Source organism: Vigna angularis, chromosome 3 (genome assembly GCF_016808095.1).
Source record: "Vigna angularis cultivar LongXiaoDou No.4 chromosome 3, ASM1680809v1, whole genome shotgun sequence".
NCBI classification, from domain to species: Eukaryota; Viridiplantae; Streptophyta; class Magnoliopsida; order Fabales; family Fabaceae; genus Vigna; species Vigna angularis.
Window position 1 is genome coordinate 26,989,679 of NC_068972.1, and position 144,179 is coordinate 27,133,857.

General features: G+C 36.6%; 3 protein-coding genes across 7 annotated transcripts; 1 reads left to right on the top strand and 2 right to left on the bottom strand.

The window, feature by feature from the left end:
• The first annotated feature begins 43,875 nt into the window (after positions 1-43,875).
• Positions 43,876-91,886, top strand: LOC108320239 (uncharacterized). Of its 5 annotated transcripts, none has more exons than XM_017551614.2 (18): positions 43,886-44,370; positions 44,715-44,784; positions 45,918-46,595; positions 46,680-46,814; positions 46,927-47,040; positions 51,670-51,728; positions 73,574-73,640; positions 73,788-73,839; positions 73,939-74,031; positions 74,140-74,223; positions 74,352-74,770; positions 76,793-76,854; positions 81,449-81,518; positions 88,953-89,033; positions 89,168-89,269; positions 90,104-90,228; positions 91,065-91,155; positions 91,517-91,886. In XM_017551614.2, the coding sequence occupies exons 1-18, from the start codon at positions 44,324-44,326 to the stop codon at positions 91,610-91,612; spliced, it is 2,445 nt and encodes an 814-aa protein (XP_017407103.1). In that variant the 5' UTR covers positions 43,886-44,323; the 3' UTR covers positions 91,613-91,886. The 5 variants fall into 5 exon arrangements, 3 of the variants coding, with proteins under 3 accessions (XP_017407102.1, XP_017407103.1, XP_052730637.1); XM_052874677.1 differs by having other exon boundaries at positions 43,902-43,988; positions 44,119-44,370; positions 73,788-74,031; XM_017551613.2 differs by having other exon boundaries at positions 43,876-43,988; positions 73,788-74,031.
• A 1,370-nt stretch (positions 91,887-93,256) lies between these two features.
• On the bottom strand, positions 93,257-95,336 carry LOC108320229 (probable serine/threonine-protein kinase PBL7). The gene is made up of 3 exons (XM_017551599.2): positions 95,117-95,336; positions 94,635-95,026; positions 93,257-93,792 (listed from the first exon to the last, which is right to left on the bottom strand). The coding sequence occupies exons 1-3, from the start codon at positions 95,235-95,237 to the stop codon at positions 93,529-93,531; spliced, it is 777 nt and encodes a 258-aa protein (XP_017407088.1). The 5' UTR covers positions 95,238-95,336; the 3' UTR covers positions 93,257-93,528.
• Positions 95,337-108,263: 12,927 nt separating this feature from the next.
• LOC128195836 (protein FAR1-RELATED SEQUENCE 5-like) lies at positions 108,264-110,667 on the bottom strand. The gene is made up of 3 exons (XM_052874526.1): positions 109,267-110,667; positions 109,062-109,181; positions 108,264-108,494 (listed from the first exon to the last, which is right to left on the bottom strand). Exons 1-3 carry the CDS (start codon positions 110,665-110,667, stop codon positions 108,264-108,266), a joined length of 1,752 nt encoding a protein of 583 aa, XP_052730486.1.
• Positions 110,668-144,179: the final 33,512 nt, after the last annotated feature.

Here is a 144,179-nt window from a genome sequence, read left to right on the forward strand (position 1 = left end):
ATCTGATTGATTGCACATTCTAAAGAGAATTCAAACACTTGTTGATTAACTTAATTGAGTTGAACGATTACTAGGTAGCGTATCAGGTTGATACCAAGATTGTCCAGTGGAAACCAAGAGTGGGTGAAACTCAACTAGATGAGTGTATTTGGAGGATACTATAAGATTCGGGAAAATAGGAGTCTTAGAAATAAGATAGGCTTGAGACTTTGGTGTTTTTGTTTGGTAATTAGTGTTCTTGAGTGTACTATTGTATTAAGACATAATTAATATGTTATTTCCTTTAATTATATTTATATCTTGGCCTAGGGGCAAAATAGTCTTTTACTTTTAATTAATTGGTTTAAAAATTAAATAACAAGGTATAGGAAGTAAAAGAGTTGGAATTAAATAAAATAAAATTAAAGGCTAGAAAACATGAGATATAAGGGAATTAAAAATTATACATAGATTCCGTTTTAAAAATATATTATAATAAGAGATAAAATATTAAAGATAGGGTGGAGTTGATTTATAAATAATAATAGATAGAGAGAGGGAGATATGTGTGTTTAAAAATCCTAGAAACTCAAAATCAAATAGAGATGCATATTAGAGAGACTTTTGGGATAGAATAGTGGTTCAGGAATTAATATGCAATTAAGTGCAGTATAGACTAGGAACTCCTAGGTCGTCTCTCAAGGACCAAATAGTGGTTCAGGAATTAAGTCTAACACGTAGTGGGGGGTTATGTGGACAATTTTACTAATTGAAATTGACACAATAATTAACACAGATTAAACACGAATTAAATACAGGTTGGACATTAGTTCAATTATAATTATTCCAATCCCTGATTGCCAATAATTAATTACTCCACTGACCCTTAATCCAACTCTGATTAGCCTACTAAACGAAGACTAAACCCAATTTTTGTAAATGGGTATTAAACAAACGCAATTGCACATAATCAAACCTCAACATTGCAGATTAAGCAACTACAGTTCAAGCACGCAACATTCATCATTAAGCGACACCAATTTGCAACAAACCAAACAGATTAGAGATGCAAAGTCAGAAGCAATGCAGAATCGTAATACAACACAAAATCTCATGAAACAACGCAATATCATATTGCCCAAACCAAACAAATTAAGCCTCCATTAATTAGAAATGAAACCCTAAACTAAATCATAAAAATGAAATGCAATGCATAAACGAAATGCAACTTGGAAAACAAAATTCAATGCACAAATTGCAAGCAGAAAACGTAATAGAATCAAAAAGGCAATTGGGGAAAACAAAATTTAGAATGGAGAATGAAAGTGCAGATGCGAAAATAGACAAACAAGTAAGCTGCAAAAATGTATTTCATTAATCCAAAAACAAGTTCATAACAAAATGAAGATAAGTAAAGAGAGAAAACGAAAAGACCTAAAAGGAGCTCTCCCAAACACCCAAAAAAACACGAATTGCATAATGAGGGAAAGGAAGAAAACCTAAAATCTTATTTGGGTATTTAAAATTCCAAATTACAAAAATGCCTTTCTAATGGGTTTCTCCTAAATGTTGACCAAAAATGGGTCCAAAGTCATAAAGTTTGACCCAATTACTTTATAAACGAACTTAAAATGAAATTAAACTATAATGTTGATGTGGCTAAGCTCTTCTTGTCCCAAAATATGATTCCAAAATTGCCCTGCAAATAATAATTGAAATAATTAAGATCAAATAATTCAAATTAATTAAAATAAGAATTATTAGTCAAATTAAGCCCAAATAGTGAAAATGAGACAATAATGGAGACTTAAACACTACTCACTAACACAATTTTGGTGCGAAAGCTAAGTGAATAGTACAAAATAGTGATTCATCAAAGACAAAGAGCGACAAAAACACTTAGTGCAAAGGAAAATTTATAGTTTTTGGAAGTGTAGATAAAGCTTTAGGTTTGTCAAGGTATGGAGAAGCTTACATTTGTTTTATTTTATGATGAATATGGACATTTTCTTGAGTATTTTTAAGATTATGAAAAGCTAACTTTACATTTAGATATTGGTTAATTTAATTGAATGCTTAATACCATAATTAGATATTTTTTTCTATGGTAGAATGATTTTTGAATTTTCGATTGACTCTTAGCATGAAAATTGTACTTATTCAATAAACATTAAGTATTATTATGTTAATACACATTTGGAATTCACATAATTGAATTCTATGTTAGTAGAAATTCGCGTAATTGAATTCTATATCAGTAGAGAGTAAGGTTTTTTTAGGGATATAATAAAAGTAGGGTTTCATTTAGTTGCAATTAAAATCAAAATTAGGGTTTTAGGGTTAATTTTAATTAGGGGTTAATTAGAATTAGGGTTAATTTTAAAAACTGAATCCTTAAACCTATATTGAAAATGTTATTTTCTACGCCCAGATTGATTTTTTTATTCCAAGTGGGCTTGTATCAGAATACACCCAATAAAGCTCAGTTTTCTTCTCGAACTAGGAACTTCAATTAGAGTCCTACATCATGCGCCACGGGGACTTTTTCACTTTCCTTTTCTTGATCAACAATAAGGAACCTTTCTTCCCTCCTTTCTCCTTAGGGTTACGTTCTACCTGTAGGGGGAGGATGCGAACCCGACGACGTTCATGGTGGCTCGCAGCGCCGCTCGTGGCGGCGTTATTGCTCATTCTTCTTCTTCTCTTCTTTCTTTGGGTTTGGTTGGGTTCACAGGAACGAGAAAGGCGAGTTTGCAACGACTCAGGTGCAATGCTCTACTTGCAACAAGAGGCGTTGCGGCAACGACGCTCTAACGGTTTGAAGACTTATGCGCGTTATGTTCTCGAAGCGGTGAAAGTCGCGAAGGCCAAAAGGGGAGTGGTGAATTGGTTCTTTTAAAAATTATGGTTTTCTTTCGATAATTTTATCGAATAGTTTGTAAACAAAATCACACAAAGAATTTTTATTCTGGTTGGAATCAACATATTCTATGTCTTGCCTTTAATCACTATAAAGAGTGATTAACCTGTTTTATATAGTTCAGTTTTAGATTACAATCCGAGTAATGCAAAGATTAAGAATATAATACATTTTCCTTCAACACACGATGGAAAGAAACCATCTCAATCAACTTAAAGAGAACTGCTTAGACCTTAGACACACTAACTTGAAGAGAACTTGATTGAACTCACAACTAAACTTAGTGAACTTCCTCATAACTGATTTATGTTCTCAAGTAGTTTAAGTCTTGTGAATATGAGAAGCTTGCATTTAGTGTGTCTAAGGTCAGAGTGGTTCTCTTCAAGTTGGCTGAGCATTTTTCTTCCGGTTCGTTTGTCAAAGGAAGGTTCTTCCATTCGTTTCTCAAAGGAAGGTGTTTTATGTTCTTACTCTTTATTCCATATTATTGTAATTTGTGAAACAATACTTTAATGAAAAGGTTAATCACTATTTAAATTGATTAACAATTGGACGTAAAATCTTTTGATTCGAACTAGGATAAAATTTCTGTGTTGATTTTCTCCTCTCTACACTCTTTAAACTTTTAGCACACCAACTGTTTGATAAAAGTTTTATAACAAAATTAAAATTGCTAAAGGAACCCTTTTATTGACCCTAACACGCTTTCCGCTCTTTAAAAGTTATTCTTACTCTGTTGCGCGACTCATTGATAGGTATCAGAGCTTGCTTTGATATTTCTTCAAATTTTTCGAAATGACCGGTCAAAATCAAGTTTATGCTGAGGGTGCTTCCATCAACAAACCACCTCTTTTTACTAGTGATAACTATGCATTCTAGAAAGTCATAATGGAAATTTTCATGGGATCTGTTGACCAAGGCATCTAGGAAGCTGTACAAAATGGCCCTTATATTCTTGAAAGTAATGTTGATGGTGTTGAAGTGGGAAAACCTTATTTTAATTGGACTAATAAGGAAAATAGAAGGGCCAGATTTGATATTAAGGCTTGTAACATTATATCTTCTATTGTGGTGCTTAATGAACTCTATAGATTTTCTGTGTGTAAGACAGCGCAAGAGATATGGGAAGTCCTCAAAGTCACACATGAAGGTACATATAAGGTAAAGCGCACAAGGAAAAACACACTCATCTAGGAATATGAGATGTTCAGGATGCAGCCTGGAGAATCAATTTTTGATGTGTAGAAGCACTTCACTCACATAGTGAACCATCTAACAGGGTTGGGTAAGACCTTTGATGTTGATGAATTGAATGTAAAAATTTTGAAATCATTGGACAGGTCTTGTCAACCAAAGGTAACAACTATCTCAGAGTCACAAAATCTCACCCAAATGTCAATGGTAATTCTCTTTGGAAAGCTTCGTGAGCACGAGCTTGAATTGAAAAGGTTGACCGCAGAAGAGGATCAAGGAAGGAAGAAGACTCTAGTCTTCAAATCTGAAATTTCTAAAGGAAAAAGTTCAAAAAGAAATGATGATGATGATGACTTTGATGATGAGGAAAACATGAGCCTCATGATAAAAAATTTTGCTAAGTTCATGAGAGCAAAAGGAAAGGACATATACCGAGGACAAAGAAAGGAAAATCAAGGATTTTCGTCAAGCATTAAGTGCTATGGATGTGGAGAAAGAGGACAAGTTAAGACCTATTGTCCCAAGAACAAGAGAAGTGAAGAAAAGAAAGAAAATTTCCCAAAAAGAAAAAGGCTTACACGGCATGGGAAGAAAATGATTCCAGCTCTTCAAACTCAAGTGATACCGATGAGGAAGCAAATCTTTGCTTAATGGTTGATTCTGATAATGTTGGAAGTCAAGTAAGTGATTCTAGTTTTGAGTCAAGGGAATTAGATTTACAAAAAGCTTTCTTTGAATTGATGAACGAGTATGAAATATTGGATGTTGCACATAAGAAATTAAAGAAGGAATTTCATGAATTGAAATTAAAATATGAAAGTGCATTAGATGAAGAGGTCATTCTAAGAAATAAAATTAGCAATCTTGAAATTAAAGTGTCTGAATCTAATGTAAATGAAAATCCTATTGAATGCTTATCTTGTAAGAGTCATATGTTTGACATTGATATACTTAAAAACTTGCTTGCAAAAGCAACCAAATCTACCTCACATGCTCAAAATAGTTATAAGAAGAGCAACCTTAAAAACAAGAACATGCATCAACATAGGAAAACTAAAGCTAAAAGAACTCGTAGAGTTTGGGTTGAAAAAGGCACCTTTGTGAAAAATAAAATGCCTAGTGTTTATTGCTTTTATTGCATGAAGCATGGTCATACATCAAACAAATGCAACATTAAACATTTTGGATTGCCTAATGGAAAATATGCATGGGTTAAAATTGTTAAATGATGTTTGTTTGATTATACTAACCCCAAGGACCCATAATGAGATTGGGGACCTAAAATTCTTGCTCAACCTGTTTTGCAGGAACCTTCTAAGTCAAAGAATTCATTGTGACAAGTAGAGATTCATCTCCTTTGAAAAGAAGAAGCAAGGATTTGTTATATATGGGGATAACAATAAAGGAAGAATCATTGGAACCGAAGACATTGGAAGAGGAAACACTTTGATAATAAAAGATGTGCTGTATGTTGAAGGTCTCAAGCACAACCTCCTAAGCATAAGTCAATTATGTGACAAAGGTCTCAAGGTAACATTTGAGAGTGATAAATGCACTGTGTATTTTAAGAACTCTTCTGATATTGCTTTGCAAGGTGTTAGGCATAATAACATTTATTTGAATGACATTTGTTGAGATTGTTGATAGGGGGAGCACTGGTTTAGCTGAACCCACAATCTCATTGATATATAAGTTTTTGATTATGACAACACATAATTAATAACACACATGTATTTGGTGTTACATGTTCTATGCTTACATGTTATATGTGTTTTTGAGAACATGATTGTGTTGTTCATTGCATTTCATTGTGTTATATATGTGATTTTATACATGAATGCGAGACACATGTTTTTGGAAAAGAAATTCCATAAGCACTTTTATTTAATTTAAATTGTGTGGCAAAACAACAGTTTTAAGTCGATTTCATTATGGGGTGAGTCGATTAAAACTCCTGTCTTTGTACAAACTTTTTCAAGTGTGCTGTGAGAGTTTTTCAAAGAGAAAATTTTCAAAACTATTTTACACTGTTATAAAGTCGATTACATGTGTGTTGCATTCAACTGAGTTTGTTATGTTTTGAATGACTATTAATGCTTGATATAACTATCACAACGGCTATATTTTTAAATATGTTGACCAAGCATTAAATGAAATTTGATTGCATTAATTGTATATTCAATTAACTACATTGATTGCTGTTAACTACAATAACGAAATTACTATATTCCAATGCATTAGTAGCTTAGTCGATTAAAATGCGTCAGAGTTGTGCTTATCTAAAAATGGACTCGAATTTCATTTCTTTAAGAACTTTTGTGATTCTAAAAATTTGTGATATATTTTGCAGAAAGTGCATTCTTACAGAAAGAGAGAAAGAGCTCCAAGAAACAAGAAGTGACCGTGGTGATCATCTACTTGTGGATTATTGAAGAACAAGTTAACTACATGTACAAAGGCTGATCATATATGCACATTGGGTGTAACTGAGAGATCAGAGGCTACAATCTTGTGAAGATTGGATTGAGGTTCCCTATTGTGATTACAGGAAAAAGAATGTGTTACGTTCTTGACTTTGAGGGTGGCTCAAAGGGTTTGAACTGCAGGAGAGGGGATTCTTGTTGCTAGTTTGTTTTTATACTGCCTATATTTTGATTAGAGGGTTAGAGAGGTGTTTATATTTTTAACGTGAGGTCGCTATAAAAGCTTTGTTGTAAAAACCTTGATCATTATAGTGCATTGGCTTCTTGTGGTTGAAAGGACACTGGATGTAGGCTTGGCCGAACCAGTGTAAAATCTCAGTGTTTGATCTTTTTATCCCTACACTCTTTTATTCAGTCGAAATTTTACTGTACTCAATCGAATTTAATTTTCGCTGCACAAACAAGTATTTTATCTTGCATTTCAAGAAAGTCATAAAGGCATCACTTTTGGTGACAAAGATTTTGAAAGTTTTAAATTTTATACTTCACTAATTCAACACCCCCTTCTCTTGGTGTGAGAAATTGAGTCATTCTTTTTTAATAATTGAAAGTGCATCTAGTCATTGTGATAAGCTGTCGTCGAAGCTATCAAATTAATACTACTTTTCAAGGCAACTTCAGTATTGCCAAGTAGTATTCAAGAAGGTAGATAGGGCTAAAGTAACCCTGAGTCGTCTCCCAACAAACACGGAATTGCTTCTGAATATCTGACTCTTATGCTATGCAATGCTTATGAATAAAAATGATGTTTGAAGAATGTTTAAAGAACAAATAATAGACTTAAAAATAGTTATGATTAAATAGGCTAATTCCACTGCTTTTCCAAGATAGATTCGTCATCGATTATTCACGGATAATTATTCAATTGATTATTGTTTAAGTTTCAAATTAATTAAAGTACATTCTCAATTAATTTGAGGGCGATCATGCATTTAACCAAAGTAAATTCTCAATCAAATGCAAAACCTTTCTATATTATTCACAATAAATTCAACCAAAGTACATTCTCAATCAAATTTTATTGTGTTTAATCATGTCTATTCTTAAATCTCTTAACCAAATCAAAAGCTAATCAATCAAAGTAAATTCTCAATTGATTATAGTTGAAATTATTACTACCAACCAAAGTACATTCTCAATTGATAGTAAAAACCATTTAATCATATGAAAGTTCCTAAATTAAATCAAAGTAGATTCTCAATTTAAACCTAGAAACCCTAAAACTCATATAATCAATATGCATGTAGATTCAAACATATTATGATGCAAAAATCTTTGCTTTTAACAAGATAGAGAGATGAAAGACATAGAGAGAACAACTTAAATCAATAATCAAAGTAAACAATTGCATTAACTGAACATAACCTCGGAATCCGTCTTGGAATTACAACAGAATAGCCCAAGATGCTTTGCTCTCAATGAATGGAGTTGAATACAAGATAAGAAAAGTGAGGAGTATGAGAGAATGAATGAAGTGAAGTCCCCTGGATCTCTTTAAATAGGCTTGATTGAGCTTGGACTCTGAGTATTCAGTTGATAGAATCTTTAATCTTATATCTTCCAAATAACTAAAAGATTTAAATAATTATAACATTATTTGGAAGATATTTTCTGTTGATATTCCCAATTTAAATTAATTCAACAACTGAATTTTATTTTTTTATCTTTTCTGACTTTCTAAAATTACACAAATGCCCCAAAATTTTCTCTATCTGCACTTTAGCCCCTTCTGAGTTTCTGAAATTGCAAGAAAGCCCCTCAGTTGACCACCCTTGACCAGATTCAAACAATATTGACCAGTTTTGACCAGAGAGGCGTGCCCAATGAGAGCTCGCCACGTGGCATTCCCCTTTCTCCCAAATTAGGGTTTTGCTCCTTCTCTGCAGGTTTGAATGCTTACGGAGGAGAAGATGTTATGGCTTGATCTCATGATTCCCATGGTGGCACAATTTGCTTCTGGTTTTTGTTGTAGTTTTCTGGATCTGGGTTAAGGTTCTTGCAGGTTTCGAGAATGAGGTGCGGCGTCCATGGAGTGACGGTGACGCGAGAATGGAGAAGATGAACAGTGGTGATGGTTGATGGTGTTTTTTGTGCGTGAGGCAGACGGGTTTCACGATGGTGGATCCAAGGTGACAGCGGCCTGGGTTTGGTCAGATCTAGGGTTCATAGCGGCGACGCGGCATTGGGGTTTGCGGCGGAGGCGCTGGTGAAGAGGTGGCTTCATGGTGGCGGCCTGACTCGTATCCGCGGTGGCTATCGGGATCTTGCGAGAAAGGAAAAGAAGTTGGCCAACGGTGAGAGTAGTACGGATCTGCGGTGCTGTGGTGGCGGGAGTGGTGGTCGCGGCAACGACGTGTTGGCTTCGAACTCTTGCGTGAAGGAGAGTGCTCTCGTGGTGGTGCTGCTGGCGGCGCTTGGTTGCGGCAAGATGGTGACCGACGGCGGTTGTGTGTGACGGCTCGACGGCGTTGAGGTTGGCAGCGGAGCGACGTGGCGGTAGTTGACGATGGTACGACAGAAGCGGAACGACGGCTTACGGCATTGGCGGCTAGGGTTTCTGTTGGAGAAGGTGGAAGATGATGCTCCTGGGTTAGGGCTGAGGTGGCGAAACCTGATTGGCTCACTGATTAGTGCAAGGATAAGTGACATGGCATCATCTGGACGGTTTGATATGTTAGTGGAGGGATTTGGACACGTGGCAACATCTGATAAAATCTGGCCTAATTAGTGGTAGGAGAGGTATGGGTAGGAAATTTTAGGAGGTGTATTCAGAATAGGGTTACTGTTGGGCTTAGTATTTGGGCCTGGTTAAAAGAAGAGGGGTGTATATAGGGAAATTGGGAGGTGCAAGGGTAAAAGTTGTCTGTTTGGCCATCTGTACATTATTTTCCAAATAAAACCTGATTTTGGGCCTTGAATTGCCATTTGGACCAATAAAACTTATATTCTCAGCTGAACAAATAAACATGAGATCATCCAAGAATAATTTATGCGCTAAAACTTACTTTTTACGTCTCTTTATTTTCCAAACCCAATAATCACAAATTCACTTAAAATCAACAATTTAAGCACAATTATTCTATCAAAAATTTGAATTTTAAAGCATAAATGTGGGCATAAATATGCACTCATCACATTGCATTTCATTTTTAGTTGCAAAAGAGGAAAATCCCTAGCTATGGCATAAAAGGGCTATACACATTCATATGAAACATTTGAACCAATTGATTTCTAGAGACCTTGTGATTAGTTTGCCCAAGATAAAATTTGAGAAAGATAAACTTTGTGATGCATGTCAAAAGGGGAAACAAACCAAAACTTCTTTTTCATCCAAAAGTATTATTTCAACATCAAAGCATTTAGAACTTTTGCATATGGACTTGCTTGGTCCGTCTAGAATTAAGAGTTTTGGTGGAAACTATTATGCAATTGTAATTGTTGATGATTATACGAGGTTTACTTGACATTCTTTTTGACTTTGAAAATTGAAGCTTTTAAAGCATTCAAAACTTTTGCACAACGTGTTCAAAATGAAAAGGATTTGAAAATCAAAACTTTAAGAAGTGATTAGAGCTGTCAAAACTAACCACCGACCCGACCCAGCCCGACCTACCACGGGTTGGTGGGTAAATGAGTTGGCTCATTGACTCACTTAATTACAATTTTTTTTAAATTAAAAAAAATTACAAACTTTCTATAATTCAAATCTAAACAAATTTTGTGCCCAAATTTCACTGCCAACATGAGTGTTTAATTAATTTTGAAAATAAAGAACTTAAATAATTTTTTCAAGCAAAAGCAAAATAATAAATATTTTTTTTATAAAATTAAAATTAAATTTTAATAAAACAAAATTAGGTAGGTGGGTCCACGGGTTCAACCCGCATGAGCCGGATTGAAATCTGACCCGGATAAAAGAAATACAATTTTTCAAACCCAACCCGGCTCAAACCCGTGCTGGGCCGGGTTGGCTCACGAGTTGTGACCCATTTTGACAGCTCTAGAAGTGATCATGGTGGTGAGTTTCAAAACGAGTCCTTTGAAAATTTTGTGATGAACATGGCGTAACTCATAATGTTTCTGCACCTAGAACTCCCCAAAAAAATGGGATTGTTGAAAGGGAAAATAGATCTTTAGAAGAGTTAGCTAGAACTTTATTTAATGAATCTAATGTGCCAAAATATTTTTGGGTTGATGCAATTAGTACTGCTTGTTATCTGCTAAACAAGATGCTTATTAGGCCAATTATGAAGTTAACTCCCTATGAGTTATTTAATGGTAGAAAACCAAATGTATCACATTTGAAGATTTTCTGATGTAAATGCTTTGTGTTGAATAATGGGAAAGATAACTTAGGAAAATTTGATGCTAAATCTGATGAAGCACTTTTCTTAGGTTATTCACTATTTAGTAAAGCATATAAAGTGTTTAATAGAAAGACTTTGATTATTGAAGAGTTCATGCATGTTGTCTTTGATGAAATTGTGGCCCTTAAGGTGAACCCTCTTTAGTCAAACAAACCTATTGCAGGTGATGAGGATTATTTAAGGGAAGCTCTTGAAGAGATGTACTTAAATGAAAATAATCCTATGGAAACTAAAATTGGACATCAAGAAGTTGATCCTAAGAGCTACCAACAACCACGCGACCTCTGCTTGGACAACATCATTGGAGATATATCAAAAGGGGTAACTACTAGACATAACTTAAATAACTTATGTGTAATTGTGGCTTTTGTGTATCAAATAAAACCCAAAAACATCAAAGAAGCTCTTCAAGATGAGAAATGGTGCATTGCAATGCAAGAAGAGCTGAACCAATTTGAAAGGAATGATGTTTGGGAACTTATTCCTAGAAAAGAGGATTATCAAGTAATTGGTACAAAATGGGTGTTCAGAAACAAACTGGATGAAGATGAAAAATCACCAAGAACAAAGCAAGGCTAGTTGCAAATGGTTACTGTCATGAGAAAGGTATAGACTATGATGAAACATATGCCCTAGTAGCCAAGTTAGAAGCAATTAGATTATTGCTTGCTTATGCATCACTGATGAAATTTAAATTGTACCAAATAGATGTGAAAACTGTTTTTCTAAATGGATTTATAAAGGAGGAAGTGTATGTTAGTCAACTTCCTAGATTTGAGGATTTTAAATTTTCTAATCATGTTTATAAATTGAAAAAGGCATTGTATGACCTTAAACAGGCACCTAGGTCTTGGTATGAAAGACTTAGTACCTTTTTGATTGAAAATGATTTTTCTAGAGGTAAGGTTGATTCAACCTTGTTTATTAAGAAAGTAGGAAGTCATATTTTACTTGTTCAAGTATATGTAAATCATTATTTTTGGATCTACTGATGATTCCTTATGTGAAGGGTTTGCAAATATAATGCAAGGAGAGTTTGAAATGTCTATGATGGGGGAATTGAAATTTTTCTTAGGACTGCAGATAAATCAAATGGAAAGAGGAACCTTTGTCTCCCAAACCAAATATTTTAGGAAAGTGCTTAAGAAATTCGAAATGGACACTTGTAAAGAAGCTAACACACCTATGACAACATCATGCTACCTTGATAAAGATGAATCTGGGGAAGAAGTAAATCAAACAATGTTTAGGGGTATGATAGGATCATTACTATACCTTACTTCTAGTAGACCAGATATCATGCAAAGTGTGTGTGCTAGGTACCAAACCCTAAGGAATCCCGTTTAACTAATGTCAAGAGAATCTTAAAATATCTTAAAGCAACTACTTCCTTTGGACTTTGGTATCCTTCTGATGCAATGCCTAGTTTGATATATAGGATATTCTGATGCTAACTATGGAGGCCATAAAATTGATAGGAAAAGTACTAGTGGTACATTTCACTTTCTGAGCCATTCATTGGTGTATTGACACTCAAAGAAACAAGTGTGTGTAGCTCTGTCTTGTCGGAACAATCGGTACCGTTATAGAGTCGCACAGCGGAATAAAATACTCGGAAAGCGTGTTACGGTCACAAATCAAGTTATGATGGTCCGTTTTAGAAAATCAATTTTCTTAGATAAAATTTAACAAACAATTGATGTGCATAAAACAGTAACGAGTGTAAGGAATAGAAAAGTTGACACACTGAATTTTTATCCTGGCTCGATTCAAAAGAATCTACGTCCAGTTGTTAATCACTATAAAAAGTGATTAACGATTTCACTAAAATCAGTTTCAACAAAATACAATTAAGAGTGAATAAAAGCAGAAAAATAAAACCTTCCTTTGACCAACGAAATGGAAGCAAGCAATCTATACTTTCCTTCGACTGACGAACCAGAACAGTGTAGAACAGTTCTCCCTTCGACCAACGAATCGGAAGAACAGTAGCGTTGCCAACTCGAAGAGAATCATTCCGACCTTTGACCCACAAAGCGTGAGCTTCTCCTTTTCACGAGACTAGGCAGTGCAATGAACTAGCTTATGGAACTTCCTCAGATCACTCTGTATTCTCAAAAGCTCAGTATCTTCTCTAAGAGTTTTGGAACTCACCTATATAGCCAACTGGTCTAAGTTCGCAAAGATGAATTATAACTGATGCAGATAATCAATTATTGTTAGTGATAATCGATTATTCGAGTCCGTTACAGGGTTAAGTGATAATCGATTATCCTAAGGCATAATCGATTATTCTAGAGCAACGAGATATTTTTCAGAAGGGCTCAGGATAATCGATTATAGCTTCTAATAATTGATTAAATGCGTAGCAGTTCTAAAAATAGGAATTTTTCTAAGTATTACATGTTTAAGGCTTTTCCTAATACATTTATAATCTACAAATTGCTTTTAAAACAACTATAACAATGTATCATCTTTCAACATCATCAAAATCATTTATCTTGAAATGTACCAATGCTCTTCATTGGTAACAATCTGCCCCTTTTGATGATGATCAAAAATCTCTTTTTAAAAGCAACTTTGGGTTATCTGCAAAAGATACAAATTGACAGACAACAGTAGAAGTTAGTAGTAACTGCACATATTTCTCCCCCTTTTTTATCATAAGCAAAAAAAAAGGATAATGCTCCCCCTTAATATGAGCTCCCCCTCAATTAAACAGTGTATGTACTAAAACAATAGATCATTTTATTAAGGAAAACATTAAAGATTACAAGGGCACATAAAGCAAGAGATGAACATGATAAAACATCCTAGGAATTCAAAACAAACAAACATGAAAGCACACTAATCATAAAATCCTAAATCTAAAATTCAGGACTTGGTGGTCTCTTTGGAGGTTGGAGATTAAAGTGATTTTCAATGTTTCCAATAGAAGTATCAAGGTCATTGAACTGGTCGATCACAAACTCTTCATGATTTTGTTGCCACTCATATATTTGTTCAAAGTGAGTTTGTTGAAAGAGACGCATATCCTCCAGTTGTTTTGACAGGTTTGCAAAATGCTCCTCCATAGTCAGGGATGAATTTGAAGGCATGTGAGAAGGACCAACATCAGCAAAGGTAGCAGCTGGGACTGGATCAACCATATGGGCGTCCATATCGTCGTTGGCATTTTCATGGTGATCATCATCCTTGTGAATTATCACACGGCCACGAGCAACAAAACCCATTTGGCGAAATGTTGTCTCACCAATTTCAGTGCCAATTGCGTGAATGGAGGTAGTGAGTTCGCCGTCCACACTTACACCTTTGTATTCTAAAATTCGAGAGATGAGAAGTGCATAGGGAAAATGATAAGAAGAATATTTCTTGGCCTTTACCATTGTATCGGAGATAAGGGCTGGCCAATTAATGTGGATGTGATTTAAAAGCCCATATAGTAGTAGAAGATCTTGCTCCGAGCATTGAGCATGGTTAGTGGCACGAGGACATAGGATCCATACAATTAAGTAATGAATCATCCTTCCTTCACCCTTGAATCCACCCACAACCAGTTGTCGACGATTGATCTGTTGTTCAGGATGGCGCAAAAAAGATTGAAAGGCGAGGAGACGATTGAAGTCCGGAACTCCAAGATGGACTTTGATAGCATCATCCCATAGTGTGAGTGTTGCGACATTTGTCCATATGTCATCATCCAGAATTATAGGGACACCTTTCACTTTTGTTGTGATGATGCCGTCACGATAACGCATATTGAAGTAGAATACACGGATAAGATCAGGGTAGATGCACCCCTTTTGCTCCACTAGATGCGTAAGTCCTTGAGCATGAAACAGATCGGGAAATTGAAAGCCATAAAAACGATAAAAGTCGAGACGGATGAACTTTACCGCCATGATTCGGCGTTCTTGCCAGAAATGGACATAGTCACCATGTTGCTCCTCATATGAAATCCAACCTTCGATGGAAGCAGGACAAACATTTCGGGAGTGGGAGGAAGAAGCATCAGCAGTCCTCCTTCAGGTTCTTCTTGAATCAGCCATGAGAGAAGTGGGCAAAAAAATAAACGTTGGAAGGAAAGAAGAAAGATGAAGAGATTTGATTCAGATTTGGGTGCAGCAGTTTTATGGGTGCAAAGAAGTGAGTAATAATCGATTATAGGGGGCTATTTATAAGAAAAATAGAGAAACTAGCCATTTATGACCGTTTCCAGCCGTTAGAATTCACTGTAACGACTATATTTTTTTGAGACAGATCACGTGATAATCGATTATTGTAAGTGATAATCGATTATCTGCTCATAAGTCACTTTCCAGAAATTGTGTAATAATCGATTATGTATGAAGATAATCGATTATCTTCGCATCAAAGTCCAGTTTTGGGTTTGAATATGAATAATCAATTGTTCTATGGTATAATCGATTATCTGCGAATAGGGGTTTTTGCCAAAGCTAAAAATAATCAATTATTATCCTATGATAATCGATTAAAAGCGCTGATCTTACGAGAATTGAGAAAGTTTCGTAAATTTTGAGTTTAGGACATATCTAACACCCCTAACTCTCTTCTAAGCTCATAGAATCTATCTTTAGGTAGTGCTTTAGTGAAGATATCAGCCAATTGATGTAAAGTGTCAATGTATTCAATTTGACAATCTCCCTTTTGAATGTGATCTCTCAAGAAATGATGTCTAATTTCAATGTGCTTAGTTCTTGAGTGCATTATGGGGTTCTTAGTTAGGTTGATAGCACTAGTATTATCACATTTCAGAGGAATGTGATCAAGGAAGATATCAAAATCCTCCAGTTGTTGTTTCATCCATAAAATTTGGGCACAACAATTTCCAACAGCAATGTATTCAGCTTCAGTGGTAGACAAGGCTACACAAGCTTGTTTCTTTGAATGCCAAGACACTAAAGAACAGCCCAGAAAATGACACGTTCCACTAGTACTTTTCCTATCAATTTTACAGCCACCATAATCTGCATCAGAATAACCTATCAAACTAGGTAAAGCATCAAAAGGATACCAAAGTCCAAAAGATGAGGTTCCTTTAAGGTATTTCAAAATCCGTTTGACAGCAATTAGATGAGATTCTTTAGGATTAGCTTGGTACCTAGCACACACACACACACACACTTTGCATAATGTCCGGTCTACTAGCAGTTAGATACAGTAAGGATCCTATCATTCCTTTAAACATGGTTTCATTTACTCCTTCACCATATTCATCCTTATCTAAATAGCAAGACGTTGCCATAGGTGTGTTGGCCTCTTTACAAGTATCCATACCAAACTTCTTAAGCACTTCTCTACAATATTTAGTTTGGGAGACAAAAGTTCCCCCATCTATTTGCTTTATTTGCAGTCCTAAGAAGAAGTTAAGCTCACCCATCATAGACATTTCAAATTCACCTTGCATTATGTGTGCAAATTCCTCACACAATGAATCATTTGTAGACCCAAAAATGATATCATCTACGTATACTTGAACAATCAAGATATGTTTTTCTACTCTTTTTAATAAACAAGGTTGAATCAACCTTTCCTCGAGAGAAGTCATTTTCAATCAAGAACGTACTAAGTCTTTCATACCAAGACCTAGGTGCCTATTTAAGACCATACAAGGCCTTTTTCAACTTATAAACATGATTGGGATATTTAAAATCCTCAAAACCAGGAGGTTGACTAACGTATACCTCTTCTTTAATTAAACCATTCAAAAATGCACTTTTCACATCCATTTGGTACAATTTAAACTTCATCAAAGATGCATAAGCAAGTAACAATTTAATTGCTTCTAACCTGGCTACTGGGGCGTAAGTTTCATCATAGTCGATACCTTCCTCTTGACAATAGCCTTTTGCAACTAACCTGGCTTTGTTCTTTGTGATGTTTCCATCTTCATCAAGCTTGTTTCTAAACACCCACTTTGTTCCAATGATTTGATAATCATCTTGTCTAGGAATGAGTTCCCAAACATCATTCCTTTCAAATTGATTAAGTTCTTCTTGCATAGCAACACACCATTTATCATCTTAAAGAGCTTCCTTTATGTTCTTAGGTTCTACCTAAGACACAAAAGCTACTATTAAGCAGAAATTATTAAGATTGTGTCTAGTAGTTACCCCTTTTAATATATCTCCGATGATGTTGTCCAAAGAAAGTCCTCTTGGTTGTTGATAGCTTTTAGGATCAACAACTAGATGTTCATTTTGAGTTTCTAGAGGATAGTTTTCATTTAGATACATCTCTTCAACAGCTTCCCTCAAATAATACTCATCACCTGCAATTGGTTTATTTGACTCAAGAGGGTTCACCTCAAGGTTCACAATTTCATCAAAGACAACATGCATTGATTCTTCAATTTTCAAGGTTCTTCTATTAAACACCCTATATGCTTTGCTAGTTAAAGAATATCCTAAGAAGATTGCCTCATCAGATTTAGCATCAAACTTGCCTAGATTATCTTTACCATTATTCAAAACAAAACATTTGCATCCAAAGATTTTCAAATGAGATACATTTAGTTTTCTACTGTTAAACAGTTCATAGGGAGTTAGCTTAAGAATAGGCCTAATTAGCATTCTGTTCAACACGTAACAAGCAGTACTAACTACATCAGCCCAAAAGTATTTTGGCACATTAGATTCATTTAAAAGAGTCCTAGCTAGTTCTTCTAATGACCTATTTTTCCTTTCAACAACACCATTTTGTTGGGGAGTTCTTGGAGCAGAAAAATTATGAGCAATTCCATGTTCTTCACAAAACTTTTCAAAAGATTCATTTTCAAACTCACCCCACCATGATCACTTCTCAAGGTTTTGATTTTCAATTCCTTTTCATTTTGAACACGTTTTGCAAATGATTTGAATACTTTAAAAGCTTCACTTTTCAAGGTTAAGAAAAATGTCCAAGTAAATCTAGTGTAGTCATCAACAATCACAAGAGCATAGTACTTTCCACCAAAACTTTTAATTCTAGATGGACCAAACAAGTCCATATGCAAAAGTTCTAAAGGTTTTGATGCTGAAATCATGTTTTTAGACGAAAAAGAGGATTTGGTTTGCTTTCCCTTTTGACATACAAAACATATTTTGTTTTTCTCAAATTTTAAATTAGGCAAACCAATCACAAGATCTTTTGAAATCAATTTATTTAAATGTTGCATATGAATATGTGCAGCTCTTTTATGCCATAACCAAGGATTTTCCTCTTTAGCAACTAAACATGTTATACTATGACTATATGCATTTTCAATATCAATCAAGTAAATGTTATTATGTCTAACACCTTGCAAAGCAATTTCAGTAGAATTTTTAAAATATACGGTGCATCTATCACTTTCAAAGGTTACCTTGAGACCCTTGTCACATAATTGACTTATGCTTAGGAGATTGTGTTTGAGACCTTCAACACATAATACGTCCTTTATAGTCAATGTGTTTCCTCCTCCAATGTCTCCAGTTCCAATGATTTTACCTTTGTTGTTATTTCCATAGGTCACAAATCCTTGCTTCTTCTTTCCAAAAGAAATAAACCTTTTCTTGTCACCGGTTATGTGTCTTGAACAACCACTGTCAAGTTTATGCAAACATACATCATTTTACAATTTTATTACAATTTTATTATGGGTCCTTGGGGTTAGTTTATGCAAACATACATCATTTTACAATTTTAACCCATGCATATTTACCTTTTGGAACACCAAAATGTTTGATGTTGCATTTGTTTGAGGTGTGACCAATTTTCATGCAGTAATAACAACAAGCCTCATACACTTTATTTTTCACAAGAGTCCCTTTTTCTACCCAAACTCTACGAGTTCTTATAACTTTATAATTTTTGTGTAGATGCGTGTTTCCACTTCTAGCATTGCTTCTCTCAAAGTTTGTTTTGGCATGTGACTTAGACTTATTTGCCTTTGCAAGTAAATTCTCAAGAATGTCAATATTAAACATATGACTTTTTCATGATAGACATTCAACAGGTTGTACAACAATATCAGATTCATATAATTTAGTTTCCAAGTTACTAACTTTGTTTCTCAAAACAACTTCGTCATCTAGTACTTTTTCATACCTTAAATTCAATTCATTATGCTCTTTCTTTAGCTTTTTATGAGCAACATCAAGTTTTTCAGATTCATTTAACAAATCAAGAAATGACTTTTGTAAGTCAAACTCATCACTTGACTCTAAGCTAGAATCACTTACTTGGCTTCCTGCATCTTCTAAATCTGCCATTAAGCACAAATTTGCTTCTTCATATGAATCGCTTGAACTTGAAGAACTAGAAGCATTCTCTTCCCAAGCTATGTAAGCTTTCTTCTTCTTCAGAAACTTTCTTTCTTTCTTTTCTTCACTTTTCCTATTCTTAGGACAGTCAGTTTTCACATGACCTCTTTCTCCACATCCATAACATTTAATGCTTCATGGAGATCCTCGATTTTCTTTCCTTTCTCCATGGTATTTGTCTTTTCCCTTTGCTTTCATAAATTTAGCAAACTTCTTAATCATAAGACTCATGTTTTCCTCATCGTTATCGGAATCATCGTCTTCAATTCTCTTAGAACTTTTTCCTTTTGAGATTTCAGACTTGAAGGCAAGCGTCTTTCTTTTGCCTTGATCCTCTTCTGTAGTTAATCTTCTCAACTCAAGCTCATGCTCACGAAGCTTTCCAAAGAGAATCGCCGTTGACATCTGAGTGAGGTTTTGAGATTCCGAGATGGCAGTCACCTTTGGTTGCCAAAACCTGTCTAATGATTTCAATATTTTCACATTCAATTCATCAGTGTCAAAAGTGTTACCCAAACTTGTCAGGTGGTTCACAATTTGAGTGAAACGCTTTTGAACATCAGATATTGTTTCTCCAGATTGCATTTTGAACATCTCATATTCCTGAATGAGTGTATTCTTTCTTGCACGTTTCACGTCGTTTGTACCCTCATGTGTGACTCTGAGGACCTCCCAAATTTCCTGTGCTGTCTTACACACTGAAATTCTATAAAATTCATCAAGTACTACAACAAATGAAATAATATTACGAGCCTTAATGTCAAATTGGGCTCTTCTATTTTCCTCAGGAGTCCAGTTACAATATGGTTTTTCTTCTTCTACACCATCAACTGTTCTTTTAGGAATATAGGGACCATTTAGCACAGCTTCCCAAATGCCTCTGTCAACAGACCCCATAAAGATTTCCATTCTAACTTTCCAGAATGCATAGTTATCACCAGTAAAAAGAGGTGGTTTGTTGATGGATGCACCCTCAGCATATACTTGATTTTGATGACCGGCCATTTTCGCAAAAGTTTGAAAGAATATCAAAGCAAGCTTTGATACCAATTGTCGGAACAATCGGTACCGTTATAGAGTCGCACAGCAAAATAAAATACTCGGAAAGCGTGTTACGGTCACAAATCAAGTTATGATGGTCCGTTTTAGAAAATCAATTTTCTTAGATAAAATTTAACAAACAATTGATGTGCATAAAACAGTAACGAGTGTAAGGAATATAAAATTTGACACACTGGATTTTTATCCTGGTTCGATTCAAAAGAATCTACGTCCAGTTGTTAATCACTATAAAAAGTGATTAACGATTTCACTAAAATCAATTTCAACAAAATACAATTAAGAGTGAATAAAAGCAGAAAAATAAAACCTTCCTTCGACCAATGAAATGGAAGCAAGCAATCTACACTTTCCTTCGACTAACGAACCGGAACAGTGCAGAACAGTTCTTCCTTCGACCAACGAATCGGAAGAACAGTAGCGTTGCCAACTCGAAGAGAATCACTCCGACCTTTGACCCCACAAAGCGTGAGCTTCTCCTTTTCACGAGACTAGGCAGTGAAATGAACTAGCTTATGGAACTTCCTCAGATCACTCTGTATTCTCAAAAGCTCAGTATCTTTTCTAAGAGTTTTGGAACTCACCTATATAGCCAACTTGTCTAAGTTGGCAAAGATGAATTATAACTGTCGCAGATAATTGATTATTCGAGTCCGTTACAGGGTTTTCAAAAAAGTGATAATCGATTATCCTGAGGCATAATCGATTATTCCAGAGACTTTGGCAGTTCTCTCAAAACTAGTGATAATCGATTATTTAGAGTAATAATCGATTATTCCAGAGCAACGAGGTATTTTTCAGAAGGGCTCAGGATAATCGATTATAGCTTCTAATAATCGATTAAATGCGTAGCAATTCTAAAAATACGAATTTTTCTAAGTATTACATGTTTAAGGCTTTTCCTAATACATTTATAATCTACAAATTGCTTTTAAAACAACTATAACAATGTATCATCTTTCAGCATCATCAAAATCATTTATCTTGAAATTTACCAATGCTCTTCATTGGTAACACAACTTCTCAAACCAGAATAGGCTAGGCTAAGGTCAAAATCAGAAACCAGAACAGAACAGGACAACATAGTAAACGGACTCAATAGAAACTCTAGATCAGATTATAAATGCAATAAAAGCTTCAATTAGGAACAACATATCAGAGTTTACACATGCATTAAGACAAAACCAGAACAACCAATAATGACAAATAATAAATAAGGCTATTTAGAACAGAAGGCATTCAAACTGAACCTACCAATAGCTGTAGCACAAATTAAAAACACGAGAAAATAAAAGCAAGTTGAATCATACATTACCAAACAGATTTGCAACTAAAATAGAATAATGCATTGCCAATTGCTCTAAAATGTTCACTCCAATCAAATTAAATGATGAACCAGGAAAAGGAGAGAAACATTAAGAGTGAAACTGTGTTGTGAATTGCACTTGCCACTTTGCTCTTTATGTGGTTCAGTCAATACTTCTTTTCGAATTGCTTTTTCTTTTCAAATCACAAGATCACATGCTTTTATACTTTCACTTTCTTTTGCTACAATTCACAACATATAATTTGATTTCTATTCCAATTCAACTTCACAAGATATGAGTCATGAACAATTGATTCAACACATAGAAAACTACATATTTTTTTTTAACAACACCAAATGTAAAACACAAATGACTCTAGAATATGATTAAACTAGAAGCTTAGTAATGAGCTAATACCAAGCAGAACAGACACACATACTCAAAATAGATTGCAAAGAAGAACTAGTTTCGGTGTAATAGACAAAAGAGAGATTGATGTTGTTGTATGCATCCTGCACCCAAGCTTAATGCAACATTTCATATCTTAATTGGTGTGCATTTGCTATTTCTGACATTAAAATTGTTGTTGAAGTCTGTCATCAAGCTCATTCAATTGAATGTCACTGCTTATGATGATGGACAGATCTTACTCAAAGCAAAAACTCAATTGAATGAAAGTTAAACTCAAATTTAATTGACAATTAAAACAAAGCACAAGACTAGAACATGACATAAATGGATTTAGAAATTAAAAACTCAAATAAAGTGAAATAACCGAATAAAATGAAAATAAAACTCAAAGTAATGACTCAAGGCACATAACAAGTCAGAACACTCAAGACAATGAAGGAAAATGATAAACAACTCAGAAATGAAAAGCAACAAGACAAAATACTCAGAATCAAAATCAAACCGAGACAAAACAAGATGAATGAACACAAGAAAAGTTGAAACAACGCAAGAACAGAATAAAACTCGAAATAGATATACTTACCTTTGACGCGTGGACGCAACCAATGCTCTGATACCAATTGATGGAAGAACGCTCCAAGGAGAGGCCGATTGAAGCTGCGCAAACACGAACCAGACCTCCTCGAAGCTTCTCCAACGAAGAATACGCAGCATAATGTTCATGATTCTCTAGATCGAGAGAGAATAAGAGAAGATAGGTTGAAAACCCTAAACGAACCGAGAGAATCGAAATTGATTGGAGAAAACTCTAAATAATGAAGAATCCCTAATTTATAACCGAAGGAACCCTAGAACAATGAGGAAACACTAACCGGACCGATTAATCGGTGTGAATGGAGGTTTAATCGGTTGAAATCAAAGATCAATCGGTGAAAAGGTGTTTAAACGGAGTAGAAGAGGATTTAACCGGTAAAATTGGAAGGAAAATGCAAAAGGAGGAAGAAACCCTAAGTTTGAATGTAGGTGTTCGGTGAAAGTGGAAGAAGATATGAATCTGTGATGGAAAATGTGACTTATAATGAGGAGCTCGAGAGCAAGAATGAAAGATGAGTTTTCTGAGATGTGGAGAAATGAAGATCTGTTTCGTGGTGGAAGAAGACGCGAGAATAAAGTGCAATGAAAATGTGGCGATGGTGTGTGCAAGAGAAAGGTTGACGCGTGGCTGTAGAGCTCTGACGCCACTAGTCTGAAGCGGATTGGAACAATGGTGACGTAAGAGAGAAGCAAGGTGGAAATTGGAAAATGGAAGTGAGAGAGTATGCTTGGAAGGTGGCTAGAGGGAGTCTTTGGACTCTCTAGCCTTTGACTTTCAAGAGAGAATAGTTTTCAGAAAACTCAATTCTCATTAATCTCAAAAGTGTCCAATGTAAGAAAGGAGATGGGTATTTAAAATAACCCATACTCTTTACAAGCTGATACACGTATACAATAAAATGTAAAAATACTAAAAGAGAACATTAAAGAAGTACATCAGGCAAGATTCCATCAAACCATATTAAAAAAGGTGATTACAAAATAGAATATATTGATATACTGCATCAATTAGCAAACATTTTCACCAGGTCATTACCTAAGGATAGGTTTTATGATCTTAGAAGAGAGTTTGGAGTAATGGATATGTCTTAGAATCAAAATTCATGAGAATTTTAGGTTTTTCGTCACTCTAGCGTATGTAATCGATTATTATATAGCTATAATCAATTAACTTGAGCTTTTAGAAAAAGTCTTAGGTTCGCAAATAATCGATTATTGTGAGGCATAATTGATTATCTTAGCATGCTTTTCATGAACACATAATCGATTATCTCCATCAATAATGTTACCAATAAGGAGTATTGGTAAAACCTGAAGATGTGTTTTGATGATGCTGCAACTTATAGATTTTGGATGTAGTAGGAAAATATTTAAAAAAAGCAACTTGTAGATTTTGAATGTAGTAGGAAAATGTTAAACATTGTAATTTTTACTAGTATAATCGATTATGGTTAAGCAATAATCGATTATCACAAGTCATACTTGAATAATCGATTATCACTTCATATAATCGATTATCACATTTTTGAAAACATGTAACAGACTTGAATAATCGATTATCACTTACAATAATCGATTATTCATGGCAGTTGGGAGCTGACCTTTGCCATTCAGTGTAATTGGCTATATAATTTGATTTGGAGAAATCAGAAGAAAACGTTTTTTTTAACTGAGAAAGCTTAGAACACTGTGTGTCAGAGGAACGTTCTTAGAGAGCTTTTTGTTCATTGTTCCCTTGCTTGGTCTTGTGAAAGGAGAGGCTCCCGTATCGTGTGTCGATAGTCGGAGCAGACTCTCTTCAAGTTAGCAAGGTACTCTGCTTGGTCTTGTGAAAGGAGAAGCTTGTGAATCGTTGGTCGATTGCCGGAGCGGTTCTCTTCAAGTTGGTAGAGTGGTTCTTTTGGTTTTATTCCTGTTCATTTGATTGTAATCTGTTAAACCATTTTTAGTGCAACTATTAATCACTATTTATAGTGATTAACGACTGGACATAGATTCTGTTGAATCGAACCAGTATAAAAATATCTGTGTGATTTTTCTATTCCCTACACTCATATTATTTTACGTATATCAACTGTTTGATTAATTTTCTGAAAGAAAATTATTTTTACTAAAAGGACCAAATTAATTTTAATTGTGATCGAACACGCTTTCCGCTATCTAAATTTTATTCCGCTGCACGACTCTATAACGGTACCGATTGTTCCTACAATTGGTATCAGAGCTTGCTTTGATAGTTTTTCAAATTTTTCGAAAATGGGCGGTCATAACCAAGTTTATGCTGAGGGTGCTTCTATTGATAGACCTCCTTTGTTTACGGGGAAAATTATGCGTATTGGAAAATTAGAATGCAAATATTTTTGGAGTCTATTGACAGGGATATTTGGGAAGTTGTTATGAGTGGACCAATTGTTCCCACTATTTTTGTAAATGATATGCAGGTAGAAAAAACATTTTTACAGTGGACTATGGATGAAAATAGAATGGCACAATATGATGTTAGGGCTAGGAACATAATTTTATCTGCACTAACCATTGATGATTTCTTCAAAGTATCTGTTTATAAAAGTGCTGAGGAAATGTGGAAATTTTTAAGAGTCACTTATGATGAAGTATCGAATGTGGCTAAGTTGACTTGTTCGAATTCATGCTCTACATCAAACTCCTCAAGCTCAAGCGATTCTAGTGAGCAAGAAAAGTTATGCTTGATGGCCAACGTTAAATCATCTGACAGCCAAATCTTGAAGGAAAAGAAGGACTATCAAGGTTCCTCTTCAAGTTTCAAATGTTATGGATGTGGTGAAAGAGGCTATTTGAAAGCTGATTGTTCAAGCAACAAAAGAAGTAAAGAAAGAAAAGAAAAGAAAATTCACAAGAAAAAGAAGGCCTACATTGCTTGGATTGATAATGACTCAAGTAGTTCAAGTGATTCTGTTGAAGAAGTAAACTTATGTTTGACAGCTAATGTTGATGACACTGCAAGCCAAGTAAGTTGTTCTAATTCTGAATCTAGTGAATTTGATTTGCAAAAAGCTTTTCTTGAATTGCTTGATGAATCTGAAAAATTGAATGTTGCTCATAAAAATTTGAAAAAGGAATTTAAAGAATTGTGAATTAAATATGAAAAGGCATTAGATGAGAAAGTAAGTTTGAGAAATAAAATTTGCAACTTGGAAATGAAAGAGTCTTCAAATGTTGAACATCATGTTGAATGTCTTTCATGTAAGAATCATATGCTTGATATTGATATTCTTGAAAATCTTCTTGAAGTTGCAACTAGAAATAATAATGTTGAAATGCCTATAACTGTTAGAAAGGTTTATAAAACCAAAAGTGTTTTTAAAAGTAAGAACCAAATTAAAAGAACCCGTAGGGTATGGGTTGAAAAAGGAACTGTATCTTATAGAAACCCAAATGTTGTCACATGCTTTTATTGTATGGAAAAGGGGCACACTTCTAACAAATGTAGAATTAAACATTTTGATGTTCCAAATGGAAAATATGCTTGGATTCTTGTTATAAAGTAAATTGTCTCTAACCTCAAAGGACCCAAATGAGATTATGGGGACCAAAACTCTGTTGTTTTGTTTTGCAGGTTAATTTTTCAAAAGGAAACGAAGACTCTATGGTGTCTTGGTATTTTTTAAGAGCTTTGAAATAATTTATGAATGTTAGATGTGTCTTAGGTTGAAAATTTGGCCCAAATTTGTGTTTTTCGGAAATTAACGTAAATAATCGATTATCAAGGTTAATAATCGATTATGTCGTCCTCAAAACTTTGGATTTTTACAATTTGGCTCGCACATAATCGATTATTTAAAGTAATAATCGAAAAAAAAAACTTTTTTTAAATTTCTTTAAGGAATCTGTCTTTGATTTTTAAAGGGAATATTACTTTTAGGGAGGTAATTTTTAATGAATTAAAAGGATCCAAATTCTTTTTAAGTTAACAAATTTAGGGGGAACATAAAGATTAGATGTTTTTCTGATTATGATAAAGAAATGGGAAATCTATTTTTGATTGACATATTATGTGATAATTGGTACCTATATAAGGGGAAGATATGAGTTTGTTAGATATCTTGTTTTTATATCTATTATGGATTAATTAATACTGTTTGTACTTCTTAATTAAAGTTGAATTTCTGTTTTTATTACATTCCATGAGGTATTATGTTCTTTCATGTTATGAAATTTCAATTTTATCTCTTTTTTGAAATGCATCAATTCTTTTGTTGAGGGGGAGAAAACTTCTAATTTAAGTAGTGCAGTTATTACTAACATGTTTGTAAGTATGAAAAAGGCCTTTATGGTCTTAAACAAGCACCTAGGTCTTGGTATGAAAGACTTAGTACCTTTTTAATTGAAAATGAATTTTCTAGAGGAAAGGTTGATTCAACCTTATTCATTAAGAAAGTAGGAAAACACATTTTAATCGTGCAAGTTTATGTAGATGATATCATTTTTGGGTCAACTGATGATTCTTTTTGTGAAGAGTTTGCAAAAAATAATGCAAGGTAAATTTGAGATGTCTATGATGGGTGAGTTAAACTTTTTCTTAGGAATACAGATAAAACAAATGAATGGTGGAACATTCATCTCCCAAACTAAATACTGTAGAGAAATTCTTAAGAAATTTGGTATGGATACGTGTAAAGAAGCTAGTACACCTATGAGTACTTCTTGCTATTTAGATAAGGATGAATCTGGAAAAGAAGTGAATGAAACCATGTTTAGAGGCATGATAGGATCCTTGCTATACTTAACTGCTAGTAGACCAGATATTATGTAGAGTGTTTGTGTATGTGCTAGATACCAAGCCAATCCTAAAGAATCTCATTTAACTGCAGTTAAGAGAATTCTAAAATATCTTAAGGGAACTACTTCATTTGGACTTTGGTATCAAAAAGAGGTAGATTGTTACCAATAAGGAGTATTGGTAAAACCTGAAGATGTGTTTTGATGATGCTGCAACTTATAGATTTTGGATGTAGTAGGAAAATATTTAAAAAAAGCAACTTGTAGATTTTGAATGTAGTAGGAAAATGTTAAACATTGTAATTTTTACTAGTATAATCGATTATGGTTAAGCAATAATCGATTATCACAAGTCATACTTGAATAATCGATTATCACTTCATATAATCGATTATCACATTTTTGAAAACCTGTAACGGACTTGAATAATCGATTATCACTTACAATAATCGATTATTCATGGCAGTTGGGAGCTGACCTTTGCCATTCAGTGTACTTGGCTATATAATTTGATTTGGAGAAATCAGAAGAAAACGTTTTTTTTTTAACTGAGAAAGCTTAGAACACTGTGTGTCAGAGGAACGTTCTTAGAGAGCTTTTTGTTCATTGTTCCCTTGCTTGGTCTTGTGAAAGGAGAGGCTCGCGTATCGTGTGTCGATAGTCGGAGCAGACTCTCTTCAAGTTAGCAAGGTACTCTGCTTGGTCTTGTGAAAGGAGAAGCTTGTGAATCGTTGGTCGATTGCTGGAGCGGTTCTCTTCAAGTTGGTAGAGTGGTTCTTTTCGTTTTATTCCTGTTCATTTGATTGTAATCTGTTAAACCATTTTTAGTGAAACTGTTAATCACTATTTATAGTGATTAACGACTAGACGTAGATTCTGTTGAATCGAACCAGTATAAAAATATCTGTGTGATTTTTCTGTTCCCTACACTCATATTATTTTACGTATATCAACTGTTTGATTAATTTTTTGAAAGAAAATTATTTTTACTAAAAGGACCAAATTAATTTTAATTGTGATCGAACACGCTTTCCGCTATCTAAATTTTATTCCGTTGCACGACTCTATAACGGTACCGATTGTTCCTACAAATAATTGATTATCATTACTTTTTTGGAAATTATTTCTTAATCATATAATTGATTATCATTAGTTATAATCGATTATCACGTGACGCATATTCAAAAATAGATTTGTTGCAATGTTCAAAAACAGCTATAAACGACTAGTTTTTGGATTTCCTCTATAAATACTCATTCATAATCGATTAACAACCACTCTTTACACCCAAACTCTTCCAAATTCACTATTTCTACAAGATTTCACTCTTGTTCTCATCATCCCTCTCATACCCTCTACTCATATCTCCTTTGCTTATCATGACTGACTCAAGGCGACCTCGTAGAAGGACTGGCGGTGCCTCATCATCTCGTCCTAGAACTCCTCATCCTACCTCTATTGAAGGATGGATCTCCGACCCGGAGAAACAAGTGGAATTTGCCCACTTTTGGCAAGAACGTCGCATACTGGGAGTCAAATATATCAAGTTGGAATTCTATAAATATTATTACTTTCAATTTCCTGACTTATTTCGTACCCAAAGTATCACCTATTTGGTTGAACAAAAGGGATGCATCTATCTCGATCTAATTAGAGTGTTCGACCACAACCTCAAATATCATGATGGCATTGTGACAACCAAGGTGAAATGTGTCTGAATCATCCTTGATGATGATATATGGACCAATGTTGCAAAGCTCACAATATGGGATGATGTCGTAAAGGTTCATCTGGGCGTTCCTGACTTCAACCGCCTTCTCGCATTCCAATCGTTTTTGCGAAACCATTAACAACAAACCAATCGTCATCAACTATTGGTTGGAGGATTCAAGGTAGAGCAGAAGATGATCCATTATTTAATTGAGTGGCTCTTGTGCCCTCATGCTACTAATCATGCTTAATGTTCTGAGCAAGATCTTTCACTCTTGTATGGGATTTTAAATCATATTCATATTGATTGGCCTGCCCTTATCACACATACCATGTTAAAGGCTCAAAAATACTCTGCATATCACCTTACATATGCTCTCCTCATCTCTAGATTTATTTAATACAAAGGAGTAAGCATAGATGGTGAACATACTCAATCCATCCAATCAATTGAGACTAAAATTGGAGAGACAACCTTTCGTCAAATGGGATTTGTTGCTCATGGACGTGTGCTTGTTCACAAGGATGACGACAATCAGGATGAAGAAAATGATGACATGGATGCCCATATGGTAGAACCGATAAGAGTTGTTGGTCCATCTAAAGTTGGACCATCTACCATGCCTTCATCGTCTTCTCTCTCAATCGAAGAGTATTTTGTCAATTTATCCAAACAAATGGAGGACATGAGTTTTGCTCATCAAGCGCGATTTAATCAGATTATTGAAATGCAGTAAACTCATCAAGATTATGCCTACGAAAGGGTTGAAGATTTTGATACTCACTTAGGCAACATTGAGGAACACTTAAATCTTCAACCTCAAGATTGTCCCCCAAGTCCTATGTTTTAGAGATTAGATATTTGTCTTAAAATTTTATTATGTGTTATCTTTTATATTTTTACTGAGTTGTACTTTCCTTTGCATCAATGAATAAAACTTCTTCATATTCCTTCATTGCATAAATTGAGTTTTTGAGGGGGAGAACATTTTGAGCGGGGATGTGTTTGCTTTTTGCTTATGATCAAAAAAGGGGAGAAAAACTTCTAGTGCAGTTACTATTAACTTGTTCTATGTTTGTAAGTTTGAAATCTGTGTAGATATTCAGAGATGCTTTTAAACAAGGGATTTTTTATCATCATCAAAAAGGGAGAGATTGTTACCAATGAGGAGCATTGGTGTCTTGAAGATAATGATTTTGATGATGCTACGAAGTGAAGAACTTGAAGACTTGTAATTTATTTAAAAGAATTTTTGTAGAATCAATTGTAATAGGAATAACTTTGATAATGTAAACACTTAGAAGTTTTCATGTCTTGAGAAAGTATGCGCAGATAATCGATTATTTGGTGTAATAATTGATTATCACGAGCTCATTTGAAAAACCATTGCTTGCGTAAATAATCGATTATTCTGAGGAATAATCAATTATTCTAGTCTAAGTCAGTACTGCCTAAGTCTTGCAGATAATCGATTATTCCTCAGGATAATCGATTATCACTTTTTGAAAACCCCATAACAGACACGGATGATCGATTATTACTTATAATAATCGATTATCACTAGCAGTTGGGAGTTGTCTTTTTAAATTTTGACCTTTGGGCTATATATACTCTTTACCAAACCCTTAGTGGGTTATCTATTCCATTTGAGAATACAAAGATTTTTTGAGGAAGTTCTAAAGTGATAGTGTGCTCTTGTCAAGTCTTATGAATATGAAAAGCTCGCACTTAGTGTGTCTAAGGTCGGAACGGTTCTCTTCAAGTTGGCTGAGCAATTTTCTTCCTATTCGTTTGTCAAAGGAAGGTTCTTCCATTCGTTTGTCAAAGGAAGGTTCTTCCATTCGTTTGTCGAAGGAAGGTGTTTTCTGTTCTTAGTCTTTATTTCATATTATTGTAATCTGTGAAACAATACTTTAGTGAAAAGGTTAATCACTATTTAAAGTTATTAACGACTGGACGTAGAATCTTTTGATTCAAACCAGGATAAAATTTCTATGTTGATTTTCTCCTCTCTACGCTCTTTAAACTTTTAGCACACCAACTTTTTGATAAAAGTTTTATAAGAAAATTAAAATTGCTAAAGGAACCATTTTATTGACCGTAACACGTTTTCCACTCTTGAAAAGTTATTCTTACTCCACTCCGCGACTCACTGATACCTACAATTGGTATTAGAGCTTGCTTTGATATTTCTTCAAATTTTTCAAAAATGGCCAGTTAAAATGAAGTTTATGTTGATATAAGATTGCAAGGTGTTCACATATTGTTGTTGTAAGTGATATCGAGTGGGCAATGAGAGTGTATTGAGAGAGGATATCTCTTTATTCTTTCTTGTATACTCTATCATTATAGTGGAATCCCTTCAACTAAGGTTGTTGAAGGAAGACTGGATGTAGGCTTGGTCAAACCAGTATATATCATTGTATTGATCTTTCTCTCCTTTCTATTTTATTGTTGATTCATTATACTTGCTTTATTGATTTCAAGAAAACTCAGATTTTGTAAAGCTTTTTAAAAGAACAAATTTTTGAAGCAAAATCCAATTCACCCTCTTTTGGCTTGAGATATAAGGTATCACTTTTCTAAAAAAGATTAACACAAGGAACACAAGAATATTATGTAGAAACTCCAAAATCATACAGAAACCACAATCGTTTTCTGATAACAACCAGAAAATAACACTGTGTAAAAATTTGTACAACACAGAGACAACTTTCCCATGCCCTTTAGCCTCAAACACACTTACACTCGCTAAAGTAAGAATTTAACTCAAATCTCACAACACTTTACTACAAAGAGTATAAGAAAAGTTAAATATAAACTTAAAGTATCTTTGACTCAAGACGACTAAAATCATAAACTTAGAATCAATTATATAGCCACTATCACCTATGTCATTACTTACCCTAAATTAGGTTCAACTTTTCAAAATATATTATTTTTCATCAACACAACTTAACAAGTTACAAATTCAATTTAAATTTGTTAAACATTTCTAACATGATGAACCAACTTTCTTTGTAATGTAATAATGAAATTGGAAAAATTTGTATAAGTACTTTGAAACATAGTAGACTAAGGGCATTAGAGATTTATGTCACCTAAAAACTACCCATCTCTCATTAAACTTTAACATAAGAATAGAATATCTATACACAAATCACAACAATCTTATATAAAAAAACTGATAAATAACTTTAACATAAGAATAGAATATCTATACACAAATCACAACAATCTTATATAAAAAACTGATAAATACAAGTTTTGATACGCATAACAATGACAATCTTACTTAGAATCACAATGTAATTTGCATGAACCTTTCATTTAAACTATTAAGTCTTATATCATAAACCATCTTATGAACAATATAGAAAAAATACACCATCTTTGTAAAATTTTCACTATGATATGCTTTCATCTGTATATCTTCTCTTTTGAGAATATCCTTACGTCTTAAACAATTTGTTTTTGTTAAAGAGTGGTAATAATAAAATATTAGAAAAGTCAAACGTGACTCACCGAAAAGAATACTTATATTATTGGTTTTATTGAGAGATACATAAGATAAGGTAGTAATTATTGACCTTGTATATTGATTAGAAGTTAAAAGTGCATAAAAAATTTGATTATTGTAATCCTTTACATGTTGTAAATAATAATTGGATAAACTAGTATAGTGTCTTTTAGCTTATACTGTTGCATTTCATGTTTTTATTGCCGTTTACAAGTTATTTGTTAAAATCGTTTTATAAACTATTTTTAAAGTAAACAATCATCCAAACCGCCCATCTTTTATTGTCTTGTAAAAGAAAACTTTTAAAACGTTTTTAAACTTCAGAAGTAACATTATTTTCATCAACATGTGTGGATAGATGTTAAAACCTTTTTATGTAACAAGTTCGTTTTATGAAAAATATCAAAATATGTTGATTATTATTGTTGGTAGTGAGAATATGTTGGCTTATTATTTTGTACAATAATTTTTTTATGTGAATATTTTATTCATTCATTATTATTACTTTAACTAGTTAATCTTATCACATAATCTAAAGTTATTACACATATTTAATCATGAATAACATTTCAACTATCCTTAATAAATTTCCACCTCAAGAAACCTATCATGCTTATGATGGGTCACTATTAGTTGGTAGAAAAGAATATCATAATAATAGGACGAAAACAACCCATGGATGGAAGAAAAAGTGAAACCTATTAACACATCTATCTCTTCTTTTGACTTGTGTCTCTAGAGTTTTATTGCAGTCATTAGGGAGTTTTTAATGTGTATTTGTTTGATTCTTCCCTTACAACAAAAGCCAAACATACATTTTAATGTTTTTTTTCCTCGTAACACAGCTATTTTCCATTTTAAAATAATTGTGTAGTGAACAATGTATTTTACCAAATGCTTCAAATTAATTGTTTTAAGATATATGCATTGAGCTTAAAGATTTTTTATTTTGAAACAAAATACTTATATTTTTAATATATATTCAGCTTACAAAACGTATATATACTCAATACTTTATGTATCTTTTAAATAGTATTATATAAAAATTAGAAAGTTTATACTGTGTTCCTAAAAAAAAAAGACGAACATTTTTATCCTGTGTGATAATTTATACATAACCAGACTTGCAATGAAATTCTTTATATTTTTTATAAAAAAAATAGCAAGAATAAATTAATAAAATTATAAATTTTTCATATATTAAAATTAGCCTACGTTGTTACAGAAAAAATAAAGAACTATATTTTGAATAAATTAAGGTTAAGGCATTGTTATAATTTAATTTCTAAATGGGTTTTCTTTTTTAGTTTTTTAAAAATATTTAGGAAAAGACAGTCTGACAATACTATAATTCGATGTTATACTATTAGTGAACTAAAAGAAAAAGGAAAGGGTGGCTAATAATGTGTAATAGAATATTTGAATTAGTTATTTGGGTGTATCATATTAATCTCTGACTTGAAAGAAATCCAAAAATATTTAAATTATAAAATTTAGGAGTTCAAATGATAATTAATAATTAAATATATTTATCTATATTGTTAACAAAGAAATTCATTTTTACACAATTTGATTTTAATTTTATCTTTTAACAACTATTTTTTAAAATTTAAATAAATACTCAAATTTTAAAAAATAAAATTTTCCACTTTTACCTTTTTAATAATTATTTTTTTTAATTTAAATAATTATTCATAATAAAAATATTATTACTTATAATAAAATTACTTATAAAAATTATTTATTTTTATAAAAATTATTGCGTAATATATTAATATTTTTAATTCAATAATTAAATGTCATTTTATAACTTAATAAAATTTTAATTATTAATGCAAAAAAATGTGCTATGTTTATGCGTGCTTATTTTTTTATAATAAAATAATAATAAAAATATAACTATAAAAGTAAATATAAATAAAGAAAATGCTTAAATTTTAAAATAGAATAGCTTAGATAAAATTGGTAATGGTCAAATAAGGGATAAATTTTAAAAGTTGATCGCTTAATAGGTAAAATAAAAGAACAAAATATGTATATATACCAAAAGGATGGATCCTTTTATACTGGATAATACAAACTAGTTTTTGTCCTTTGGTAACTTGATATGCAATTATACAATGTTAATAACATAAGTAGTGTTTGTTAAGAGGATAAAGAATAATGAAAACATATGCTACAACATGATAAAATAATTATTTTAATATTATGATAAAATAATTATTTTAATTCTTTTAAATTATTTGCAGAGTAAATTTATAAAACAAGTGTGAACAAGCATAATAGAAATATTTTTTATATATACTAATAAAAACACATGTTATGTGTGTGAAGAAGACCTAAACATGATATTTTAGTGAATTAAATATAATGAGACTCAATTATTTTAATATTAAAATATTTTAATATAAATGAATTTATTATAAACGAGTTTCATTATTTTAAAACACACAATCTCTCTAAAAATTATTTTTCTAAAGTTTTCTGACTTCTCTTTAGGAGTTCTTCTTCTCTACTCATTTGATTGAAGAACTGAGACTGTAGGAGTGATTTTGACGACGACTCATTTGTGTTTGATGAGTGAATTTGGATGATTGATGAATATTGTTGTGAATGTTTGTGGAATGTGAATTGTTTGGTTTTGTTGATGCTTTTTTTGGGGTTCTATTTAATGGAAAACTTATGTGGTATTGGTTGCAGTAAAATAGAAGGGTGTTAGGCTGGTTTTTGGTCTAAAAAGGAGGGTTTGATAGGTGAGATTTTGAAGTAATGGTCAAAGGGTGGAAAACCAAGTTTTAGGATCTATTTTGTGATTATTTGAAACTTTTTGGAGCTTTGGGTTCATAAAGATGTTATAGAAGTTGGTAGTTAATAGGTTGTGTTTTGGATGGTTTTAGGTTCATTTTAGGGGTTTTGACTAGCGAGATTATAAAGTATAGGGTCTACGATAAAGTGGAGGAATTGAGATATGTTGTTAAGTCATTTATAACCTTTTTAGACTCAAGTTTGCTAGGTCTTCTTTTAATTGCTCTTCTCTTTCATGTTTGGTTTTAAACAGTATGATGTGTTATCTTATATTCAGTGATATGGTTTGAAATATGTGCAGGTATGAAATTGAGGTTTATAAGAGTTCTAAGGAGAATTATTAATGATTGTATCAAAGTGTTGTTGGTATGAATGTAGGAAGTTTAGTCTTGGATTATTTTTTTGGTCACTCTAATTATCATTTATTCTTAATTAGAGAGGATTGATGCATGTGGTGAGGGTAACAGGAGGTCTTAGTCTAGGTGCTACAATATGCTCTAAGACGCGAGATAAACCAACCTTGTCTGTGTGGTAGGGTGAAACCCATTGACAATGACTCCGTAGAGTAGTACCACAAGTGCATGACTCGTCATAACTCAACATTCATACCTTATCTAGATGGTCATGTATAGATTCGTGGTATGCCTAGGATGTTTGTTTAATTTGGTATGAATTATATGTATGATGAATTTTGATATCTTGTGTTTGTTTCTTTTGATATTAGCTTACACTTGTTTTTGTGTTGTTTGTTTGTTTGTTTTGTCTTCTCTTTTGAAATGATCACCTTAATGGTGTGAGCTTAGGAGAATGTCAGGGATGAGCAAGTGCTAATGAACCATGCAACTAAGTGTATAATAGGAAGTATGATTTTTCACCATTCCCTTGTTTATATAAAGTCAATTGTTAAGTTTAGGTTTTTATTTTTCTTTTAATTTTGGGATGTTGCAACATGCGTGTTAACTTTTATATGATAATAAAAAATAATGATAATATATTATAATTATAAAGTTAAATATAAATAAATTTTAAAATTTTAATGTAAATAGTTTTTTATTTTATTTTTAGGTAGTTTTATAATTCAAAAAATGGTGAAGTTTAATAAAACGATCCAATGGTTAAATTAAAAAAAAAGTTACTTAAGGATAAAATTAATAAAATAATTATTTTATTTTAAAAAAACTTTTATTCAAAGGATAAGATTAAAAAATAAAAACACAAAAAAATAGAATCTCTTTTTATATATAAGTATAAAGTATTATTTTATTTTAAAAAAACTTTTATTGAAAAGGTAAATTGGATAATGTGAGATCTAGAAAATAGTATTTTAAAATAGATAAGTAGTTTAAAATTATGAGACTTAATTTTTTTAATATTAAAAAGGATTTATACAAATATGAAGTTTTAAGATGAGTTTTATTATTTTAATATACATGTTATTTGACTTCTCTTTAGGAATTTCAACCTTCGTTTCCATTTTTTTATTTGAGTAAGTTGATTTTCTGCTTTTTTCTTGAGCTCAATCTATTTTCTTTTGCATGTGAGTTTTCTTCCATTTGCATGTGTTATTTTTGTGTTCTATAAGAGTCTTTATTGATCAATGATCATAATGGTAGGTTTTGATCGTTCCTATGATGTTTCTATGTGTAGATAGATCATCATGTGAGTTTGATGATATTGAGTTGTCTTTGAGTTGTTTGAATAGTTTGGTCAGGTAAGGTAAGCTAGTCTTGACCTTTTTTGGCGTGGTTTTGTTAATTCTACGAATGCATGTTGTTGTTATGTCAATTAGGTATAAAATGACTTTTCTGATTAAACTAGTTTGGAATGTATTGTTGTGGTTATTTTCTATTATTCAGATGGTAACTGGATGTTAGAATGGTTGGGCTTGATTGAATTGATATGTGTTTGAATGAGAGAATTAGAATTTGAGCAATTGAGAAAATTGGTACAAGTTCAAATGTTTTAAAAATTATTTTGAACTAAAGCGCTAAGGGGGAAGTACCAAATTGATCAATTGAACCGGGAAAATTCTTTCAATCATAACATGATTTTTCTAATACACTGTTAAATGGCATCAGACTTGCATTGAGCGTTAGTTTCCTTGTGCAAGTCTAAGAGCAATTTAGTTTCAGGCTAGGTAGCGCCATAATGGTACAACTAAGTACCAGTTTTGTGAATGCTTTGGTGTTGAGCACCAACATGGTGCTACGAGCGCCAATTTTTACAAATGCTTTAACGTTGAGCATCATTGTTGAGCACTAGTTTCACTACTCATTCTATTTTTCTCTTTAGCTGCTTTTAGTGATTTTGATATTTGATAATATTCATGTTCATGGCTTTAATGATTAATATATCTAATGTGAAAGTGTTGTTATGGGTTTGATATTGGATATAAGAACCTATGTGTTTAGCGTAATTATAGGAATCTCATGGAAAGATTCTATGGTGATGTTCATTTAGTGTATGCATTATTGTATGAATTCAAGTAAGGAGGTATTCTAACGCTCTAATAACCATTTACACTCAAATAAAGTAGAATGTGTTATACGGTAAAAAGTACTAAGAGGTCATAGTCTATGAACTTTGTTTGGCCTAAGGCAAAAAAGGGGATTAACCTTGTGTGTGGTAGGGTAAAACTCGTTGACAATGGCTTTGCAGAGCAGTAGAGGTCATCACAAGTGTATGCCCTAATGAATCTATTGTCAATGCATGTATCTAGATAATTGAGTCTATAGTGTTTTGCTCGTGTTCATATCCTTATATTGTGTTTATCTATACTTAAATTGTATCTATAACATGACTTATTTAGTATTAGATAACTCTTTTGTATACTAACACTTAAGATTGAAACTGTAAAATAATTCTAGAGGACTTGATTGATCCCTCTCACAATCTTCTATTTATAAGAATAAATTGATACACAAGTACATGATAAATAGGGTAACCCTAGACACAATATAATCATGATAAATAGGGTAATCCTAGACATAATATAATCATGATAAATAGGGTAACCCTTGACACACTATAATGATGATAAAATAGGATAAATATCCTAACACTCCCCCTCAAGCTGGAGCATACAAATTATATGTACCAAGCTTGGAACAAATAAACTCAATCCGAGGACCCCTTAATGACTTGGTCAATACATCTACGAGTTGATCGTTTGACCCAATAAACTCAGTACATATTTCTTTGGTCAACAACTTTTCACGAACAAAATGACAATCAATTTCTATATGTTTAGTCCTCTCGTGAAACACTGGATTTGATGCAATGTGGAGAGCAGCTTGATTGTCGCAATACATCTTCATAGTATGGATGTCACAAAATTTAATCTCTTGAAAGAATTGTTTCACCCATATAAGTTCACATGTTAGTGATGCCATTGCCCTATACTCGGCTTCCGCGGTTGATCGAGCTACTACATTCTGTTTCTTACTTTTCCATGAAATAATGTTTCCTCCCAGAAAAACACAATATCCTGTTGTAGACCGTCTATCAATAGGTGAACCTGCCCAATCTGCATCACAATACCCAGAGACATGAATGCTTCCTTTATCTTCATATAAAAATCCTTGCCCGGGAGCCTTCTTTACATACCTTAGAATGCGAATGAGAGCATTCCAATGGTCAACACATGGAGCCTGCATGAACTGACTAACCACTCCAACTACAAAGGATAGATCTGGCCTTGTAATAGTGAGATAAATCAGTTTGCCAACCAGCCTCCTATACCTCTCTGGATCGGAGAATAATTCACCTTCTTCTGTCCTTAATTTCTGGTTTGGGTCCATGGGACTGTCTACCGGTCTACAATCAATCATGTCTGTTTCTTGTAATATATCAAGAGCATACTTCCTTTGGGAGATTACAACTCCATCTTTTGATTGCGGTACTTCAATGCCTAAGAAGTATTTGAGACTTCCAAGATCCTTGGTTTGAAAATGTCTACACAAGTACTCTTTTAGTTGAGATATTCCAACAGCATCATTTCCTGTAATGACAATATCATCAACATATATTATTAAGTAAACACATTTCCCGAGAGAAGAATGACAATAAAAAACTGAATGGTCTGCTTCACTGCGTTTTAGCCCAAATTTTTGAATAATGGAGCTAAACTTTCCAAACCAAGCACGTGGGGATTGCTTGAGGCCATATAGAGATCGATGCAATTTGCATACCATACCAGACTCCCCCTGAGCAACAAACCCAAGAGGTTGCTCCATATAAACTTCTTCCTCAAGATCACCATGTAGGAAGGCATTCTTGATATCCAATTGATGAAGTGGCCAGTGACGAATGGCTGCCATGGCAAAGAAGAGACGAATAGTAGTCATCTTGGCTACAGGAGAGAAAGTGTCACAATAATCGAGACCATAAACCTGAGTGTAACCTTTTGCAACAAGCCGGGCTTTGAGCCGATCAATTTGACCATCAGGACCAACTTTAACTGCATACACCCATCGACAACCAACCGCCTTTTTGCTTGGGGGAAGGGGCACCAGCTCCCAAGTATTACTGTGGCCAAGAGCCTGCATTTCTGCAATCATAGCTTGTCGCCATCCAGGATGATCAAGTGCTTCTTTCACATTCTTGGGTATAACAACAGAGGACACTGAGGATAAAAGAGAAAAATAAGAGGGCGACAATCGATGATAGCTTAGAAAATTATAAATGGGATGAGGGTTTCGAGTGGAACGAGTACCTTTTCTGAGGGCAATAGGCCATGCTGAATCATTTGCACCAGGAGGCGTGGGAGGAGGTGACGAGGGAGAAGAATCTGAAGTAGGAGATTCACCATTGTCTTGGGGAGGTGGACTATCCATTGGGGCCCTGTGTGGGATGATCTCAGTATGTGGAGAAACAGGTGTAGAAGGATTGTGATCAAGACTTGGAATGACATAGACAGTGGAGCTATTTGACTCAACCATTGGAATAGGAAGGACCTGCTGGAGGATAGAAACATCCTGAACAGATGGAGAGAAGTAAGGAGTCTGTTCAAAGAATGTGACATTGGCAGACATGTAATACTTCTTAGTTTCAGGAGAGTAACACCGATATCCTTTTTGAAGTCGAGAATAGCCTAAAAAGACACATTTGAGAGCGCGAGCAGAGAGTTTGTCTAGACCTGGAGACATGTCATGAACAAAACATACACAGCCAAACACTCGGGGAGATGTATGAAAGAGAGGATCATTAGGAAACAAAATGGAGAAAGGGACTTTATTATCAAGAGAGGAGGAGGGCATCCTATTAATAAGATAACATGCAGTTAAGATGGCATCCCCCCAGTGATGGACAGGAATATGGGCACCAAGCAAAAGGGTACGAGCAGTTTCAACCAAGTGTCTATTTTTTCGTTCTGCTATACCATTTTGCTGTGGTGTATGAGGACAAGTAGACTGATGTAAGATATCATGGGAACTCAAGATGGAAGAAAAGGAGGATGAGAAATACTCTTTTGCATTATCACTTCTTAATATTTTGATTACTTGACCATATTGATTCTTGATTTCATTCAAAAAGGATGTAAAGATAGCTAACAATTCAGAACGATTTTTCATAAGATAAACCCAAGTACATCTTGAATATTCATCAATAAAGGTAACAAAATATCTAAAACCAAAGGAGGAGATACAACTAGGTCCCCATATATCAGAATGGATGATGGAAAAACTAGAATTACATATTGATTGAGACCTTTTAGGAAAGGAAGATCTAACATGTTTTCCTAATTGACATGACTCACATTCTAAGGTTTGGAGACCACTAAGTTCAGGACACATCTTTTTTAATTTGGACAAATGAGGATGGCCAAGTCGATCATGTAGCACTTTAGGATTAGGAGTAGCAACACAAGACACCATTGGACGAGATCCAAAATGGTATAATCTGCCAGCTTCATATCCTTCTCCAATCTGTCTCCCCGAACCACGCTCCTGTATAAAAAAAGATTTATGATCAAAGGTTATTGAACAATTTAACATTTTAGTCAACTGGCTTAAAGAAATTAAATTAAAAGGACAATTAGGGACAAAAAGGACTGAGTTGAGATTGAGGGAGGGAGACAATGAAACATGACCGACTCCTTTGGAAGAAGTTTTAGATCCATTTGTAAGGGTTATGAAATGAGGTTTTTCTCGAAAGGAAATAGATAAGAACAAAGAGGTATTACCAGAAATGTGATCAGAAGCACCTGAGTCAATTACCCATGAATTTTGACATTCCATAGATTGAGAAACGCAGGCTGTTGATGTATTGGGAGATTGAGATGGTTGTGCCAAGCTGTTAGACTTTAACCTTAAATACTCTTGATATTCATCCTCAGAAAACATAGAAGTGGAGGTTTCAGATTTCGAAGTGGAAGTTTCAGTCTTCGAAATATTGGTAGTTTTGGAAGGAAAACCATGTAAGGAGTAGCAATTCTCTTGAGTATGACCCATCCTTTTACAATATGTGCATTGCGTACGTCCCCGACCTCCTCGTCCTCCTCCTCTAGTGCCATGTCCTCTTCTTCCTCGTGTGGCAACCATGACAAATGGTTCCACTAGTTCATGCGCTTTTTGAGTTTGAGATACCGGGACACACAGAAGGCGAGTGGTCAATGTTTCCATAGAGGGAACCTCATGACTAGTTAGAAGTTGATCTCTGAGATGATCAAAATCGGGATGTAGGGCACGAAGGATCAATACCATGTAAAATTTGTCTAGTTTCTTTTTGATATCCTCTAATGGATCTACTTCCAAAAACATCCTAAGTTCTTCGACAGCAGATTGGGCTTCAACCATGAAGGACGCCATATCATGGTTTGCCATTTTAAGAGATGCAAGCTTGTTCGTAGTGTCATAGAAACGTTGAATATCGTTGGCATAAATGCTTTGGGCTTTCTTCCAAAAGGAGTGACAAGTTTTGAAAGCCCTCAAAGATACAAGAAGTTTGGGTTCCACTGATTGCCATAACAGGGCACACAACTGGAAATCTGCTTGTTTCCACTGATAAGCTTTTTCAGTAGACACATGGCTTCCATCTCGCTCAAGGTGGTCATAATGCCCTTGGCCAAGGAACCACATTTCAACGGCAGCAGACCATGATAGATAATTTTTTCCATTTAGCTTCTCGGAGGTAATTGATGGACTTCCAGAGAAGGAAAGAGTACTGCTAGACGCCATTTCTGAAGAAGACGAATAATACTAATGAGGAACAAGAAAACCCTAAGGGTTCAGACGAAGGAAACTGTGACAGTGATGGACGACGGTGGCCGGCGGCGGTGGCCGGACGGTGGCCGGCGACGGACAACGGTGGCCGACAGTTGACGGCGGCCGGCGGCGGGCAGCGGCGGACAGTGGCGGGCGACGAAGAACTGTGGCGCCGGACAGATATATATTACGAGACAGATATATATTAAGGAAGGTGGTGATGTGTTATGTAGTTTTTTTAGTTCGTATTGATTTCTTTCTATAAGAGTTTTTTTTTAAAGATTTAAATAAAATTAGTTTCTTTGTGTATAATATTCTACTAAAAATGTATATTTTATTATATGATTAGTGGGATAATTATGTTAATATTTTATATATTTTTACGTGTTTTGCATTATTAATTTTATAATATTTTTATATTATTAAATGAGATATTACATAAAATTAACGTGGACACTGAAAAGTAGAATCTCATTATATATATATATATATATAAATATGAATTTTGAAAAACTTATTTAAAAATAAAATTGGAAAAGACAAAAAAAAAAGAAAGGAATCCTTTATATACAAGTATAAATTTAAAAACTTTTAGGGTTAAATATGTTTTTAGTCTCTAAACTATTGATCCGTTTTTGGTTTTCGTCCCTCTTCCTAAACAAGGTATAATTTGGTCCTCATTCTTTTCGAAACGTTCGTTTTAGTCTTCAAAAACTAACACGGTTAAAAATTTGGGATCCTTATTTAGAACAAAACGAGGACTAAAACCAAAGTTTTGAGGATTAAAACGAACATTTCGTAAAGAATGAGGACTAAATTGTACCTTATTTTGAAAGAGGAACCATCAATAGTTTAGGATTAAAAACATATTTAACCCAAATTTTTATTTGAAGGAAAAAACTGAGAAAGAAAATATAAATTCTGTTATGTTCATGTATTTCTTTATGATAATAACAAATAAAAAAATTATAACTATAAAAATAAATATAAATAATTATTATAATGATATAATTTTTATTGTAAATAATTATTTTAACTTTAAGATATTTTTAAGTTAAAAAAATATAGTCAAATTAAAAAAACGGTTAAATTTAAAATAAAAGTCACTTAAAAAGATAAAATTAATAAGATAATTATTTTAAATAATTAATAATATATATATATATATATATATATATATATATATATATATATATATATATATATATATATATATATATATATATATATATATACAGAAGACGAAAGGCTAACTGAATCTTCCTTCATTCTTGCTCACCATCTGTATTCTTGTAAATCAACTTCGTTCGCCAACGCAACCGAAAATGGCGCACTTCAGTTTCAATCTCGTCCACAATTTCGAACACACCAGGTATGCACGCATGGGTCCATGTACAAAATATATAGAAATGGAGTGCTGCACACCATTTTCCACGCGTCCTTGGGCACTAACTTATCGCGACTTTGTCCGTTTTGGAATGCTTCTACCAACTGTGAAACAGAAACGACACTGTCAACTCGATTGGTTTTTATCCCGATCGTGAATTCCGAACACGGTTTTCTTTGGTTGATTATTCCTTCTGGAATCGGTTTAATGAGCGTACTTGGATCTTGAGTCTGAAATGTGGTGGTACCGTTAGTTAACACTGTGAGTTTGGTTTTGCGAGCGAAAGCTATGGGCTGTAGAACTGTACCTGTTTTTAAAGTATGTTGTTGTCCTTACTGAGTAAGCGCTCGTTGGAGGTTGATTCCAGGTAGCATACGAATATGGTAGAATTAGTTACATGCATGTGTTACGTATGTAATTTAATTTGTTAGTTGTTTAGAAATTAGAGAAAAATTAGATAAGGTTAACAACATTCTTTCAAACATGTTAAAACTTCTTGACAAAATCTTGTGATTTGTGATTTTCAAAAAATTTCTACGGATAATGGAGAGAATGTTAGAGATTGTGATGCTCGGCAATTTTATAGAAATTGTAGTTTATGTGCTGGTGTTACGTGCAATTGTCTATTTCTGTTTTTGGAAATGACGATACTCTGTTTTTTCTTCTAACTTTCTTCCCAACATAACTATAATTAAACAATCTGTTTAGCAGGGATTCTTATGGATTTGCATTAAGGCCTCAATACGCACAACGATACAGGGAGTATTTTCCCATATACAAGGTATTTACTATCATACTTCACTTTTGCTTTCATGTTTCTGATGATCCAGGTTTAAGGTTTCAATCCGATATTGAAGTACGCGTGCAAAACCACATTTCTTTGGGATATTAATGTACCATTTGCGTATTTACTATCAGTCTAATTAAGTAGAAGCACTTTAAGGTCCATCATTATTAAAGATACATAGTTCCTTTATTGGGTAAATATTGAAAGGAGATTTCCCCTTTTCCGTGAGTGCTTTTGTTAAATAGTAAAAAATGACAAACCTTGGGCTGTGAGTGACAATGATTTTTGTTCTAATCATCCATTAATTATTGTTCCCTCCACTTAAAATTAATTTCCAAGTAAAGTATGAGGACGCATATGTTAACAAAATTATATATTTTACCAATCACCATGACATAATAGCCCTTTTCAACTAAAATACCTTTATTGGAGAAATGTAATTAATGCTTTCTTGACTTTCTAAAGTATAAATATCTTGAAATAAATTTAAACTCCTGAAGTGACGAAATGAGTAGTTACATTAAGAAGATGAAGAATAAAAACCAACGAAGACTACATGTTTGTTCCAATAGGTATTGTCATGTGTCTTTTTTTATGAGAGAAGATATTCCGTTTTTCTGAAGAAGTTTAAATAAGACCAGGTTTTTTGACATTTTTCTATTGGTTCAAAAAGGGTACATGATGTGGGAAGTCATATGGTTAGACTTGAGCAGACCCGTGTGCATAAGACTCCTACTTAGTTAATTGGGGGATGGTAGATGTAGACACACATAGCTTTACATTCAGAAGCAGAGAGTCTGTTTCCAGGATTTGAACCATGACCTCTAGGCTACAAGGCAACAATCTCACCCTCTAATAGTTGCAAATAACTGCTAGATGTTTCTTTTGCAGTATGGCATTAACATATGACAAATGAATTTGTAGGCAGCATTTTAAATTTTTTTCCTTATCATTTTAACAAAAAATTATACTAAACAACAGAAGTGTGCATTTTAGCTTTTTGATACTGCAAAAATGGAGCCTAATTAAATGATCTTATCCTTTCAATCCTAAGAACTGGTTTTTTACAATAAGCAGCGCAGATTCAATTTATGATCATCCCTAAACTGATATATTCATTAAATTAGGAAGAGGAAGATGAGAGATCAGATAAATGGAACGACTTTCTTGAACATGCAGCTGAATCATCTCGACCAACTTCTAATGAACATGAAGAAACATTGAAGGCTGAACCTAAAAGTGATGAGGTAAACGAAGAGAGAATTCCACATAGGCCAAATAACGGGGATGATTCAAGTAGAAGGAAGTTTTGTGAGTTAGAAGAAGAGACTAATGCTATCAAGGTTGGCATAGGAGGTGACTACAGTGACAGGAAGACTTCTGAAGGCACTGAGATTAAAGAGGGTACTAATCCAGGGAGGGTTAGTGAAGGCGGTATTTCAAGAGACAAGAATTTTATTTCTCACAGTGAAATCGGAAATATCTCTAGAAAGCAACTTCATCATTGTGAAGAAAGAAAGACTCGTAAGGTTGTTCAACACTGGGCTGAAATTAGGCCATCTCTTATTGGCATTGAAGAAATATTCAGTTCTCGTGTCAAGGGAAAGAAAATGGAAGGTGCAGAAATAAATAGAAATAGTAATCATCCTCCATCTATAGAAGAATCTAAACCTGTAGATGATGGTATCAATGGCTCAAAGGAAGAAAATTCTTTATTAGATCAGAACTCACCTGAACTTTTCTCTCGATGGAAAGAACTGGAGTCCCTTGTTCAAGGAGGAGTCCCGAAGGATCTTAGAGGAGAGGTAATTTTTTTCTAATTCACTGAAGTTATTTTATTGGGGGAAAAGTATCGCAACCTTCCCTACACTACAATATTGTTGTTACAGGTCTGGCAAGCCTTTGTAGGTGTGAAGAAGCGACGGGTGGAAGGCTATTATGAGGATCTGTTAGCTCGTAATGAAAGTGAGGAGCAAGATGTCTCATCTGCTGCATTTGGGAAATGGAAAAAGCAGATTGAGAAGGTCATTAGCTGCATGCGCCCTGGACTTTATTTTGATTTGTACGTGCTGCATCTTTTGCTTTGTATTGAATGCTGGCTCTCTCCTTAGACTAAACCTCATTTTTCATTCTCAGGACTTACCACGAACTTTCCCAGGTCACCCTGCTTTGGATGAAAATGGCAGAAATTCCCTGAGGCGTTTACTGCTAGCATATGCTCGACATAACCCTAAAGTTGGGTACTGTCAGGTAATTGGAGTTCAAAAGAACCTTTCTTGGTGAATACTGCAACTACTACCTGATGTTCAAGCTTCATCAGATTTGATACTCATAAAATTTTCATCCCTTTCCAAATGAGTATTTTTCATGTGAAGGGACTAGTTCACTTTCCGTTCTATTAAAATTTCTTGTTATTGTTGATGTAATGTTGTAACTGAAAAATCTGTGTATGAATTTGTTGGTTCATTTCTATGTTTTAACTTACAGTTTATGTAGAGAATATTCTTTTGCATGTATTATTGAAATTAATTTTCTTAGAGATAAATGCTGAGTCTAATTTCTTTAACATTTAGGTACTTATGCACTTTTACTAATTATTACATATAACAAATGATGGATTTATTTTCTTCAAGAACTACAAAATGTGTAGTTGTTGATGTAGTTAAATACTGAAAAGTTCTTTGATTACTTGTGTCATAATTTTCAAATCTCCTTCCATTTCTTGTGTAGTGCTGAAAACTTATGCTTGACTCTTTTTGTTGTTTTCTAATGTGTGTATATGCTCACCTTGAACACAATTATGAACTATTGTCAAGGTGTTATTATGCTTTTCAAAAAGATCATTAAGTTAGTAATTACTTGATACTGATTGTCTTGCATCCTCAGGATACTTGGTTATAGGAAAAAGTTGCTTAAGATCATTTGGTGATCCTAGGACTAAGCAATTGAATAAAAAGACAAATCCAAAACAGAGGTCATGCTTGAAAATAAACATTGTTATAGATTTTTCTCCCTAGCATTGTTGTTAGTGATTTGCTAAACCCTACTGGTTAAATTCCTATGATCACTTGTTGATTTAATGCCTTTTTCATTTGCTTTTGGTATAACCTTTATTATGTTGATGCATTTCAATATAGTGTTGAGTCACGGTACAGTATTTTGGTAAGTTACAAGAAGGTTTTGTAATCATTATAAGTGTGGTGTTATAAGATACTGGAGATCTTTTGTAATCATTACTTTATGGGGGTGGCTCTACTTCCATATTTTGTTTGTTGCTGTCCTAGCTGCGATTTTCATTTTTTAGGGGTGCCTAAAGTGCACTCAATTTGTGTTTCATGACCATTGTCACTGCCATTGCTGCCGCTGCTACAAAAGCCTTCAATTTGAGTAGCTACACTAGTGTATTCGCTATCCTCTGATCTGACAACTCCCAGAGTTGAGCTGACATCGGAGCGGCTACACACTTTGACACTCATCCCCCATGGTGCATGATGAAGGGTTGAACTGTTGTTTTTACTACTTTCTCTGTTGGAGTCAACCTAAGGTGACAGTTCCAAATCTACCCCTGTTCAACCATTTCCTTTGGATATAGGGGTTAGGGATTATCTTTTAAGGGGCTCCCTTGTTTTGGGTGTGGAGTAGGTTATTTAGAAAGAGGTCTTAACTTGTGTAGAAGGGAATTTCTTCCCTTGGAAGTTGTTTGATGTTCTCTTTTACTTTGTTTTACGAATTAAAGTGTTATCTTATGTTGCTGCAGTAAGATTTGCGTGCTATTTCCTTAAGCCAATTTAGTAATTTAGTTTCTTGTCACCAAGAAACCTAACATTGTCCTCACAACCTTCTATCTTATCATCTATATACCCTCTCAGGTTCTATAGATGGACTTAGTCCCACTAGGTCTATGCCTTTCTTTTTTTCCATTTGTTCCTTTTCTTTATAAGCTTCACAACAAGGATATAAATGCTTCTCTCCTTAACCGGTTTTTTATTTCAACTGAATTCACATTCAATAAGTCTTTTCTGTACTTTAAGTCTCTTTCTTCGTGTGTGTTTCCCTTTACTACAGTGAATATTCCTGTTATTCGTAATTCTCCTGTTGTGTCTAATCCACCTTCGAATTCTCCGCCTCCACCAACCCTTCAGGTATATAGTTGACGACAACATTCTCATCATTCACTAGATGATTCACTTCTAGTGCCAATCCTTCAATCTCCTCCGGGTTTAACAACTGAGTCTGAACTTCCAATTGCCCTCTGTAAAGGTATACGCACTACCTGTAATCCATCTCCTCATTACATTGGTTTGAGTTGCCATATTATCTTCATCTTTTTATGTCTGCCTTTCTTCTATTTCTACTATGTCAATTCCAAAACCTGTGATAGGTATTCAAAACTCACTAGATAGTTGATAGATAGATTAACACATATGACTTAATTAGAAATGAACATAATGTTCTACCGAAATGGTAAAAACAGAAAAATATCAGCATACAATCCACCAAGTCTTTCAAGAGTACCCTACTCTCCAGATTTCCCCTTTCGCCTTCCTAGAAAGGAAAAAAAAAAGCCAAAACCAACCCAACATAAACAAAATATAATAGATAATTACACAATACAACTGCTGGAAGTTATAACTACCTGCTAGGAAGTTATAACTACTTGCTTCCTATATTTCTTCTAACATAAACCTTGCCACTAAACCTATCAATACCCCCTCCATGGAGTTTCACCTTGTCCTCAAGGTGAAATGCAAGAAATTCTTTATTGATGGTAACTGTAGCCTCCCAACTATTTTCAAAAGAGGGAAGATGGTGCCACTGGATCAAAACTTCCAACTCGCCATCCTTATTGAATTGGGTATCCAAAAGTTCTTGTGGAGAAACATCTAGGATTAAGTCCTCTATTAATGCTGATGGTAGTGCCTAAATAAGAGTCGTTGGGTGAATTGCATGCTTGAGAAGAGACACATGGAGAAATGGATGGATTCAGGAGTGAGTAGGAAGATCTAATTTGTAAGCAACTGCTCCCATACGGTTAATCACTTTGTAAGGGCCATAGAATTGAGGACTTAGTTTTTCATTGGGTTTGTGAGCTAAAGATCTCAGTCTATAACACTGCAATTTAAGAAAAACCCAGTCACCAATATGAAATTCCACATCTTGCCTATACTTATTAGCTTGCACACGATATGCTGTTGGGCTTGGCATAGGTTTGCTTTTAACTCCTACAAGAGTGCATCACATTCCTATTGGAGTTGATTAACACTGTGGACCTTAGAAGGAATAGGATTGCCCTTAAAAAGTATGGGAGGGTCACGACCATATAGAGCTTTGAAATGAGTCATTTTTTTAGGAGCATTATAATTGGTATTAAACGAAAATTCAGCCCAAGGCAACCATTGTGGCCATTTCCTGGGGTGAGAACTGGTCATACACCTCAGATAAGTCTCTAAACAATGATTAACAACCTCAGATGGTAGGTTGTGCTAAACTTCAACTTGGTACCAACCTGTCTAAATAATTCATGCCAAAAATTGCTAAGAAACATCTTGTCTCGGTCAAAAACTATTGTGAAGGAAACTCATGGAGTTTCACCACTTCTTTGATGAACAACTGAGCCACTTGAATGGGTGTAAAAAGATGAGCTAGGGCTAAAAAGTGGGCATATTTGATGAGTTGATCTATCAAGACCAAAATAGTATCCTTGCCTTGCACCTTGGGTAACCCCCCAATAAAATCCATAGGAATATTTAACCAAACTTGAGAAGGAATGGGCAGTGGTAGTAACAGACTTGCAGGGCTAATGTTTCTGTTTTGTTGCATTGGCATACCTCACACTGCATCACAAACTCCTTGATATCACGTTTTATCCCTTCCCAGTAAACCACTTGATAAGACCTTTAAGGTGTATGTTAGGAAGAAGGTTCAAAATAAGAAGTTTCATGACAGTTAACAGTGGTTGGGTAGTTTAGGGCAGTTTAGGGGTGGTTAGAGGTAGTTATTCAGTTTAGTAAGGGTTATCTTTTAAGGAGGAAAAGGTTCCTTCTGGTGGGTGTGTTGTATTTTCTTAAGTTTGGACAGGGTTTATCTTGTATGAAGGGATTTATTTCCCTTGGATGCTGTTGACTGTTCCCTTAATTATGTTTTCCATTAATGTTAATTTGAACTTATGTTGAATTGTCAGTTTTGAGTGTTTAATCCTAATATATGATCTATAGATTGGTTTCTTACTCTCAAGAAACCTAACACCACCCTTGCTATTCTTTTAAAAGTATTGAAGTACCTACTGTGACCTAATTGAGACTCATGCAACTCCTTCATAGTGGCCGTATAACAACTTATGTTTTCCATCTATGCTTCAGTTAGAAAATTTGTTTATAAAAGGCCTTTCCGTGCTAGTTGAGAATGATTTAGGGGGAGTGTTGAGTCAGGAGAAAGTACTTTGTTAAGTTACAAGAAAATTTTGTAATCATTACAAGTGTGTTGTTATAAGATGCTATAGATCTTTTTGTAATCATTGTTTGTGGTAGAGTTCTTTATATATAGAGGCTTATGTATTATTTCAATTATTCAGTTCAATAAGATATTTTTCTCTCATACAACTAAATCCTTTTCAAGTTATAGTATATCTAGAGTCCTGGGCTCCTACTTGAATCCTTAAGCCTAAGTGAATTGAAAATTTTCTGTGTCCTCTGAAGTGTGAAGTATGAGGTGTAATATATTGACAATGCATTCCCATAGTTCTTGCTTTTTGCTTTTTCATTTTGGTAGTGGTTGTTGTAGTTGATGGTATCTAACAATTCTTCAGTGGTGGTAATGATACTCTTTGTTGTTTCCATCAACATAACCTGTCTTTAAATCATGTTATTTTAATACTTGCAGGCAATGAATTTCTTTGCTGGTTTATTGCTACTTCTTATGCCAGAAGAAAATGCCTTTTGGTAAGGTTTAGGAAGCTTTCGTATATTTTTCCCTTGTTGGTCCCTTTTTCCAGCACAGTACACAAATTGAATTGAGAAATGTGAGTTGAATGAATTTTGTCTAGGCCCTGCATAGCAATCTGAGATAAATTCTGGAAGTATAGCATATAGCAAGGTCAGATTAAAATCTGGAAGTATAAGTCCTATTTTCTAGCATGATATCAGAGCCATAGTTAGAGCCTATCCTAGTGATATTTGTTGTTTGTTGGGCATATTGTTCCACCCATTAAAAATGTCTAATCTCACGCTTGAGATGTATATACCTCGGCGTGAGGGGGTGTATTGGGAATTCCACATCGACTAGAGATAAGACTAATTCATAATTTATAAGTGGGTGCAAACTTTACCCTACAAGTCGGTTTTGTGGGGTTGAGTAAGGCTTAAAGTCCACTTCTAACATGGTATCAGAGCCATGGTTAGAGCCTATCCTAGCGATATTTGTTGTTTGCTGGGCATATTGTTCCATCCGCTATTGGGCCGCTATTGGACCACCCATTAAAAATATCTAATCTCACGCTTGAGATGTATATACCTCGGTGTGAGGAGGTGTGTTGGAAGTCCCACATCGACTAGAGATAAGGCCAATTCATAGTTTATAAGTGAGTGCAAACCTCACCCTACAAGCCGGTTTTGTGGGGTTGAGTTAGGCTTAAAGTCCATTTCTAACACAATCTAAGTTTAACTAAATCCATTTACCCACATACATATATATAATTCCTTTTTTTTCGTAAACAAATAAACTTTTTGGATTGACCCACTGACCATTTGGACTATCCCACAAAACTAGTATTTTGAGAAGAAAAAAACTAGTAGGTATGTGATAGGGGTTAGGGGTGTTTGTAATTATTAGCAGTTGGTCAGTTGGTAGGGGTTGTCTTTATAAGAAGGCAAAGGGCTCTTGTATTTTTGTATTCTTTGATTACAAGAATAATATACAGTCTCTTTTTCCAGTAATCTAGGTGTGTGAGTGTTGTGTTCATGAGAGATTGATTTCTTACCTAAAGAAATCTATCAAATTGGTCTGACCTACCAAATCCTTGGGAGAGTAGTGTGATGGAAGGAAGACTGAATGCTTTGGAGGGGAGGATGGATTCGCTAGAGACTAAGGTGGAGGAGTTCATAGCAGAAGGGGAGTTAGGGATCGGCGAATGGGATCAGATAGGGAAGAAAGAGGGCTCAGAGGAAGAACTGCCCACGTTTAAGGGGTCGGACCCATTAGGGTGGATCTCAAAGGCGGAAAAATTCTTTGACATCCAGAATGTCACGGAAAAGGAGAGGCTCATGTTGACTTATATTTGCATGAAGGGAGGCTCGAGTTATTGGTTTAGGTTCTGGAAAAAGAAAACCAAGAACCCTTCTTGGGAAGAGTTGAGGGAGGTGCTGATTAGGAGTTTTAGGGGAAGGAATAAAGGCCGATCTTTGAAAAGGTAGCAGCGGTGAGACAGAAGGAGACAGTGGAGGAGTACGTTCAAGAGTTTGTGATGACATTCTCCTTAGCTAGCTTTGGCCAAAACTAGGAGATGTGCATGGAGGGGTGTTTCCTTGGATGGATGGTGCGGAAAAGTGGAGGTAAATGGTCTAAGGATGATGAGATAAGGTGTGGATGGTGTAGAAGTTCATGGCCTCTAGGAGATATGGTGGTGATTGTGTAGTGTTTGGTGGCTCCAAGAGAGGTGAGGCCAACCCAAGGAGGAAGGTGACTAGAGGGGCCTCTTGGGTTGCTCTAGTCTTTGATCTAGGAAACATAATTTGGCAGCATAACATTACATTAATCCAAGATGAAATGCAAGGGTGGAGACACCAGTATTTATAGGCCAAGGGTGTCTCCTTCTAACCCTAAAAGCATGATTTCCCACCTTTGCTCTTTGGTAAAAGTGAGGCCTTTTAAGGAGTGGACATGTTACGTAACTGAGTAGGAGACGTAACCAGAACAACCTCTCACGCACTCTCACAGATAAATAGATAAAAGAAAATGGATGAATAAACCTCTTTTATTGATAAGAATAACTGAATTAAAGAAAACAAGCAATAACTGGGAGAATAATCTCCTTCAGTCACCTGAGAGCATAACCTCTCTTACAAAACTCACAAATCAAAAGCATACCTTTAACTCTAGACTTCCCCTTTATTTATACTAATTATTTCCCGCGCAACTTGTACTGAATATTAGAAAATAATCCTACTTGCAATAATTATCTTATATGAATATATTTAGCCTTATTTACTATATTTAACTTATTTACTAGATATGACTTTGTTTACTCTAATTATATTTTGCTGAATATCCTCTCAGAATATCTCTCTTATTACTCTAATTTGTTGCCCGTCCATCGTAAGCGCTATGGCAGTTAGGATGCTTCCTCGCTGCTTCCAATCGTTCGGTCTGGTAGCTCCCCCTTGTCTACCGTTCGGCCACCTCGCTCCCCGCCTTCTACCGTTCGGCCTGGTCGCTCCCCCTCGTCTACCGTTCGGCCACCTTGCTTCCCGCCTTCTACCATTCGGCCAACTCGCTCCCCCTTGTCTAACGTTTGGTCCCCTTCTCTCTCTCCTATACCTCCTTCTCTCATATACTTTCCAGCCCCTAACAGGACAAGTGTCCACAAATCTTCTCCAATTATGGGGAGCACATGTGGTCACTCACAAAACACAATCTTCTCCATTCTTAGAGTGCAGTGTGGTCACTACTTAAAGCAAATCCTCTCCAATGGTAGGGGACATGTGGCCACTACCAAAAAGAAATCCTCTCCACTCGTAGGGTGCCATGTGGCCACTTCTAAAAAGCAAATCCTCTCCAATAGAAGCATGACACATGGCACACACTTTCCACTTGGTTTGAATGTCTAACTTAAGGAAAATCCTATGCTACTTAGGCCTTAATACAAACCTTAAAGAAACCTACACTACTCTTTAATCCATGCTCCATGATGGCTCCAAAGGTGGCCCACAAGGTAAAGTTGATATCATCTTCATGGATGACTTCTACTCTCTTGAAAGTGTTTGACCATGGGTAGGGGATTTGCCATCATTCCCTCCCTCTTGAAAAGGATTTGCCCTCAAATCTTCAACATGGAACAAGGCAAACTTCCTTATCTTCTTTGGAGTTTTGTGCGCTTCTCCACCAGGGTCAAATACACATTTTATAACACAAGTTATAACAAATGTTATAATGAGTAAATGAAGAATATAGCTCCCAACAATGATACAGCTTAAATCGAATGAATGATCAAGGTCTTGGAGAGTAGGAGCATCTTTGAAGCTTTTATTTGTCTTGAGTTGGATGCATATGTTTGAAAGACTATCCATTCCAACACAAAAGTTAATTTTTAGGGATATGCCATCAGTTTGAGATGTTGGTGGCTCAAACTACAGAAGTAATTGAGGAGTAGCTATTGGGATATTTTTTTGCTGGGTTACAAGGGGACATTTGAAGCCAGATTAGTCAGAAAAATGAGGAAGTGATGATCAGGGGAGACCTTGGTCTGGGTGTTGGGTCAAACAAAATTAGAGGAGGAAGGTAAGGAAATGGCGCAGTTGACTCACGACCAGCTTGAAGATTTAGAGCAAATCCTGGGCGAGTTTGAGGGGATTATCAGACATCTACACCACAAGATTCCCATCAAGGACAGGGTGGATCCGGTCAATGTGAGACTCTATAGGTACCCGCATTTGATGAAGGCCGAGCTCGAGAAACAAGTGGCAGAGAGAAGTTGGAGATGGGCATTATCAGGCTAGCAACAGTCCATACTCCAACCCAGTGATTTTGGTGAAGAAGAGGGATGGGAGCTGGAGATTTTGTATTGATTACAAAGCTCTAAATAGGGCCACTATACCTAACAAGTTTCCTATTCTATGATCAAAGAGCTGCTGGATGAGTTGCAAGGAGCCAAGTACTTTTTGAAGGTGGATTTAAGAGCAGGGTACCATTAAATACTTATGAGGGAGGGAGACATCCAGAAAACAACTTTCTGAACTCACTAAGGTCATTACGAGTTACTGGTTATGCCCTTTGGGCTTTCCAATGCCCCGACCATTTTCCTGTGCATGATGAATACGATTTTGAGGCCATATCTGAGGCAGTGTGTCCTTGTTTTTACGATGACATCCTGATTTACAACAGGACGTGGGAGGAGCATAAGAGGCATCTCAAACAGGTTTTGGGAACCTTGGGCCAACAATAGTTGTTAGCTAATAAAAAGAAGTGTGAATTCGGGAGGAGACACATCATATATTTGCGCCATATGATTGGAGGCAACAGTGTTGCATTGGTCGAAATATGATTGCGCCATATGATTTGAGGGTACCATCAAATACGTATGAGGGAGGGAGACATCCTGAAAAAACCTTTCAGGACTCACCAAGGTCATTATAAGTTACTGGTTATGCCCTTTGGGCTTTCCAATGCCCCGACCACTTTCCTGTGCATGATGAATATGATTTTGAGGCCATATCTGAGGCAATGTGTCCTTGTTTTTACGATGACATCCTGATTTACAACAGGACATGGGAGGATTGTTTTTACAATGCCCCGACCACTTTCCTGAAACCATCATATATTTTCGCCATATGATTGGAGGCAACAGTGATTGGTCGAAACTGAGAAACATTAAGGCCTTGAGAGGATTCTTAGGTTTTACAGGCTATTATCGAAGATTTATCAGAGACTATGGTAAGATAGCCCGACCTTTGACTGATCTTCTAAAGAAGGGTCAATTCTGTTGGTCTCAGTAGAGTAGAGGAACTATGACGGCTTTAAAGGAGGCTATTACCTCTGCCCCTGTGTTGGCCTTGTTGGATTTCACTCAAGCATTTCACATGGAGTGTGACGCTTTGGGTAGGGGAGTGGGGGTTGTGTTGTCTCAAAATCAAAAAGCCTATTGCGTATTTCAACAAGGCTTTATCGAAAACCTCTCTCTCAAAGTCAATCTATGAAATGGAGCTGATGGCCTTAGTCCTTGCTATCCAAAACTAGCAGCCCTATCTTCTGGGTTAGAAATTTTTGGTTCATAGAGACCAAAGAAACCTCAAGTATCTGCTGGAACAGAGGATTACAAACCAAAACCAACAAAACTGGTTGGCTGAATTGCTAGGCTATGATTTCGAGATAGTTTATAGAACAGGAGCTTTCAACAGGGTGGTTGATGCCCTGTCCAGGAAAGGGGCGGAAAAGGAGGATTGCCAAACCTTACGGGTAGGACTTTCAAGAGGTGCTGGATATGGTAGAGGATGACAAAACCCTGAGAAAAATCAGAGAAGAGGTGAGGGCAGACCCCAACTCCAACCCCACGTACGCTTCTGAGCACCAATGCCTCCATTACAAGGGTCGCTTAGTGTTGTCTGCTCAGTCCTTATGGATTGTTCATTTGCTAGCAAAGTTCCATGCCACATCAACAAGAGGGCATTCGGGAGTGAACAAAACTTACCAGAAGGTGGCACAATTGCTGTATTGGATTGGCATGAAGAAAATAGTAAATGATTTTGTGGCAGCATGTTTGGTTTGCCAACAGCATAAGTATCTGGCCTCATTACCCCAAGGCCTAATACAACCTCTACCCATTCCTCAAGGAATATGGGAGGAAATCAGCATGGACTTTATTATCTGGTTACCCAAATCTCATGGGTATGACGCATAGTTAGTAGTGATAGATCGGTTGAGCAAATATGGGTCTTTCATACCCATGAAACATCCCTACACAGCCAAGTCTATAACAGAGGTATTTCTAAAGGAAATTGTCAAACTACATGGGGTACCAACATCCATAGTGAGTGACTGGGATCCTACCTTCTTAAGTCTCTTTTGGAAGTCTCAGAATTTAGGGTAGAATCTTCTATATTATTATGCTGAGAATACAATCCATATATACAAGGCTAGGAAGCTATTTTAGGAAGCAATAATAACTCCTAGACAATCAGATCCCTATGATTCAGGGATATCCCCAATATTCACAATAATTATAATCTGTTAAATATGGAAAAAAATATAACTAATAAAAAAACAATGATTCTAACAGAAATAAATCATATTTTAACACTCCCCCTCATGCTGGTGAATAAGTATTTTCCATTCCCAACTTGGAAACAATACTCTCAAAGTTGTTTAACAATCAGATCCCTATGATTCAGGGATATCCCCAATATTCACAATAATTATAATCTGTTAAATATGGAAAAAAATATAACTAATAAAAAAACAATGATTCTAACAGAAATAAATCATATTTTAACACTCCCCCCTTAGGCTGGTGAATAAGTATTTTCCATTCCCAACTTGGAAACAATACTCTCAAAGTTGTTGCTGTTTATCGCCTTTGTTAGAATATCTGCAAGGTTGTCTTGTGAAGAGACATGGAGTGCAAATTAGACCACTGTCTAATTTTTCTTTGATAAAATGTCTGTCAACCTTAGTATGTTTGGTTTTATCATGCTGCACTGGATTATGAGCTATGATAATAGTAGATTTGTTATCACAAGGGAGTCTCATTGGTTCATTCAATTTTATTACTAAGTCTGCAAAGATGATCTTCAGCCAAAGTAGTTCACATATCCCTTATGCCATTGCCCTGAATTTTGCTTTAGCACGGGATCTAGCTACCACATTTTGTTTTTAACTTTTCCAAGTCACGAGATTCCCTCCAAGGAAAGTGCAATATCCCGTAGTTGACCTCCTATCCACAATTGATCCTACATAGTCTGTATCTCTATATGCTTCTAGACTTACATTCCCATTTCGTTCAAACAAAATTCCCCTGCCTGGGTTCCTTTCAAATAGTGTACAATTCTTAGTGCAACTAGTAAGTGAACCTCCTTTGGTTGATGAATGAATTGGCTAACTAGACTCACTGCGAATGCAACATCAAGTCTAGTTTGAGATAAATAAATCAGTCTACCAAATAACCTTTGATGCATTTCCTTGTCAACTACAATATCTTCTTTTGCATTTCCCAGTTTCATGTTAGGATCAATTGGTGTACTTGCAGGCGTGCATGCTGTCTTACTAGTTTCTTTCAACAAATCAGTGATGTATTTTTGTTGAGATATGAATATTCCATTTTTAGAATGAGACACTTCAATTCCCAAAAAGTACTTCAATTTTCCCAAGGTCTTAATTTCAAATTCCTTGGCTAGATGTTGGCCTGACAGTTTTTGCTCCTCCTCCTCATCACCTGTCACTATAATATCATCCACATAAACTAGTAACACAGTTACTCCCATTGACTTAGAGTGTTTAATGAATAGAGTGTGGTCTCCTTGACTTTATTTAAAGCCCAGACCTATCATAACTTTAGTAAACCTCCCAAACCATGCACGTGGTCATTGTTTCAGCCCATACAATGCTTGCAAACAGTGTTGGCAGCTATTTTTCCCTTATATCCAGGGGGCAATTCCATGTAAATTTGAATTTATCCATGAAGGAAGGCATTTTTAACATCAAATTGTTGCAAGTTCCAACCATAATTAGTCGTTAGGGATAATATCACCCTAATTGTGTTCATTTTGGCAACTGGAGCAAAGGTTTCCATGTAATCCACTCCATAGGTTTGAGTGAATCCCTTAGCTACTAACCTTGCTTTGAACCTCTCAATGGACCCATCAACCTTGTATTTTATAGTATATATCCACTTACATCCTACTGGTTTTTCCATTTGGGAGAGCAACCAAATCCCTGGTACTATTTCTTCTAATGCTTCCATTTCCACATCCATGGCTTGTTTGCATTTTTTATCACTCATTGCCTTAGATGAAGAGGTAGGTGTGGTTGTGGTGTTTAGGCTTGTGAGGAAGGCGTTATGGGTAGGTGAGAAGTTTTTAAAGGATAAGTAATTGGTTAGAGGGTACAACGACTTGGTGGTACATTTCCTAGTCTCTTTCCTAAGGGCAATTGGAATATCTAGGTCCTCATAAAGTGGTGCTGAACTGGATTCAGGTTCCTGCAGATTCTTAAAATCAGAGGTTGATTCAATGGAGATTAAAAGATTAGGGTTAGTTACCTCATGTAATGCTGGGTTGGATTGTTGGACATGGACAGATTCAGGAATGACCTTTGTCTTCCTTGTATAAACCAATTTTTTCCCAAATCTTATATCAGTTCCATCCTGAGTGGGTTCCTTCTCAGTTGTTACACTTTTAGTCCTTATTTTTGGTTCTAAACTTAAGTCAAGGAGCATAAGAAGATCATCTTCATTTCTTGCAATCTCCCTCTGGGGATGATCTTGGTGGAAGTAACTTTTGTGTTCAAAAAAGGTGAAATCTCTAGACACAATTTTTTGGATGGTGGGTGATAGCATTTATATCCTTTTTGTGTTGATGAGTATCCTATGAAAACACATTTTAAGGCTCTAGGATCAAGTTTACCTCTATCACTACTGTGCACATGGACAAAAGAAACACACCCAAATATTCTTGGAATAAGGTGGTTGGATGTGGACACATTAGGATAAAAAAGGACAGAACCTCCATAGGGCTTTTGGAAGCTAGGGTACTAGAAGGTAGTCCATTAATTAGATAGCAGGAAGTGAGAACAGCCTCCCCCAAAAACATTTTTGGAACCTTATGTTGAAAAAGAAGGGCTCGCGTTTGGTCTAGAAGGTGTGCATTTTTCCTCTCAGCAATCCCATTTTGTTGAGGTGTTTTGACACAAGATGACTCATGAATGATGCCTTCCTTTTGACAAAAGGAAATAAGCCCATGATTAAAGTAATCTTTGGCATTACTGGATCTAATCCTCTTAATACTAACACCAAATTGATTCTTTTACCATGGAGAAAAAATGCTGAACCATATAGCTGACTTCAGACTTTTGTTTTAGTAAGAAAACCCATGTCACACGAGTACAATCATTTATAAAGGTAAGTATGAGAAATAGAGAAGATTGGGAGAAAATATCCCTTGTGTGTTTAGCATACACATAGGATAGTTTATTTATATTGTAAGATATGGGCCAATGCCCTTAATACAGAATAGACTAAGCCCAAATAACAGAAACACACATCTTAACATCTAACACTCCCCCTCAAGCTGGAGCATATAAATCATATGTTCCAAGCTTGTTACAAAGATAATCAATTCTAGGTCCTCGTAAGGACTTAGTGAATATGTCTGCCAACTGGTTGCTTGAGTTAACAAACTCAGTCTTGATATCTCCGGATATGATTTTTTCTCGAATGAAATGACAATCAACTTCAATGTGTTTGGTTCTCTCATAGAAGACAGGGTTAGAGCTAATATGGAGAGCAGCTTGATTATCACATATAAGTATCATGTGAGTGACATCTCCAAATTTCAATTCACTAAGCAATATTTTAAGCCACACAAGCTCGCAAGTAGCTGATGCCATTGCTCTATATTCTGCTTCTGCACTGGACCTTGCCACGATACTTTGCTTCTTACTTTTCCAAGATATCAGGTTGCTACCAATAGAGACACAATATCCAGAAGTAGACCTCCTATCAAAAGGGGAACCAGCCCAATCAGCATCTGAATAGCAAACGATTTTTGTATCGTTGTTAGGGCTATATAGCAAACCTTTTCTAGGTGATCTTTTAATATACTTCAGTATGCTGATTGGGAACCAGCCCAATCAGCATCTGAATAGCAAATGATTTTTGTATCGTTGTTAGGGCCATATAGCAAACCTTTTCTAGGTGATCTTTTAATATACTTCAGTATGCGAACAACTGCATCCCAATGGTCTTCACATGGGGAGTTTAGAAATTGACTCACCACACTAACTGCGAAGGAAATGTCAGGACGCGTAACAGTAAGATAGTTTAATTTACCAACTAGTCTTCTGTACCGTTCAGGATCTAAGAAAGGCTCCCCCTGATTTGGTAGGAGTTTGATGTTAGGGTCCATAGGTGTCTCAACAGATTTACAGTTCATTAACCCTGTTTCCTCCAAGATGTCTAACGCATACTTCCTCTGAGATATGACAATACCATCATTGGATTGTGCTACTTCAATACCCAAAAAGTATCAGAGTTTGCCAAGATCTTTGGTTTGAAAATGATGACAAAGGTGTTGTTTCATCTGAGAGATGCCAAGATAGTCGCTTCCTGTGAGAACAATATCATCGACATACACTATTAAGTAGATACATCCAGCACTCGAGTGGCAATAGAACACTGAATGATCCGCTTCACTGTGAGACATACCAAATTGTTGAACAACACAACTGAATTTACCAAACCAGGCCCGAGGAGACTGTTTTAGGCCATATAAGGATTTGCAAAGACGACATACCAATCCAGATGACTCCCCCTGAGTAACAAAGCCAGGCGGTTGCTCCATATAAATTTCTTCATGCAAATCACCATTGAGGAAAGCATTTTTGACATCAAGTTGGTAAAAAGGCCATTGTCGAAGAGCGGCCATAGCAATGAATAGGCGAACAGAGGTCATTTTTGCCACTGGAGAAAAAGTATCACCATAATCCAAACCAAAAATCTGTGTGTAGTCTTTGGCAACCAGTCGAGCTTTTAGACGATCAATTGTGCCATCAGGACCAACCTTGATAGCATACACCCACCTGCAACCAACAACAGACTTTCCAGATGGTAATTGGACAAGCTCCCAAGTTCCACTTTCTTGTAAAGCACTTAATTCATCCATCATAGCTTGACGCCAACCAGGATGAGTTAAGGCATCACCCACAGATTTGGGAATTGACACAAAAGAAATGGATGAGAGACAAGTATAAAAAGATGGAGATAATCTGTGGTAATTAAGAACAGTATAATGGGGGGAAGGGTTACGGGTAGAGTGTATACCTTTATGGAGGGCAATAGGCAAGTCAGACTCAGTTGCTGGAGCCGGAGGAGACACATGAGGCGGCACCGGAAGTGAGTCATGAGGGAGACAATTACAGTGACTATAAACCTGAAGGGGTGGAGGTGAAGGATCATCCTGTGGTGAATGAGAGTCTAAAGAAGGAGAAGACAAAATGGGTGGAGCATCACCAGGAGGATCACAGATAAGAGGAATATCAACAGTAACAGGGAGAGGTACATAACTAGAAGATAGATGTGAAAAGTAAAAAGAAGAATCATCAAAAGTGACTTCAGCAGAGATAAAATGACGATTGAGGGAAGGGGAGAAACACTTATAGCCGTTTTGTGACCGTGGAAATCCTAAGAAGACACATTTGTGAGACTTAGGAGATAACTTATCAAGACCATGACTAAAATCATGAACAAAACATGTAGACCCAAAAACTCGAAGAGGTAATGGATGCAGAGGGTCTTGAGGAAATAAGATAGAATGAGGGATTTTGTTATCTAGGACGGAAGATGGCATGCGGTTGATAAGATAACATGATGTGAGAACTGCATCACCCCAAAAACGTGAGGGTACTTGACCATGAACCAGAAGTGTACGAGTTGTTTCAATAAGGTGTCTATTCTTGCGCTCAACCACCCCATTTTGTTGAGGGGTATAAGCACATGAGGTTTGGTGAAGAATGCCATGAGAAGCCATAAACTGTTTAAACGGTTGAGAAAGGTATTCACGGCCATTATCACTACGTAAATTTCGAATAGACACCCCAAATTGTGTTTTTATTTCATTGAAAAAAGATTGGAAAATAGAAAACAACTCAGAACGATTCTTCATTAAAAACAACCAAGTACATCTGGAATAGTCATCAATAAAGGTAACAAAATACTGAAAACCTAAAATGGACTTAACACGACTAGGTCCCCAAATGTCAGAATGAACCAATGAAAAGGGGGACGACGCCCGTTGTGAGACACTACGAGGAAAGGAACTACGAGTATGCTTCCCTATCTGACAGGACTCACACGACAAACTGGATAATGTGGACAACCTCGGGACAAGTTGTTGTAGTTTGGCAAGACTAGGATGACGAAACTGAGCATGAAGAAGGGATGGTGAAGGGCGGAGATGATAAAGGCCATGAGACTCACATCCTGTGCCAATCATGTGTTTCGAACTCCGGTCCTGCAACCAAACATAATCTTTAGTAAATGAAATAACACAATTAAAAGTACGAGTTAAACAACTAATGGACAATAAGTTGAAGGGAGACCCAGGGACATCAAGTACATGATCAATGGATATGGATGGAAAATTATTAACAGTACCAATACCATGAGATGAGACTCTAGACCCATCAGCCATTGTTACCGAGGGTAAATTATCCGGACATGACAAGGAAGAAAACCAGTGATATGATTGGTGGCGCCTGAGTCAAGGACCCAAGGTCCAAGGGAGTGAGTTAGACCAACAAAAGGTGTACCTGTACGTGCAACAGATGCAGATGTAGTGGAACCAGAGTGTTGATGATCCTCATACCATCTGAGAAATTCGTTATAGATTGCAAGTTTGTCTATGATATTAGATGAAGTAGGATGGTCTGCAGACGGTGATCGGGGAGGTAGATCAGAATTTTCCATTGCTACAGGTCGAGGAGGACGTCCATGGAGAGCATAACATCTATCAATCTTGTGGCCTAACTTGCCACAATGGTCACATTTTGGACGTCCTTTACTTGGCTTGCGAGACCGACTTCGATCATCACGTTGAGCAGCCATAACAGAGGAATCATCAGTGTGAGGGGATGTCTCAGTGACGGGTTTGCTCGGCATACGCAAAAGAGCAAAACAAGTAGAAGTAAAGTTGGGTATGACAGGAGAACCCAAAATCTGATCACGGACATGAGAAACATCATCAGAGAGTCCGTATAATGCCAACAACATGAAGAACTTTGATCGTTGTTCCAATTCTTCAGCAGCAATGGAAGCAGAAGGTAATATATCATTAAAGTCATGAAGAAGGGCATGAATTTTACCCAAATATTCTGCCATGGGACCAGGATTGCGCGGACCAATAACAGTTAATAGGTCCTGACAAACACCATAAAGACGCTGAGTGTCATTTGTGTATAACAACTTCGCTTGTGCCCATACTTCTGAACATGTTTCATAGGATCGAAACATTTGTTTCAGTGAGGAGTGAATGGTGGACTTTATAACAATGCATAACTGAGCATCAATTTTCATCCAGCGGGAAGTGTCATCTATGGGAGCAGTAGTCACATTTTGAGTAAGATGATCTAAGTACCCCTGACTCTTCAACCAAAGTTTGATGTCGGACGCCCATGTTGCATAATTTGTGCCATCTAACTTGTCAATAGACAAGTGTACATTCACATAATTGGTATATATTGAGGGATCAGAAGATGAGCCACCAATAGAGGTGTTTGTAGGAAGACCTTTTCCCTGCTGGTCTTTATTGAATCAGAGAAAAAAGAGATGTTATTTTCCAAGTCTAGTGGCAAATTTGGATGGTCCAAGTAATACAAGCCATTACATTCTCTAGCATGTCCAATCATCTGGCCCAAGTACCTGTTTTGTAAAATACAAAAATTGTCATAAAAAATAGCATTACATGATAGATCTTGTATGAGTTCTTTTAGGGAAACTAAACTGACAGACAATTTAGGAATATGAAGGACATTTTTAAGGGTTATAGATGGGCTTATTTGAACTGCTCCTTGAATTGCTCTAGTCATTAGAGAGCCATCAACGGTGGATATTTTCTTGTTTCTAGGGCAATGGGTGTAAGACGAGAAATTTTTAGGTAGGGGTGTCATGTGGTCAGCAGTCCCAGAATCTAGTATCCAATAGGGTTTTTATCTGAGGCATTAAGTCCAAAAGAAAGGAACTCACCAAACATACCTGAATGTGCCAGAGAACAACTACCTGGTGACTTATCCAACTTGGTGAGGAATGATCTCATCTGCTCTACCTCATCCTGGTTAAGTGGAACAAACTCCTCCTATGTTTTCTTCATTGGTTGTAGGACCTATGTGTGCATGTCCACCCTTTCTAGTGTTGTCTCCCTTTTTTTCGCACTCCTTGTCATGGTGTTGGGATCGCAAATCTCTACTTGGTGGCTTTCCATGCAGCTTCCAACGTTTATCACGAGTGTGGCAAGGCTTGTTACAGAAGGTACACCACACTCCTTCACCTTTATTCTCCATATTGGTTATTCCCCCCTTTTTTGGGTCAACCATCATGGCCGATCTAGTAGCTACCATGGCTGAATTTTCCATGGTTGGAGTTTTTAGCATTATTCCCCTTCTACTTTCTTCACTTCTGACCATAGCTACTACTTTATTAATACCTGGATTTTTTCTTTTCTCACTTGATCAAAATCAGAGTTTAGCCCCACCAAGAAATCATAGACTCTATCTTGCTCAATATACTCTTTGACCATTGTAGAATCATCTGAGCACTTGGCTTTAATAATGACCCTATAATGGTCTAATTCCATCCTAGGGATTTAAGTTGATTGGCATACTCTGTAACAGTCTTGTTACTCTGTTTTGCAGCAACAATTTTCACCTTCACATCATATATTTGAGCAGCATCTTTAGCTTTGGAGTATTGCTCCATGGCATTCCAAATTTCCTTGGCAGAATTAAGAAACGTGCAAGTATCAGTGATTTCTGGGATCATGGAATTCCATAGCCATGCCATAATCATAGAATCCTCTTCATCCCATTTTGTAAATTTGTGATCTTGTTCTTTAGGAGCATCTTTAGTCAAATGGTTAGCCTTCCCTTTTCCTTTCAAAGTTCTGCGAACAAGCTGGGCCCATTTCAAATAATTCTTCCCATTCAATTGGTAGGCAGTGTTGAGGTTCTGCAGTTGTTCTTGATTCCTCTGTGACCCAATATTTACCACTTCAATATGTTGGTCTGCCATGTGCACATAGCCGTAAAGAGTACTGCAAGAAACACAACAACAATGAAAGTTGCACTGCGAAAACACAGTAGCAATTAAGGCTGCTGTCTAGGGTTTTGTGTGCGACGACAATGAAGGTTGTCTAGGGTTTTGAGTGCGACAACAATAAAGGCTGTCGTGTAGGGTTTTGGTGTGCGCAGTCAGAGACGGCTCCCAGAATTTGAGAGCTTTGATGCCATCTCAGAATTTAGGGTAGAATCTTATTATTATGCTGAGAATACAATCCATATATACAAGGCTAGGAAGCTATTTTAGGAAGCAATAATAACTCCTAGACAACCAAATCCCTATGATTCAGGGATATCCTCATTATTCACAATAATTATAATCTCTTAAATAAGAAAAAAATATAACTAATGAAAAAACAATGATTCTAACAGAAATAAAACACATTCTAACAAGAAGGAATTGTTTCGGCTGCAGGGTACCCAGTTACTTATGAGCACTGCCTATCATCCTGAAACGGATGGGCAGACCGAGGTGCTCAATCAGATACTAGAAGCTTATCTGAGATGTTTCAGCTCTAAACAACCAAAAACTTTGAGCTTGATACTGCCTTGGGCAGAATACTGGTATAACACCAGTTATTAGGGAGCTTCCAAGTGTAGTCCCTTTGAGGTGGTTTATGGGAGACCTCCACCAACTCTAACACGATTTGTGCTAGGGGAAACAACAGTGGAGGCAGTGGCACAGCAAACCCGGGATGAGGTGTTGAAACAACTTAGATATCATTTGGCGTGGACGTAGGACCAGATGGCTAAGTATGCCAATAGAAAAAGGAGACCAACAACAATAAAGGAAGGGGCCTCTGTTTATCTGAAGATCAGACCCCACTGGCAGGCATCCATGCCCACCAGATTGTACCCGAAACTCTTAGCATGATAATATAGACCTTTTCAAGTGATTAAACAAGTTAGACCAATGGTGTTCAGACTTCAGCTTCCTGACACAGCTAGGAAACACCCTGTATTTCATGTATCCCAACTGAAGCTGACAGTTGGTACACAACAGATAAAGATAGATCTACTAGAAGATTTACAGGGAGGAAGGCCAATATGTTGGGCACTCAGGGTGCTGAATAGAAGAAAGCAGCAGAAGGAGGATCTCGTGCCACAGGTGTTGATTGAGTGACAAGAAGGTGGAATAGAGGGAGCAACTTGGGAAGATGACTTGACCATGAAGGAGTAGTTTCCAGAATTCAACCTTGAGGACAAGGTTCTTCAAAAGGTGGCGGGTAATGATAGGGTGTTAAGAGTTTATGAGAGGAGAAAAAGAAATTAATAAGGTGGCTAGGCGGTTAGGGGTGGTTTGTAACTGTTAGCAGTTGGTTAGTTAGTAGGGGTTGCCTTTATAAGAAGGCAGAAGGGCTTTTGTAAGGGTTAGCTTTTGTAAATTCTTTGTGCAGACAGGACCTTGTATCCTGTGGAGGGAAAATGTTCCCTCGAGAGTTTTGGAACTGTATTTCTGTATTCTTTGATTGCAAGAATAATATACAGTCTCTTTTTCCAGTAATGTAGGTGTGTGAGTGTTGTGTTCGTGAGATATTGTTAGGTTTCTCAGCATGAAACCTATGCAATAACACTCTCTAGTAGCCAATAGAGTAAAAGAAAGAAAGAATTCTCTTATTCACACTAAAGAAATCGTCCTTTACAAAGAATGGGTTGGGAGCATAACCTCCCTCATAAGGTTCAAAGAACCTGTCTTGACAACCAACGTTCCAAGATCCCCCTAACTAACACAGTAGGGACTATTTATTCAGTCCCTTTCCCGCCACCATCCTAACTGTTAAAACAGTTAGGCTATTTAATTTTTCTTTCTCCTTTCATATGCAATCCACTGCCTATCATTACGCACCGCCCCATGTTCAACCTTGTCCCCAAGGTTGTAATTCGGATATTGATCCCTGATGCTAATGGTATCCTCCCACGTTGCTCCATCTCGACCTCCTTCTTGCCATTCGATTAACACTTGCTGCACCTCTTCCTCTTCTTGCTGTATTTGTCTCCTATCCAACACCCGGATAGGCCAGTAAGATGGACCCTCTCCTTGTAAGTCTGTAGGCAATTCTTTCTCCACACTACGGTCACCCACTGCTTTCTTCAAGTGTGATGCATGGAAGACAGGGTGTATGCGAGCTGTGTCTGGCAACTGAAGCCTATAAGCCACCTCTCCCACCTTCTGTGCAACTTGGAAAGGGCCATAATATCTTACTGCCAACTTAGGGTGCAGTCTAGATGGCATAGAAGTCTACCCATGCGGCTTGATCTTCAGATACACCAGTCTCCAACCTCAATATCTACTGCTTTCCTCTTCTTATTGGCCTATTTCACAATCAACTCTTGAGCTTGCGCTAAGTGGAAGTTCAACTACTTCAATGCTTCATCGTGCGTCTGTAACTCCTGTGCAACGATGGAGGAGATCTTCCATATACTATTTCAAAAGGGGTACACCTCGCAACTCCCTGAAAGCTGGTATTGTACCAATACTCAGCCTATGGCAAAACAAAACTCCATCCCTTTGGTTGCTCCGAGCAAAAGCACCTCAAGTAACTCTCTAGCACCCTTTTTAGCACCTCCGTTTGCCCATCAGACTCTGGGTGATAGGCGATGCTCATCTGTAGCTGGGTACCTTGCCTCTTGAACAACTGTTTCCAAAAAATACTTAAGCATAGAGGATCCCTGTCACTTACTATTGAAACTGGTATACCATGCAATCTGACCACTTCTCTAACTAACACTGCAGCTATTGTGCGAGCTGAATAGGGATGCTTTAGAGGCATGAAATGGCCATACTTACTAAGGTGATCCACCACCACCAACACTGCATCATACCCGTTTGACTTAGGCAACTTCACTATAAAATCCATGCTTACTTCCTCCCAGACAGCATTAGGTATAGGCAGTGGTTGCAGCAACCCTTGAGGAGAGGATGCTAGATATTTATGCTGCTGGCACACCAAGTAGCTAGCAACATAGTCTGTAACAGCCTTCTTCATTCCTATCCAATAAGGCGAATGGGCCACCTTCCTATAGGTTCTATACACCCTAGAATGTCCTCTCGTTTGTGTCATATGGAATTCTGCTATCAGCTTAGGAATCCAGGCTGACTGAGCTGATATCACTAACCTCCCTTTATAGTGTAGCCTATCATTTTCCAAAGTAAAGGATGGGTGTGAATTTGGATCCTTCCTAATGTCCTCCACCACTTCCTTTAAAATCTCCTCAAAATCCTGCTAATAGGGTCTGGCCACTACCGTTAATTCTTTTTCCCCATCCTCCTGATCCTCCTTCCTTTTAGACAAGGCATTTGCCACCTTGTTAGTAACCCCCACCTTGTATACAATCTCAAAATCATACCCAAGCAACTTGGCAATCCAATTCTGCTGGTTCTGGGTTGTACTCCGCTGCTCCAGCAAATATCTGAGACTTCTCTGGTCTATGTGGACCACAAATCTTTGCCCCAACAAATATGGTCTCCATTGTTGTATGGCCATAACTAAAGCCATGAGTTCTTTTTCATAAATTGATTTATTCAATGAGCCCTCTGACAATGCTTTACTGAAAAACGCTATTGGCCTTCTTCACTGTGTCAAAACTGCCCCCACTCCCCCTCCTGAAGCATCACACTCTATATGAAACGGCTAGTCAAAATCTGGCAGAATCAGCACGGGAGCAAAGGTGATAGCCTTCTTCAGCTTGGAAATGGCTTCTTCCGCGCGTGCTGTCCATCTAAACTCTCCCTTCAATAGCTTAGTCAGGGGTTTAGCAATTTTCCCATGGTCTTTGACAAAATGTCTATAGTACCCAGTCAACCCGAGAAATCCCCTTAAAGCCTTCAGATTTCTCGGTTTCTCCCAATCCAGCACTGGCCTCACTTTTTCTTGGTCCATTTCCATCCCTTTTTCTGAAATCGGGTGACCAAGATACCCTATTTGGACGCGCCCAAACTCACACTTCTTTTTGTTAGCAACCCACTGATTCTGTTCTAGCCTCTTTAACACCAGAATCACATGCTTCATATGTTCTTCCCATGACTTACTGTAAACCAATATATCATCAAAGAAGATGAGCACGAACCTCCTCAAGTAGGGCTGTAGTAAATCATTCATAGCATTTTTGAAAGTTGCAGGGGCATTGGTCAGGCCAAATGGCATCACCAAAAACTCATAATGACCCAAATGAGTTCGGAATGTTGTCTTCTAGATATCCTGGTCTCCCATTCGGATTTGGTGGTATCTGGCCTTGAGATCCACTTTAGAAAAGTACTTGGCTCCTCTCAATTCATCCAGTAATTCCTCTTTTACTGGTATAGGAAATTTGTCTGGCATTGTAGCCCGATTTAAAGCCCTATAATCCACACAAAACCTCCATCTGCCATCTTTCTTTTTAACCAATATAACTAGGCTGGAGTATAGGCTTGTGCTAGGTCTGATCACCCCTGTTTTTAGCATTTCCGCCACCTGTTTTTCTATATCACTTTTCACAACATCTGGGTATCGATAAGGTCTCACATTCACTGGTGGTAACCATGCGCCTATCTGGTGGTAACCCACTGGGTTCCTTGAACACCCATACATATTGCGCCAAGATTTTCTCCATCTCCTGTTGTTGATCTCCTGTGATTCCCTGATAATTCTCCTCTACCTTTCTCCATCTCACCCAATTCCCAAACTAACATCCAGGCCTCCACTTCTTTTATTTTCAACAAGGCCTCTGGAGCCACCAACCATCTTGCTAAAGTCGGATCCCCCTTTATAGTCACCTTTCTTCCTTCCTAATTAAAACCCATAGTCAATTTCCCCTAATTCGAGGTTACCTCTCCCAGTGTCGCCAGCCATTCTACCCCCAATATTACATCAACTTCTCCATCTCACCCAATTCTCAAACTAACATCCAGGCCTCCACTTCTTTTATTTTCGACAAGACCTCCGGAGCCACCAACCTTCTTGCTAAAGTCGGATCCCCCTTTATAGTCACCTTTCTTCCTTCCTGATTAAAAGCCATAGTCGATTTCCCCCAATTCGAGGTTACCTATCCCAATGTCGCCAGCCATTATACCCCCAATATTACATCAACTTCTCCAAGTTCAAACAGGTGAAATCTGTCTGTCACCTCAACCTCTCCTATGCGAACCTTCACTCTTTCACAGCACCCCCTAGTCTCCTTTTTCTGCCCATCTCCCAGACTAACCAGGTAGGGTGGGGTATCCACAGTGGCCAGTCGTAATCCTTGGCTCCCTACTGATGAAGTTGTGGCTCGCGCCACTGTCTATTAGAATTAACACCTGCTTTCCCTTGATTTCTCCATGCAGTTTCATAGTTTTGGGTTGGGTAAGGCCTCCAGCAGAGAATGCAGAGAGCTCCATCTGCATTTGAACTAAGTCTGTCTCCTCTTCTCCTCTGTCCTCCTCCTCATCCTTTACCATAATTACCATTCTCAAACTTTTTTCAGGACACTGATGGCCCGGGCTGAAGGCTCCTCCACGTCTCAAACATCTTCCCCCCCCCCCCCCCCCCTACGTTTCACGAATTCGGAGTAGGTTCAATTCCTAGAATTCCTCCCTCTGTTATCGAAATTGGGTTTCGCGAGCCCGCTCCCTTGCCAAACTTCTTCCCATTCCTCCTCCTCCTGCCTTCGCGCCTCCGTGGAGCTCCTCCACATCACATGCGATTCTCATTGCAACCATCAATTCTTGAGGGTCGAGGAGACACACCTGGTTACGTGTCGCCTCTTGCAACCCAGCCAGGAAATATCCTAGAAGTTGTTCCTCCGGTATCTTCGACGTTTGACCACCAAGATTTTGAAATCTTGGATATACTCTTCCACTGAACCGGTCTGCTTGATGGTGGCCAACCTCTTAAATACGGATCCCTTGCTTCTTCCCCCAAACCGCGCCACCATTGCGTCTTTCAACCCCTCCCAAGAACGGTTCTTGGCCTTCTCTTTCCAGAACCTAAACCAATACCCAACACTACCTTCCATGCTTATGAAAGCCAAACACACCTTCTCCTCCTCCTCCGCCACCCCTTGCAAATCAAGAAATCTTTCAGCTGTATTGATCCAATTGAGTGGATTCGATCCCTCAAAGGTGGGTAGTTCCACCCTCTTCCTCCAATTAGGTTCGTTCTCTTGACATCCGCCCTCTCTTCCACCATCCTCCTCTTCCTGTCTCCTTCTTTTTCCATTGACAGATGCCTGGCTACCATCCGACTGTTGGTCTTCTTGATTCCGACCTCTTCCTCCCTGTATTCTCATGATCTCCTTCAGTTCTTGGCGTATTGCAGTAGTATCTTGACGCAACGCCCCTGTCTCAGCCTTCATCCCGTCAACAACAATCTCCACCGTCTCCAATCGGCCCTCCATCACATTCAGTCTCCCCTCTACTCTTCCCTCCATTGAAATTCTCACGCACCTCACTTTGGATCCGGCAGGTCGGACCAAATTGTTAGGTTTCTCAGTATGAAACCTAAGCAATAACTCTCTAGTAGCCGATAGAGTAAAAGAAAGAAAGAATTCTCTTATTCACACTAAAGAAATCGTCCTTTACAAAGAATGGGTTGGGAGCATAACCTCTCTCACAAGGTTCAAAGAACCTGTCTGTACAACCAACGTTCCAAGACCCCCCTAACTAACACAGCAGGGACTATTTATTCAATCCCTTTCCCGCCTCCATCCTAACTGTTAAAACAGTTAGGCTATTTAATTTTTCTTTCTCCTTTCATATACAATCCACTGCCTATCAGATATTGATTTCTTACCTAAAGAAATCTATCAAATGTGGATTGATCTGTTTAGTTACGAGCTTGTTAAATCCAAACCTGTTTCGGTGTGGGCCTTTACTAGTTGGTCTCATAACTGTGGGCTTAGTTGTACCTGTGCATATGTGTCCAGACGTATCCTCATAGTACTTTGACCAATTTTTTATTTTGTTGACTTATTATTAGGTAAAAATGATCTTCTTAAAATGCTGTCTGTTTATACATATGGCCACATTATTAACAAAACACTTGGTTGTATTATCTAATGTTTTATTGGTATATCTCAGGGCATTTGTTGGCATTATTGATGAATATTTTGCAGGCTATTATACTGAGGATATGATAGAATCCCAAGTAATGATCATTTTCCGGCCCTTTTTTCTTTTTCGAGAAAAGAAATTTTCTTTATCCTGTTTCCCAAATCAAACGCCTTTTTTGTTAATTTTAGTATTGAGGTGTTTGTATTTCTCTTTGCAATCATGGAAGCTTTTCATGTGTCAGGTGGACCAGCTTATTTTTGAGGAGTTGATGCGTGAAAGATTTCCCAAACTGGGTTTGTATTTATTATCTTTGCTCTTCAGTAATCTTCAAATAATTGTCTTTCTGAATCAGCTTGGATTTTTTTTTTATTCTACTGATGCTTTTGGTGCAGTTAATCATCTGGATTACTTGGGAGTGCAGGTGCCATGGATATCTGGGTCTTGGTTTCTATCAATCTTTGTGAATGTAATACCTTGGGAAAGTGGTGAGATTTATGTGGAGTAATTATTTTTATGTCCTTTAATATTACAGCATTGGTTTTTAGTTTTGGTTATTCTGAAATGTTATCTTGTTTTGTGTTTCTCTATATTAGTTCTTCGTGTTTGGGATGTGCTACTATTTGAAGGGAACCGTGTTATGCTATTTCGAACAGCACTGGCTCTAATGGAATTATATGGTATTGAACTTTACATTCCTGTGTTTGAGTTATCTGTGCAAACTATCATGTGTAAGTTGTAAACAAAATTAAACTATAGTTTGTTATATCTTCTTTAAAATGGCACAATTTTTCGTCTCTTATTCTAGGTCCGGCATTAGTTACAACAAAAGATGCTGGTGATGCAATTACATTGCTGCAATCACTTGTTGGTTCAACATTTGATAGCAGTCAACTTGTCTTTACGGCTTGTATGGGTTATCCAGCAGTGACTGAGGCCAGATTGAAGGAACTAAGAGATAAACATCTGCCATCTGTATTAGTTGTCATAGAAGAAAGATCAATGAAGGGAAGGGCTCTTAAGGATTCCAAAGGGATTGCAACTAAACTGTATAGTTTCAAACATGATCGAGGATCTCTGGTAGAAGAAAGTAAAACCACTGAAGAAAGTGTTGCAGTAGCTGATGCGAGTGTGCAATTGGCATCTTGTTCCTCTAATTTAAATGAAATGCTCAGTAGCCTCAATGTTGATTCAGAACTGGAGGCCCTTCCAGATCCCCAGGATCAGGTTGCTTCCTCTACAGTCTACACCTCAACATTCATTTTCCTGTTCTCAATTCCCTCCTCTCCCCCAAAGGCCTTTTTTTGTGAAGTATATTGAAATTTACCTGCCGTTAACCACAATTTTGACTTACAAATTCACCTTGGTCTACTATTGAAATGCCTTTGAGATATGACTTTTTGTCTTTTTCTATATTGATCAGGTTAGCATAGATAACTTAATAGTGGTAAAAGATGCTCGAATGCTTTATGTCAGAAAAACTGTTTCTAATATTATTCATAGAGGAGCAATTTCTCTTAAAGAGAATGCATAGACGTAGTAACTGAAAATCCTAATTTATGATGGCTATAATCTGTCCCTACAATTCTGGATCAATGGTCTTGTACAATAAATATAAAATATACTGTCAGCTTATTAATCGTCCTAATTATCCAACTAATTGTGAAATGTAATTAAATCTCCTAATTATGTAGTTAAAATTGTAGAAGGAAATATTAACGGCAACATAAATCAAGGGATTCTGACACTTTACAATGTGAAATACGACCCTTGATGTGAAATATATGCATGAGTAATTTTAGTGGTCATGATATGCTTGATTGTGAAGTTCATTTTTCACAGTTGCTGCTGCCATGTTATGATTCTGTCTGTGCTGCAGCATTTGAGTCAGTTTCACTTAAAAGATTGAAAAGGAATCATAATAAGTGCATCAGAAAATAATTTAAGTATCATGAATAATTTTGACATATTCTGGCTCTTCTATAGTTCTTTTATTTGTTGATTTTATATATTCCTGAACTTTTTCCCTTTCAAATAGATTAAATCTGATGCATCAGAAAATTTACTGTTGTAGATTTGGAAATTACACATGTTTTAGATTTAGACCCTAATAGTATACTTAGTATTAGGCTTTTCTCTACTAGCATGTTAAGCTGAGTGGCCATCCTGTAATAGATAGTTATATTATATGGCTGTCATTGTGTTTGGACAGCTGGAGTCTGTTGTAGAAGTGCTAGATGTTCACTGACTAGCTTGCAGCTCAAGCTATCTGATTGTCTGAATACTTGAGTACTGTAACTCATCATTAATAATTAGTAATACATTTTACGAATTACAAAACTTATCTTTCTTGAATTCTTTAGACCATAAATTCACTACGAGTTGTCTTTCTGCATTCCTGTTATTGATCAATTTAAATTGTGGTCATGGAATAAAGGTGATCTTGTACAAAGGGTATGTTATAGATTTCTGTCCCACTGTACTCAGGCTGTAATAGTGATTTGTAAAACTGCTTGTACAATTTTGTTTAGTTTAAATAATTTATAGAGGATTATTGTGCAGACTATTAATTTTATAAGATATGTACACATTAAGGAAATAATCATTAGAAACCTGGTTCGCTGTTTGCAAATGTAGGAAAACTTCTGTTTACTTCCAAAGAAAATGGAGGATAAGTGGATATCATATTCTTCCTGTAAAAGTTTGCAGTTATAGAAGAATGTAGTATGTGATTGTATATCCTTTGATGAGAATGCTAAAACTCACTTGCTAACATACTTTTTTGAACTCATTCTTCAACATTGGTTGAAATTTATTGGAAATTACAATTTTTTGTGGGTTTCAATCAGCATTTTATGAATCTCTCTTGATTTTGTAGTTTTCAGTAAATTTTAATTAATTATAGTGAATCGGTTAGAAAGACTATTAGAATAGTGGGGATGGATTGTTGTTATATGGTTATCGTTTGTATGGCTGAGTTGGCATGTGTGGGTGTTGTGAGTATAGATGCAAAACCCATTGAATATAATCCTGTTATTATGTTTGTGTTGGTTTTCTGTGTATGACAATAGTCTTTCCTGTGCTTCAACCACCATTTCATTGATAATAAATTATATTCGTGGCATTTCATAGTCTATTGTCCTGGCTTAATTTTGAATTACAGTTATATTTTCCCTACAAATAATTACTTTATTATAATCAACTCTTGTGCAACTCTTTAAGTTTCAATCATTAACAGCTTCTGTGCAGGTGGTTTGGTTGAAGGTTGAATTATGCAGTTTGCTGGAGGAGAAAAGATCTGCCATACTCAGGTCATTGTTTTTTTGGAGTTCAAATTGTAAATCTAGCTCTTTTAAAACCTATTTTTTCCCCGGCTTGCTAATAAAAGAAAGTCAATAGAATATAACTGTAAAAACTGTACCTGTTAAGTTTAGATATTGTAAATTAAATGTACACTTTTTTAATTCATTAGGTTTTGGATTTAGGAATTAAGGGAGCGTTTGGTATAAGAGAATTTTTAGTTTCCCTAAAATCTGAAGTTGAGAATCCTAGAATTAAGGGATTCGTGGTTTGGTTGAAGGTTGAATTATGCAGTTTGCTGGAGGAGAAAAGATCTGCCATACTCAAGTCATTGTTTTTTTGGAGTTCAAATTGTAAATCTAGCTCTTTTAAAACCTATTTTTTCCCCGGCTTGCTACTTATAAAATAAAGTCAGTAGAATATAACTGTAAAAACTGTACCTGTTAAGTTTAGATATTGTAAATTAAATGTACACTTTTTTAATTCATTAGGTTTTGGGTTTAGAAATTAAGGGAGCGTTCAGTATAAGAGAATTTTTAGTTTCCCTAAAATCTGAAGTTGAGAATCCTAGAATTAAGGGATTCTTTTGAGAAGTCAGCATTGGAAGTTGTTTTGTATGTAGCCTTGTATATGCCTATCCAATATCATTTTTTGTGATTTTCCTTCATCAATAGAAAAGATGCATTTAAAACTATTAATGCCAAATATTTTAATTCCTAATTTATACAACCTAAATCAGGAACTCTAAATATCTGCAAGTTATGGGGATTCCTGATAATTCTAAATCGATTCAAATATACTTTTTATGAATGTAATATACTGCTCCTCATATATTCTTTTAAAAAATGGTCCTTGTAATATATCTTATTTTTCATTTTAGTCCCTATAATTTTTTCTGCATTGAGTTTATCTGTTTGTAAAAAAGCGGTGACAAAAAGCATTATCTTAATTGTCATAATTATAATGACTGATAATATCTCCTTATAACTCAACACCCTTCCCAACAATTTGATGAATGAATATCTATCATTTTTAGCTTGCATGTGAGATCATGAAACCATTTTGTGGAAGACCCTTTTTAAACAATTCACTAGATGGAGTCTTAATGGGATGTAGGAAGTAGTGATAAGACTATTATCCAATTTTTCTTTGATGAAATGTTGATCTATCTTTGTGTGATTTGTTCTATCATGTTGAAGTAGAGTGTGATCATTACTAAAAGTTGATTCATTATCATAGTAAGGGTCATAGGTTCTTCACACTTCACTTTAATGTTATTCAAAATAATTTTCAACCATAACAATTCAAATACAACTCGAAATTTAGCCTCCACGTTGCCTTGCAATTACATTTTATTTATTCTCCAATTTACTAGGTTTCCACCCAAGAACATGCATTATTTGGAGATTGACATCTTATCAGTAATAGTCATTTTATTTGTTAGAATAATTATTAAAGTCTAAAAGTAGGGAGTAGTGTGTTGGGAACCTCTTCCAACTATACCTAAGAGTCTAGGGCAATCCTTTGATCTTTCGTCTTCTCATTGTATCTTTCATTATAAATAGAATATCATAAGAGGGGTCTTTCAAGCCCTCCAAAATATATTTTCTCTCTTTTTAATCTGAAGTTGGTATTAGAGCGGGTTGATCCTGCTTTGCTAGTTTCAGTCATCTCTAGCACATTATCTAGCCGCGTTTGCCTTTCGTCACCGGCTATTGTCGTTGTCCACTACCACCATTGGCCATTGGCCATCACCGTCGTCAGCCACCTTCCTATTTTTTTTTGTGACCACTGGATCTGGATAGCTACGGCCAACCTTGCCAGTTCCGAAAGCTAGTTCGACTCCACACGCCACCACACGCTAAGTTTCTATCCATTGCAACTAGGTGTGTGTCACACACGCAACACCCTCTCCTCGTCAGAACTTCGTCATGCTGCCATCACAGTTTTCGTTGAACCTCCCTATCTTTGTTTTGACATTGAAACTTCATTTCAGCGAAGTTCAAAAGTCATCCCAGCAAAGGTCACCCTAGGGGTTTCTCTGCACTAGTTGTTTTCTTCTCTGTCAAAAGAAATATCTACCGAAGCTATTGTCTCATTCTCTAGAAGTCCTTCCATTTGTTCCAAGAAACTAAATGGAAAAATTATCTCTCTTGCTCTACATATGTTGAAATGTGGTTCCTTTGCCAAGGTTATCATGTCCAGCTTGAACAAGATGGAAGCAATGTGCCTCTTGAGAAAGCTGAACATTGGAAGCAGGTTGATTTCCAACTGTGCCCTACTGTGGTAGTGTATTGAACCAAAACTATTGGGAACACTTAGAGCTTTTAAAACCTGTAACACATTTTGGAAGAAAGCTCAGAACATTTTTGCAGATGATATTCAATGTTTTTATGACTTTGCCAATAGGCTTGCATCTCTCAAATAGACTGAATACTCTTGGTTTTGAAATTCGGTTGCAACTCAAAAGTTTCCTTAAAGGTTTGAAACTTAATAAGTTTCAGCTGGAGTTTTTATTAGAAAATCCATATATGGAAAAAGCATCAACAACAGAAACATAGTATTTATATCCTGCATGAGAAGTAATTTGTTTAGGTCCCCTCAAATCAGTAAATGAGTTCTAATGGAGAATATGCATAACTAGCTAGAATCATGAGAGGGCAACCTGTGAGTTTTGCTATCATAGCAGGGTTTACATAAACCAGAATCAACTTTATTGGACTCAGGAATTTTACAATGTTTGAATACAAGTTACAAAGCTAAATCAATTTCGAGCTGAATTGAGAACAAATCACTGAACAAAAACATAAATTGATGAAGTGAAACAATCTCGATCAATGCACTGATTGAAATCAAAAGAAGATGAAATTGAAGCAGTTGCAATTGGGACAGTGAAGAAATTAGTGCAGAAATTGGATCGTTGAAGAAAAATCTCTAGATACCATCTTAGATGGGCTGAATAGAGAGAACGAGAGAATTGAACATGAACTGAATATTTTTCCTAATATTTAAAGAACAAATTAGAAACAACTGAAGTATCATGAAACAGATCACAGAATATCTTTTGATTAGCATGATCAGGTCTCTAGGCTTTTCTTGCAGATATGGTCTTTGCTTGCTTGTTTCAACGGCCTTCTTTGAAAAAATTTGTTATGAACACAAAATTTGAACAGTTTCTAGTTTAGATTCTAAGAAAATTGAGACATGTTGCTCAGACAAGACGAAATTCATAGCCAAGCATGGTAGAGGAATAATAATGTTATGATCAAACCACAACCTTTGTTTAGTTTTGGTGTAGTACCTAATTCTGATCAAACCCAAAAAGGAAAGATCCATTTTGTCACACAGACATTATTTCAATCCAACAATCTCCTTACTTCAATTACGAGTAAATATCCATGACTCAGCATGTGTCAACACACCTCAATAAAATGGGGTGGTAAAAAGGAAAAGTGAGCACTTACTCGGTACACTTCGTTTCTTTTGCTTCAGGAAAAGGTTGTTAAATCTTATTGGGGAAAGGCTGAATTGACAAGGAATAATAATTCTAAAATCTGAATATTATTTATTTTTTTGAAGTACAAGCACTAATCCATTTATATAGGTAAATCATAATTGAGAATAAAAGGAAATAGGATCTCCTACTAACTAGGGCTAATTGCATATTTTGGTTAAGCTACTCACTGCATCATAGATGATAAAAAGACTGCTCTCACATGTACTGGACAACAGAAATCCGTAGAGCTCTTGAACAGCTTCTTTCCTTGCTTCAGGACCTCAAATGGACTCATTTACAACATTTGAATTTACAACCTTTGTTCATATTCATAACTAACACAGAGACAAACTTTATCCTTGGGCTGTCATTTGTGTTTTCCTTGACAATTCAACCACTAATAAAGGTTACTGGTGCCCTGACCCATCATAAAAGAAATGTGGTAGCAAGACATGTATAATCAAAATTCAAATTTATTACTCAAGGAGTGTGCAAATTGCTATCGTAAAAGAATATCCTAGATGACTTGAAAGTCAAGTTTGAATGTCCAATGAAGCTCTATCGTGACAAGCCGTGGATAATCAATGTTTCACAAATTCCTATAATTTATAAACCTTGATAGAATAAAGCATATTAAAATAGACACTTACCAAGGAAATTAAGAAGATCTAGTGTGTAACATATTCCATCTGGACAGCAGGCAGCTAATATTATTCATGTTGCATGTAACTTTATCAATTAGGTCTTATTTAAAATCTAAACCACGTAGCCTAAAAGGGGTTTGGAAATAGTTCTCAGCCAACAATACAACAATATATGCATATTAACCATGCTCTTTGTTCGACATTGTGGACCCATTTATGAAATATGCTTCATTTGTATAGTGGCTTTATATACCAATTTGGTTCTCTAGCTCGTAAACCAACCACTTAATAAATCTTTATGTTGCATTTCCTTAAGAACTTTTGATGCCTTATTTGTAACCTTTCTTCTTCATTGCCCATGCTTCTTCGTTAATAAGATAAACTATGTACAGTGATTTTAGATCTTTGTGATATCTTCTAAAGACAATTTACTCATTTTTGTGTGCGTGTTCCAACCTTGAACAGAGCTGAGGAGTTAGAAACAGCTTTAATGGAGATGGTGAAGGAAGACAACCGTCTGGAGTTGAATGCAAGGGTATATTTGTTTGGATGATCCATCTTCTTGTGTGACCTTTCACATTTTTGGTATTTTATTGAGTACCTATGCTTATTAAATGGGTAAAAATAAAAATTAGAAATTATTATTTGTTCTTGCCCATTTGAAATGTATATCGAGTAAGTTATGGTCTTTCAGCTATATATATGGATAATCAAGATTGAATTTTCCTTAAATTAACACAACCACATAAAAAACGTCACTTGACTTGTTTTAAACTAGACAGTTCATGCTAAGATCTATTGATCAGTATTCCTGCCCCTCTCCCTTCCTCCCTCACACAAGCATCCTTGAGCAAAATGTGGATAAAATGGGAGTAGTATGATTACCAGAGGGAGAAGAAGACTACAAACAACATGATAAATAATTTAAAAAGACCTTAACTCTATGGATTTTATAAAGTTTTGACTTTTGATAAAGCCAAAAGACACACAATAATCTTTGTAGCGACTTGCCACCTAGTGGTATTAAGCTTGGTTGCTGAAATATTTGAAGCTTTCGAATTTAAGAGATTAGATAGAGAGAAGGAGAAGAGAGATCAAAGGGAGTGATACACCAAATTGATACTTGTTGAGCTGTATTACAAAGTAATGTTCATAAACTTAGAACATTATATAGTAACTATTGTTAGTAGGATATTAAATGCATTACTGGAAGTTGCTAGTAGGATATTAAAGGGAATGATACACGAAATTGATATTTGCTGAGCTGTATTACGTGTTACGATATAAGGTAGGGGGTAATAATAAGGTTTGGAAAGGATATGAGAAGGAGAAGGAAGGTAGGAGGGAAGTGAGGCCGAACGGTATTGACTGTAAAGGCCGAATGGTAGCCGAACGGTGGAAGGCGTGGAGAGGTCTAGCCGAACGGTGGAAGGTGGTGAAGAGTTGGAGTCGAACGGTAGGAGGTAGGGGGAAGCAAGTCGAATGGAGGAAGGTGAGGAGCGACCAGGCCGAACGGTGGAAGGCGAGGAGCGACCATGCCGAACGGTGTAAGGCAGGGAGCGAGCAAGCCGAACGGTGGACAAGGGAGAGTGACTAGGCCGAACGGTGGGAAGCAGCAATTGACCTGAGCCGATCGGTTGAAGAGTGACTATCCTAACTGGGACAACAGTTAGGATAGGCGGGAAATATTTAGAAATAATTATAATAAATAAGAATATATCTTAGGGAAATATTTTATTTAGAACAATATTCATATTTTATTCTAGGGAAATATTTTATTTAGGAAATAATTAGTATAAATAAAGGAAGAGTCTAGGGTTAAAGGTATGCTTTTGATTATTGAGTTTTGTGACAGACATTATTGTCTTGTGAGGGAGGTTATGCTCCCAAATAATTGATGGAGGTTATGCTCCCAATTATTGTTTACTTTTGTTTATTCAGATAATACCATGAATAAAAGAGATTCATTCGTTCATTATCATTCATTCTTTAGCTTTGTTGCCTATTGTGTTTGTGGATCGTTACGTATCGACCTCAGGTACGTAACACAATGTAGTGTTCATAAACTTAGAACATTATATAGTAACTATTGTTAGTAGGATATTAAATGCATTAGTGGAAGTTGCTAGTAGGATATTAAATGTATTACTAGAAGTTAACTTGTTTCAAGATTCCAGAGATCTCTTTGTAATTATTACTTTAGGGTAAGAGTTCTCTATATATAGAAGTTGATGCACTAATTCAAATTAATCAATTGAATAAAGACTTTTTCTTTCAGATTAATTCTTTCTCTTAGACAGCGTGAGCCTGGAGAAAAGAGAGAATATGAACAATGAAAGAAACATTTTTATTGATCTCAGAACAATTTGAAATATGTCCATGATAGCCGTTTATAAGAGTCATGTTTCTGCTAATACTAACAGAAGCTTACAGCTGTACATAAAAGAAATAAACTTACAGTAAAGCATACAGTGCTGTACAAAATACAAGACTGACTTAAAACAAGCCAACTATAGTATGCTAGCAGCCCCAGTCAAACTCAATGGGAAATTTTTTCTGAAGAAAAGCTCTTCACATTGAGTTTGCCTCAATGAGCAAAACGTACTGAAGAAAGGGACTTAGTTAAAATATCAGCCCATTGATCAAGACTTGGTATATGAGAATTAGACAGCTGCTTGGCCATAATCTTATCACATACAATGAACATATCTGTTGGAAGTCCCACATCGACTAGAGATAAGGTCAATTCATAGTTTATAAGTGGGTACAAACCTCACCCTACAGCTGGTTTTATGGGGTTGAGTTAGGCTTAAAGTCCACTTCTAACATGGTATCAGAGCCATAGTTAGAGCCTATCCTAGCGATATTTGTTGTTTGTTGGGCATATTGTTCTACCCGCTATCGGGTCGCTATCGAACCACCCATTAAAAATGTCTAATCCCACGCTCGAGATGTATATACCTCGGCGTGAGGGGTGTGTGTTGGAAGTCCCACATCGACTAGAGATAAGGCCAATTCATAGTTTATAAGTGGGGTTGAGTTAGGCTTAAAGTCCACTTCTAACATAGTGGAAAATAAGACTGATTTATTATTCTCAATCATAAAAAATACATTCTGATACTTTCTATTTGTAATAGTCTAATTCTCCTAAAACGGGAAATAGGGAAGCTAGGAAAGTAAAATAAAATAAAGATTATATATCTATTTCCTCTAATTAGGAAGATTCTAAAGATATTATCTCAAATTACAACACTCCCCCTCAAGCTGGATCATACAAGATTGTATGAACCAAGCTTGGAATAGTCAAACTCAATTGTAGAGAACGTCAATAAACCAAATTGGACAGCAATGGACGAGGGCGAACTAGCACCATGAAACTTCAATTTGGACAGCAAAGGACGAGGGCGAACTAGCACCATGAAACTTCAATGTGGGCAGCAATGGACGAGGGAGATTTCCATCAAAAATTGATGATGACTTGCAGCAACAAACAACAACAAACTACAAGAACAGATGAAGGGCCTCCAATGGCGAACAACAGCAAACTGTAGGGATTGGATTGCCATCAATAGTGGCGAACAACAACAAAACTTCAAGAACATGATTTCCATGAGTAACATATGGGAGGCCTTCAAAGGCGAATAGCCACAAACCTGTAGGGACTTAACTACCCTAAACAGCAACAAACCTTCAGAGACTTAATTGCCCTAAACAGCAACAAACACAACCCATCCAAACACTCGACTTTGAAGACTAGATAGTAAAGGAATAGATGGATAGAAGGAAGATATGAACTCAATAGGACTCAAGAGGGTAACAGGTTAATAAGATAGGCCACAATGAGTAGAGCCTTTTCCCAATAACATTTAGGGACATTCATTTGGAAAAGAATTGGTCGTGTCACCTCAAGAAGGTGCATATTTTTTTTTTCAGCAATGTCATTTTGTTGGGGGTGTATGCACACTATTAATGTTATGTTTTCTGTTAGTGTCTGCTACTGTTATACATCTTATGTTTGCTGTTGATTGTATTTTATTATTTTCTATTCAGTTGTATTTCTTTCTGTTTTTTATTTTCTCTTATTTTGTAATTTTCAAAGTTTACACTAGTTAGTATGTAACTTTTGTCTTCCTCTCTTTTAAGTTCTATCTAGCAGAATTGAACAGGATGTAATATGATTCTAAACACTTAATGTCAAGCATCCTTTTACACAATCACACGACTGGTTTCTGGTTTATTTGATCTCTGGTTTATTTATGGTTTATTTGATCTCTGGTTTCTGGTTTATTTATGGAATCAGAGCTAGTTGTTGATCCACCATGGCCAATCCTCATGAACAACACCATTTTCAGAAAGGAAGTTATACATGTCATGAGTTACATATTCCCTTCGATTATCAAAACGTAAACGTTTAATTGACTTCCTGAATTGTGTTTTTACCATATGAAAGAATTTGACAAATAAAGTAAAAACTTCTTATTTTTCTTTCATGAGAAAAATCCATGTAACATGGATACAATCGTCAATAAACATGACAAACTATTTAGCACCAGAAATGCAAGATTGGAGACAAAAGGTACTTGTTTGTGTACTAATACTATCTTTAGTTCTCAAGTTGTGAAAGCAATACAACCCTCCATGTTCCTTAACCATTCGAATTGTCCTCCTTGTGGCAAGTTGTTAAAACAATACAACCCTCCCTATTTCTTAACAGTTCTAATCATCCTCCTTGTGGCAAGATCCTTAAAAACACAGTGAGTAGGAAGAAGGTTACAAAACACTTTAGGTCATGGGTAAGCATTTTAGCAGAAATAAGATTATTAGAAAGGTTTGGATGATCCATAGCATGAAGATGAGACCATGAGGGTGATTGTGCAAAAGCAATGGGGTTGTATGGTGGGGATGCTCTCAGTTGGGATATTAGAAGGGTGGGATTGTTGATGTTTGGTTGCTCTCAAGAGAGATTGGGCCAATTCTTAAAGAAAGGTGGCTAGAGGAAACCTAGATGAGGTGGTCTAGCCTTGGCGACCTAAGTTGAGTAGTATGGCACAAATTTGGCAGCATAGCAATACTCAATTCAAAGGTGAATGTACATGGAGAAGACACCTCTATTTATAAGCTTAGGTAACCCTAAAGGTGTCTCCAAATGATAGAAGCAAAGCCCTAATACTCTAACTTGGAGACCAGATGATAGGTGGCCACTACTAAGGAGAAATCCTCTCCATTAAGAGCATGGCAGATAACCACTAATAAGGAGAAATCCTCTCCATTAGGAGAATGCCACATGGCTAGAACATATGTCTCATTAAGAGAGCAACTTGGAAACCACTCTAGCCAAGGGCCGACAAACTTCTAGAAGGTTTGCTCTCCAAGCTAGGTTTTTACCTTAGATCCATGTATCTCCTTAGGGCCTAAAACCCTACACTACAACCAGAGGCCAAATACAAGGCCTAAAAGAAAACCTAGACTACTTGGCCCATTATACAAGGCCTAAAATGGACCTAATCTACTAAGAACTAATTGATGGTCCATGATGATAAGAGCTTGGGCCCACCTTCCACAAATGACTTCAACTCTTCTTGAGTATGCTTGGCCATGACTAGGGGGTTTTCCATCATCTAGGGAATTTATTTGCAATGGTCACCTTGTTGAGAGCCCTATAATCTATACAAAATTGCCATCTCCCATCTTTTTTCATCACCAAGATTCTTAGTTGGATGGGGGGCTAACTTCAAATGGATTTTTTAGCATTGTTTATTGAAATCTTCATACAACCGCAATCTTGAAGGTATCCCCAGTAGAATTGGGGTTACAAGTATCCCACCATTGAAACCAATTCAAAGCTTTACCTTCTAAAGCAATCAAGACCGCCTGCATTGTCTCTTCCTCAATCACATCCTTTAATCTGAAATACCTCTCCAATCGATTCATCCATCTATAAGTCTCCTTGCCTGCAAAAACAGGAATGTCTAATTTTCTCCATCTTGAGGAGGACGTTGTGTGCTCCTGAACCTGCTCTCTGCTCCTTCCATTGCTTTCGTTAATTCCAGAAATATTGTGAGACGTAATCTTTGCTACTGACACTTGCTACGCCACCATAGTTAGCCCATGAATCATGTCTTCCAAGCATTGAAGCCTCCCATGATATTCAATTTCTTGGGGGTTACGATCTTGAGCCAGTTCTTGCATCATCTTTTTGACAGAATCCATCTGTGGTTCCATTCAGAATCCATCTGTGGTTCCATTCGGGTATGCACCATACCGTAATGCAGGTGTCCCATAGGACCAAGATCGTGCTCTAGATACCAATTGATAGATTCAACCAATATTGAACGACCAAAAAGACAAGTTCTTGGTAGATTTTTATTAGAACAGCACTGTTTTTGCCAATGTGGTAGAAGACAGTAAAACATCAAACACAGAAGGACTTTCAAGTGGTCCTCAACTCCCTCAACCCCTTACTTCCTAGGAAAACAAAAACCTTTTTTTTCTCTTCCTACACTGACTATTTAAAAATAGGCAGTTTACATGGAAAAAACAGTTTACAAGAATAAAAACACAACATTTACAGGAGATTATAACTGTCATATTCAGATATACCTCTTATCCCTCCTCCTATAAACAATTCCAAACCTATCATCCCAAGAGATTGAAGATATAAGACTTCAATTAGAACATGAGGAAACTTTGGACTGGATATGCGGACTTAGATCTCTTATAGGTGGTTCTAATTAGACTAGATGAAATTAAGTTTAATAAAGTTTCCTATAAATTAGGAGATATTATATGAAAAAACAGAGATACCCATATCTTTAAAGTCTATATCGTTTATCATATGCTTAGCATTTTATATCTTTTCTTAGTGATAAATATAAGATTAGGCTCAGTATACAACCCTAGTTGAATTTTCTGGCTTGAAGTCATCATAGCTTCACAGTACCTTCTAACCAGAACATTTGTAAACTCTTACTCTGTATCTTTTTTTCTTCAGTTTAGTTTAACCCTAGATCAGAGATGAATACAAAAAATTAATAAAGTAAAATCCTAATTTATGATAGACACAATCTAATCCTATAATTCAGGATCAATGATCCTATATAATAAATATAAAATATACTACCAGTCTATTAATCCTCCTAACATTATAATCTAATTAAATCTCCTGCTTATGTAATTAAAGTTGTACAAGGAAATATTATCTACAGCGTAAATCAAGGGATTCTAACAATATAAATAAATTGAAGCTTGGGGCATGTTTTCATATAAATAATATAAATAACTCTGACATAAGTATCGAATCATGGAATTAGCATAGAGTACTTTTTACCTAACCCCATGAAAAAGGCATAAATACTGTAGAAATCGAACTGGGAGGTATACATAAATATTATCTGTCTGGTATCTGGGAAAATATACTCTTCATGTATATACTAAATTTTCTGGACAAACTATCCGGAACACACAAATACAAACACAACACTTTAATCTCTCACACTCACAACTCAAACAAACACATACACTTCTCTGTCTCTTTCACGGTACACATGCTCACACACTTTCTCTTGCACACAATACACAAACATGGAGACTCTCTTTTCTTCCTTCTCACTGCCCATTCTCCCACGGTGCACACACTACAAGTGTGTCACAATTCATACAAGACTACATCTCCATATTTATAACCTAACATCTCTACTAACATCTCCACTAGTCTCCACTACTTCTCCACTACTCTCCACTACTATGTGGGTAATGATAGTGCTAACACAATACCTAACTTCTTTTACAAATGGGAACTAAAGACAAAATACTTTGTGGCAATGGGTTCATTTAAAGTTTACCCAACAAATACTAGGAAAACTTGCTCAGTTTCCATGTCCAATGGTGTTTACAATTTCTTTTCTCTGCAAAATATTTTTCTTCTGGTGTTTTGGATTATGAGGCTTACAAAAATGTTTCAATCATACAGATAGAGCAACTGGAGCAGGAGTTAGCCGAGTTACAACAAGCCCTTGCTGATAAGAAAGAACAAGAAGTTGCCATGCTGCAGGTTCTAGTGTGCAACTGTTTTCTCCAGTGTCTATTTCTGTAAGCTTATATGCAAAAATGAATAAATAAATAGAGATTAAGAAGAATGTCTTTATATGTCATGGAGAAAACTTTGAAATCTTCTCCGTGCTACAGGTTCTAGTGCGGCTAGAGCAGGACCAAAAAATTACTGAAGATGCTCGCAGAAGAGCAGAGCAAGGACTTGCAGCTCAGAAATTAGAAGTTCATGAGCTTCAGGTATCCTTTCCCCCTTCTTATGATTGTTGTGATGCAGGTCATTCGCTATTTTCAGTGGAGTAGTAAAATTTGCAATCAAAAATCATAATTAGAATATCATCATCTGTGATAGTAAAATTTAAATAAAAACCTGTTTATGAATCATCTGATAAGGTATCCTCATCTAAATCTGAATTTCATTGAGATGCATTATGGTTTTAATATTTTTTCACTAGTGCTCTCAGTAGAGGTTTGAGTACTTTTCTGTATGTCTCACATGCCTGATAAAAATAGAAATGCATGAGTAATTTAAAAGTAAAATAACTGATACACTCCAAATATTTCGTTAATATATTTATTTATTTATTTTCTCTTGGTAATGTTCTTGGAATAAAATTATTCTTTGCTAAGTGGTTGTATTTAGCTCACAATGTGCTGCAGCAGATGGTTTTCTTTTTTTGGCTAAATGGATATAGTTAATTATGATTGAGAGATACTATTTTCTTCATCTTTGTTTTGAAGGTATAATGTAATTTAGAATCCCTCAATTTTCAGTTAAATTCCTTAGTTCCCACATTTTGAAACACAAATTTTGGTCGTAGTTATCTTTTTTTATAATTGGTGAAGTTTGTCCCTACTTTATGGACAAGGGACCAAGTTCACATATCATCAAAGGAACCAAAAACACATTTTATCCAAGTGTTTAATCTTTATACCCTCAGTACGTCCATGGAATTGAAGAGCTTTCTAATACGACGTGCTGATATATTTCCCAGAGAGAAAAAAGTAACCATACTGCTATTAAGGATCTTACACGACATGATTACATCTATTTCCAGTATAATAAATATGCAGGAAAAGTACGACAAGGCCATGCAATCAATTGCTGAGATGCAAAAGCGAGTTGTTATGGCAGAAAGTATGTTGGAGGCTACCCTTCAATATGAATCTGGCCAATCCAAAGCACTTTCTTCTCCAAGGTAAAAAATTATTTCAGTTGTTGCCTTTTATAAGTTATAATTTCCCTTTGCACAAGGTCTTTGAACTCAATATCTCGAGACCACCGTAATTTCATTTGTGAACCTCTAATTAAGCATTCATAATTTCATAAACCTGTTTGAGAAAACTAGCCCGGGTTTATTTTATATTTTTTTCCTTGTTAAATACCAGATAGCAAAGTAAAGAAACTTTAGATAACTCTCCTGGTTTAAAACAGATGAAAATTGCCTATTTGAGAAGTCCCCATATAGTATTGCAAAAGAAAGTTGATTATTTTTCATGCTGTACGGGGTAAACTATGAAATGCAGGAAAATTTTAAGAACTAGCCCGTAACAAAGTTAATAAAAACTTATTCTGTGATATACTTAATAAACTATGACATGCAGAATTTTTTTTTAAAATGGCCCTAGATGGCTTTAAGGTTTCCTTGACGAAACTGAATAGCAATGATGTATATGGGGCTTTAATGAAAAGGCTTGGAGTCGCCGGGTAAATATCAGTGTTTGCATTTATCTGATGCTGAACTGGAGGGAAACCTTCAAAATTTCAAATATGATTTTCTAATATAAGTTGTAAGCTTTTACCTTAAGTTTTACAGAAGTTGTGGCTGGCTTCTAATGTTTGTTCACTTCATCGTAAATAATGTCTGTTCTGTCATTTGAGTCCTGTGGACGTAACCCAGTTGCCATGGATTTGTGGGGAAGGAATTCCAATACAAAGAGCTTGATGCATATATGATATATGATATATACTAAATCCATTAATTTTTGAAGACCAAATTGTATTAGCTCAACTTTATTGGAGCTATTTTTGTAGGGCTGGTCGTGTACAAAGCCCAAGGTCTGAAAACCCCTCCCGGAAAATTAGTTTGCTAAGGTTTGGACTTGGCTGGCGTGACAAAAACAAGGTAAAATATTTTCTGAACTCTCTGTCTCCCAATTACCTGTATTCTTGCAGGAGACCCGTTATTTGGTTATATACAAATTTATGAGTTCGCTATTCGTTGGTTGGCATGCCAGTCGAACTAACAATTTATTATTGAAATTCAATTTTACTGCAAGTCACGTTGGTGTTCATAGTTATTTGAACTCACATCTCACATGTTTCAAGGAAAAAGGTTGTGTACTTTTAGTTCGGGGTATTAATCTTTGAAGGTGTTCCCAAATCGTATAATACTAGTAGTCCACATGGTTGTGTTTACTGGTCTGTTTCGGCTGATAGGAGCTTATTTTTTGTAAAGATTTTCTCTTACACATCCTATGAAACAGGGCAAACCGAATGCTGAGACCGAGGAAGCTGGCGAAAGTTTGCATAGTAATGGCTCTCCGAAAAAAGAATCCGATACCCAAGAAACTGATAGATAGAATTCACATAGCAGTGCCACAAGAACAGCACCCGTTGCTTTCCTGTCGACTTAGGAGTTATTAATTGTTTCTGATTATAACTGCCCAATTTTCTGTTACTTGTCTCATAAAGTTAGGGGAGGAATCCACTGTGAGGAATGTTTTATATGTTGATAGGCCAATTAGATGTAGAAAGCACATTCTTTCTTTCACTGACACTACCCAGTCTTTCAAAAACGTAGTGTCTTGATCTGTTTTTTATATAAATTTAGGCGGAACAACCGTGCCATTAGCATAGTTCAACGCCTGCAAATATGCACTTCCTCCGTCGTCCACATGCATGAACAGTTCAGACAAAAATATAAAACATTAGAGGACTTGTCCTCTCAATAACTCTTAGTTTAATTTTTCTCGAGCGAAGAACTACTCTTTAGAGGATAAATTGTTTTGATAATATCTGATTGCAAAGGCAATGATTAAGATTTTAACAAAACACATTCATATGGATAACTATCCATCAAATTGATAAATAGTAACAATTGATATAGTAATTACTGACTATAATGTGAAGTGCGACCCCTTTTCTTAAATGAGTCATAAAATAACCATCTTTTAATAAACTAGATTTAGACCTCATAGTTATTTACTCGGTAGGTAAAGCAAACTTTCCATGTTTGTTTTTTAAATTACATTTGAACTTATCTTTTAATAGTATCACGTAAAAATTTTAAGAGGTCTATGATTCTTGCAATTTTTTTTTTAAATGTCTCATTTTATTAATCGATTTGTATGTACTTGTTACAATGTAACACTTTTGCCTCTTTATAATTTTATGAACGTGATTTACATATCTAAGAGATAGGGTTGTCATGCATCAATGTTTCGGTTTAGTTACAAAATTATGTACTAAGAAAATTCTAGTCAACATCTCTTAAGCTTTGTTCACTTGAATGAATTTGGAAAAGAGTGATTGAATGAATTTGAGAGAATTTGAAAGTAAAATTTTTTGTTGTTTATTTGAGTGGATTTGGAGATAAGTAAAAGTGTATTTTGAAAATAAATTTTTTTAATATCACATCAATCAAATTTTACATTAATTTTTATAAACTTTACTTTCAAATTTATTTTCACTTACCTCCAAATTCACTGAAATAAATAACAAAAAAATTTACTGTCAAATCTTCTTAGATTCATTCAATTACTTTTTCTCAAATTGATTAAAGTGAACAAGGGGTTAAAGAAAAATCAGTTTGTCAAAATATAAAACAGTAACTGAGCAGGGTTCCACGCCAAATAGGTTTATTTTAGGTCCCCACGCCCTTCGTTTCCCAATTCAGCATCTCGTGGTTTTATTAGGATTATATCGTGACATTTAATCATCATAAGCGTGCACGTGTAATTGCAAAGAAACTCTGGTCAAGTATTGTGCTATGGAAGTGAATTCAAGAGCGATTGCACCGCTTAAAACCGTATAAAATGTTACATTTAAAATCTGTACTGGACAATATAAACATCTAAACAAGACAAAAAAAAAGTAGGAGATAACACATGATATTATGTTATACTTCCTTAGTTTAAAAAGCCAAATTTTACAGAGCTTTCGTTACTGTACAAACGACCAGGATAAAGAAAAATTTACAACTATGCCAAGAAAGAAGGAACATGAATCATGAATCCAGTAATTTGCTTTAAAAATCGAAACTAAGGGAAAAGGAAGTGGATATTCCATCTTGGCTCCAAATGGAAAATAGGAGCACTTATGTGCACCAGAAGTACAACAAAATTTTACAACAATTTTAGCAACTATGCTCTGAACGAAAAACACCACCATAAGACAACCAGTATTAACATCTACAAATCTATATATATTTCAGTATACGGTAAGATGTTTGAAATTTGCACCAGACTACCATTAAAAAACATTGAGCTCCATATCACTATCCCCTCTTGGTTCTAGGAGGAGTTCCAGGAGCAAGGCGAGAGCTTTGTACAGTCTTTGTATTGGGATCATATTTTTGTGACGCAAGGTAACTCAAAGCAGTGACAACATCAGCTATAACTGGACGCATATTGGCCTGCTCCTGAACACACATAGCTGCAACAGCAAGGGCCTGGTATAGCCCTCTTGAAGGATATTGACCTTGGAGCATCGGATCAGCCATTTGTGAGAATTTTCTTCGATCTTTGAACAAGGGTCTGGCCTGCAATTTAATCAAATTACTTAAATAAGGAGAAAACACAAGGCATCAAATTCCAAAATCACAATTGAATACGGTAAAGCCAGTCAGAAAATTTATGGGATATGCAGAACTTTGAGCACCAATTTCAACAACACGGTAGGAATTTTATTTTATGACAAGATTTTGTTGAGAAGGGAACAAAATAAAGAGGATGAAATCAGAAAGCCTACCAAAATAAAGGAAAAGACAAAAAGAAAACGGAAGAAAGTATCAAGTTGAAAGAACTTTTGAATTACCATTTCTTCTTGAAAGCAATGTACATCGCTAATGATATATACATCGCTAATGATCTATAACTGAGAACTATTAACTATTTGACTGAAAATGATTTCACCTGGGAGGTAATATTTTGAACTGTTTGTGAAAAGATACAAAACACCTCTTATAAAAGGGAGCAAAACCATAGGTTGCCCTAATAGCAAATCCCTATGAAAAATGAAATAAGGAACTTGCAAGTCCTATATTTAGGAAAGAGATCAAATAGTTTCCTAATAAAAAAAATAATCCATTTCTACCTGGTTACTTGCAATATAACAGAATATTTACAATAAACGGAGAGATAACAGATAATTGTGGTACACTTTAAGTACTTTCCACAAATTATCACAAGTCCACTTGTGCAAGTAAAATTTACCATGCCCAATTCATATTGAAATACTTGCCTGCCCTTATTTAAACCACACCACACTACCTATTGGCTATTAGTATGCAAATGAAGCAATCCAGTGTTATATTGGATGATTTATAATACAGCGTTCCTGCTTATAAATTACGAGTCAGGCCTAACAGTAGGACTTTCTTACCCATGCAACAAGATTCTGTTCTCCTGCAGATCTTGAATTATCAATTGCTTTCCTTCCAGTAATCATTTCCAGAAGAACAACACCAAAGCTATAAACATCTGATTTCAGAGTCAGTTGACCTGTCATTGCATACTCTGGTGCACAATATCCATAGGTTCCCATAACCCTTGTTGATACATGGGTGTTTTCCCCCACAGGGCCAAGTTTAGCCAGACCAAAATCAGATAACTTCGGATGATACCCTTCACCAAGCAAAATGTTGGAGCATTTTAAATCACGGTATATGACAGGAGGATTAGCTTTGTCATGTAAATATTCCAATCCCCTTGCAGCCCCAGCAGCTATTTTCATCCTCGTGTTCCATTCAAGTTGTTTCTTCCCAGGTGAAATATCTGAGTATCAAATATTTATTAACAATATATACTTGAAGCCAATACATGAAAAATTGAAAGAGATGACATACAAATTTGTAATAAAAATACCGTGTAAGTGGTCTTCCAATGATCCTAATGACATAAATTCATAAACTAGAAGCCTTTGATCCCCATCAGCACAATAACCAATCAGGTTGACAAGGTTAGGGTGGTGAAGAAGACTTAACATCAAAACTTCAACAAGGAATTCTCTGTTCCCTTGTAGTCCATTTCGGTCAAGTTGTTTAATTGCTACAATCTACATTCAACGTTAGAAAGCATGAAACATGTTGCCATATCAAACTACACAAATTTAAACCTCATTCCATTGATGGCAAAACTCATAAGGTGTTACTATGACTGTCAGATAGCAATGTGGATGAGAGAGAAATGATGAATACCAAGAAAAAAAATGAAGCATTTCTTCATTTCCCTAAGAATTTCCATATTCTTTCAAATACATATACGGGCTTTGACGTTTACTAACTATTTTAATTATAACTTTTCCCACAAACCTCCAAATGATGTGATTCTTTTTTTATTAGAAAATAGACTCAAAAATCTTTCCAATGATTACTAATTTATAATTTTTGGACATCTTAGTAGGTACAGTTAATTCCTTAAAGTTAATGTTTTATATATTTCTATCACCTATGACCTTTGCTGGTTGTTTTGCTTTTAACTTTCTCCACCGAACTTCAAATGAGTTGATTCCTTTTTTATTAGAAAATAGACTCAAAATGATTTCCAATGACTACTAATTTGTAATTTTCCCATCTAAAATAACAAACATGAAACAATAACTTGAAAGTAAACTCATTTAGGAAGCTTAGAAAAACGTTATTTTTAGGAAATTAACTGCATCTAGTACAGTGGTCTTAATACTATGGGTTAGTAGTCATTTTAAAGACATTTGAGTCTAGATTCCAACAAAACAAGAATCAACTCATTTGGAGTTTGGTGAAGAAAGTTATGAGTAAAACAACTAGCAAAGGTCACGGGTGGCAGGAATATGTAAAATGTTAACTTTAAGAAATTAACTGCACCTACTCAGATATCCAAAAATCACAAATTAGTAGTCCTTGGAAAGATTTTTGAGTATATTAGCTAATAAAAAAAGAATCACATTATTTGGAGGTATGTAGGAAAAATTATGATTAAAATAGTCAACAAAGGTCAAAGTTGACAACATGTTATCTCACTCAAATTACTTGAGTCTTTCCTCACCATGGGTTGCCCAAATCTCAGTTTTCAGGCTCTTCTCAAACTTGACCACTAAAAAGAAGTCTCATCCATTAAAAAAGAATGAAAAAATTACGTAAAATGGCTTTGGCTACTTATGTGCCCACAACTGACTCCTACCACACAAGTTTTTGTACAAAACCAGATTTTTTTTTGTGTAATTGTTTACAGGGTCTTTGTAATTGATTACAATGGCCAAAATGGCCTGCACTGGATTACCAAGGCATAATTGATTAAAATCGTTTACGAGCAAGTTGTAATTCATTACTAGTGTGTTTTTTGCCTGCACAAGTTTCAGGACTTCACTTAAGTTGATCATCTCACAAACATTGTTTCTTTCCTCCATGATGGAGTTCCCAAACATGACTTCCCAGCCTCTACTCACACATTAACACTAAAATCAAGTGAAAAATATTGGATTTATGTCAAAAAGTTATAAATATTGACTATGGTCACCCAATTTACCACAATTGGCTCGTGCAGTACAAGTTTCTGTACAAAATCCACTTTTTACTTGCGTAATCATTTACGAGGAAGTTGTAATCGATTACCAGTGTTATTTTTGGCTTCACAATTTTCAGGACTTCACCTAAGTTGGTCATCTCACAAACATTGTTTCTTTCCTCCATCACAAACATGACTATTCAATCAAATTGGCCACTTTCTTCATTCACATTCCAATCAACACCTCATTTCACAATGACAATAACGAAGGGAATAACAATTCAATTAACATTAACAATAATTAATGGAAGCAAAGATGCATTTTTTATAACATTGAACAAAATTGGGTACATTACACTTATTTGTTCATCTATGTACAATGTTGTATGACTTTCTATAACAAATCAATACAAAAATCACTCATGTCGGATTCTAAGCGCTCTATTTCCAGTGTACGGAGTCCTAAGTGCTTTGCTCTTGTAACACTTTCGTGATCCGCTAAAGCACGCATAAAACTTTCTCGGCGTTTTCATTTTTATATGTTCTTTGGTGTTGGTTGGTCCTCCTTCTTATCCTCTCCAACTTTAGTAGTTGGTGTCTTCAGAGAAGAAGAAAAAGTTTCCTTGCTTGAAGTACCAACATCATCATCAACCTGAAATTTAACAATATATATCATAGTATACAATCATTCATATTCTCATCAAAGATCACTAAATATAATTATAACATACAAAACTCAAACAAGAAACCACATATCAATCGAAAATGCAATCAACAAAATCGAAAACCCAAATACAAATTGAAAATGCAATCAATAAAATGGAGAAACCCATTTACCTTGCTCGAAGGACCATGGTCACCGAACATTGCCATTGCACACGAAAATGGAGAGAGAATGAAAAACAACACCTTCAACAAAGCTTGACAACGAAAATGAAGAGAGAGCGAACACGAAACGAGAGAGAACAAAATCTGAAGAGAGAAAGAACGATTGAGAATATGACAAAATGGAGAGAGATGAAACAAGGCAAGGGGTATTTTTGGAAGCTAAAAACTCTGAACTAGAAGCCCCTGCCATGTCACAATTATACATTAAAATTTATTTAAGAACACACCAATCATGTGCCGCCACGTGGCATTGTAAAAAAGTTGGCAAACCCGCGTTGTTAAAATAGCGGGATCCTATCTCTTATACATATATTTCAAAACGTATTATTATTTTATTTGTTTCATTAGGTAGAAGGGAGAGAGAGAACGTAAACTGATCTCTACATTGAAAGAGGAAAAAAAATATCAGATTGAGGGTTTTGTATCTCAGATAGAATTGGTAGTAGATAAGGAAATATTTTGTTGAATCAAAACGGAAAGGGGAGTGTATGCATTTATATAAAATCGTTTTAGGGTTGGAGGAGAGGGCCTTTAGAAACGTTTTAGGTTAAGTGGAAAAAGAAAAATAAATTCACCAGGAGGTAACCGAGAGAGTGAAGTGGCTACCTTAGCTTCATTTGTTAGTGAGGAACTGTGAGAGAGATTGTGTTAGAGACGGAGAGAACGCATTGTTTCTGCACCTGCTTAGCAGCACCGTGAGTGTAAGAGGAACCCTAGAGACCTTGTGAATTTACCGGGGAATCAAGCAACTAGTGAGAAAAACCGTGAAAGGCTAAGCACCGTTGGAAGAAGAAAATCCAAGTAAGGGGAGTGGCCAAGAAGTTATCATAAGTGCATAAGGGTTTTTGGATCGCGATATTCCAACAACGATTATTTAACTCTTTTTTGACAACGCCACGTGTCGCATGTTTATTGGTTTGTTTTAAAATGAATTTTTTTGAAAACCGTGGAAGTGGAAGTACGTAAGTTTTGTTTTAAGTGAGAATCCCAAAATACCCCTGTCTGTTTCATTGGAAATGAAGGTCTCATTTCCCTGGCTCTTCACTTTGCTTTCTCTGTGATTGTTGTCTATGCGTCGTGTTGTCTCCCTCCATTTTCGTAAAGGTGGTGTTTTTCGTAGATGTTATCGTGCGCAATGGCAAGGTCCGGTGAGCATTGTCCGACGACGAAGGTAAGTGGTTTTTCGTTCCATTTCGTTCCATGGTTTTTTGGTTTGGGTTAAGGTTTGGGGTTCGTATAATTTTGTTTTGCTTATTGGGTTTAGTAGTTTTGCTGATTTTATTTTGGTTGATGCAGTTTACCGTTCGTCACTCTTTTTCGACAAAGTATATATGTACTTTGAACGAACGCTTGACAGACGAGCATCGGTCATTGATTGTGAAGACTCCATTTGCGTGGTTTTTAGATGTGAATATGAATGTTAAACTAGGTAGAAATATATTGAGTGAGTTATTGGGTAAGTGGGACGACTCGAGTAGTGGTTTTTTAGTTGGAAATAAAGTTTTGAATATAAATGAAAATGATTTTTATTTAGGGTTGGGATTGAATATAGATGGTGAAAATATTAACTTAAAGGAAGAAATGGGAAATATTGAATGTGTGAAATACATAGGTAAAGGAACAAATGATGTGAATTCGATATACAAAATTCTAATGCGAAAACACAAGAAAAAGATCCCTTGTTCTCATTTTTGTAGCCTTTACCTATTGGTAGGGATATGTGAGATTTTATTTCCAAAACGTAGCGGAAAAGTGTTTCCCGTAATGTTTAATATTGTTGACAACTTAAGTGGTTTGGGTAGTTATTGTTGGGGTAGTCTAGTTTATCGTTTTTTGTTACGTAGTTTGTGCAAAGCTTCAGAAGGCTTGAAGAAAGACAAAGGTACAACAAACATTTACGTGGATGGTTGTGTTTACATGCTGCAAGTAATTATTACTTGTTGATGTAAAATGTAAATTGTTTGTTTATTGTTTTGTGATTTTAGTTATTTAGTAGAATTTAAGATGATTTTTTTTTCTTAGGTATGGTTTTTTTAGCTATTTGTTCCACCAGAAGGTCCAATTGATAAATTTCCACGAATATTGCATTGGATGAATACAAGTGTTGGAGACAAGTTCGTAAAACGGTGTATGGAGATAGGTTTGGTATGTGGTTTGTTATCCGAAGTTTTGTTATGTTTTGATATTTTGACAAAACTTGTGTAGTCTGAAATATGTGGTTAAATTTCAGGTTGTTGATGATGTTTATGTTGGTTCTTCAACCAAGGAAAAGAAGGAATACGGACCAACATCAACAAGAAAGGATGCCCAACCAAGGCCAAATAAGATACAAAAAAGAAATCGAAGAGAAACTTTTATGCATGCCTTAGAGGACCAAGAATTTCTAATTGAAGAACTTAAAAGGAGGGTTGCAGGTTTGGAGGCAGAATTGGCTGAAGAGAAGGCAAGATGACAAAATAAAGATCACGATGGACAAAGTGTGCCTCGTACAGAACCATCCCTGAACACTGGTTTTGTATCCCTTAATGACATTGACAGAAACAAACAACCTTTGAAGACGTATGTTAGGCTTGGAACACGAAGGCATTACAAGGGAAGAGCACTTAGGACTCCATACACCGGAACCGTAGTGCTTAGAAAAAAAATGAGTAATATGTGTATTGAGTTGATTAATGGAAAGTAAATGATCATTGTAAATAGATTAAGAAAACAAAGTGTAATGTATCGGATTTAGTTGAATAATATAAAATTTGAGTTTTTGGTTTGGTCACATACTTTATTTTTTCAATAGCATTGTTATTATTATTTATGGGTTTCTGGATTTGAGAATTTGGTGAAGTTTTATGTTCGATATGTTGTAGGTGTGTTTGTAAGATGTTGGTGTTTGAGTGGTCATTGAGGGTAACATGGGTGACCATTGTCAAAACCAGTTCATTTCAGTGACATTTTGGGTGGGGGGACCAAGTTGTGCAAGGGATGAATGAGAGTGTTCAAAAAACCCTGTGGTAATCGTTTACAGTGTGCTCGTAAATGATTACCCGAGAGAAATCCATATTTTGTACAGAAAGTTGAACTAAAGTAGTCAGTAAGCGTAACAGGGGTGACCACTGTCAAAATCAGTGAGTTTGAATGACATTTGCACTTGTGTTTGGAAGATCTTGGTGTTTGACTGTTGGCAGATGGTGGTGGGTGATGAGATGTGAGCCCAAGGAGTGTAGAGTGACCCCTTATGAGTGTGGAGACCAAGTTGTGCAAGGGATGAATCAGATTGTTCAAAATACCCTGTGGTAATCGTTTACAGTGTGCTCGTAAACGATTACCCGAGAGAAATCCATATTTTATACAGAAAGTTGAACTGAAGTAGTCAGTTAGGGTAACAGGGGTGACCACTGTCAAAACCAGTGAGTTTGAGTGACATTTGCACTTGTGTTTGGAAGATCTTGCTGTTTGACTGTTGGCAGATGGTGGTGGGTGATGAGATGTGAGCCCAAGGAGTGTGGAGTGACCCCTTATGAGTGGCGAGACCAAGTTGTGCAAGGGATGAATGAGATTGTTCAAAAAACCCTGTGGTAATCGTTTACAGTGTGCTCGTAAACAATTACCCGAGATAAATCCATATTTTGTACAGAAAGTTGAACTGAAGTAGTCAGTTAGGGTAACAAGGGTGACCACTGTCAAAACCAGTGAGTTGGACTCACATTTGCACTTATGTTTGGAAGATCTTGGTGTTTGACTGGTGGGAGATGTTGCTTGGTGATGTCATGTGACCCCAAGGACTGTGGAGTGACCCCTTATGAGTGGGGAGACCAAGTTGTGCAAGGGATGAATGAGATTTTTCAAACAACCCTATGGTAATCGTTTACAGTGTGCTCGTAAACGATTACCCGAGAGAAATCCATATTTTTTACAGAAAGTTGAACTGAAGTAGTCAGTCAGGGTAACAGGAGTGACCACTGTCAAAACCAGTGAGTTGGACTCACATTTGCACTTATGTTTGGAAGATCTTGGTGTTTGGCTGGTGGGAGATGGTGCTTGGTGATGTCATGTGACCCCAAGGACTGTGGAGTGACCCTTTATGAGTGGGGAGACCAACTTGTGCAAGGGATGAATGAGATTGTTCAAAAAACCCTATGGTAATCGTTTACAGTGTGCTTGTAAACGATTACCCGAGAGAAATCCATATTTTGTACAGAAAGTTGAACTGAAGTAGTTAGTCAGGGTAACAAGGGTGACCAATGTCAAAACCAGTGAGTTTGAGTGACATTTGCACTTGTGTTTGGAAGATCTTGGTGTTTGACTATTGGCAGATGGTGCTTGGTGATGAGATGTGATCGCAAGGAGTGTGGAGTGACCCCTTATGAGTGGGGAGACCAAGTTGTGCAAGGGATGAATGAGATTGTTCAAAAAACCCTGTGGTAATCGTTTAGAGTGTGCTCGTAAACGATTACCCGAGAGAAATCCATATATTATACAGAAAGTTGAACTGAAGTAGTCAGTCAGGGTAACAGGGGTGACCACTGTCAAAACTAGTGAGTTTGAGTGATATTTACACTTGTTTTTGGAGGATCTTGGTGTTTGACTATTGGGAGATGGTGCTTGGTGATGTCATGTTACCGCAAGGAGTGTGGAGTGACCCCTTATGAGTGGGGAGACCAAGTTGTGCAAGGGATGAATGATATTGTTCAAAAAACCCTGTGGTAATCGTTTACAGTGTGCTCGTAAATGATTAGCCGAGAGAAATACATATTTTGTACAAAAAGTTGAACTGAAGTAGTCAGTCAGGGTAATAGGGGTGACCACTGTCAAAACCAGTGAGTTTGAGTGACATTTGCACTTGTGTTTGGAAGATCTTGGTTTTTGATTGTTGGCAGATGGTGGTGGGTGATGAGATGTGACCCCAAGGAGTGTGGAGTGACCCCTTATGAGTGGGGAGACCAAGTTGTGCAAGGGATGAATGAGATTGTTCAGAAAACCTTGTGGTAATCGTTTACAGTGTACTCGTAAACGATTACCCGAGAGAAATCCATATATTGTTGTCAATACCCAATTTCGTCCGGATTAACTAAATAATAGGTCTCTTTCTATTTTTGATTTGTTTTCTTTTATTTTCTGCATTTTAATTTTATTTTATGTTATCATTTTTAGTTTCATTTTACTATTTTGTATTTGATTTTAAAAAGAAAAGGGGGGAAAGCAAAAAGCGAAAAAAAAAGCTTTTGCAACGTGACAAAAAAAAAGAAGGAAAAAGTTTTTTTTAAGGGAGCAATGTACGTGTGTGTTGGAAGGAGAGGGGGCAAAACGTTTTCTGCTGCTGGGGTGATGGCAGAGGCGAGTTGCAGGGTACTGGTACAATCCGTTTTGGGCATACGGAATTGGCAGGGATTTCGGCACAAAAAGACAGAGGGAGATGGAAGGGGCATCAACAAAAAAAAAGCAGAGAAGGAGGATAGGAGGGGAGAATGGGGAAGGCTTCTTCATCTTGGAGGATCATCCATTGCTGAGGGGGAGCTTTTCACAGCAAAGAGATGAGGGTCTTGGTGAGGAACGGATCACTGGAACAGAGACAATGAAGAGTGATAAAATGAGAAGAAAGAAATAAAAGAGTGGCAGAACAGAGGGAAGAAGTAGCACGAGCATCAACTGGTATGTTATGAATTTGTATAAAGGTTTGAATGTGTTTCTGTAATGTCTTGTTAATAGTTGAATGCTTAGCTAAGATGTTATACCCCGTGAGTTACCGTGTTGATTCTTTTTATCATCCATTCACTTACTCATAATTTATTCTACTTCATTCATCAGTAAACCTCAATCACAATTTTCCTCACAAAGATAAAAATAAAATAGAAAGTGCATTGCAATTCAAAGGGATGGTATCACATTAGAATAGAGGTCAGAATGATCAAAACAATTGCTTATACTTGATCCGAACCTACCCATTCACTCATTCACGGATCATGTACATTTCTTCTCTGATCTGCTTTGTATCATCCTCAAATCCCACATTTCCCCTTACTAAACTCCCTGCAATTATACCTCAGTAGCTACTACACGACGCATCTTCTCCTTCATAATCCCATTGTTGTCGTCTTGCCATTATCACATAAGTGGTTTCCTTTTCTTTTGTTCCATCCAAACCTGCAAGGAGAAAGTCACAAAACCAGAGATAGCCAAGCCGCCACAAACTCTACAATTTCAATTCGGCTGATCCAATCACCCAAACAGTAGCTTCAACATCTTCCCCACACGAAAATTGACTCAGCCACCGTGAATCTCCCTCACTGTTCCCCATTCAAACCGCAAGACCATCTTTTTCCTACAACCTCCACCACCGAGTGCAACAGCCACTTCAAACTAATCACCACCGTGAAATCCCCAGCACCACCATTCACCATCACAAAACCCCTTCTTCTCCTCTCTTTTCTCCCATCCTCGGAACCCAATCATCCTTCCCCCACTCACAACACAGTCATCAACAAAACCCTTTCGTCTCAACTCTCAACCCAACTCCAACCCTCAAGATTTCCTGTGCAAAGTTTTGATATAGCCATGGAAGAGTTTGAGTCTGTGGAGCGTGCCGCTAAGGTGGCGGCGGCAGCAGCGGAGAAGAGAAGGAGGGAGGTAGAGGAGCGAGGGCTTGGCGCGGCAACGGGCAGGATCTAAGGCAGCCATCGGCGCACTGGCGGTGGCCGGTCTTAGCGGAGGTGGTGGCGCACGTGTAGAGGAAGCAAACCCATCCTTGGGTTGCCGTTTTCGAATGGAGAAGAGGGACAGAAGGTGGTGGCGCCGCGGCCGGCAGTGGATCCGGTGGCGTTCGGTGTCGCCGGCGAGGCTATGGGATGAAGTGGGTGCTTGAGGGGTGGAGCGAGTATGTGAGGGAGAGACTTGGATCTTGGATGTTGAGTGCAAGTGATAAAATGAGAGGAAAGGGGCAGAACCCCTAGTGTTTCAGCTGGGAAGAAGGCCTTGGGCCTAGTTTCAGACCGTTTTCTCCTCTGCCACCCCCATTTCTCGTATTCATAGCCCCCTTCATTTTCATTCTCTACTTGGGCCAAGTAAAAGAAAGCAACAAAATAAAACAACAAACCTTTTCTGCACCCCCATTTCTTCTAAGTCGAGCCCTTTTTCTACTTGGGCTTTGGCCCAATCTGTTATCAGAATTTAATTTGGTTTGCAGCCCCCTTGTTTCGTTTTCACACCCCTTTTTCCACTTGGGCTTAGGCCCAATCTGTGTATAAAAGGAAAAATAGCTTAGACACCCCCTTCTCTTATTTAAGCACCTCCACACCTTTTGTTATTTACTTATCATTATTTATTTATTTATCTTTTATTTTTATTTTATTTTATTTTTTATCTTTCCTTTTGTTTCCATTCTAAACATTTGTCTACCTTTTTTAAAATATACTTTTATAAACAATAAAAATAATAATAATAAAATGTGTTTTAAAGGTTTAAGTACGTGTGTGATCGCACGCATCGTCCTCGTGCTAAGGCCTTTTTCCCTTTCATTAAAAAAAAAATATAATAATAAAAATAATAATAATAAAATGTGTTTTAAAGGTTTAAACGCGTGTGTGATCGCTCGCATCGTCCTCGTGCTGAAACCTTTTCTCTTTTTATAAAAATACCAAAAATATATTTTAAGGGTTCTAGCACATGTGTGATTTCACGCATCGTCCTTGTGCTAGAAAACCCTTTCTTTCCTATAAATAAAAATAAAAAAAAAATATTTAAAGGGTTCTAGCACATGTGTGATCGCACGCATCGTCCTTGTGCTAGAAAATCTTTTTTAAAAAAAAATAAAAATAAAAATAAAAATATATATTAAGGATTCTAGCGCATGTGTGATCGCACGCATTGTCCTTGTGTTAGAAGACCTTTTCTTACATAAAAATTACAAAAATACCAAAACATCCTTTTTCAAACAACAAACAAATTGCTACCCAGAACTACGTGATCCTTGATTCTCCATCAAAAGTGGTGATACGTAGGAGCAAGGCTAGTCCTTGTCAGGTTCACTTCCGAAAAATCCAAAATCATTTCAAAACAAATTTTCAAACAATTTCCAAACAAATTTCTGAAACAATTTCCAAAAGAACTACGTAACCCTGATTTCTCATTTTGAATGAGAATACGTAGGAGCAAGGTCAATCCTTGTCAGGCCCAAAAAACTAAAAAATATATTTTGTTTATTTAGAATTTTATTTTAGGGGATATTTACACATTTTGAAAACCACATCATATTCGTGCATTTAGTTAAAGGTATTGCCTTAGGGCAGGCGTTGTAGGGTGCTAACACCTTCCCTACGCGTAACCGACTCCCGAACCCAAAATCTGGTTTTTGTGGACCGTGTCTTATCGTTTTATGGTTTTTCCGTAGTTTTCCATAATAAACTATGGTGGCGACTCCAAATCTCTTTTCAAACCCATTTTCTTTTTTTGGATCGTCGTCCCGTCGCGATTCCGGTTGCGACAATTGTACAGAAAGTTGAACTGAAGTAGTCAGTAAGGGTAACAAGGGTGACCACTGTCAAAACTAGTGGTTTGAGTGACATTTGCACTTGTGTTTGGAAGATGTTGGTGTTTGACTGTTGGGAGATGGTGCTTGGTGATGTCATGTGACCCCAAGGACTGTGGAGTGACCCCTTATGAGTGGGGAGACCAAGTTGTGCAAGGGATGAATGAGATTGTTCATAAAACCCTGTGGTAATCGTTTACAGTGTGCTCGTAAACGATTACCCGAGAGAAATCCATATATTGTACAGAAATTTGAATTGAAGTAGTCAGTTAGGGTAACAGGGGTGAACATTGTCAAAACCAATGAGTTTGAGTGACATTTGCACTTGTGTTTGAAAGATCTTGGTGTTTGACTATTGGGAGATTGTGCTTGGTGATGTCATGTGATCCCAAGGAGTGTGGAGTGACCCCTTATGAGTGGGGAGACCAAGTTGTGCAAGGGATGAATGAGATTGTTCAAAAAAACCCTGTGGTAATCGTTTACAGTGTGCTTGTAAACGATTACCCGAGAGAAATCCATATATTATACAGAAAGTTGAACTGAAGTAGTCAGTCAGGGTAACAGGGGTGACCAGTATCAAAACCAGTGAGTTTGAGTGACATTTGCACTTGTGTTTGGAAGATCTTGGTGTTTGACTGTTGGGAGATGGTTCTTGGTGATGTCATGTGACCCCAAGGACTGTGGAGTGACCCGTTATGAGTGGGGAGACCAAGTTGTGTTAGGGATGAATGAGATTGTTCAAAAAACCCTGTGGTAATCGTTTACAGTGTGCTCGTAAACGATTACCCGAGGGAAATCCATATCTTGTACAGAAAGTTGAACTGAAGTAGTCAGTTAGGGTAACAGGGGTGACCACTTACAAAACCAATGAGTTTGAGTGACATTTGCACTTGTGTTTGGAAGATCTTGGTTTTTGACTGTTGGCAGATGGTGGTGGGTGATGAGATGTGACCCCAAGGAGTATGGAGTGACCCCTTATGAGTGGGGAGACCAAGTTGTGCAAGGGATGAATGAGATTGTTCAAAAAACCCTGTGGTAATCGTTTACAGTGTGTTCGTAAACGATTACCCGAGAGAAATCCATATTTTCTACAGAAAGCTCAACTAAAGTAGTCAGTCAGGGTAATAGGGGTGACCATTGTCAAAACCAGTGAGTTTCAGGCAGAATTCCAGCTGTAAGTGGATGGGGAGGTAATATTTGGTTAGTGGTATTGGTGTTTTACTCACTAGTGCAATTCTATTTAGTGTATCATAAATTCAACATTACATATTAAATGACGAAAATTGAGCATCCAGTTTGAATATAAAGAACTTCATTAAATTAAAGACTTGACATTATCAAAGTAGGAACTATGATACATAGTTTTTTATAATGCAGAAAATAAAGCCTAAACAAGCAATTCTAAGTCTGAGGATTGTTTTCAGTAGCACTTTGGAACTGTTGCAGTTGTTCTTCTATGTTCCCAACGCGCGATTGCAAGGCATCAAACCTTGTAGTGATGACGATGTCCATGTTTCCAAATCGAGTTTCAAGGGCATCAAATCGAGTTTCAAAGGTATCAAATCTTGTACCAACGAAAGTCTGAAGTTGTTCTATGCAGTTGATGACATTATTTAGTGTTGTAGATGAACTGCCTTGGTCATCATCTTCTCGTTGTTCATGTTGACCTTCTTGTAAGGGGGGATGGGGGACGTTGCCTTTGGGAACCCATTCTCCTTCATCATTTTGCACATAACCAAATGATGCTACAACTTCACTACCCATTTTTTGCTTCAACTTCACTTCTGAAATGGGATCAGTGTCAGTAGGCACTTCAAAGTGTTCCATGAAGATGGTTATCAAATGTGGATATGGCAATTTGGCGTTCTCCCTTAATGCTCTTTTCATCTTATATCTAATAAGATATCCCCAGTTAATGTGAATGGAATTGAAAAATGCCCATAGCAGCATAATATCCTCTTCGGATGCCTGACCAATATTGGTTGCACGAGGAATTAATACTCGAGTGAGAACGTAATGAAGTATCCTTGGTTGAACCTTCATTTGGCCCGCTAGTATTCTGGATTGTATGACTGCATCATCTCTACAGACTAGTTGCCTTGCAGTAACAGAATCGTATTGTTCTTTTCACTCATCTACAAGTTTTCCTTCATAACGAACACCATCAGGGGGGAGTTTAGTGAGTTGTTGAAAAAGATTAGGGCTCAGCCTAATTTTTATGCCTTTTACCTCGCTTCGAATAACCCCAGTATCCGATATTGACATGTTGCTGTAAAACACTCTCACTAATTCTGGGTGGTAATGTCTTCTTAAAGACACAAATTCAGTCAGCCCAGCTTCGGCCAATATGTCATAGAACTGAAATTTTTTTTTCCTTCAAAGTAACCGTAGTCTACATACTTACTTTCCAATATTTCACGATTGACAAAATGTTGGGCATATTTCTCCTGTTGCTCATCCGAGGAGAAGAGATCATTGTTAGGCGTTGGAGGGGATGAGGATGGTGACGGGGTTGGACTCTGGCGGCGTCGACGTCCACCAAGGGAAGAAGATGCCTTTTGTTTCTTGGTTTCACGATCACCCATTTAATTTTGTTTAGGGTTTTGCAGTGACAGAAGTGAGGTTTTGTAAATGTTTTTGGGCAAGGACGTGATTGGGCGGTTATGTATACGATTGCAATTTATAGACGTTGTATATGTACTGATGTAGTGGGCAGTTTTCTGTAATGTACTGTAACGTGTAATTGATTACGACTTACTAGTAATCGATTAAAATAGTCAATTTTGGTGTGTTCATATGCATTCCAAACATTCATCAATGGGATTTCATCGACAACCATTATGACTTACAAAAACATAATAAATTCACAAAAAAACAGCGAAGAAGTTGTTTATATCAATTGATGTTATTGAAATTGTTATGTACAGCTGACAACAACAACAAAAATCCAAAATGACCAATTTCTCTATCTTGTAATAGTTGGATAGACTCGGCTTGAAACTGAACATGTTCATCACGTTCAACAACATTAGATGCCCTTGCCCCCTGCAACAACAAAATTATTAAGTACAACTAAATTGTTACAAAATAAGGTATTTAATCAATATTTTCAACGTAATTAATGACTCACGCATTGTTCGGTGGGTGGTGTTGAATTCTTTGTGCATGAAGCCGACTTTCTTCTTTGGGTTCTTTTCTCAATAGTGGACTTCAACCTATTTGTGCGTGGACGTCCTTTTCGCTTAACAACTGCAGGACTGTGTACAAGGACATCAGATGTTCCAACTGGACTATGTGGTACTGACTTGCATGCACCAGTATCATATCTTAGTTGGCCTGCATCACTAATGATGTTATTTGTCATGGATGAACTGAACCCAAATTTTTTACCGAGACAATTAATTTCTTTTTCCAATTGAGTAATAGCAACCCCAGACTCACATACAACTTCAGCAATTTCATAAAAACGTTTGCACAACAATTTGTATCTTTCCATGCGTGGTTCATTAGTGGAATTACTATACGATGCTGTTATTAGTGTGTGTCTTCTTCGGATATTTTTGCTGCAACGCCGCAAAATGTATTGTGAGGGAACACTGTAAACATCTTCTTGACCAAATATCAAGAGGGAATGGCGACATATAATTCCTCTAAACTCAAATAGTTGGCAAGAGAAAGTGCTTGTCTGTGTCAGGGGATCAAATTGAACTTTGTAAAATTTATCTGGTAAACGTTTACCCTCCCACATTCTTTCCTCTTTTATAGTGTAAGTGTTCCATAAGTCCTCCTTTAAGGTGTCTTTGATGAAACAATTCATCCTTGAACGAAACTCAGTTTGGACCTCCTCAAACTTTGCATGTGTGTATTCGACTTGAAATTTTCTCTCAATCGGTGACTGAGAGCCACATGCAACAGTGGTGTTCATGGAGGAGAAGTCCGCTTCTATTTCCTTCTGGGCCTTTAACCTAACGGCATTGTCGTATTGAACCACAAATTGTTGAAGTGTGGTTGTCGAATTGATAAATCCATCAAAAAAAGCATTCATTCCCTCACTTTTCTGAGTGGTAGACATGCCGGCCCAAATTTTTTTTTTCAAGTAACACGAAACCCATTTATGTCTCTCTTCGTACAAATTACATAGCCATTCATTTTGCTCCAATCCATGTTTGGTAAGTACTTCCTCCCAACCATTTTCAAATTCTCTTGGATAACCACAATCATATATAAGCGCATGTAGCTCGCTTTTAATAGCAGGATTATTTCTATACCCGTGGAATTTTTCAGGCAACTTCTTAAGGATGTGCCATAAACACCACCTGTGTCTCGTAACAGGAAACACTTGTTCAATTGCATTGGCCATTGCCCTGCATTGGTCAGTAATAATACCTTGAGGACTCTTATTACGCATGCATCTTAGCCAACATTGGAACAACCATACAAATGAGACAGTGTCTTCCGAAGACAACAATCCACAACCAAGTAAAATGGAGTGTCCATGATGGTTAACTCCAACAAAAGGCACAAATGGCATGTCGTACTTATTTGTTAACTAAGTCGTGTCAAAGGAAACAACATCACCAAATTCTTCACATGCAGCACGACTTCTTGCATCAGCCCAAAACACACTACAAATTTTATTCCCTTCATCCAGTGCGATGTCATAGAAGAACTCGTTATTTCTATCTTTCATTGAAGAAAAGTGTTGTAGGAGTGCCTGACCATCACCATCCTTACATAAAGATCTTCTGTGTTGGCCAATGTAGTTTCTTGCGTCCCGCTCAACAAAGTCCATGTTTTCATAGCCACCGGCATCGTTGACAATGCTAAGGAAACTCTTATTTAACCTAACTCCAGCATCATGGTTGACCTCCAAGGTGTGTTTTGCTTGCATGCTTAACTCTCTATTCGCTGTAAATAGGTTGGAGTTATTCGGGCAAAGATCATGGTTGTGGTCCAGAACAACGGTTCTTATAAACCACTTGTCGTCCTTCTTTGCAATGGTTATCCCAACAGGACATTGGTTAATTTGACTTGGAAGTGTTTTGACCACTGGTTTGACCGAAGACACATATTTGCCCTCCCTTGAACAAACTATTCTCAAGTAGTAGGACGTTGTTGTCTTTATCTTTTTTAGAAGTTCTAGTCCGCACCGCAAACCCACATCTAATGGCGTAGTTTGTGTAAAAGTTTTTAGCTTCAAGAGCCCTTTAATGAAGGTCAAATGGTCCTAACCAACCTCCTCTTCAACATTTACGTCCACCATAAATGAACCTTATGTGGTTGTCACCAAACCTCCGAACATGCTTGTACCCCTTCTCTTTAATGAAGAGCAAAGTAAGTTGTCTGCAAGTGGTTGGTTAATGGAGCAAAATGTTAACGTTCGATGTTGAGGCAGGTGTGTAGTACCGCCAAAGCTATTATTTTTGCCTTCTCAAGCACGTATTTGCTTACGTTGACAAACCATGCATTGAATGTTGTCAGCATAAAGTTTCTCTCTCTCATAACCCACAATGAATGCTTTTCACTTTTAAAGATTTCCTATCAAATCAGACATATCCCCGCAATTAATGTAACTTCATTTTTACAAGTTAACTTAATGGAAATAGTTATAAAATAAATTATTTTTTTGGTTTATAAAATATTGATTTGATGTAATGTGTTTGTCCATGTAGTTCTCTTTAAATATCCAGGACAAACCCATCGTTAACGTCGAATTTTAATTTGGATACAAAAATTCAGCATAATCATGGATGCATGGCAAGACCTTGTTTGTGATGATGATGTCCTTGAATCGTTTTTGAAAAAATGCGATGCGTCGGCATAGCTTATTCCTGGTCCTGTAGGTAACATCCAAGCAGCTTTCCTCAATAGAACGGGAACAGAAGAACCCAAATTGACACAAGAATTTGCTCGTGATGTTGCTGACGCAACCTATGAACGAGATCTCAACTTCAATGCTTGAAAATGGGCACAGATGTTTATTGAACACCATGGTACACTCAATCTCATACACGGTTCCAACAACATTATTACGTTCACGAGTTGTAATTTCTTTTCATATATTTTTTGTCATTGGAGGTCTCGTAACAGATGGCAAATTCGAAAACGTCAACTCCCTCCAAGAGGAAAAATCAGCAGAGGTCCTTTCATTTGTTGCTTGCATATTGAAAGAGTGCAAGCCAAATGGGTTGGGAGATATGCAGTTGACTGTTAAGGTATTATTTCCTTTATTGAACAACACTACATGTTATGGTACATTAATAACTTATTATATGTTTGAAGGACCCAACTGCCACGATGAAGGCTTCCTTGCACAAGAAAGTTCTTGAAGTTCCTGAAATTGCAGACAATATCGGAGTTGGTTCCGTTATGCTACTCAATCTTGTAACCCATCAATTTTGTACTTAATTAGCATAATTATTTTCTTGGTCTTTCAATGTTCTTCTTCTCACTAATTTGGTTTGTACATTTAGGTCCACCCCTTCACTACATTTCGGCAAAACTACTACCTCAATATTACACATCGCTCTATAGACAAGGTTTTTCCAACTGAAGTTTGTCCTCCAACAATTGACCTTGTTAAAGAGACCCTAAAACCTGTCATTCGACTCCCTATGTGGGCAGAGCAGAAACTCAACGTGGATGACATCCTCCGCAAATTTGTACCTCTATCTCACCAACCAGCAACGTCCAAACAACCAGACAACCAGTAGTGGGTTTTCGATAACTGTAATTTTATATTAAGACCATTATAAGTATTTAATGGATAATTGTAATATTTCAAACCTACAATGTATTATTGTTGTGTATGGTGTGTACCTGAATTTCTATTAATGTTGTGTTATGATGAGTTTGTTTCTGTTATAGAAATGTTTTCAAGTTAATTGTTGGCATGCTTTGTTATCAATTCCCACCATCTACCACAACTGTAATACAAACATCAACCCCATAGCACTGCATCTGTGGCTAAAATTAAATTGTTTTGTCCAAACGTTACCTACCAAGTCATGACTGACTACTTCAGTTGAACTTTCTGTACAAATTCTCTCGGGTAATCGTTTACCAGGACTGTGTAAACGATTACAGGAGGGTTTTATGAACAATCTCATTCATCCCTTGCACAACTTGGTTTCCCCACTGATAAGGGGTCACTCCACACTTCTTGGGGTCACATGACATCACCAAGCACCATCTCCCAACAGTCAAACACCAAGATCTTCCAAACACAAGTGCAAATGTAAGTCCAACTCACTGGTTTTGACAATGGTCACCTCTGTTACCCTGACTGACTACTTCAGTTCAACTTTCTGTACAAAACGTCAAATTCTCTCGGGTAATCGTTTACGAGCACATTGTAAACGATTACAGCAGGGTTTTATGAACACTCTCATTCATCCCTTGCACAACTTGGTCTCCCCAATCATAAGGGGTCACTCCACACTCCTTGGGGTCACATGAAATCACCAAGCACCATCTCCCAACAGTCAAACACCAAGATCTTCCAAACACAAGTGCAAATGTGAGTCCAACTCACTGGTTTTGACAATGGTCACCCCTGTTACCTTGACTGACTACTTCAGTTCAACTTTCTGTACAAAACATCAAATTCTCTCGGGTAATCGTTTACGAGCACACTGTAAACGATTACAACAGGGTTTTATGAACACTCTCATTCATCCCTTGCACAACTTGGTCTCTCCACTCATAAGGGGTCACTCCACACTCCTTGGGGTCACATAACATCACTAAGCACCATCTCCCAACAGTCAAACACCAAGATCTTCCAAACACAAGTGCAAATGTGAGTCCAACTCACTGGTTTTGACAATGGTCACCCCTACTACCCTGACTGACTACTTCAGTTCAACTTTCTGTACAAAACGTCAAATTCTCTCGGGTAATCGTTTACCGGGACTGTGTAAACGATTGTAGTAGGGTTTTATGAACACTCTCATTCATCCCTTGCACAACTTGGTCTCCCCACTCATAAGGGGTCACTCCACACTCCTTGGGGTCACATGACATCACCAAGCACCATCTCCCAACAGTCAAACACCAAGATCTTCCAAACACAAGTGCAAATGTCACTCAAACTCACTAGTTTTGACAATGGTCACCCCTGTTACCCTGACTGACTACTTCAGTTCAACTTTCTGTACAAAACACACCTTGTTGTCGCGTAATCGTTTACTAACCCACTATAAACGATTACCACTTACTATTTTCACCACCCCAACTCAGAACTTGATTAACTCCCACCCAGTAATTACCCTTAATTTAACTTATCAAACCCTCCCCTACTTTTGAAATACTTATTATAATGGTGCGTTAATTTTTCAATAAAAGATTTATTCATTATAACAAACACAACGTCAAAACAATTAAATTGAAAATCGAACCAATAATCTTATTACAAAAACAAAGTCTACATTGTCAACTAACATTATGTACATATATAAACATGTTGTGTTACAAGTCAAATTTGTTCATGTCTAAGCAATCCTAAAGAATGCCATATAGCTCTAGGGCTTCCATTCGTCTTATGTTCTCGTTGTCCAGGATCCATTCACATACATATTTCTTTCTAATCCCAACCAGTTCCTCTTGAAACCAACATTTTCCCCATTAGAAACCAACACATAAAATAATTTTAACAAACACACAGTTGCTACTTACAGTTGTATATTGAAGCATGCTTTTTCCGTTGTATTTGTCGTCTCCATCCCAAATTTCCATTGCTTTCAACATTATGACTCCACAATCATGTCTGAAATAATATACCCACCACACAAAATTACTTTTGACCGTATATTCATCACAACACAATATAATCCAGCAGTACAATTCAAAAACCTTACAAGTTTGGTTGGGATGGGATATTTGCTTGTTTAACAGTCAAAGGACCAATACTACCTTCCGGTCTATTCATCAAGATGCAAAAAAACCGTGCCATATTTTCAACCTACCAGTTAACAAATACAATAAATTGTTAAACAATACAGGGTTATCTGACAATCACAGGGTCATCAACAATGAAAGATGTGGAATCTTACAACAGCTGTGTCTATCCTTTTCCGGTCTCTGATCCCCTTACCCAATGAGTCAATCACAAATATCTCTAATGAACTCAATTTCACTGAATAACACCACCAATGATCATCGTGGACAAATGGCATAAACAACTACAAACAATAAAAACAATATCAGTAACACATTTAGAACCAAAACTAGACAAATATTGTGAATTAAAGGTTACTCACAAAGTCAGTTGTGGCAATGTCTCCAAGTCCAAACTGATCGCAACGTAGAAAACTATTATAGTTATGAAGCGTCCAAACATCACGATTCTGTGGACGTTTCCTATAATTAGTAAGAATATGGTCTTGTGGACAATTTCAAAATCATCAATCAAAAAACAATCAAAATTCATTTCTTCAATGAAATATATGATACAATATCAAATTTTATTTACCGAGTATAATGGACTAAAATGAATCCTCTTAACAACACCGCACAACCGTTTCTCAAAGTACATAAACATCGTATAAGCAAATAACACCACCTACACAATAAAAAATTTTCACATTACTAACATAAACTACAACATGAAACACAGAAAAATGTGACAAGACTAACCATGTTATCAACGTATTTTATCGGGGCCAAAGTGTAAAATGAAGTCGTGCTCAAGGTTTGCCCAATTATCTCGCATACAACCCTAAACATATAAATAATAGTCAATCACAAACAATATAGATTCGTCAACCAATACTACAATTCAAGGCATATACCTGTATACAGTGATCTCTCTGACACTAACTGATCTGTACAATTGGTCTACATCAACTGTGGTGCTTGGATCACCAACAAAACTGCGCAATGGGGGGATAACCAATGGTACGACCTCCCGTTCTTCTTCATCACCATCATCATCGATTTCAATACAAACAATGTTATCATCAGTTCTTGAAACTATCTCATCTTCATGTGCGGTTTTATCCTCCCCTCTTACTTCAATATATGCACCTAGGGGGTCATCAACTGCATTACCATCACGTTGTTGTTCAAATCCACAATCACGACCAACTTCAGCCTCTTCGTCACCTCCAACTTCAGGCTCTTCGTCACCTCCAACTTCAGGTGCTTCATCAACTCCACCACCAACTTCTTCACCAATGCCACATGCATCTTCTTCAGTAAAGATTGGAGTTTGACAAATTTCAAATAACTCCCTAGTAAGAACTCCAATCTTGGCATTCAATGCTCTGAGATCTTCATTGTTTTTCCTCAATCTCTCCTCGGCACATGCTTCCCATGTCCCGTCATCAGAGCTTTTGTCATCATCTTTCTCAACCTTGGATCCTTCAGCCAAGGATCCTTAACTCATCCCTCTGTCATCCATGTGGAAAGCTGCATGGATTTCCGGGCGATGACGATCTTCCTTTCTTACATACCACTCCAGATTTAACTGCACCATTATCACACAACAAATTTTGACAAATAAGACAATCCATTTTTACATCAAAAATAACGAATATCAAAACACTTACATCTCCAGTCATAAATATATGTTCAATTTTTTCGGTACTTGATTTATACGGGAACCATCGCATTATGCGCGGGAAAAACCTGTGTGAAGCATGACCATGCAAAGAAAGTCTTTCAACCGCCCAAGCCTACAATATCATAATATTATTTCATCAAACCTAATTGACAATGTTCTGCAGTACATCAAAATAATAAACTATAAATCATGTTGCCTGCAACACTGCCACATTGCCACTACACAAAAATGATGATAACTATATTAATAACTACAATTGATACGATAATCAAATAATCAATAGTCAGAAAATTATCATTTTTCTTACACTTGGTTTTTTCCCTTCCATTGAAACCGCCCTAACAAGATAACATTCCACACTCGTTATATCATTAAGGTTAATGAAACACCAAAAAAACAATGTCAGGGCTTGGCCATTTTTACTTACACCAACAAAGACGGATAACAATGCTCCACGGCCTCCTCCAACACAAGGCAAATCCACAACAAAGTAACCACTACTGCCTTCCAACCACACAAATACAACAACACGACCAACAACACTAGGGTTTCAAAGATAACATACAGGATACCAAGCCACAGAAGATGGAAGGGTGAAGATGGAGGACATACCTTCAGAGAAGATGGAAGGGTTGAAAAATCTACGCACGTATTGCCCAAAATAAACCGCCAAACCCATTTCTTCCAAAAATACCCCTCGGCCTGATAACCTCTTCCATATTTCACTTCACTTTAATCACCTAATGCAAACACGCCACGTGGCGTTGTGAAATTGTTGTCAAAAAATCGTTGTCGACATATCATTTTCCAGGGTTTTTGGGTTGTTATGTTTTGTAGCATATTGTGCTTGATGTTGTTATGGGTAACCTACTTTGCATGAGAGGAAGAGTGTTGGCTGTGAATGGGTATAATACCCTTGGGTCTCGTTGGGAATAACAAAAGTAGAGTGTTGGGTTAGTTTTGAATGAAGAATGTCCCTATGATGGTTATTTTTATGCTTCAGGTTCGGATCATAAAGAAGAGTAATATTATATTATAAAGATAAGGTTAGATAAGTGCATGGAGAGGGAAACGTGTGAGGATATGGGTTTTTTGGCAGTTTATGTTTGGAAGATTGTCAAACTAGGCTAGTGCAACTTTTGGTTATTTTATTTCAAGTCGTATCATTCTTAAGGGTAGACCGTGGGATATTTTGTGTGGTCGTGTGAGTAAACATAGGGTTGCGGTTGTAACATTGAGTTGGAATGAGTCCCCTTTATGTGTAGCCGAGAGGTGTAGCGGTAGCACCCTGATGTTGTAAACTCTGCAGGGATGAGTTTAAAAGAAATAGATGCGTTTGGGAAATATATGAAACGGGTTGGTGTATAAGTAGAAAACCTTGGGTTGCATAGAGGGTGGTGTTGTTTGTGTGCATGGGGATGGTTAGTTAATGAAAGAAAGGAGGGGCTCACATGATTCTGTTTTGTGTGGGTGGAGAAGAGAGAAGGTAAGGGAGTGTATGGAAGAGAGAAAGTGAGAAGCTAGAGTAAAGGAGTTACGCGGGATTATTACGGGAAAGGGTGAGACGTCGTTGAGAGTTTGTACTGCATTGAAAAGGGAGGTATGAGTCATTTGATTTAGAATAAATAGAGATCCAGTGGTGGTGAGCACAAAGAGTGGTGTGAGAGTAGAGTTCTTACATGCAGAGGAAGTTACGTATGGTTGTGTGGGAGAAGAATAAAAGGAAATAAAGGGAAGAAAACAAAAGGGTTATGGGGTGGATGATGGATGTATAGGAGTGTGTGCGTGAGAGATAAAGAAAGAAAAGTTTCTATTATGCATGGGAGTTACGTTATTTCAATTGTTGTAGTTTAAGATTGTTATATTTTTGGTTCCATAGAAAGAGAAAAAGAGACGAGTATTAAAAGGTGGGAAGGTAAAAGAAAAAGGTCTCTGCTATTTTAACAACGATTTTTTAACACTATTTTCACAACGTTACCTGTCACGATTCCATTGATCTGTTTTGAATTTAATTTTTTTTTTAAAATGTGGTTGAAACTGAGTAAGGTTTCTTAAAGTTGAGATTCCAAATATACCCCTGACCCTTTTTCATCCGGAATCAACGTTCTGTGTTATTCCTGTCGTTGTCTCTCTTCATTTGCCGTTGTCGCTCTTGGTTCTCTCTCTGTCTCCCTCCATTTTCGTGAAGGTCGTCTTCTTCGTTGAGGTTGTTGTGCGAAATGGCAACGTCCTGTGAGCATGGTCCGTGATAGACGGGGCCCAAGCCCAATTAGTTTAGTGTAGTATTTCTGTTACTTTTATTAAAGCATGTGTAAAAGGTGTTAGGCATGTGCTAGATAGGAGGGACTTTTAGTCCTATATATAGACATGTCACCACCTCTTGTAAGACACTTTTGAGAATAATGAATTAAACTTTCTGTAGAGAGAACTCCAGAATTTAATTCCCTTGAAAGTCAAGCTAGAGAATCCCAAAGGATCTCCTCTAGCCACCTTCCATTCACACCATCCATTCTCTCATTTTCCACATCAGATTTTCATTCAACCACCGTACACCACGCTCCCCCAATCTTTTACTTCTGTGTGGCTTGTGTCATCCGTCACGCCTACGTCGCTGCCACGCGAGCCTGTCCCTGGAAGGCTCCAACGCTAACACATCATTTTTCTCTCTCAATCATTCGAGAGAACAAACCATCACTCTCGTGTTCATCTTTCTTCCAGCGCGTCTCATCCAACAACCATTTTCCTCACAGATCCACCATCACAGACCCTCACGTAAGTCACCTCCACCGATTGATATCTTAGATTTGCGTTATCCTTGACTTTTCATACCTTCGCACCGATTTAACCTTTGATTGGTGCCTTATCATTGCTTCCACCATCATTCTTCGCCCATTCACTGAGTCAAATCATGACTTCTTTCCATTTCATCGATTTAATCAGTGAATCCTTCTTCTCCACCGATTAAATCCTTCCTTACCTTTAACCCTAGAGTTTTCACCGATTAATCCTCCAAAACCTAGGGTTCTTCAGCTCGATCTAGTCCAGATTTCACATTGTCTCCCGATTCAGCGTAAGCCATCGCCTATCAGTCCGTCGAGCAAGGTAAATGCTTCCTCCTACCATTTCCTTCGTTGCGTTTTCGGTTTGGGTTTGGGTTTGTGTTGTTATGGTTTTTGGGTTTTCGTGTTTTGCTTATTTTGTTTGGGTTGATGCAGTTGACCGTTCGACACTCTTTTTCAACAAAGTATATATGTACTTTGAACGAACGTTTGACAGACAAGCAGCGGTCATTGATTGTGAAGACTCCATTTGGGTGGTTTTAGATTTGGGTGTTAATGTTAAACTAGGTAGGAATATATTGAGTGAGTTATATTGGTTAAATAGGGGGATTCCAATAGTGGTTTTTTAATTGCAAATAAAGTTGTGAATATGAATGAAAAGGATTTTTGTTTAGGATTGGGGTTGAGTTCAGATGGTGAAAATATTAACTTAAAGGACGAAATGGGAAGTAGTATATGTGTGAAATACATAGGTAAAGGAACACAAGATTTGAATTTGATATACAAACTTTTAATGAGAAAACACATGAAAATGATACCTTGTTGTCATTTTTGTAGCCTTTACATATTGGTAGGGATATGTGAGATCTTATTTCCAAAACGTAACAGAAGAGTGTTTCCCATAATGTTTAAAATTGTTGACAATATAAGTGGTTTGGGTAATTATTGTTGGGGTAGTCTAGTTTATCGTTTTTTGTTACGTAGTTTGTGCAAAGCTTCAGAAGCTTTGAAGAAAGGAAAAGGTACAAGGAACGTTTACGTTGATGGTTGTCTTTACATGGTGCAGGTAATTATTATTTATTGCTTTAAAATGTTATTTTTTTTTTGGGTTGCATTTAGTTTTTTCGCTAAATGTTAAGATGAACTACGTTTTTAGGTATGGTTTTGTGAGCATTTCATTCCTCCCGAAGGTCCAAGAATATTGCATTGGATGAATAGAAATGTGGGAGACAACTTCGTAAAATGGGTTATGGAGACGGGTGTGGTACGTGGTTTGTTGTTTGAGTTTTTGATGTTATGATATATTGACAAAACTTTTATACTATGATATATATGGTTAAATTTCAAGTTCATGATGATGTTTATGCTGGTGCTGTAAGCAAGGATAAGAAGGATGAGAATGATTACTGACCAACACCAAAAAAGATACAAAAAAGAAAACGAAGAGAAAGTTTTATGCATGCCTTAGACGATCAAGAATTTCTAATTGAAGAACTTACAAGGAGGGTTGATGGTCTGGAGGCACAGTTGGCTAAAGAGAAGGCTAGAAGAAGAAATAAAGATCACGGTGGACAAAGTGGGCCTCGTACAGAACCATCCATGAACAATGAGTTTGTTTCCCCTAATGGCATTGACACAAACCAACCTCCTTTGAAGACGTATGTGAGGGTTGGATCACGAAGGCGTTAGAAGGGCAGAGCACTTAGGACTCCATACACTGGATTTGTAGTGCTTAGAATAAAAAATGAGTGATATGTGTATTCATATGTTAAGAGAAAGTCAAACAAGATTGTACATAGATGAACAACTGAGTGTAATGTAACCTATTTTATTGAATGATATAAAATATGCATATTTGCTTACATTACATATTGTTATTTTGAATTGAAATGTTATTTCGTTCATTGTTGTCATTGTGAAATGAGGTTTTGTTTGTAATGTTAATCAATAAATTGGCCAATTTGATTGAGTATGAATGATGTTTGTGATGGATGAATGAAACTTTGTTTACAAGATGTATAACTTAGCAAAAGTTGCTGACAGTTGTGGTTCAAAAAACACTGTGGTAATCGTTTACAAGGCCCTGGTAAACGATTACGCGAGAAAAATCTCTATTTTGTACAGAAATTACAACTATAGGAGCCAACTGTGGTTACTTTGTGTCCAATGTCAACAATTGTTGTTTTCTGACACAAGTCTAGTGATCTGGGTTGATTTTGGTGTTTAAGTGTCAGTAGAGGGTGGGAAGTGATGTTTGGTGACCCTATGATGGGGGAAAGTATCGTTGTTTGTAAGATGAGCAAGTTGGGGGAAGTGTTGAGTTCTGATCCTAAAAAAATAGTGTGGTAATCGTTTACAGGGGCCTGGTAAACGATTATGCGAGACAATTCTGTCTTTTGTATAGAAAGTTGCACTCCAGGAGCCACCTGTGGCGACCTGGGTGACCATTGAAAAAATTTGTTACATTGTGACATAAATGTAGTGTTCTTGAGTTGATTCTGGTGTTTAAGTGTCAGTAGAGGGTGGGAAGTCATGTTTGCTGAATCCATGATGGGGAAAGTATCATTGTTTGTTAGATGAGCAAGTTTGGGGAAGTGGTGAGAGCTGTGCAGGGAAAAAACACTGTGGTAATCGTTTACAGGGGCCTGGTAAAAGATTACGCCAGACTGTTCTATGTTTTGTACAGAAAGTTCCACTGCAGGAGCCAGCTGTGGTGACCTGGGTGACCATTGACAAAATGTGTTACTTTCTCACATAAGTCCAGTGCTGTTGAGTTGATTCTATTGTTTAAGTGTGAGTAAAGGGTGGGAAGTGATGTTTGATGACCCCAAGATGGTGGAAGGGATCTTAGTTTGTGAGATGAGCAAGTAAGGGGAAGTGCTGAGTTCTGTTCCTGAATAAACACTGTGGTAATCGTTTATAGGGGCCTGGTAAACGATTACGCCAGACTGTTCTGTGTTTTATACAGAAAGTTCCACTGCAGGAGCCCGTTATGGTGACCTGGGTGACTAGTGATAAAATGTGTTACTTTCTCACATAAGTTCAATGCTATTGAGTTGATTCTGCTGTTTAAGTGTGAGTAGAGGGTGGGAAGTGATGTTTGGTGACCCCAAGATGGTGGAAGGGATCTTAGTTTGTCAGATGAGCAAGTTGGGGGAAGTGCTGAGTTCTGTTCCTGAATAAACACTATGGTAATCATTTACAGGGGCCTGGTAAACAATTACGCGAGACTATTATGTGTTTTGTACATAAAGTTCCACTACAAGAGCCAACTGTGGTGACCTGGGTGACCACTGACAAAATGTGTTACTTTCTCACATAAGTCAGTGCTCTTGAGTTGATTATGCTATTTAAGGGTGAGTAGAGGGTGAGAAGTGATGTTTGGTGACCCCAAGATGGTGGAAGGGATCTTAGTTATTGAGATGAGGAAGTTGGGGGAAGTGTTGAGTTCTGTTCCTAAGTAAACATTGTGGTAATCGTTTACATGGGCCCGGTAAACGATTACGCGAGATTATTCTGTGTTTTGTACATAAAGTTCCACTGCAGGAGCCAGCTGTGGTGACGACCACGGAAAAAATGTGTTACTTTCTAAAATAAGTCCAGTGCTCTTGAGTCGATTATGCTGTTTAGGTGTGAGTAGAGGGTGGGAAGTCATGCTTGGTGACCCCAAGATGGTTGAAGGGATCTTAGTTTGTGAGATGAGCAAGTTGTGGGAAATGTTGAGTTCTGTTCCTGAATAAACATTGTGGTAATCGTTTACAGGGGCCTAGTAAACGATTACGCGAGACTGTTATGTGTTTTGTACCTAAAGTTCCATCGCAGGAGCCAATTGTGGTGACCTAGGTGACCAGTGACAAAATTTGTTACTTTCTCACATAAGTCCATTACTCTTGAGTTGATTCTGTTATTTAAGTATGAGGAGAGGGTGGGAAGTGATGTTTGGTGACCTCATGATGGTGGAAGGGTTCTTAGTTTGTGAGATGAGGAAGTTGGGGGAAGTGTTGAGAGCTGTGCAGGGGAAAAACACTGTGGTAATCGTTTACAGGGGCCTGGTAAACGATTACGCGAGTGATTTCTGTGTTTTGTACACAAAGGTCCACTACAGGAGCCAATTGTGGTGACCATTGACAAAATTTGTTACTTTCTCACATAAGTCCAATGCTTTTCACTATATTTTATTGTTAACATGACCATTACACTCTTGGTTATCTAACTTGGTATATTGTTTTAAGTATTTATGATAAATAATTCGCAAAAGCTTAAAGTAAACATTCATGATGAAAACTTTAAATCTTCGTAAAGTATTTGATTATTATAAACATGAAAATAAGGAAGTAGCAACACAGTAATCCATGGTGTTGTTGCGGATGCTTTATCTAGAAGACATGCATTGTTAATAACCCTAGGATCTCAAATATTAGGTTTTGATGACATAAAAGATTTATATGAAAACTTTTTGATGGATTCTATCTTTCTGAGGGGTATCTTTTTAATAAAGGAAAACTTTGTATACCCCAAGGATCCATTAGAAAACTTCTTATCAAAGAGAGTCATGGAGGACGTCTCATGGGTCATCATGGAGTTGATAAAACTCTAAATATTTTTAAAAGTAAATTTTATTAGCCACACATGAGAATAGATGTTCAAAGGCATTGTTCTAAATGTATAGCTTGTTTACAAGCTAAGTTCAAAATTATGCCTCATGGACTCTATACACCTCTTCCTATAGCTAATACCCCTTGGGAAGACCTTAGCATGGACTTTGTCTTAGGATTGCCAAGAACTCAAAGGGGGTATGATTCTATATTTGTGGTAGCAGATCGTTTTAGTAAAATGGCTCATTTTATACCTTGCCACAAAACAGATGATGCTAGCTATATCTCTAGACTCTTTAAAGAAATAGTGAGATTGCATGGCTTACCCAAAACTATAGTGTCTGATAGAGATGTGAAGTTTCTAAGCCATTTTTGGAAAACTTTATGGGAAAAGCTTGGAACTAAACTTCTATTTTCTACTACATGTCACCCACAAACTGATGGGCAAACTGAAGTAGTAAATAGATCTTTATCTACACTATTAAGGGTAATATTAAGAGGTAATAACAAATCTTGGGATGAACATCTACCTCACACTGAATTTGCTTATAATAGAGTAGTCCACAAAACTACTAATCTTTCTCCTTTTGAGGTTGTTTATGGCTTTAACCCTATCACACCTCTTGATTTACTACCTCTTCCAGAATCATCTTCTTTTTTTCATAAAGAAGGTAATTCTAAAGCAGAGTTCATCAAGAAGTTACATGAGAAGGTCAAAATCCAAATTGAAAAACAAACTCAAAAATATGCATAATACAACAACAAAGGGAGAAAGAAAATAGTTTTTGAAAAAGGAGACCTAGTTTGGCTTCATTTGAGAAAGGAAAGATTTCCCTCTCAAAGGAAATCCAAACTTAGTCCAAGAGGAGATGGTCCATTCAAGGTGGTCAAAAGAATAAATGATAATGCATACATCTTAGATCTCCCTGAAAGTTATGGTGTCAGTCATACTTTTAACTTCTGCGATTTAATTCCTTTCACAAGGAATGATCAACAGGGTGAATCAGATCTGAGGACAGATCCATTTCAAGAGGGAGGGTCTGATGGAAGACCATCTAAGACGCACATTGGACCTCTTACTAGAGCCATGGCAAAGAGGATTCAAGAGGAAGAAGGATCACCTACCATTTTGCTTTTATGGAAGGTAATTTACATTGATTCTTTTTCCCATAATTAAAAGCACATTTTTCCTTGCTTTGTAGGATTAATAAAAAGCAGCTGCCAATATAAAGACTTGGGGGAAAAGCTTGCTGCCCAAACTATCAAACAAAGGTGTTTTACATGTATGTTGCTGGCCAAAACCACCAAAATAGAATTTGGCGCTTTCCATTTTCAAACTTGCTGCCCAAGAATTCACAGGAGCTGTGTGAGCTGCTACCTAAACCAAAATTGGCGCCATTCATTTCAGTTTAATTATCATTTCATTTTGAATTTCATTTCAGATCTGAGGCTCTTATTTCCCTATAAATAAGAGACCTCTTTCACCATGTAAAGGACTTTTGAGCTTAGTAAATTGCTGCTGAAATTAACTTCCAGCCCTATTGCTCTTGAGTCATTTATTCTCTCTACTTTCTCTTCCCTTTCCTCTAGCTTCCTTCCATTGTAGGAAGGCCTTCTGAGCTGTTAGGTTCCCACACATACTCATTTCACTCAAACACACCAACCATCAATCAATCTCACTCAATTTCCGCTGCATCCACACTGCTGATTTCAATCCGCTACACCAATCTTGTTCTCGATTTTTGAAGCTTTGTCTGCAAGTTCCAGGTCATTCTAAGCATGGCTAAGCTTCCATCAAAATCTGTATAAGCATATTTGTAAACATGATTGTGTTGTTCATGGCATATTGTTAAGACTCCGGGAAGTGTACCGAATCGTATCAAGTAATAAACATGGTAAGACCAAGTATCGTTTCCCTAGAGACTCCGGCCTAAATAGTTATGTGATTTCTTGATTAAATAAAACTTGAAAACAAACTCTTTTAGGTTTAGAATGCAAATACTAAAAAGTAAATATGCATGCAATTTGACCAATTGGACAAAAGTGCAAAGATGAACGGGTTTGATATTATGGAATGAATATGTTGTTGGGGTTAGATTTCACCTAGTTTACTCTCATGCATATATGAATTCTACTTCTTCATTAATGTTAATTTCACTATTTAAAGTACTTAAAACCCGATTCCTCGGTGAAGAAAGCCTATCCTTAACTATTAGTTCATACGATTCCTAGTATTCCAAATAATTAATGCGGAAGAACAGAAGCTTAAGACAACCGAAACTCATACCCCCATTCCTGAGCAATACTACTTCTGGGAATAATTGTCTGGATCATGAATTGTAAGATACCTTCCGGTACTCATGCAACTCATACATCATGCTAAAGAATGAGTTAAACGAAGCAAGCATTATGCAAAGAAGAATTACCCTAACAATTAATGAAAGAAGCATATATAATCAAGAATCAATTCAATACATGAGAATTTAAAAAGGTTACGTGATAACGGTTGAAAAACCGTTATTTTTATACTTAAGTTTGACCTTAAAAACAACCTTTATGACTTAGAAACTAGCTTGAAATCATGCTTTTGCTTAAGTTTTGGAAATAAGAGAGTTGGATGGGTTTTAAGCTTGATTTTCCTTGTTTTGGCAGGAATTAAGATGAATTGGATGAAAGAAGTTGAAGTAGCAAGGAGTTGGACTCGGGAAAGGAAGGAAAAGTTCACAAAAGAAGAACCGTTGCCACCGCTCAACACCATTTGCACCGCTAAGCGCCAATCTGGCTAATGAGTACACTATCTCACACTTAAGCGCTAACGCTGATGGCCAATTCAAGTATCGTACCTACCGTTGAGCGGTATTTTTACCGCTAAGCGCCAGACTACGCTGTTGACTACACTGTTTCGCGCCTGAGCGTCAACGTTGAGGGTCATTCTGAGTGCCGCACTTACAGCTGAGCGCCAAAACTGCCGCTGAACGCTGATTAATTGGGCTTGGGCTATTTTTCTGTATTTTTAATAAACTATATAAGGGTTTAGTCGACTTAGGGTTGAGATCTTTGGACAGAAAGAGGTGAAATTACACTTCTTCCAGCCCTTAGAGGCGGATTTTGGATGCGGAGGCTCCAATCTTCAACTTTTAGGGTTCTATATTTCATTCTTTTCATTATTTTCATCTAGTTTCACCATGTCTATGGTGAACTAAACCTCCATTTTTGTTGGGGAAACAATGTAATCCTTTGAAACTCTCATGTATTGAATTGATTCTTGATTATATATGATTTACTTCATTAATTGTTAGGGTTTTTCCTCTTTACTCTATGCATGCTTTGTTTAACTCATTCAATTGCATGATTATTGATTTTGTCGATATGGACACATACGGGGAAATCTAGAACTGGAGAAATTCTCCTGGAATCAATATTACCTAGACATAGGAACAGGAGTATTGGTTGCCTTTAAGCTTTTGTGCGAATGTAATGCATGAATAATTGCTACGGAGACAAGACATTGTAAACTAGTGATTAGGAGTAGGCTTTCCTCACCGAGACATCGAGTTTAAGGTAAATTAGAAAGTGACATTAACATTAATGAAGAAAGATGAATTCATGAATACATGAGATTGGATAGGATAAGTCGGAAACCCCAACAACATCATCATTCCATATTTTACATCAATCACTTTTGCATCTTTCAATCCCATTGATCAAAACTTGCATTCATGTTTATTTTGCACAATTCAACCACAATGATTTTGTTTACAAGTCTAATTAAATCAAGAAATCATATAACTGTCTAAGGCATGAGTCCTTTGGGAAATGATACTTGGTCTTACCATTTATTATTACTTGATACTATAGATTGGTACTAGACAGAGTGTAACACAGCGGAATAAAGCTTAGAGTAGCAGAAAGCGTGTTTGGTCACCTTTTTAAAATAAATTGGTCTGTTTTTAGAAAATCAATTTTCTTTCAGAAAATTTATCGAACATTTGATATGCGTAAAAGATAAAAAATGTAGGGAATAGAAAATCACACGAGTAATTTTTATACTGGTTCGATTCAACAGAATCTACGTCCAGTCGTTAATCACTATAAAAAGTGATTAACAGTTCCACTAAAAAGATGTTTCACAGATTACAACAAATAGTGAATAAAACAGATAAATAAACCTTCCTTCGACGAACGAACCGGAAGAAGAACACTCTGCCAACTCGAAGAGAACCGCTCCGACTATCGACAAACGAAACGCGAGCTTCTCCTATTCACGAGACCAGGCAGAGCACCTTGCTAACTCGAAGAGAGCTTGCTCTGACTATCAACACACGAAACGCGAGCCTCTCCTGTTCACGAGACCAAGCAAGGGAACTTGAACTATAGCTTTTGAGAACTTCCTCTGACAAATAGTATTCTGCAAGAGCTTCTGTTCAACAACAATCTTTTTGAACTTCACAGAAACCCAATATATAGCCAATTGTTCTGAATATCTAAGGTTAAGTCCCAACTGCCACGAATAATCGATTATTGTAAGTGATAATCGATTATTCAAGTCCGTTACAAGTTTTTCAAAAATGTGATAATCGATTATATGAGGTGATAATTGATTATTCCTGGATGACTTTGTGATAATCGATTATTGCCATTCCATAGTCGATCATTGCAGTTAAAAATGCAAGTTTTACAAAGTTTACAAGACTTTCCTACTATATTTAATTTCTACAAATTTCTTTTAAATAATTCTAATATCTTCTTCAACTAAAACTTCTTCAGCATCATCAAAACAATTTTCTTCAAGATTTACCAATACTCCTTATTGGTAACAATCTCCCTCTTTTTGATGATGATCAAAAAATTCAATTTTTAAAGCAATTTTGGCTTACCTGCAAAACATACAAGCTAACAGACAACAACAGAGTTAGCAATACCTGTATTAATTTATACTTCTCCCCTTATATTATTCTTCTCCCCCTTTTTGATCACAAGCAAAAAGATTTGATGTAAAAAGTTCCCCCTAAATATGATCTCCCCCTCAATTAAACAAAGTATGCATATAATCAAGAGATCATTTTATTTATGAAAAGAAGGATTACATTATAAGAAGAAACATAAAAGACAAAATTATAACATAGATGAAATAGCAAGCAAACAACAAAACATGCTAACATAGAACCTATATCTAAAACTCAGGACTAGGAGATCTTTCTAGAGGTTGAAGGTTGAGATGATTCTCGATGTTAGATAGGCCAACATCAAGATCAAGAAATTGATCAACCATGTACTCATCAATAGATTGTTGCCACTCATAAATCTCCTCAAAGTGTGTTCTTTGTGGTAGACTCATATCCTCTAATTGATTAGATAATCTAGCAAAATGTTCTTCCATGGAGAGTGAGGAGGATGAGGGCATGGTAGATGGACCAGCATCAAAAGGAAGTTCTGCCATATGAGTATCGATGTCATCATCTTTATCTTCATCAGGATGGTCATCATCTTTGTGAATGAGAACTCTTCCTCTAGTAATGAATCCCATCTGACGAAAGGTAGTATCTCCAATTTCCGAGCCAACAGCTAGAATGGCTTGGACAAGTTCTCCTTCAACATTTACACCTTTGTACTCCAAAATCCTAGAAATAAGAAGAGCATAGGGAAATTGATAAGAATGGGATTTCTTAGCTTTTACCATTGTGTCAGCAATGAGAGCAGGCCAATTGATGTGTATGTGATTTAAGATCCCATACAGAAGAAGTAGATCCTGCTTAGAGCATTGAGCATGATTGGTTGCTCTAGGACATAGTATCCAGACAATCAAGTACTGAATAATCCTTTCTTCAACCTTGAAACCTCCAACAAGCAATTGCCTTCGATTAGTCTACTGTTCAGGATGACGCAAGAAGGATTGGAAAGTCATCAACCTATTGAAATCTTGAAGTCCTAGATGAACTTTTACAGCATCATCCCAGATGGTAAGTTGGGCAACGTTGGTCCACACATCATCATCTAAAATTATGTGGACACCCTTTACTTTAGTGGATATAATCCCATCTCGATATCTCAAGTTGAAGTAGAAAACTCTTATGAGATCGGGATAAATGCAACCTTTTTGCTCCACCAGATTCGTGAGTCCTTGAACAGCAAAATGATCTGGAAATTGAAATCCATAGAAATGAAAAAATCAAGGCAAATATACTTTACCGCCATGATTCTTCTTTCTTGCTAAGAATTAACATAGTCCGCATGTTTTCCTTGATCTGAAATCCATCCATCAATGGTTGCAGGACGTGGTTGAGAGGAAGAGGATGCTCCAGCAGCTCTACGACAATGTCTTCTTGAATCCACCATGGAGAAAGTTTGAGGTAGTCAGATTTTGAGAAAGTGAATAAAAATGGAGAGGTTTTGAGCTCAAGATTTGATTTCAGCAGTTTCTGGGTGCAAAGAAGTGTCTAATAATCGATTATAGAAGGCTATTTATAAGAAGAATGGAAAAACTAGCCGTTTATAGCCGTTATGGGATGCTCCAACAGCTTTATTTTTGAAGCTGTCAGCATGATAATCAATTGTGGCTCAAGAATCACTGCCCAGAAATTGCATGATAATCGATTATCCCTGATGATAATCGATTATTTGTTCAAAATTTCCCAGATTTGAGTTTTAATTTTGAAAAATCGATTGACAAGTATCACTAGTACTTTTCCTATCAATTTTACAACCATCATAGTCTGCATCAGAATAACCTATTAAACTAAGTGAAGCATCAGATGGATACCAAAGTCCAAAAGAAGTGGTTCCCTTAAGGTATTTTAAGATTCTCTTGACAGCAGTCAAATGAGATTCTTTAGGATTTGCTTGGTACCTAGCACACACACATACACTTTGCATAATATCTGGTATACTAGTAGTTAAGTACAGTAAAGATCCTATCATGCCTCTAAACATAGTTTCATTTACTCCTTTTCCAGATTCATCCTTATCTAAATAGCATGAAGTACCCATAGGTGTACTAGCTTCTTTGCACGTATCCATACCAAATTTCTTAAGAATTTCTCTACAATATTTTGTTTGGGAAATAAGAGTACCTCCATTCATCTGTTTTATCTGTAGTCCTAAAAAGAAATTCAGCTCACCCATCATAGACATCTCAAACTCACCTTGCATTATTTTTGCAAATTCTTCACATAAGCAGTCATTAGTTGACCCAAAGATAATATCATCTACATAAACTTGTACAATCAAGATGTGTTTTCCTACTTTCTTTATAAATAAGGTTGAATCAACCTTACCTCTAGAAAAATCATTATCAAGTAAGAAGGTACTAAGTCTTTCATACCAAGACCTAGGTGCCTGTTTAAGACCATACAAGGCCTTTTTCAACTTATAAACATGATCAGGAAATTTGAAATCCTCAAAACCAGGAGGTTGACTAACATATACCTCTTCTTTTATGAAACCATTTAAAAACGCACTTTTCACATCCATTTGATACAATTTAAATTTCATCAAAGATGGATATGCAAGCAATAATCTAATTGCTTCTAACTTGGCCACTAGTGCATATGTTTCATCATAGTCTATACCTTCCTCTTGACAGTAGCCCTTTGCAACTAGCCTTGCTTTGTTCTTTGTGATGTTTCCATCCTCATCAAGCTTGTTCCTGAATACCCATTTGGTTCCTATGACTTGATAATTATCTTGCTTTGGAATAAGTTCCCAGACCTCATTCCTTTAAAATTGGTTTAGCTCTTCTTGCATAGCAACGCACCACTTATCATCTTGAAGAGCTTCCTTTATATTCTTGGGTTCTATCTGAGACACAAAAGCTACAGTTAGACAAAAATTATTAAGATTATGTCTAGTAGTTACTCCTTTTGAAATGTCCCCAATGATGTTGTCCAAGGAGAGTCCTCTTGGTTGTAGATAGCTTTTAGAATCAATAGCTTGAGGTGTTTCTTGAAGTTCTGGAGGATAGTTCTCATTTAGATACATCTCTTCAAGAGCTTCCCTCAAATAATCCTGATCACCTGCAATAGGTTGTTTTGACTCAAGAGGGTTTTCCTCTAGGTCCACAATCTCATCAAAGACAACATGCATTGATTCTTCAATTATCAAAGTTCTTCTATTAAATACTCTATATGCTTTACTGGTCAAAGAATATCCTAGGAAAATTGCTTCATCAGATTTTGCATCAAATTTACCTAGATTATCTTTTCCATTATTCAAGACAAAGCATTTGCACCCAAATATTTTCAAGTGAGATACATTTGGTTTTCTACCATTCAACAGTTCATATGGAGTTAATTTCAGAATTGGCCTAATAAGCATCCTGTTTAACACATAACAAGCAGTACTAACTGCATCAGCCCAAAAATATTTTGGCACATTAGATTCATTCATAAGGGTTCTAGCTAATTCTTCTAATGATCTATTTTTTCTTTCAACAACACCATTTTGTTGGGGAGTTCTAGGTGTAGAAAAGTTTTGTGTTATGCCATATTCTTCACAAAATTTTTCAAAAGATTCTTTCAAATTCTCCACCATGATCACTTCTCAATGTTTTGATTTTCAAGTCTTTTTCATTTTGAATACGTTTTGCAAAAGATTTAAAGGCTTTGAAAGCTTCACTTTTCAAATTTAAAAAAAAGGTCCAAGTGAATCTTGTGTAATCATCAACAATTACAAGAGCATAGTAATTTCCACCAAATCTTTTAATTCTAGATGGACCAAATAAGTCCATATGCAAAAGTTCTAAAGGTTTTGATGATGAAATCATGCTTTTGGATGAAAATGAAGATTTGGTTTGTTTACCTTTTTGACATGCTGTGCATAATTTGTCTTTCTCAAATTTCAGTTTAGGCAAACCAATCACAAGATCTTTTGAAATCAATTATGTTCCATATGAATATGTGCAGCTCTGTTATGCCATAGCCAAGGATTTTCTTCTTTAGCAACTAAGCATGTTATACTATGATTAGATGCACTTTCAATATCAATCAAATAAATATTGTTATCACTTTCAATAGCAACTAAGCATGTAACACCTTGCAAAACAATATCAGCAGAATCTTTAAAGTAAACAGTGCATTTATCACTTTCAAAAGTTACCTTGAGACCTTCAACATATAGCACATCTCTTATAGTCAATGTATTTCCTCCTCCAATGTCTCCAGTACCCATGATTCTACCTTTGTTGTTATCCCCATAAGTCACAAATCCTTGCTTTTTCTTCTCAAAAGAGATGAATCTTTTATTGTCACCAGTCAAGTGTCTTGAACATCCACCGTCAAGATACCACAATGACTTCTTTGACTTAGTAGATTCCTAGAAAACAAATTAGTAAGAGTTTTAGGTCCCCAATCTAATTATGGGTCCTTGGGGTTAGTTCATGCGAGTATAAATCATTTCACAACTTTAACCCATGCATATTTACCGTTTGGAACACCAAAATGTTTAATGTTGCATTTGTTTGATGTGTGCCCATGCTTCATACAGTAAAAAAAAGAAGCATTACTTACTTTGTTTTTAACAAAAGTCCCTTTTTCAACCCAAACTCTACGAGTTCTTCTTACTTTGGACTTATTTATTTGATGCATATTTCTATTTTCAACATTGCTTCTATTAAGGTTTGTCTTAGCATGTGAATTAGTCTTGGTTGCCTTTACAAGTAAGTTTTCAAGTATGTCAATATCAAACATATGACTCTAACAAGACAAGCATTCAACAGGTTCAACAGTAGCATTTGCATCAGATAATTTTGTTTCTAAAGTACTAACTTTATTTCTTAAGACAACTTCATCATCAAGCAACTTTTCATAATTCAATTTTAATTCATTGTGCTCTTTCTTAAGTTTTTTATGTGCAGCATCAAGTTTTTCAGATTCAATCAACAATTCAAAGAAGGCCTTTTGCAAGTCTAATTCACTAGATTCAAAGCTGGAATCACTTACTTGGCTTCCAGTATCTTCTGAGTCAGCCATTAGACAAATATTGGCTTCTTCATCTGAATCACTTGAGCTTGTTGAGCTAGATGCATTGTCTTCCCAAGCTATGTAAGCTTTCTTCTTCTTTGGGAATTTCCTTTCTTTCTTTTCTTCACTTTTCTTGTTCTTTGGACATTTAGTTTTCATGTGCCCTCTTTCTCCACATTCATAGCATTTAACACTTAAAGGAGATTCTTGATTTTCTCTCCTTTCTTTACGAAATTTGTCCTTTCCTTTTGCCTTCATAAACTTGGCAAATTTTTTGACTATGAGGCTCATGTTCTCCTCATCATCAGAATCATCATCTTCAATCCTTTTAGCGTTCTTTCCTTTGGAGATCTCGGACTTGAAGGCTAGTGTCTTTCTTCTCCCTTGATCTTCTTCAGCCGTCAATCTTCTCAACTCAAGCTCATGCTCACGGAGTTTCCCAAACAAAATTGGCATCAATATTTGAGTGAGATTTTGAGACTCAGAGATGGCAGTCATCTTTGGTTGCCATGACCTGTCCAATGATTTCAAAATTTTTACATTCAATTCATCAGTATCAAAAGTCTTACCCAACCTTGTCAAGTGGTTCACTATGTGAGTGAAACGCTTTTGGACATCAGAAATTGTTTCTCCAGGTTGCATTCTAAACATCTCATACTCCTGAATGAGAGTGTTCTTCCTTGCACGTTTCTCGTCCTCTGTTCCTTCATGTGTGACTCTGAGAACTTCCCACATTTCTTGTGCTGTCTTACACACTGAAATTCTATAAAATTCATCAATCACAACAACAGATGAAATAATATTACGAGCTTTAACATCAAAATAGGATTGTCTATTTTCTTCATTAGTCCACTCAAAAAATGGTTTTTCTACTTCTACACCTTCAACTCTATTTTTAGGAATATAAGGACCATTTTGTATAGCTTCCCAGATGCCTCTGTCAATAGACCCCATAAAAATTTCCATTCTGACTTTCCAGAATGCATAGTTATCACCAGTAAAAAGTAGTGGTCTGTTAATAGAAGCACCCTCGGCATATACAAGGTGTTGGTACCGACCATTTTCACAAATTTTGAAAAACTATCAAAGCAAGCTCTGATACCAATTGTAGATTGATACTAGACAGAGTGTAACATAGCGAAATAAAGCTCAGAGTAGCAGAAAGCGTGTCTGGTCACCTTTTTAAAATAAATTGGTCTGTTTTTAGAAAATCAATTTTCTTTCAGAAAATTTATCGAACAGTTGATATGCGTAAAAAATAAAAAATGTAGGGAATAGAAAATCACACAAGTAATTTTTATACTGGTTCGATTCAACAGAATCTACGTCCAGTCGTTAATCACTATAAAAAGTGATTAACAGTTCCACTAAAAAGATGTTTCACAGATTACAACAAATAGTGAATAAAACAGATAAATAAACCTTCCTTCGACGAACGAACCGGAAGAAGAACACTCTACCAACTCGAAGAGAACTGCTCCGACTATCGACAAACGAAACGCGAGCTTCTCCTATTCACAAGACCAAGCAGAGCACCTTGCTAACTCGAAGAGAGCTTGCTCCGACTATCGACACACGAAACGCGAGCCTCTCCTGTTCACGAGACCAAGCAAGGGAACTTGAACTATAGCTTCTAAGAACTTCCTTTGACAAACAGTATTCTGCAAGAGCTTCTGTTCAACAACAATCTTTTTGAACTTCACAGAAACCCAATATATAGCCAGTTGTTCTGAATATCTAAGGTTAAGTCCCAACTGCCACGAATAATCGATTATTGTAAGTGATAATCGATTATTCAAGTCCGTTACAGGTTTTTCAAAAATGTGATAATCGATTATATGAGGTGATAATGGATTATTCCTGGATGACTTTGTGATAATCGATTATTGCCATTCCATAATCGATTATTGTAGTTAAAAATGCAAGTTTTACAAAGTTTACAAGACTTTCCTACTATATTTAATTTCTACAAATTTGTTTTAAATAATTATAATATCTTCTTCAACTAAAACTTCTTGCAGCATCATCAAAACAATTTTCTTCAAGATTTACCAATACTCCTTATTGGTAACAGATACGATTCGGTACACTTGTCGAAGTGTTAACAAGTTTTTGGCGCCGTTACCGGGGACTCGTGGTTTAACTATTATATTTGTGTGATTATTAATTAGCTTTGACTTTATTTTTATTTTTTGCTATCTTTTTATTTTTATCTTTTTATCTTTTCTATTTTTTTTCTTTTTGTGCCAACAATTGTTTCTAGGGTTTTGTTTTCTTGTGTATGCAGGATACAATTCGGACTAGGAGCAAGAAAACAACGAAACCTCTTCTTGAAGGATTGGACGAAAGTAGAAGGAGAAGGAGAATCTGAATATCTAGAGAATTATTTCCTTCTCTGGAGACACTCCTACAATCCTCACCACAAAGATATAACCAGAGTACTGAAGAGATGGCTGGAGAAAATAATGGTAAACGTACTCTGGCGGATTACACCACTGTTGTTGGCCCTCATCATTTTAATAACATTGCTAGGCCGAGGGTCAATGCTGCAAACATGAAGGTGAAACCAGCGTTGATACAATTGGTGAAAAGAAACCAATTTAAAGGACTGTCAGATGAAAGTCCATATGAGCATCTAACCACATTCAACGATATTTGCAACACTGTAAAGATCAATGATGTGCCAGATAATGCTATAAAGCTTAGTTTCTTTCCTTTCTGACTTGGAGGCAATGTTGAGCTATGATTGAATTCTTTCCCGGAGGATAGCTTTACTGAATGGGAAATCGTGGTTTCAAAGTTTCTAAACAAGTACTTCCCACAATCAAAAATCAACAAAGGGAAGCAAGAAATTTCTTCTTTTAGACAAGGCATGGAGGAGAAGCTAGGTCAAGCATGGGATAGGTGCAAGAGTTTGTTGTGAAAGACACCCACTCATGGCTTTGATGAAGCAACAATATTCATTCTTTTCCTTGGAGGTCTTGGTTCACAAACCAAATTGATGCTAGATGCCTCAGCTGGAGGTAATATCAAATGCAAGACTCAAGAGGAAGCTTTTGAATTGATAGACAACATGGCTACTAATGACAACAAGATGCATAGTGAAAGAGGAGCTCCAATTCAACAAAAGGGAGTCCTACAATTGCAATCTCAAGATGCCTTGCTTGCATAAGATAAAATCATAACTCAACAGTTGGAGAATTTAACAAAGACACTTACTCAGTTGCCAAAGTAGCTAAAGAACGTTTCACAGGTTCAACAAAACTCTGTGAATTGTGTGGTGGTGACCATATCAATGGTCAATGTGATTTTCCGGTGGAGGCTCTAGAAGATGTCATTTTTATGGCCAATCAATTTCAACATCAATTTCAATACCGCCAAGGAAACTTCAACCAAGGGTGGAAACCTCCCCCAAGCATGGTTCAAGGTTAGAATGGACATGCTGGACAAGTTAATAGACCACAACAAACACCATCATTATGGCAACAAGTATCTACATTAAATGAGAGATCAACAAAGCTTGAAGGAACTCTTCAACAATTTATTCTGGTGACCATCTCCAACCACAAGAGCACTGAAGCTGCAATTAGAAATCTGGAGATACAGGTTGGCCAAATGGCTAAAAAGTTGGAAGATATGTCTAACAGGAGTTTTAGAGCTAATACTGAGGTTAACCCTAAGGAAGAGTGTAAAGCTATTGTGAGTACATGTGATGAGAGGGTGGACGAAAAGAAAGAGAGAGTTGAATTAGAAAAGAGAGACGAAAAAGAAGAGAGAAAAGGTGAGGATGAGAGAAAAGAGAAAGAAAAGAAGAGGGGAGAGAAAAATTGTGAGAAAAGTGAAAGAGTTCTTCCTTATCCTAAGGGGAGTGAAAAATTTCATAAAGAGAGACAACATAAGCGTTTTAAAGAGATCTTCAAGCAATTGGAGATTAAAATACCTTTGACCGAGGCACTACAACAAATTCCTGGTTATGCAAAGCACATGAAGCAAATCCTCGCAAAGAAGAGATATCTAGAAGAGGAAACTAGTGATGAACAGGGAGATTGCAGAGTTATTTTGGAGAAACCACTTCCTCAAAAAGTGAAAGATCCAGGAAGTTTTACTATTCCTTGGGTCATTGGGAAGGACAATATAAGGAAGGCCTTATGATGGAATCCTGCCTGACGTACCTTTCTTAGTGTTTTCCTTTTAATGTAGCTTAGCTTGCAAGGAGCATGGGTTACAATAAATATCCAGCTTTTCTCTTGTAATTTTCACTTTTGAGATTAATTAGAATTAGGCTTTCTGAAATAAAAACTATTCTCTCTTGAAAGTCAAGCTAGAGAGTCCAAAGACTCCCTCTAGCCACCTTCCAAGCACCTCTCTCACTTCTATTTTCCAAATTTCACGATGCTTCTCATTCCTCCACGCTTTCTCTCCTTCGCTGCCACCTCGCTCGACAATTAAAATCAGGTTATCTTTCTCGCTGATTCACCTTCTTCTGCATCACAGAACCACATCTTCGTTCTTCTTTTTCAATCTCCAACCACACATTACGGTTTCTTCCTTCTCAAACCATTTTCCTCCATTTAGCCGATTGAAACCCTTTTGACCATTTGTTCTTTGATTTCTACCGATTAAACCTCCATTTGCACCATTTAAACGCTTTTGAACCGATCAATCTTGCGTTTGAACCGTTTAATCGGTCCAATTTGAGTTTTCCCTCTTTTCTAGGGTTCGTTCATGATTTTAGGGTGTTTTGCAATCGATTTCTATTCTCTCGGTTTCCTTCGAGTCAGCTCTTAATCTAGAGTTTCGTCTACATCTCGTTGCGTATTTCTTCGTCGGAGAAGCTTCGAGGAGGTCTGGTTCGTGTTCGCGCAGCTTCAATCGACCTCTCCTTGGAGCCTCGTCCATCACCTTAATTGATTTAGGGTCAAGTATTAATTTGATGCCCTTATCTATACTTGAAAGGATTGGTGATTTTGAAGTCAAGCCAACCAAGGTGACTTTGCTCATGGCGAATGGATTCTCCAAGAAACCCTATCGTGTAGTGAAAGATGTTGTGGTTTGTATAGAGCAACTTAAATCCCTGGTGGACTTTGTGGTGATGGAGATGGAGGAAGATGAGAAGATTCCAATTATTCTTGGAAGGTCGTTTATGAAAACGGCAAAAGTAATCATCAATGTGGATGATGGGTTGATAGTGCTTCAAGACCAAGAAGAAAAGGTGATCTTTAATGTCTTGAAAAATGAGCAACAGATTCAAGAGAAGGAGACTAATCATAAAGCTGCATGTAAGGATGCATCAGTGACTAGCCCTAAAGCTGCAAAGGCGGTCTCCAAAGGTAAAAATTGTTTCTTGTCACAGGTTAGAGAAGAAGAAAAAGATGGAAAAGGAAGGATGGTTCATGGTGATTTGATGGATGCATAATTCAAATTTGGCACACCAGTAAGATTCAAGAACAAGTTATGGATTGTGAAAGATTTCAAAGAGAATGGAGCGATAGAGATTGAAGCTCCATATTCAAGGAGAGTCAAGAAGGTGGACTGAAAGCAATTGATGAGTTCGTGTGGTGAAAGCAAGAAGAACACCAACATTAAAGAGGAAACTTGAGTTTTATTGGGTAAAGCTAATGATGTTAAAAGAGCGCTTGCAGGGAGGCACCCCAGTGATTTGAGAACATTAATTTCTTTGAATTTATTTATTTTGGTGATGTAATTTGAAACTTTGGAACATTGTTATATTTGGGTTTAGCATCTAGATGCTAGGTTGGTGAGTATTTACTGAAGGATACTCATAAGGTACACCTACTAAAGGGTGATGGTAAGATATGCACCTATTGATGGGTGTTGGAAGATTTTGGGTCAGGCTCGTCACGTTAAACAAGTGTTACCTAGGAGGCAATCCAATTGATTGATGTTGTTTTTGTTTGTTTGATTTGGTTTTGTTCTAGGTGCATTATAGGGTTTGATTGTTGAAGGTTTGAGTGGTGTGAGAGACTAAGTGAGTTGAAAAATTGAGAGTTGAAGTTGAGAGGCATTGCTAAAGGACGCTTAGGGAAAGCTAGGAAGAAGGAGAATGAGTATCGCTCTTACCGCTCAACGGAACCTACCGCTGAGGGCGAGTGCTACAGATTTGTCTTTTTGGGTTTTAAAAAGTTGGGCTCAGCGAGATTAGGCCCATTATGTCTTTTTCTAACCCTAAGGCGTGTCTAGGCCACCACTTTCAGATTCCATTTTTCCCAAGCACTCTCAAACACTCTCCAAAGAGTTCTCTCCACTTTTCCCTTCATCCCCCTTCACAAAACCTCTCTTTCAACCATTTTTGCATCAAGTTTCCATCCAAGTTTGGGGTTGTGTGAAAGCATTATTGTTAGGGGCTGATTTCTTCATATTCCTAGAGCATTCTACACATACTTAGCATCTCCACCCAAGTAAGTACATGTATTTTACATTCTAGGGTTTTTGAAAGCATGAATTGGTATAACATGGTTGTCTAAGCATGATTCTTGAATGATTTTGATTTTTATTCATGATTAGATGAATTAATCACTGTTTGGACCGATTAAATTGTTTGATTTGGGACTGAAACTAGGAAGAATGCATGTGGGTGTAGATGAGAAGCATTTTTTGGGCAATTTTGGCAAATCTGCAGAAACGCCGCTCATCTAATGACAACATTCTGGCAACTTTGACCTTTGTTGAGTGTTTTACTTATAAATTTCTGCACATAACTCCAAATGAAGTGATTCTTTTTTTTGGAAACTAGACTCAAAGGGCTTTCATTTGGATATTTTTACGTATTTTTTGGACAACTGGGATAGATGTAGTTTAAGTTTCAAAATCGTCCCAGTTTACTACCAGAAAAAAATGATAGATGGAAAAAAAACAACAACAAGACAAGTACAGAAAGCATTAAAAAACAAGGAAATAACAAAGGATCAAAATCAAGAAACTTAGCTCTTTGAAGAACCAAGGCTCTGATACCAAATGATGGCAATGCTCTAGCTAGGACAAGCCAAATCTAGAAGCAACCAAGACATGTAAAAATGCTCACGGTTTTGATGATAGTTTGCGGAATGGTGGTGGATGAAGATAGAAGGCTCACGGTTTTCGTGAGTTGTATGGTGAGGGAAGATGTGTTTAAGGGTTCTCTAAGAGATGTTGGGCCAACTCTTGGAGAAAGGTGGCTAAAGGAGGCCACTTGGGTTGCTCTAGCCTAGGGTGACCTTAAAAGAGTAGTATGGCACAAAAATGACAGCATAACTTTACTCTAAATCAAAGGTGATTACATGATGGAGAGCACCTCTATTTATAGGCTAAGGTGTCTCAAAATAGGCTGAAACTTTAACCTAAAAGATCCACCTTGGTTCTCTTGGAGAGGAAGGAGAAATCCTCTCCAATAGGAGGGAGACAAGTGGCAAAAATCCTCTCAAATGAGAGAGTGACATGTGGCCACTACCTATGGAAACACTCTCCATTCCTAGAATGACACATGGCTACTAACTAGGAGGAAAACTCTCTAATGGGAAGCTTCCACATGTCTAAAACGAAATTATTCTCCCTTGTTCTTCAAGCTTAGCCAAAATGTTGACCCCTTGGTCAACACACCCATTTTGGAGGTCCAAGCATAGTCAACTTTGGGCCTTGACCCTTTGTTTACTTGTTTGGTCAAAATCCTATTCTACTTGGCCCAAAATACAAGGCCCAAAATTATTCTTACTCTACTAAATCTTCATGATGACTTAAGATCACTACAAGAAATGCAGTAATTACCGAAGGATTATTACCGAAGGCCTTTTGGCCGTCGATAATATCCATTTACCGAGGGCTTTACCGAGGGGCATGTGAGGCGGTAATTACCGAAGGATTGTGACCGTCGATAATGGCTGAGTGATTTTACCGAAGGCTTACGACCATTGGTATAAGAATCGACTTAATGAAATGCGAATTTGGGATTTCCCTCTCCCATTGTCCCAAATTGTTTTTGCACAAGTCTTCCTTTCTCCATGTACCCAAACTTTCTTTGTTGTATCACTACTCCCTTTCTTCATTCCCCAATCCATTTGAGTCCGCCGAAATTGTTTGTCCTTTGCTCCCAATGAACATTGGCTTCCTTCTTCGGTTGGTCGTCGTAAGGTGAGGCTTGGAGCTGGTTTGGTGCTGTCTCTACGAGAGGCTGGGTGGTGCGTTTCTGTCAACTTCGTTAGGGGTTTACGTTGACGGCTATTCTACTAAAGAGGCTTACTTGCTAAATTTTGTGCCGCTGTCGAGGAGGCTTTGTTGGAGGGAGGGTGTGGACAATCCCTGCGGTGGAGGTTTTGTGTTGCATTACTTCCCTTACTGTGAAGGTAAGTAGGTTTTGTCGCTGTTCTTCGTAAGAGTGTGTTTGATTAATAGTTGTTGGTGTTACGTTTTGCTAATGTAATTTGTCCATTATTGTACAAGGTTTGAGGGTTTTCATAAGGGGCTGAGTCACAGAAGGTGTGGAAGGTTCCAACACAGTGGGTTAAAGCTGGTTGCAAAAGGGTTGCACTCAAGTGTCCAACACTTATCATTTACAGGTAGGTAAAGTTCATCCTGTTGTGTATGCCATGGTCATTGTGTTGTGTTAATTGCCTTATGAACTGAGAGCCAATTATAATTGAATTTGGATTGTAAAGTTTGCAATTTGAGCATGTATGAATTGTCTATTTTGATGATAGCCTTGGTGGGAAATAAATTGTGCAATATGAGCATAGAAACTTATGTTGATGTTGTTTTACTTTGCTGCTGATTGATGTATCTAAAAGACTATAGCCTTGATGGGAATAAGACTTTTTCCCTGAATCTAAACTTAAAATAACTCAGAAAACTGAATAAGACATCCCAGATTAGTTTCCCTGTTAGTATCTCTAATCTTACAGACATAGTTACTAATGTAACAAACTAAACTACCTTATCTAACAAATTTTTACACAAGAATGAATGATCTAAAAATTTGAGAAGGTACAAAGGAGGCAGGCCAGGGAGTTGAATAGAAGGAACTTATTATCATTTATTCATATATTATTATGTACGTCATATAAAAAGAAGTATACACAATATAGTTGTCACAATCCAGTAATGATGGTCCCTGAAAATTTTACAAGTGTACTTCACCCTAGAGCACAATAGCTATAGAGAACAGGAGTAAATAGTAAATTGAAAATGTATTAGAGTATGGAGGTAGTTCTAACCTGCTAATTAGATACGTAGTCATATTTCATCCACAAACCAGACAATTTTGCATGTCCAGGTCCTCTACCTCAACCTTGATCCTGTTTCAAAATCCCTCCTTATTGTTTGACAGAACTTAAACCTCAAGAAATAAGGATAGAGATCAAATTCAAAACTTGAAGGTGAAGAAATATTTAAAGAACATGAACAACAAGTCACATAGTACCAAATATTGAATGAAAGTCAGCCTCGATTGATAATTTACACAATATAAGTTCCGTCTTATCATGCATAAATTTTCAGTAAAATGGAAGAAAATGTAATGGACCTGTGTAGTCCAAGGCACTTATTGAGGTTGAGGTGATGCCCTTTAGTGAGGCACACATCTCAGTTGCATTAGACAAGATGTTAGCTTAACATACAGCTCCAAAAGCCCATCTATATGACTTGTTAATTAAAACACTAACGGGTGAACTGATGTTCTATCCCTGCTGGCTAATGGACAATAACATCTGCCCAGGATGCATGGATCGAATAATGTCATTGGTATAAAAAAAAAATCCTATTTTTGGCAAAAGTATCATCTAGTTTGCTGTAACAAGGGCAAAAAGAAAAAAACGCTAGAGAGAAATGGAACAAAACTTAATGTGGTTTAACCTACATTGAACTATGACTTACTACATCCATCCAGTGGCAAAGTGAAGCAAGTTCACTATTATTAATGATCATTTTAAGGAATAGGTACTTAGTATTAAAGGTGTTTAAACATTGAAACAACAAGGAATCACAGTACACTCGAAAATCACTAATTCACTTCCAAATTTAAGCAAAATTAACGGTTCTGTAAGTGATTTTGCATGTAGGCTAAAATTTGACCAAATGAACAGTGCACACAAGTTTAAAATGGTAAAATAAACTTGTTCAAACATGAGCAATGCACACAAAGAAGCAGATGCTTCAAGTCA

Coding starts and splice junctions, on each gene's coding strand:
- LOC108320239 (XM_017551613.2), top strand. CDS start 43,942: ATGGCGCACTTCAGTTTCAATCTCGTCCACAATTTCGAACACACCAG. Junction 73,641..73,787: donor AGGATATGATAGAATCCCAA/GTAATGATCATT, acceptor TTCATGTGTCAG/GTGGACCAGCTTATTTTTGA. Junction 89,034..89,167: donor AAGAAGTTGCCATGCTGCAG/GTTCTAGTGTGC, acceptor TCCGTGCTACAG/GTTCTAGTGCGGCTAGAGCA.
- LOC108320229 (XM_017551599.2), bottom strand. CDS start 95,237: ATGTTAAGTCTTCTTCACCACCCTAACCTTGTCAACCTGATTGGTTAT. Junction 95,027..95,116: donor ATTGGAAGACCACTTACACG/GTATTTTTATTA, acceptor TTTGATACTCAG/ATATTTCACCTGGGAAGAAA. Junction 93,793..94,634: donor AACAGAATCTTGTTGCATGG/GTAAGAAAGTCC, acceptor ATTAAATTGCAG/GCCAGACCCTTGTTCAAAGA.
- LOC128195836 (XM_052874526.1), bottom strand. CDS start 110,667: ATGCCATTTGTGCCTTTTGTTGGAGTTAACCATCATGGACACTCCATT. Junction 109,182..109,266: donor CACCACCCACCGAACAATGC/GTGAGTCATTAA, acceptor TTGTTGTTGCAG/GGGGCAAGGGCATCTAATGT. Junction 108,495..109,061: donor TTTTGTTGTTGTTGTCAGCT/GTACATAACAAT, acceptor AAAAAATTTCAG/TTCTATGACATATTGGCCGA.